Raw genomic sequence first — 124717 nt, 5'->3', positions numbered from 1 at the left:
CTGGAAAAATTGCATTTTCTCTTACCAAAGTGAAAACTTAGTGCTTGCCAGTCTTTCTTCTTGTGTTGTTTGGGTGTTTAATAATACAGTGAACAAGGTTCTTGAGATGCATAACAATTCATTTGCACTGCTTAAGCTACGATTTCAACAAATGTGTCTGTTGAGCTCAACCTTTCTTCCTAGCTATGCGGAATTAAGGATGCATTCTCCTTGCTCTTGGAGAGGTTTCTTAGGGAGCATACAAACAATGCCACAGTGCACACTTGCAGAATATTAAGGAATCATGGAACTGTTGAAGAAAACCTCTAAGACCATCAAGTCCAACTGTAAACGTAAGATCACCATGCCCAGTAAACCATGGCTCAAAGTGCCATGTCCATGCTTTCTTAACACCTGAGATGGTGACTCCACCTCCTTGGGCAGCCTATTCTTTGCTCAATCTAAACCTCCATTGTCACAGCTCCTGGCCATTTCCTTTATTGTTATTTCTAGTCACCGGGGACAAGAGACCGACAACCACCTCACTCACTGTCCTTCGAGATAGCTGTAGTGAGCTATGATGTCACCCCTCATTCTTCTTTAGACTGAACAATATCAGCTTCCACAGCCAGTCCCCAAAAACTTGTTCTTCAGACCCTTCACTAGCTTCATTGCCCTTCTATGAACATGCTCTAGCATCACAGTGTCTTTCTAGTTGCAAGGCACCCAAAACTGAGCATAGTATTAGAGCTGCTGCCTCAGCATTGCCAAGCAGAAGGGCACAATCACTTCCCTACTCCTTCTGGTCATGCTGTTACTGATACTAGCCAGGATGCTGTTGGCCTTGGCCACCTGAGCACACTGCTGGCTCAGGTTCAGATGGTTGTCAACCAACACTCTGAGTCATTTTCTGCCAAGCAGCTTTCCAGCCACTCTCCCCCAAGCCTATAGCATTGCTTTGGTGTTAAAGTACCTGGGAATTCCCCACTGGAATAGTGGGACAAAGCTGCATAAGCACAACTTGTTATTAAGAAAGAGGCAGAAGTATTGCGCTAACCTGATATACCTGTTGCATGTACCAGTTCAACCACAGCCTTCTCAATTGCTTCATGCAAAAATAGCCTCTTACTTCTTCAGATATGAAGATAGTTCTCAAAAAGAAGGTGTGTTAGGAGTTGGTTTGTTGGAGCAGAGGGTAAAAGTAAGATCAGAAAAAGTTCATGACACCAGAGCACATCTTTGCATACTGCATGGAAGGGGTAGGGTGTCTAGAGTCATGACATTTTCACAAAGGAGTTAATAGGGTGAGGGGGTGTAAGAGTGCAATAGCACAGCTTGATACAAGAACATATTTTGCTTTGTGTAGCAATAATCACATGGTGTAAAGATCTTACACCACACTCAGCTATATTTAGGCTTGAGCTGCATTACAGTGCTGAATTCATTAGCACTCACCTCTGCCTCTTAATCGCAGGCTTTATTCAGCATATTGGAAGTTTTGCTATGCTTCTGCCCGTTTTTTTTCTGTAGTTATTGACAGTCTGCGTTTCCATCTTCAGCTACACCCACTGCTTTCTTCATTTATCACCTTTGCACACCGTGACACACCCTAGCTCTGGAAGAACCTATTGATCAAGGGTTGTTACCCTCACTTCCTGTTGTATCCTCCCTTAATCCTACTGGTTGTTCCATGATGAATCCTCCTTCTGATTTCCAAAACCATGCCTGCCTTTTTACATGTTTGTTGTTATCTCCTGTGATCTGTTGATGTTATAAGCATACCTTTCCCCTTTGTGTACTTGCAACATTACCTTTAACTGGGAAACATTCAATCACATATGTGATACAGTCACGTCTTGGGTGGAAGTGGCAGAACTAATGCTGATCTAAGTGCAGTGTTGACATAAACATGTGGGAGCAATTCTGGATTAGAGTATTAGGATTAAACCTTTTTTTCTGTGTGTTTTAATGTTCATATGAATGAAATAAGACAATGCTTTCAAAAACCTTTCTAGGAATAGCAAACAGGCCAAACTATGTGGAAATCAGTGGGCTATTTTGTTTTGTTTTGGTTTTTTTGGGTTTTTTTTTTTGCAGAACCACATGAAACAGCGTTACAGAATTTCCCAGCACAAGGGCATTTACAGTGCTATCACAGAATGCACATTTGGGAAGGGGCTAAGAACTCCTGTGCTGTAACTATTAATGTTTCTTTGAATAGTCCCCTCAGGTTGTCCAGTTAGCTATAGGAATTTCTTGTGCTGGCTCTCATTTTTCTCCCAGTAAGAGATTTGATTTTGGAGTTGTTCTGCTTTTTAATTAAAAAAAAAAAAAAAAAAAAAAAAAAAAAAAAAAAAAAAAAAAAAAGTAAAGTACATAAACTTCAAGCAGGAAAAGTGATTAAGTAGAAGATCAAGGAGCAGCTAAGTTGAAAATACCAAAGCTGGTAATTTTTAACCATGAATGGATAATATGTTATCTATTTAATTTCCAAACTTCAATACTAAGAAGTCATATACTTACAAAGCAACTCTGCTCAATCCAAATCCTCTTAAGAACAAAGAGAGCTATTTATTTTTATAGCTTGGAATTAATCTGCTCTTTATATACTATGCACAAGGCACATGGGCATTTCAACGTTTCCAAGAAGTAATTAGTTTTCTGTATTGGAAAGGCTTTAATAACCCAAGATTAAAACAATGAAGGATGTATGAAAAACATGAGTACTGTAAACCAAGCAGGAATTGAGATGAATTCTCTAAGGCAAGAAGTGCTGAAATCCAAAGAGCATTGAAAGACCATTGGAGTAAGTAAGACGAGAAATAGAGGTAGTGCAGACTACTACTGGAAAACAAGTTAATGAAAGCACTCTGTGTGTAAGAGGAATAAAGAGAAATTATAGTTAATATGCTACTGAAGTAGTGTGGCAGCCTCTATATATACTGTGGTATCCTGTGAGCTTACAAAACTGGTTTTCAGAGGTTGTGCATGCACAGCTCCAGCTACAGTCAGTATAAACTGTGGATACGTGACCATTCTGAAAAGCCGGTTTTAAACGGCCCAGGAAGTTTAAGGCAGAGACATTAATTAAGCAGTGCAGTTTCAGGCTAGTCTTTCGCCACAAGAAGCACCCTTCATTCCTCTCTTGAATCACGCAGGCTCAGAAATACATAAATATTCATCAGGCTAATCATATTCTGTGGCAGTATTGAATAATACTTACTTTAGCAGACATAGTCTTAATGTCTCTTAATGACAGGCACTATAATGACATGGTAATGCTTATGAAAAGGTAGTTCTGTGGCTTAATGATAAATGCAGATTTTATGCTACTCTCAGCCCTGGCTCACATCATTACATTTAGAAAAGTAATTTAAAGTACCCTGGGCTTCCACTGCCACCCCCAAAAAACACCATGATCATCACTTAGCCTCCAACAGGAGTCTCATAATGTTACAAAATTAGTATTAGTTTGAAAAAAAAAATTGGCAAAACCAGTGTTAAGTATGATATGTATTCAATATTTGAGAATCAGCTCCATCCTTCTTCATTAGCTCTGTCTCATGCTCTGTGGTGCCTTTGTACTTTGGACAATAAGGAGCATTGCTACTGGGGTTTAAGTGCTGACTGCTTCAGCACAGCAATTAACAGAGATACAAAAGGATTCCAGGGCTGTAATTACAAGAGGTGGGGCTTCAACAGCTGTCAGTTTTTCTTTGCTGTGCCCTGTACTTCAGCGCTTTGTTCTGAGGATGCAGCTGTCCTCTGGACAGCAGCACCCAAAGCGCTGATCAAACCCAGTTCAAAGTACTCCCCCAGTCCTTTTGGAGGAGCATTTTTTAATTTTGCCTCAGCTAAATCATAGCATTTATAGGATGATCTTACACAGGGCTGCATTGGTCCAGCCAGCCTAGTGCTTACCAACAGTGCTAAGAGTGAATGGGAAAGCCTAGCAATGTCTTGTCTGTCATTGCTTCCAAAATTGCCATGCCAAATGAACTGTGGTCTGGGAGTGTGACAGCCTTTGCATCCAAGACTTTCAAGGGCAGCCACTAGCATCTTTCACTATTACATGTGAACAGAAATGATCCATTTCTAAAATGCAGGTATAGATGGGATAAAAAGTAGCTTAGATTACTTTTACGATAAAGTAAAATACTATTACATTCATAAAGATTCTGCATTGATCTTCAAGATGTGAGAAATATCTAGAATCATATGTTTGATCTGATCAATTCGTGGCAAAGGGTCACAGACAAGGAGGAAGGGGGCTTTAAATGAAACTGCATTCCTGCTTGTACCACCATCGCAAAAGGTATGCAATAAGCCTAAGATTGGCAAGGAGGGAGGCATGTGGAAGAGATAGTCTTTTGCATATTTAAATGGAAATGCATTCCTCCTGGTGCCACCTTTCTGCATGAGCAAACAGAAGAACAAAGTCTTTGAAGTCCATGAGGACACTTAAGAAAGACCCCTTACTTCATCAAAGATTACCAGAGGGACCACCAGATAAAAGGAGACGTGTGGAAGAGACATCTCACATTCCTAAAAACTGATAAAGAAAGCCCAACCTTTTCTTAGAACTTAGTAATGAATATGTAATAGAATAGGGTATAAAAAGAGAAAACTGAAGGCAAAGGGTGTGTGTTGGGGTAGATCAGAGTCTCCCCTCGTACCCATACCCGGGCCTGATTGCTTGATTCCTGCAACTCTATTAAAGCCTTAACTTGCATGAACGCCAGTTTATGCCTGTTATTTATGACAAAGACAATCAGGCCTCATCAAAAACCGAGGACAATATGAAAGCTGTGTAACTAAAATATTTTTTCCCAAAGAAATTAAACTGAATTTTGCACTGCTGCCCAAAAGTCAGAGCAATTCCCAAGGATAGCATGTTGTTTTGCCAGGGTACAGCACATTATTTTATTATCACCCAAGGCACACAGAAACAAATCAAAAAGCATTTGGAAAGGAGGAAAAATCCTGTAGCTGGTAATTTCTGAACTATTACATGGGTTAATTTCTCTCACAGAGTGAGAGTCTGTTTTCATATAATAGAATCATAGAATAACTATTTTGTGGTTGGAAGTGACCTCCAAAGGTCATCTAGTCCAACCCCAATTAAATGTTGACCAGTCAGAATGATTCCCCTGAGGGGTTTCCATTTATGTCTAATGCTTGATCTTGCTTGCCATTAAAAAAAAAAAAAAAAAAAAAAAGCAAGAAAGAGATAAGCTTAAGAGAAAAATGATGACAGAGATGCATACAGTCCAAGCCAGGCCAAATGGAGATCTCATCCTTAAGCTTTAAATAATAGCTGACACAAATAATTCTGATGTTTACAGCTGGATTTGAGTATATTACTGGAATAAGCAACAAAGTCAGATGGAAAGCAGCAGTAAATATCACACCGCAGACACAGCTACAGCTGTGGAGTATGTCACATGTTATTTTCAGTCATAAGCAAGGACAGCCATAATAAAATTTTGCCGGGAGCTCAAGCTGCTTCAGTTACACCAAATTTTTGCTCCATCAACAACTGCCCAGCATTCTTATTTAATAGTTGGTTAGTACAGTGGAGCACTTAACACAGAATTGTACAATCACAGAATGGTAGGGGTTGAAAGTGACCTCTGAAGATCATCTAGTTCAGCCTTCTGCTGTAGCAGGATCACTTGAATGCAAATCAAAGATGCTGTTTTCACTTACAGCTTCTTTGAAAATTCATCATAAATATAATTATTGGATTTGCTTGCTTTTTTGTTACGAGCTGGAAAAGAGTGCTTCAGGAAATCACTTTTGGACTTGAAACTCCACTGGTGAAATTTCCAGCTAGAAAAGAAAACCTGTCTGTGGTGTTCATAGGACAAGGAATTCTACTCATTTTGGGGTTGCTGTTGCATACTACCCATGTACCACAGAACCTTCTAGGGCCTGGGTGTCAAACCCAGATGCACTGTTCTTTTTATTTTGTGGAAGCTGAGGTTTTGTGAACTAATGGAGTTTTCAGTTTTAATTATGAAGCAATAAGCAATGGATAAAAACCAGTTTAGACTGCAGAAGAGGATGTTATAGCAATTTCTTGTGTTAGGGGGATAACACAGGGACAACTACAATTTAAGAATTGTAACATGAAGATGTAGGATACATATCTCAGGTAGAGTGGTGGAATGGGGATTACTGAAAATACTTTATACATAGAATCATAGGATGGCTTAGATTGGAAGGGATTTCAGAGATCATCTACTCCAACCTGCCTGCTGTGGGCAGGCATGCCTCTCCACTAGGTCTTGAACACCCTCTGGGAGGAGGCATCCACAACCTCCCAGTGGAGCTTATTCCTGTCTCACCACCCTCATACTGAAGGACTTCTTCCTAAGCCTAAACTTAGTAGACACACTTGTGTCCCTCTGCAGCCTTTCTGTAAGATCCTTTCAGGTATTTGAAGGCAGCTCTAAGGTCTCTCTGGAGTCTTCTCTAGGTTGAACAATCTCAGCTCCCTGAGCCTTTTCTCATAGCAGAGGTGTTCCAGCCCTTCAGTCATCTTGGTGCCCTCCTCTGGACTCACTCCAGCAGCGCTGTGTCGTGGAGGGGTTTCCCGGTGCCGCGCCAAGGTGGCGGGGTCCCGTTTGCGGTGCCGCGCTGGCAAGGGCAGCTGGGACTTGGAGGCTGTTCCCGCCCTGCTCAGAGCTGTTCACACTCTGGGTTTCCTGCTGAGAGTGGGCCGGGACTTGCCCCCACTCTGTAAAGGAGTTTAATTGCCCTGGGCTGGGCTCTGAATGGAATGCTAACGAGCCTGGCCATTCCTTCGTCTCTGCTAATGGCCCTGCGCCAGGTTCGGGCGAGCTCTTTATGTTACCTATTATGTGAGCTAATGGCCCCTCAAGGCCTCCTCCCTGCTGCAGCAGGGCTGTGTCTCTTAATATGCAGAGTGATATCGAATCCAGAAACCTCTGATTTTGAAACTGCAAGTTTTCATTCTCTCTCTCTAAGCATGTAATATTTTCATCAGCGATTTTCAGCTCTGTCAATGTTTGTGCCAGACACGTGGCTAAGACTAAGGCATGGCTTTCGCGAGCATTAATTGATAGGGCTTGAAACAAGAGTTCAGGCTGCCTTGCAACCTGGCTTGCCCACTGTAAATCATATCCCTTTATATTATATCCCAAATTATGAAATATTTTCAACGTTATGCAAACCTGCTCGCTGCGCCAATTATGTCATGGAGGGGTTTCTCTATTCCTCCCCTGCTGGGGGGTGAGAGATTCATTTGAGGCGGTATTAATTTTTTATAAAATTATTTATTAAAATTAATATTTACAAATTTGTGCCACCTCCAACCACTATGAAATCAGGTTCGTATTACAATTTATGAAAACAGCTTGGGATATATTCACAGGGACTGATTATTAAATGGAAATATCAAATCATCAACAACTATAGACAGAGAGAAAGATTCCCTTAGGCTTAATGCCTCTTAACAACTATACTGTTTGCCCAGCAAGGGTTGAAACTGTGTCTGCTCTAAAGGTAGAAGTAACTTATATTACAAAGGAATTAAAGCTTGCTTAAATGTGTTGCTCTTAAGTATTAATCATTAATCACTCTCCCGGGATTCTATCACTGTGTGTGCCCAGTATAGAGGTCTTGGTGAAGCTGAAGTCTGTCCCAGCTTGCAGGAGGTGATAAGGGTTCCCAGTCTCTGGGGTAAATAGAATTTTCTCTAACCTTCTCTCCTGGGGTGAAGTAGTCTCTGCCTTACAGCTGTTGCTTCTTCTGGATGCTGTGTCCAGGGATGATCAGCTGGCAGGTTTTCCCCGGTGCAGGAGAAGGATCTGTCTGTGCAGCTTCTGACACGGTCTCACAGCTAGCAGGCTGTGTTTGCAGGCTTGCAGACTGTCTGAGGGTCTGCTGGGCCTGGATCTTTCCAGACTTAGCTGATAAGCAGTATATGCTGGGCAAGCAGGGTCTATGCCAGGCTTCAGGGAGACTGGATCTCTGTAGCTAAATGCAGGATAGCAAGCCAGCATGTACAGCTGCTCTAGGCTTAGGCAGGGGGCTCTCGGCTCCCCAGATATGTATGCAATGCAGGCGTGCATGCGCTCTGCTTCTCAAAGGGTTCGCAGACAGCTTAACTGCGCCTTGAGATCAATGCATGAGGTCTGAGCCTCTGTAATGCTTGCAAGTGAGTAAGGCCTGATCCTGTGTCTAGGCCATGCAAGCAGGTCAGGGCAGCAGGGTGCTGCCATGTGGATCAGAGCTGAGTCTGAATGCTCTAAATGCTCTGACCTCCTGAACAGGTCTACAACTACCTGAGGGGTGGTTGTGGCCAGGAGGAGGTTGCTCTCTTCTCTCAGGTGGCCAGCTCCAGAACAAGAGGACACAGCCTCAGGCTGCGCCAGGGGAAATTTTGGCTCGAGGTGAGGAGAAAATTCTTCACTGAGAGAGTCATTGGGCACTGGAATGGGCTGCCTGGGGAGGTGGTGGAGTCGTCATCCCTGGGGCAGTTCAAGGCAAGGTTGGATGTGGCACTTGGTGCCATGGTCTAGCCTTGGGCACTGTGGTAAAGGGTTGGACTTGATGATCTGTGAGGTCTCTTCCAACCTTGGTGATACTGTGATACTGTAACAGTCTGGATGGTCTGACCACGTGGTGCTGCTATGCACCCCTCTTTATAAGCTCTGGGCCAAGATTCGTGGCTCATTTGGACACTTAAAGTGACCAATGAGGTGGCAGTAAGCCAAACCTTACCCCAATAGGCAGTAGAGACATGCCTGGACCTCCCAATAGGGGATTACCTCGGCGGACCCCCGGGGTACACGGACTGGGCGTGTGTGTGTTACACAACCTGTTTACTGCCTCGTGGGTCCTGGCAGAAAAACATATCCAGGCATGTAGAGGCATAGAGAAGCCTCAATTTTGGGGCTGCTGCCCCTCCACCACACCCTGTGTCCTTCTTATGATAGGGACACCAGAACTGGATGCAGTATTCAAGGTGAGATCTCACAAGGACAGTGTAAAAGGGACGAATCACCTCTCTTGACCTGCTGGCCACACTTCTCTTGATGCAGCCTAGGATATTATTTTTTTTCTGGGCTCCATGAATGCACTGCTGGCTGATGTTGAGCCTGTCATCAATCAATATATCTGAGTCTCCTTCGTTAGCACCAACCTCCACCCACTCTGCACCCAGCTTATATTTGTACCTGGGACTGGTCTGACCCAGATGCAGGACCTTGCACTTTGACTTGTTGAACCTCCTGCAGTTGTCACTGGCCTACTTTGCAGCAGGCCTTATGGATGACACCCCTTCCCTCAAGTGAGTCCACCACACAGCCTGGTGTCATTGGCAAACTTGCTGAAGGTGCACTTGACACCACTGTCCATGTTGCCAACAGAGACGTTAAACAGCACTGGACCCAGTACAGATCCCTGAGGAAGTCCACTTGTCACTGGTGTCCCGTGGACTATCACAAATCTTTGAATCTGTACATCTAGCCAGGATGCATCTGTATGTCTAGCCAGAGTGTGATGGCCTTTATCCATGGGCTAGTCCATCCATCAGTGATTCTGTGAAATTATGTCATGAAAGTGTGTCACATTTCAGCTTCAGCATAAGTTTGGTTCTTAACATTATAAACTACATACTAGATCATCTGAAGCTTTTTTCTTAGATACAGCCACAAGAATATTTTCAAAGACACTCAAGAAATATACAAGTTTAAGTCTTCTTTGAAGAAAATTTTACCTGTCTCAATGACAGTCAGCAAGACCTGAGTTTCTAAGGCAAATCTACATGTTTACAATGGTACTGGAACTTTTTGTCTGTCTAGATATGTCACATATCTAACAAAAGACTGAAAAGATTTTACAGGTACTGATTAAATAGCATAAAAAAGGCTTAGATTTACAGGCATAGGTAGTGCAATAGTAGAGTTACTTACCACTTTGCCAGTGTAGATTGTCACTGGGATTGTACTAAGACCTAAGAAACTGCAATATTTTTCCAGGCACCTTTTCTAGTTAAAGCATTCAGAGATTTTATGAGATACCAGCAGGACTGTAGCTGAGCTTCTGCAAGGTGTCTCATCTCATCCACCAACTCCCTTTGGTTGAAAAGTCAGTAACAAATCCTTCATTTGCATGACGTGTAACTGTTTACTTCATTTCAGAATTTAACTTTACAAAGTATGAAGGAAACCTTGTCATACAACACTATAATTCATTGTTCAAAGTTTTGATTTCCATTGTACAGACTTGGAGGGCTGATCACAGGAATACTCTGCTTCTCTGGGAAAAAAAAAAAGTCTTGTTTTTCCCTAAGCCTCTTCCAAAGAAAAGCCAAATGCATGTGACATCAGTGTAAATTTAACTGACTTGGAAATATGCAAGACCATGTCTATCTAAAAAGCCTTTATGAATGGATGTGGCTTAAAACAAGTGGTAAAAGTGGTCCTGAACAGAGATTGGCTTGAAAACAGAGAAGAGTATTTGTCACCTGCCTTTTTAAATGAGAAGAGGATGGGACACATGCTCACCACTTCAGAAGGTTTGTAACATCATAGCTTTGTTATTCTTTAATAATCAAGAGATAGACATAGCCTATAGACTACATTGTGGTTATTGTTTTCCTATCAAATTAAAATCTGTCTCTAGAAGTGGTTATTGATATTTTAGGATATGTTCTTAATCTGAAAGATAACCAACTGCTGTTTCTTTATTTTAAGAATATTGTTTTTCCCCAAGAGGCTTAGTCCTAAAACAAGGACTTAATTTTTCCATGTACAAGTAACACAGGAGTGAGGAAAGAGAACAGTATTAAGATGCTGCAGTTGTTTGGTTGCGTAGTCAGTTATGACATTGTGTTCTGCCTAGGGTTCCAGAGGTGATGTCCTACTGAAGAATCCCTCACTATTCTAGCCCTATTCCAGCCTGACGATTACTGTTGTTGACAGCACCTCAGGGTCTTGTCCCTATCTTACCCTTTGTACCATCTCCATAGATCACCCCTATCAACAATTTATCTACCTCTTTAAGAGCTTTCTATTAAATCAAGTGATGATACAACATCTTTGTTGCCATATCTTGAGCAAATAAGTAATTAATTTCTTTTGCCAGGGTGAGCACCAGGTATATTCCATGTACATTCTCCCTCATACCACCAGCTGGCAGTGAACAGACTATTTACTGGGCAGCCTTTTCGTCACAAGTGCCTACATCTGTAAAGAAACAACAACAAAACCCCAAACCAAACCAAAACAAACAAAAAAAAAAGCAGAGTGTTTTGAGGATTTTTCATTTTGCTTTGCAGAGGAGCAATTTTGATTCCTACTCTCTGCCTAGCGGTTTCTTACAGCAATATTGTTTCAGAAGTGGATAAATGCTGTATTTTCCTACCACAAGTGTCATCCACTGAGACATCTTGAGCGAGGAGACTATGAAGTAACATAGCATTGTTTATATAACAAAGCTGACTGGAAAAATTGTGCTTCAGATGAGTTCACATGACGAGTTCAGATGACTTTGTGTGTAGTTAAGATTCAGTAAACTTCACTGAGGTTCTCAGTCTCTCTAGTTACATCAGGGGTAGGCTTCTTGGCTATCAGTCTGAGATCAAGTCAATTTTTCTGTGCACAAATAACTTTAGATCCTAAAGGTCCATCAAAAGAAAGGTGTTGTAGGCCTTTTAGGTTGGTGGTGTCACTCTTTGTGCCTTATATCCAGACCTGAAAGTGTGATTTGTATTGAGTAGCAAAATTAGTAGCTTGTGAGAGCTGGATATGAAGCATTAAAACACATGCTGTTTTGGAAGAATCTTCAGTTAAGCTGTGGAATTTCCTGCACAAAAAATAGTGTGGGTACTGAAGGTTTATACTGATCAAAGAGAAGACCAGGTAAATTGATGGAAGTGTAATCTGGTGAGCTGCAAAATTATGAAACCAACAAAAGAACTATATATATTTGCCATCTTGTGTTCTTTGCAAGCTTCTGTCTTTTAACAGCAGCAGAGCCGTGATACAAGGCTGTGACCATTTTTGTGTTCATATGGCATGCAGCTCACTGTTGTTTTATTTTTCAATAGAAAAAAATGCATTAAAGTCCAACCCTTGTCAAAAATGTTCCATCATCATTAGTACTCCCCAGGTCAGACTGCAAGGATTCATTTGTCTATAAATCTTTTCAAGAGAGATTTCCTGGAGACAGTTTAAAGGGTGGAAATAGCAGAAGGATATTTTGTATGGGTTTTTAGAAATTTATTTTTAACCCTGACTAACTTGTCTATTGGGAAAACCTAACAATAATTTATTCTGTTGATACAATTTAAACTTTGATGAAGTTTTCCATGCTGTATAGCATCCAAATCTCTAACATGGAGACAAGTTACCTTTAAGCAGTGCTTGTCCCCAGGTCAAGTACTTTCCATCTCACTATTTAACCATGTATAAAATTAGAGGGCTTAATAATAAATAATAATTAATTAGGAAAAAATAATAGGAATAAATTAAAAATAATTGTTCTTCCTCTGAAAAGGTAGAGATGGCACAAATTTCTTGCTAGCAATAGGCAAATAGCATTGTGCTAGGTACTGCCTTATCTGGCACAAAGAATAAACCTAATCTCTCTAGGTTTTTGCAAAGACATTTAGGTTAAAGGCAAGTCTTGCAAAGAGTGAAATTGTGTTGATGGGACAGAAAGCACACCGGTTTCCATCATATCATGTTCTGCTGAGAGTATCAGACCTCTGACCCTGAGTGCAGACAACTGGACTGCTTGGTGGGCCTTGTCAGTGTTTTGTGGTATCCAGACAATCATGGGCAGAACAATCTGAGCTAAGTGATGATTCACAGTAGATATGCATAGTTCTAATATTGTTGTATGATGATTATTCCTTTAATTTTTTCATCACATAAATTGGTTAAATCCCCCCCACCCCAAGTGTTTTTTCCACACTTTGTGGTGGAAAACCCACAAGCATAAAAACAAGTACTAAAAAACTCTGCAATTTTGTTCATATGTCAATGTGTACAGCCTTATTTATGTCTTTCTCTGGAATTCTGGGTTAAATCCAGCATTCCAGTCATTATCTTCATATGTCACTATGTTCCAAGTTCCTACTTCACTTTGTCTCCTTATGGTATGGCATGAGGGCTACATACCACTTCATTAGTAAAAATATCAGTGGTGTAAGGCAGAAAGACTGTTCATCCTGCCAAACAGATTAATTTGCAGCTTGCCTCTCCAGAATAGTATAAAAGCAAAACTTCAGAATAAAATATATGTTAACCTCCTTCAATATAGGCTTCCCACTCCATTGACAAAGAATAATCGCCCATGTACTAAATAAATCCCTGCTGTTAGTGACAAGATTGACAATAATCAGAAACATTTCTTATTGTGTAGGCATAATTCAGGAAGGTATGCTGCCATCAGAAACTGGGAGCTGTTCATCTGAATATCACTGAATGCCAATGATGGTAGAGATTATTCACCGATTGCTAACGTGGTCTAGATTTAGACATTCTGAAACAGGAGCATCATGCCATCTTTTCACAGGATTCTGTGTTCAGGTTAGTTTTTTAATCTTTGTCTTCTAACAATAAAACTCCATAAGGAAAAGTGTTCATTTAGTAGGCGAAACCTGTACTGCCTGAGCATCTTATGGTTTTAGACTGACTTCCTTGGCATATAATATTTCAACTTAAAAAAAAATTAAGTCTAGGGGGCACAGGAGGAATTATTGCCTAAAACCTGTTAAAATAAAAGATATCAGATGAAATATTAAATAATCTTTCAGATAGAATAGATAGCCAAAGGAAAAGGGAAAGTTGTTATAATTAATTTGCATCTGGGAAGCTATGGTGCGTGTGATTTGTTGGAAGAAACAAGATCTTTTATGAGACCAGATGGTGTATTTGGAAAAAGATGACAGGCTTTCAGGCACACAGAGCATTCATTAACTGATAAGACAGATGTAGCAAACTCACAGCTAAATACAGAACAATACCACATGTGTGAGTAAATAGATCTCTCAAACCTTTTCTGAAAAAGACTGCTTAATCTTCCCTCACCTTTAAAGTACTCTGTAGAGGTACTCTATATCTGAGTTTACTGCAAACTGAGTTTACAGTACTGAAAGAAATAAGCATTTACTGGGAACCTGAAATGACAGCTTTTGTGAAACATTCAAAATAATTTTTTTTATTCTTATGGGGTTTGGTGTTGTTGCTGCATTCTTTTCATCTGGAACAAGGCTGATCTTATTGAATGCATGAACAGGGTCACTGCAGTTTCAGACCATTTAGTCCTCAAAAGCATAGCAAACAATTCCAGAAGAGCATCCTTTGTGCCCCAGTTTTCACTCATTGTGCAGGTGAGCTTTGTGGGTATGAGAGAAAATTTTGAACATTTAAATGCTGGGGCAGAAAGATGTTTTGGTTTCTTACAATACAAACTTATATGATTCTTGACATCACAAGATTTTCCACAACATATAAAATTTAAGTATATCTATTGTTGTTGTGTTAATAGATTTGCATTCTGTGAAATGGATAGTCTCTGCTTCTCTTAATTCCGTGAGAATTACTGCATGTAACTGGAGCATCTGATTAAGTAGAACAGTATGAAGAACATGGTTGCAGATGGTGTGTACCCTCAGACAATTACACTGACTTGGTTGTCAAAATACTGTTTTCCCTGACTGCATTTGTGCTGTCCTTTCTGTGGTTCCCAGAACATCTGCTATCTGCACTCTCAGTAGCAGCAGTATGTCCTCTCTACAACAGCTGTCTGAGTGGGGCTCTATGGGACTTCTTAACTGATGATGCTGTCCACATTCTCCACTAAGCCATGCACCAACCCACCAACACACCAGGAAGGAATAACTAAACCACTACTACCTGGTCAGCTGCTTCCCTGTATTCTCCTTTGTTCCCCATTATGAAATAGAACAGCTTTATGTTGCAAAGACCTCAGGTGATGGCTGCTTATTTTATGCTGCCAGAACAGAGGGTAAATGAATTGGCATTATCTCAGTTGTCTGAAGAGTTCACAGTATGGTGACACAGGTTTAAGTACTACTGCCTCTCCCTAGGAGACAAGACTTCTTCAGGTTACTATTGGCTATTAATGCTGCTGTTATGGTTTCACTGACCCAGGCAGAGACTGGAGATAGAAAACAACTGCTATGGTTTTCCTCACCTCCCACCCCACAGCTCCCCATGAACCAAGACTAATTTGGAGACAACCTCCCACTGATATTTGGAGGTTCATTATCTGTACACAGACCTATTACAGGCACGTAGTGTAATTCTAAGTAATTATATGGTCTCACAGGGTAATTCAAATACTTTTTAGACTACTAATCCTAATGACACCTTGTTGATGCAAGTAAGTGTTGTTATCCTATATGATATAACCGTGGCATGAAAAAATAGCACAGGGATATCCAGTCAGTATGTACTAGGATAGGTGGTAGAACTAGCTACTCAAGCTCCAGACTAGTTTTCTAACTTCTGTGTTGTCCTTCCTATCCATTCCTCTTTGCATATGGCTGCATACCAGTGCTTTTATTTTCTGTGATTGGTTACCTTGAACGCTGGCTTCAGAAGGCATAAAATCTTGTGATCACATTGAATTTTGTATTCCACTGTTACGAGGATATTTTGAAATCTAAATCTTCAGGCCGTATCTGCACTCAGTAAAGAAAACATGATCAGATGCACCATTCCTAAGCTTCAACTTGATGGATCTACAGTGCATTTTAATCCAAAACATTTTGTTTTAAGGAGTGAAAATGCATGCCTGTCTGCCAAGTAATTGTGGCTTCAGTGAGAAATGGAAAGCCCACAAATATATGCTTGGCTTCCCGGCATGACCTATTGTGGCTCACGGCCACTTGTGTTTACAGTAGGAGATTGCCCACATGCATTAGTCTGTAAACAGCATCAAAACCCAAAGCTTTTCTTTTTTTCTCCTTCACTCTCTATGTATTGCATTCTCAGAGTGTCTCCATCTAGGTGTTAAGTGTCTACAATTTTTTGTTTGTTTGTTTGTTTGTTTGTTTTTGGTTTTGTTCCTTTTTAAAGTCTAAGCAATCTAGCAGTTCTCTGAGATAGTGCTTCAAAGATACCTTTGCATTATTAGTAGTTGAAAATAATATTAGATTATTGCCAATAGCCCAGGAGCTCGCTCAGGCCCTTCCTGGTCCTCTAGCAGTGGCTGCATATTCAGACAATCAATGCATATTCAATAATCAGTAAAAAAAAAAAGAACAAAATACCCCAAACAAACCCATCAGTTTCCCCAGAAGGGTGGACTGAGTGTGGTGTTTGGACCACCTTAGTTTAGCATATGAGGAACTCTTAACTTCTGCACATTAGCTGACTTCAGACTGCCAGCAAACTGCCTTCTGACCAGCGCTGAAGCCAGGAATAGGTACAAAAATTATTTTGCAACTCTATTACATTTCTGCTACACCATGTATATGTTTGTGAATGTGGTTATGCAAAAAGACTTAAACCTTTCATAAATGTAATTGACAAAGAATGAAATTCAGATCAGCTTAGGACTTCAGGTCAAATTGCACTTTTGCTAGATGCCAGAAAAGAGTGCACTCATATTTCAGGTAATAAACAGGAGCACATTTGTGGAACATGCAAAGCACAGCTGTTCTTACCACTTCATGATCTCCAATTAAATACTCACGTGTATACCTCCATTTATAAAATACATGGTGCCCACATTTAGCAAATGTAAACTGGCTCAATGTGGAAGGAGGTTCCATGGTTGATGTAAAGATGAAGAAATGGAAGCATATCCTTGCGTTATTGAGTTGAAGGCCATTTGCAGATTCTGCAGCAGTCTTGGGACTGTCCTGCACTCCTAGTCACTGCACAACCACTCCCACTGATAGGAGAGCAAAAATGTAAACTGCAGCTGTCACAGAAGAAGCCAGACTGGATGGGCAAGGAGCTTCTAAAGGAATTAAGGAAAAAAAGAAGGTGTATCACCTTTGGAAAAAAGGGAGGTATCCCAGGAAGAGTTCAAGGATGTTGCTAGGTCTTGTAGGGAAAAAAGCCCATTTAGAACTTAGGCTGGCCACAGCTGTTAAGGAGAATAACAAATCTTTCTATAAGTATATTAATGGGAAAATAAAGAGCAAGGACGACCTCCACTTCTGATTAGATGGAGAGGGGAATGTAGTAACAAAGGATGAGGAAAAGGCAGAGCTGCTCAACATCTTCTTTGCCTCCATCTTCAACAGTAGGACAGGTTGTCTCCAGGACAGCTGGCCTCCTGACCTGGCAGATGGAATCGGGGACCAGTACAGTCCCCCTGTAATGCACGAGGCAGAAGTAAGGGACCTGCTGAGCTACTTGGATCCTCACAAGTCCACGGGACCAGGTGAAATCCATCCGAGGGTGCTAAGAGAGCTGGCAGATGAGCTCTTCATCATTTATCAACAGTCCTGGCTCACTGGAGAGGTCCCTGAAGACTGGAAGCTGGCCAGTGTGATGTCCATCCATAAAAAGGGCCAGAAGGACGAACCAGAAAAAAAACAGACCTGTGAGCCTGACCTCAGTGCCAGGCAAGGTCATGGAACAGGTCATCTTGAGTGTCATCACAAAGCACCTACAGGATGGCCAAGGGAACAGGCCCAGCCAGCACGGATTTAGGAAACGCAGATCCTGTCTCACCAACCTGATCTCCTTTTATGATCAGGTCACCTGCCTGGTGAATGTGGGGCAGGCTGTGGATGTAGTCGACCTGGACTTCAGCAAAGCCTTTGACACTGTCTGCCACAAGAAGCTCCTAGCCTAGCTGGCAGCTCATGGTTTGGACAGATTCACTCAGTGCTGGATCAAGAACTGGCTGGATGGCAGAGCTCAGAGAGTGGTGGTGAATGGTGCCACATCCAGTTGGCAGCCAGTCACTAGTGGTATGCCCCAAGGATCAGTGTTGGGCCCAGTCCTGTTCAACATCTTTACTGATGATCTGGGTGAGAGGATTGAGTCCAGCATCAGTAAGTTTGCAGATGACACCAAGCTAGGAGCAGGTGTTGATCTGTTGGAAGGTAGGAGAGCCCTGCAGAGGGACCTGGACAGGCTGGATGGGTGGGCAGAGGCCAATGGGATGAGATTTAACAAGGCCAAGTGCAGCCAGGAAGAAAGGGACTTGGGGGTACTGGTAGATAGTAGGCTGAAGATGAGGCAGCAGTGTGCCCAGGTGGCCAAGAGAGCCAGTGGCATCCTGAACTGCATCAGGAACAGTGTGGCCAGTAGGACAAGGGAGGTTATTCTTCCCCTGTACTCAGCACTGGTCAGGCCACACTTTGAGTACTGTTGTCCAGTTCTGTGCACCTCAAGTCAAGACACATGTTGGGCTGCTAGAATGTGTCCAGAGAAGGGTGATAAGGCTGGTGAGAGGCCTGGAACACAAGCCCTATGAGGAGAGGCTGAGGGAGCTGGGATTGTTTAGCCTGGTGAAGAGGAGGCTCAGAGGTGACCTCATTGCTGTCTACAAGTACCTGAAGGGAGGCTGTAGCCAGGTGGGTGTTGGTCTCTTCTCCCAGGCAACCAGCAATAGAACAAGGGGACACAGTCTCAATTTCTGCCGGGGGAACTATAGGCTGGATGTTAGGAGGAAGTTCTTGACAGAGAGAGTGATTTGCATTGGAATGGGCTGCCCAGGGAGGTGGTGGAGTTGCTGTCCCTAGAGGTGTTCAAGACTGGATGAGGCACTTAGTGCCATGGTGTAGTTGATTGGACAGAGCTGGGTGATAGGTTGGACTGGATGATCTTGGAAAATGCTCAACTTGGTTTAGTCACATGTTGCTGAAGTGTAACTCTGAGTATGCACACTGAAGACATACTGATTTTTAAAAATCCAGAAGTAAAAGCATGACTTTTAAAAATGGGAAGTGAGACTGGAACAGCCCACATGCAATAGGAAATACTCTAAATGACCTTCTTAAAACTTCTGAGAGCAGGAAGTGAAATTAAAAGTTAAACTGTTTCATCTTATTAATGATTATTTTGATCTTTAGTAAAAAAAATCAAAACATTTTTAGATAATCAATACACAAGGTAGAAACACACAAAATACTATCTGTCTATTCACTAGTTACATTCTGCTGCATCACAGAAGAACAAATGTGATCTATCCTCTTAGCACATTTCCTTGTTCAATGAAAATACTTTTGTGTGTGGTTTTTTATGGGCATCATAAATATTACGAAGATTCTGAGCTGTCTTTTGAGCAATACAAGCCTTAATTTTCTTACAAAGGACTTGTTCTCTGCATAACCGCTAGGAATACCAAATCTCCTTGTTCCACAAATGATCTCATATCCTGGTATGATTTGGGCAAGGACAAAATCATCTTTTTTTTTTTTGTTACATTACCTTTGTGCCCCTGCCAGTCAATTTCTCAGGCAGGAGCTTCTCCTTGTATCTTTCTGTAAATCAAAACAGAATATTCATAAAATATGTTCTTCATAGCTTGTGTGCTCTCTAGCAATCCCTGACTACATGTTCTTCACCATACTTGGTATTTTGCTCATGTGAGAACAGAAATTTTCTTTTGGTTATATGTAGCCAGTAAAGGAAGTGATGACTTGTGGAAAGATCTATCCTTTATTTGATGTTTTCACATCTCTTGGGTTTTAGTCATGCAGTGCTGAGGATATCAATCAATCCAGAATTACCTGAGAGAATTTCTTTTCATTGCAGACAGAAGCATCCATCTGAATTCCATCCATCCAGGAGAACTTGCACTGGTTTTATTACTGGATCAATTCAAGGGTACATCCCTAATACATCAATTTCTCCATTACAGTCTGTCTGGGGCCTAGTTAGTTTAAGATTAAACTGAATATTTTCCCAAAGAACATAGCTGCAGGAGATCTTTCAAAAAGGTGCTCATTTCTCTAGGAAGCTGAAAATTAGCTACTGAAAGACTGTAATCTCACCAGATGGATAGCTCATATCCCTTTTTTGAAGCCATTATCTTTGTTTCTCAGTTCTTTTGGATAGTCTGGCAAATTATTGGCCAAGTGAGCTGACACAAAGTACTATGTGAAAATTTTGCTACAGAATGCATAATTTCAGCTCCAATGGAGGAACATTTGAAAACTGCTGCACTCCAATCGGGCATGGAAACATATTAGTTTGGGTACAGAATCACACTAACATGCCTACTGGCTTTTTAATTAAGATCCAGGTCTGATACAACCAGTGTAAACTGTGGACAAGGCAATCATGGGTTTTTCTTAATTGTCCATGCTCTAATTTTGTTTATTAAATTTAACTGATGAAGGCAATAAAAACATTTAAAATAAATCAGTTATTTAAGTCTCACATTTTCAGACTTCTTAATGTAATAAATCACTCGAATGAACTCATTAAATCACCAATATAGTTAAAGTTCAAAGTAAACTATTAAAATAGTATTTGAAACCTGCAGTACATGTATTTAACTTCTAAATGAATACTGTTCACTCTAATAAATATTAGTAGGAAAGTGCAACATCTCACATTGTTCTTAACCCTCTGCCCCTTTACTCTGCTCTCCTGAAACCCTACCTGGGGTACTGTGTGCAGTTCTGGATCCCCCAACACAAGAACGACACGAAACTGTTGGAGGCTACAAAAATGCTCAGAGGGCTGAAGCAGCTCTGCTTTGAGGACAGGCTATGAGAGTTGGGGCTTTGCATCCTGGAGAAGAGAAGGCTTCGAGGAGACCTTGCAGAGGCCTTCCAGTATCTGAAGGGGCCTACAGGAGGGCAGAGGAGGGTCTATTTACAAGGTCTTGTAATGACAGGATGAGGAGTATTTGGTTTAAACTGGTGAGGGGAGATTTAAACTAGATGTTATGGAGAAGTTCTTTACAGTGAGGGTGGTGAAACACTAGAGCAGGTTGCCCAGAGAAGTTCTGGATGCTCCCTCCCTGGAGATGTTCAAGGCCAGATTGGATGAGGCCTTGAGTGACCTGTTCTTCTGAGAGGTGTCCCTGCCTATGGCAGGGGGTTGGAACTAGATGATCTTTGAGGTCCCTTCCAACTTAAATGAAAACAAACAAAAGAAACAAACAAAAAAACATGTCATTCTCTCCATTGTCTAATGTGGAATGTTGGAGTGAGAATAGTTATATTGAAGCTTCAAGAGCTCTTACAAACATACTTTCCAAACACCATGAGGTACTGAACAAGGTTTATGTCTTCAAATGAGACATCTTAGCCTTTTCTCAGAAACATGTATGCTTTTGCTCCAAAGCACAGACAGCCCATATACAATCTGTTGCAATATCTCTTCACTGAAGAAAGGGACCCACACCTACCACAACAGTAGGAGTTTCCAGACCTCCGTGACAAGAAGAAAGTACATGTCTGTTTTGCAGCCCCTTGTGGGTATTACATCAGCAAAGAGGAGTTAAAATACAAGTAACTAACTAACTAAATGTATTTCCCTGTAGTATAAGGGGAAGGCCTCTGGGTACAATTATAAATTGCTGTCCCATCATTAAGTTGCAGGATCCTTGTTCAGAGATACAACTCCTGTTTCCTTGTGGGAACAAGAACCGTGTTATGCATATGTGACATTTTGTGTTTGGTTTTGGGGACATTTTTTGTTGTGGGGAGAAAGAGGTTGCACTCAGGCATTTTCATTGCCTGATGACTTGGACACATAACAACCATCTGTTCTGATGGTTCAATCCAGAACATGTTGTTTTCAGAGCAATGGAAGAATAACAAAATGAATAGACAAAAGATGTAACATTTTCTGGCAAACATAAATTTGACAACTTTTTTTATTGAGGCATAGGAAATCTATGTCAGATAAAGTTAGGCCCTTTTCCTTTGCTTTTTCTGGTACAAACAGTACTAGAGTGTACTATGTGAAGAAAAAGCACATGAAAAACATTCAGCTATGTAAATAATATAATTTCAAAGGTGGCATTTGCTGTAGTTAACAAAGGACTTACAGATAAACTGCTCCATAACTTAAAGCAAATAAAAGTGTCATATGACAAAACACAATTTAGACTGTTAATAGGACCAAAGGATTCAAAGGGGAAAAGAAGACAATTAGAATTTAACCTTATTAAATACATCAATGCACCAACATCCTTATGGTTTTCCTCAGCAAGACATTCTGCAAAAAGAATGTCTTAGTTATTTACAGTATACCATGGAAACATCTATCAGGCTAGTATCAGAGGAGTGAAGACACATTAATCTATTTTATTTTATAAACAAGCAGCATAATTTAGTGTGGGGTTTTATGTTTAAAAAGAAAAAAAGGTAGGATTGGATGAGAACAGCTGCAGAGGTAATTTCAGACTTGTATTAATCTATCACTCCCTGAAACATGTACTTTTACAAGAGGGTAGGAGAAATATTTCCAATGAAAATAAACATGATTAAATGTTATGATAAACAGGAAGAACTTTAGAAATAAGACTGGGAGAAGTATAGAGAATATCTTGCTGAAATATAAGGAAGCTGCTAAGCTGTGAAGAAGAAAAAGGAAGAAAAATGCAAAGATGAGACATGGCATACCAAAATAAATGTACTATCTGTGGTAGGATAGAAAAGGTTGTCTGGCCTGATGGAATGAGTTATAGGTGGGGTCCCTTAAGCATTTGCTAGAAAATGCTCTTGGTTGGATGAATGAGCAATGAAGGAGCTAAATATATATTAAAAAAAACAAACCAAAACAAACACCCCCCCAAAAAAAAACACCCCAAAACCTATGAACTAAAATCCCACCAAAAAACCCAAACCAAACCAAACAAAAAAAATATTGTTGCTGTTGGGTTCTGCGGGTTTTTTCTTTTTTTTTTTTTTCCCTTCTTCTCTTTTTCTTATTCTTCTTCTCTTTTTATTTTTCTTTTATTTTTCCTCTTTCTTTTCCTTTTCCTTTTCCTCTTTCATTTTCCTTTTTTTTCTTTCCTTTTTCTTATTTCCCCCCTTTCCTTTTCCTTTTCCTTTTCCTTTTCCTTTTCCTTTTCCTTTTCCTTTTCTCCTTTCTTTTTCTTTCTTTTTGAGAGGGAAAAGGGAGTAAGAATGTCTAAGTAGGATGAGATGGGATGGGACAGAATATGCACACTGACAAAAAAGAATGCTGATCAGTAAAGATAGGAGAAGGCATTCAAGTGGAAGAATGCCCACCTGTGCTTCTACATGTAGTGAAGGTGTGTCTTTGGCTTTGTTGTCTAGAATTAGAGGAAATGGAGTGACTTTTAAACATCCTGAGAGATAATAAATGCTATGGTGGGGTTTGTGTGATTTGTTTTGCTTATTACTGTTCTTTGCATGGCTTACTGATTTCGTGATGCATCATCCTACTGAGTCTGATTCGATATTCCGATGTTTCACTAGGAAGTGGGTTTTTATGTGGTGTATTAGGTGCTCTCTGTTAAGGCACATGTATAATGCATGTGTAAGCAACCTCCTCTAAACTTGAGCCTGGTTGTACTTTCAGCAGTGGGTGGATCAGGTGACCTCCTGAGATCACTTCAAACCTGACTGACTTAATTACACTGCTATGGAAAGTTGTGCATTAGCTGTGGACACATCCAATTTACACTGTGTCAGCCTCAGAAAAGCCTGACTCCACCTGGGGCAGGAAAGGCGTGGTACATAAATGTTCAGGGGTATGCCTGTTTCTAGGGCTAAAAAGTTTAGCTAGTCTTTCTGAGAGACTTCTTTTAGGGTTATCCCTTAAGAAGATGAAAAGGAGATATACAAAGTAATCCAAATATAGCCCATTAAATTAGAGGTGGCACCTGCAGAAGGGTTGCTAGAAACTAGTAAGCAAATTATGTCAGTGTAGGAATATTGGTAACAACATTGCAGGCTGAATGAAAACTAGGTGCAGTAATTGTATTATGTTTTCACTTATATAACCTTAGTAAACTGAAACTTGTCATATGGTAACTGAAGTAAACCTCGCTTGGAGTTCATTATTATACTTCCCCTGGCTTTGAGAAAGAAGCAATGTTTGTCTAAGTAGGGGAAGTTTTCTTATCAATATTGTTCAATATCCTGGTTATACTGAAACGCCTGGCAACTGCCTGATCACTTTTCCTAGTCTTGGGCAGTTCTTTTCACAAAACCACAGAATCACCAGTCACCACATTTGCTACACACTACTATGGTGAATGAGGGGAACAATGTCTGTCTATCTGAAAGCCTGCTTCACAACGGCTAGCCCTTTTAAGTGTGGAAACATGATCTGTGAGTTTGAAACCATTGTGGCTCTCCAAAAGTGCCTAGCAGAAGGTGAATGTCTAAGTACTTACAAAAATACTTCATCAATGTATTTGTCAAAGACAAAACTTCTAGGTTCTTTACTTCCAGATAAAGTTCTTGAGAGGTTTTACAAACAAGATTTAGATGAAGCAGCTTATTGAGAATAGAAGACATTCACTCTTTAACAGCCCAGTGCTTTAAGCTTTATTTGATGTCTGCTTCTGTAGCCTTTGCAATGCATGAAAACACCATAGTATAGCCTCCATGCATGCCAAGAGGTGTCTTGGAGAGGCTGCTTTCTTTTATGTCTTTCATAAAAAGCATATATTTGGTGTGCTTATATCCTTTTGTTGGTGTCTGAGGCCAGAGAATTTGTTTTGAAGACAGATTTTTCTTCATTTGGTAACTTTAAGTGTCACATCTACTGGAGTAGGTGAGCTGCTCTGTGGCTTGCTAAGCTTTTCCTACAGATGTGTGTGGAAAAACAGGGGCTGGGACCAAGAATTAAAATTCCTGCTAGAGACCAAGGTAAAGCCTGAAGCTTCTTGTTGAAGGGTGTGATAGAGGCAAAGGGCCATGTGTGTCTGTGCAAGAAGGGGCAGCTGACAAGACAATAATCTCATAATCAGTCTTATCCTTCTTACACCACTACATGTATGCATTGATGCACTTTCATGTGTTTGAACTCTAAAAGAGTTCCTGTTGGTGTTACAGGAATACTTGAAATGCTTTTTATAAGACAAAGACGAGCTCAGCTTGTCAGATAAAACAGTATTTTGCTATTAGTCCTTGTCAAGAGGAGGCACTGCCTCATCTTAGTTGGTTATGGAATTAAAGGTTATGGAATGGCTGTTATAACCCATGAGGTTTCAGGTATTTTTTGGTGAATTAGTATCTCTGCTAAATTGCTTCAACATATTTTTCTTTTTTGCTTAGCTGGCTTTTAACTCAAGGCAGCGGTAAGACATGTCAGTCTCTGATCTTGGAAGGTATTCCTCAAATGTACTGATTCTCTTTTTCTGAGCAAATTGTGCACAGAGTGCTTATGTGGGTAGATTCACATGCAGTTTGTACTGCTCGGAGTACTCACTGTTCTAACAAGTAGTTTATGAAACAGTACTTCTGGAACTAAGTGGAACTTAGTTTCTGTCTTGCTCACTTGCCATACCTTCATCAGGGAATCTGCTAGTGGTTTAATGATTGCTATCTGCAGTTCCTTCATTTGGGAGAGTTTGAGACAGTATAAACCTATCGGAAATTAGCTTCAGTAGTAAGGCATCTTCCTAGGCATATTTTACAGCTGGCTTATTCTCAAAAACTATTTTCTATTCCTCAAGAAAACCAGATGAGTACAAAGTGTTCACACTGAAGTTGATTTTGTTCATCTCTATTATCTGATCATGAGGGCCTGAATAGGACTTTTCATCCTTGTCAGATCTGTATTTGATTACAGAAGCTAAAAAAGAAACAAAACTCCTTTCCTCATTGTCCTATAAAATCTTATAATGAGGCAATTTCCCAGGCAATAGCTATACTGCACGAGGAAATGCTAGCAAAGCTGTCAAATGTCCAGATAGTGTTAATACAACAGCATGTAGGTGATCAATCACTCTGAAGATGGAGGAAAATGGAGGCAGGCTTTTCTTGGGTGGGAATTCTATATAGCTATGCAAGCCAGAGGGGAATGCCTTTTCTGTCAGATCTTAGCAAAATCTTTTAATTACTCCACTATAATTCTCTCTGAGTGCTTTTGGAAAGATTGGTAATTGGCTCATAATCTTTCTAATTCTTGATGCAAAGATACCTACACTCAAATGGATAGAAACTAGAGCTGGCTGGGAAACACAGCAGGTTTCTTTTCTCAGAGGATTAAGACCTGTTAATTCTTGTCCATATTCAGATGCTGTGGGGTTGGGGTTTTTTTTGTTGTTTTTGTTTTGTTTTGTTTTTAATGGTTTATGGCTTTCTAAAAAAAGAATCTTTCTATATTTTTTTACAAATGGAAAATCTTAAGAGGAAGAAAAACTTGTGAGGATTAATGCTTGATCTTCAAGGGAGAACAGGGAGGAATAATTAAACTGATTAAACCTAATCAGGGGATGGAATGGCTTTGAGACGCCCTTTTGACTATTGTTATAATAACTTAAATGGGAGCATGCCCTGTGGCAGCCTGTCAAAGACTAAGCAAACCTCAGTGATGGCTCTGATGCTATTCTCATGGCTTGTACTCACATTTCAGAAGCAATTTTCACACCTTGGCTTCCTGGGTTAGGAATGATATGTAGTTATCTCTACCGTGACAATTTAAGCACACATCTTTATTCTGACCCGAGGAAGGTCATTGATAGATACAAGCCTTAAATCTGGACGAAAGAGTATAAAGGAGCTAAAGGACCTAATGGGGAGGAAACAATATAAATGAAACCTATGAACAGCAAATCATTACAAAGTGGTGTTGAACTAGATTGTGGACTTGAACTTTCTGAGTATATTAATTGAATCTCTGACTCATGCAGTTATGTCTCCTACTCACAGAGTAACTACACATGACTTCAAACTGCACATCAGTGATTTCCCCAACCTACCTCTAAAAATCACTGCTGCTATAGTTCATTAACCGTTTATTCAAGTACATGAGAGATCAGGCTAATTTTTATTCTCTCAAGCTAGAACTGGTACTGCATAATACTGTGTGGCTCCTATAGAAGAGTGTAACTAGTTCTCACCTTTAAGGACCATTACCTAGAATGTGGAGAGCCTTATATGTTAGCTAACCTACTCATATACTATGTCCCCTGTAGCATTCTGTTAGGGAAGCATAGAATAATTCTGCTTATTTGCTTTGGAACTGAAAAATAGAAACAGAGTCACATCTTCAACAGAGGATAGTAACTTGAAAAACTCTCACAAATGGTATAAAATTCCGATGTAATGGTAACATAATATCGAGATGGAGCTGTGTAGGCAGATATGACTGTGCTGTGAGTCAAACACAAAGCATGTATGGACCTGTCTACTGCACTTGCACTACCGGCATACTTCATATACTTCAGACCACTTCTGGAAAATTATATTAGTATCACTGGAGCATCTTCCAATAAGTTGTCATGAAGCTCACTCAAGCACAAGTGTATGGGAAAACAGCATTGACTGTGACACCTGAACTGAGAATAGTGCAATCTTGAAGGACAGATGAACATGTCTGTGATGGTTTGTGTTCCCCTCCTCCTTTTAATTTAGCTTAGCTGGGTAAAAATACCAGAGCAAATACAATGATACATATATTCTATCCAAGGCTGAAGGAGACACTGAAGGATTCAGTCTTCAGTCCTCAGACTTCACTAGCTCTAGACTGTAAAGCCAAATCTTGCTAAAAGCTCCTGGACTGTATCTACCTCCATGTTATACGGATCTGTTCAGTTCTGTTCTGGAAGTGGAGACAGGCTCCACACTACCTGATTTTTAGTAGAATTTATTATCCTCAGCTGCCAGATTAGGGAAAAGCGAAAACTGCTACATTTTTAGCAAAGAGTATTATGATACTGTGAACTAACAGAAGGCGGCTGGGCCGGGGGGAGCCAATAGTCCTCAGAGAACTGACTGCTTTGCAAACTTTCTTTGCAAGTGGTAGTCTGCAAGGTGATGAAGCAGCTCTCCCACAGAGCCAGGCCACAGGCTAATCAAGGACGGCAGGTGCAAGTGTCTCCTGAACTCCAGGTAATGAATACCAGGAGTGAATTGGCAATAGAGGACCGAGTGGTCCACTTGTGTGCAGCGCTGCCCGGTATTGTTTCAGATCAGCTCCAGAACAAAGGCAGCAGCACAGTCCTTGCTTTCCTTCCTCTGCAGCAGCTGCCAGGGTTTCGTGGCGAGTCGGCTGGCTGTAGACAGTGCAGAAAAGCCCGCCTGGCAGCACTGGTTCAGGAGCACTGGGCATTGTTCAGGTAACGGAGGGACTGCAAGTGTGGACTGAGGCTCCGCGGCGCTTTGGCCGGTGCGACTGGTTACGTGGGGAAGGTGGCCTCATTGAGGAAGAGGCCTCGGCACGAGTTTGGGACAACGCCCCGCTTGCTCCAAAGGCCGACCCGACCAACTTCATTCTCTAACCGACCCAAGAAGCCGGGGCAGGGTGGGGGCTCCCCTCTGCACCCCGGCCCTCAGGGAGCTTTTGCGGTCGACGTGAGACTCCCTCCCTCACGGCTCCCAGCGGACGGCACCGCGCGAGCGGTCAGGGCGGGGCCTCCGATGCTAAGGAGGGGGCGCGGCCACCGGCGCCGTGGGGCGGCCGGGGCGGGGAGGAGGTGGCAGCACGGCACCGCGCGGACGAGGCCGGGAGGTGGCGGGGGGCGGTGGCTGGTGGCCGTTGGACTAGGGCTAGGGCCAGGGCCTGGCAAGGAGCAGAGCAGAGTGGAGGCAGTCGGTGAGTGCGAAGGGCAGGGAGCGCTGCCGGACCGTGAGACAGTGGGACAGGGTGAGGCGGACGCAGTCATCCCGGTGCGGTAAGCAGCGGAGCGGGAACATGGCGAGCGTAGGAAACGGCACGGAGGAGAGCGGCGGCGGCGAGGAGGTAAACGGAGGGAAGCGACCAGAGAGCTCTGGGTTTTTGGGAAGGGATCAGTAGTCCCCTGCTGGCGCAGCGGCGTCGGGGAGGCGCGGGCAGGGGTCCCGCTCCGCCGGCATCCCAGTCGCCCACCTGCCCTGCGCCGCCGCCTGTCGCGGCGCTGGGGCTAGGCAGGCGGCCAGCTGGGCAGACGCCTCCTACCCGGACAGGCCTGGCCGCCGACGGGACGAGAAGCCGCCAGGAGTTGGGGAAAGTTGTCCTTGCGGCGGTGCCGTGGGCAGTCCCTTCCTTCACCCATACGCCTTTGATTTCCTTTTTCTTTTCTTATTATTCTTCCTTTTTTAAAAAAATTGTTTTTATTTTCGTTAATCCTAGTTCCGCGTTAGCGGTGGCGGGCGGGCAGCAGACGCGACCCCCGTGGTTCTGGGGCAAGGCAGGGGTGCAGGCGCCTCAGCCGCGGCGTTCTGGGTGGCGGAGATGGGGGTCACACGGCCGGCTGTGCTGTCCGAATGGTCTGCAAGGGTGCGGTTCTTCATGCGTGGGCCCCGTTTGTGTGGGCTCTCCCGCAGGCTGCTTGGGCAGTTTTTCTGTCTGAGAAGTGAAATCGGGCATCACTGTAGTGCCTGGAATATGCCTTATACACTGGAGTTTGTAATTTCCGCGTTAGTTTGTTAAGGGTTCTACAAACAGCCGAACCACGAATCTTTTAAAATGTTCACCTGAATTTACAGATATCCTTTGTATCCTCTCAGCTCCAGAAAAACGCAGTAACAGAATGAGTTGTCAGCACCTGTCAGGAAGCCGGTGAGAGTTGAGGTAGCGAGAGTACTGCAAAGCTGAGGCAGTTTTAATGCAGGGTGCTTTTGGGCAGGATATCGCAGTTCTGGCATGCACGTGTGGGAATACTGTCTTGATTTCTGACTGTAGGGTCTTAAAATAACAGATTCTAGCGTTTTGTAAATTCAGCAGCTTCTTCAGAAAGATTTGTAGGGCATGCCGCTGGCCAAATTTTGTGTAAGAATGCTTATGAATCGTGTGATTACATTATAGGTGGGGGGCGTTGTAGTGTATTTTTTTGTTTATTCGGTTTTTAGAACCCCAAACCAAATACAGCAAAATATTGGTAGGTTGAGTTTTGAAAACAGTCCCTTAACCAGTGCCTGGTTTCTGACATGGGGCGATGTTATAGTAGAGTAACTGTTTAAATGGACAAGTTGGACTTGGTGGTCTGTGTAGTTGGGTTGAATCCTCATAGTTTATATTTGGCAATTGCAAAGACCATTCTTAGAGGAGATGATACACATCAGCTTGTCCTTTTTCTTGGTTGGAGGGGGGGAATATATACTAGTCTATATTTCAGAACTATCGATATTGCCAGTCCTAAGGTTACTGTATGGAGGCATAATGTCAAAATGTGAAATGCTTAAATTTCACTGCAAACTACAGTGAATCATTACAAAATCATAGTGATCTCTGTGGACATCAGTTTTATTTCCAATATAACGAGTGTTCCAGTAAGAACAAGTTATTAACGATTTCTGTCTGCTTTCAGTAGGCAAGTAGTTGGAATTCATAATTGTTCAAACAGGTATTTAGCAACATAGTTGTAACGCAGTTGCATGAAAAAGAGGGAAGAATGTTCTTCACTGTGCTTGCTGTTAAGTGTCAATGCTCTGTCGGAGAAAAAGAAGCTGCCATAAAAACCAGTGGAAAGGTAGGTATACAAACACCTGGAAGGGGATTTATTTGAATAAGCTGTTTGTTGTCTGCAAAAAGGCAAAGGTTTCTCCAGATAACCTCAAAAGACCTCAGGCTTTTTGCAGTGACTTGCGCTTGATTGTTTGGAATTTGAAATGGACCATAACTGGTAATGGAGTGAGTACTTGGGTTTTTCCTATCGAGATCCCAGTGTTCAGGAAGGGAGGGCAAATGGTGACTTGATCTTGGGGAGTCACAGCTTTTGTTACAGAAGTTGTCTATACAACTGTAGGCTGCCTTTGCCTACAGGTTCATTACAATCTCTTTACTAATGTGCTGGATGTGATTTCAGCACTTCATACACAGGATAGCCAGGTGTTTCTCAGCTTTTTTATTTTTAGCGTTTGCAGTGCTTATGATATTGGGAACTGAACTTGGGAAAAGTTATTGTTAGCTTTGTTCTTAGGAGCTGCATGTGTCTGAATAATGCATACATGGAACATGGCAGATGCTTCTTTCTGATTTAAGTGTGCATGTTTAGGAGTATATGAACATAGCTTTTAGCATAGAATTTTGCTTTGCTGTTACTTTTGAGTACTTCTTTAGCTGTGAGGCTTTGAAGAAGCATATGTTAAGCTAAACCTTGAAGGTGCTTCCTACTTAAGACACTGACTGGCAAGAACATTACTTCTGAAGTCTATGCTTAAGGTAGCAGGTAGCTGCCCTCCGCTACCTGCATGAATAAAACTTGTGGTTTTCCTTATGCTTCTCAGAGCTCAAGGAAGTGCCAGATACCATTTTTTTTTCCTAATCTGATGTACACCTCACTGTCCTGCAGCTGGGGCTTTTTGAGGAGTAGGGTGAGGAAGTGGTCTGAAGTGCAAATGAGTCCTCTTTGCCTCCGCTAACACAGGTGTAGTAGTCTGGTATGTTGTTTGTTTGGTTTTGGGTTTTGCTTTTTAAAAAACACCGCTAGGAAGTGGAGACCTAAGGCTACGAGTCTGTATTGATGAGGTAGTGTTGTGGAGATGTTCATGTGGGAAAACGAATGGTTGTTAAACTTGAGATTTTCCTGTGCAGTGTGGCTTCCTGGATGTTCGCGAGTGCTTGTGGTCATCCTCTAAGAGGAAGCAGTTTCCTGCATGTTACTCTACCACAGTGAAAGTGTCTGCCTGTAGTGCATCTCGTTAAACCACTACTTGACACTAAATTAACCTATTAAAAGTACTCATACTGTCATTCTTTTGGAACAGGTTACAAATCTAGAATGGGTATACTTTAAGGCCAAAGTAGCGCTCTCAGCCACTGCAGAGTGTTCAAGCAAAACTTTAAGCCTTCTCCCCTCCACCCCCCACTGTCTGAAGATTACTTAAAATAGTGGGCCAGATCTGCTTCCCATTAAGTTCACTCAGTGCTGCCCTGGTTTTTCAAAGTCTTAAAGCCAGCTTAATTGGTTACTTGGGGATTCCCTATCCATGAAAAAAAACCCAACAACCCATCAAAAAAACAAACCCAACCTTGGCCTTTGTGCATGTGAAGGTTGTAGCCAGACAGAAAGGATGGTTACCAAGAAGTATGTGAGTGGTAATAAAAATGCCTTATTTGGCCATATGTAGCCAAACTAAGGCTTATACACAGACCTGAATATGATTTGGTGCCTTTGCTGTGGTTACCTCTGAGGCTTGTACTAAGGACAGCCTGGCCAATTCATCTAATCTATGCCTCTGCTGTTAAAGTAAGCTGTTAAATAAAATTTTTGTAGAGAAGGTCTGATGATGCCTTGAACTGCCCAAGCAAGGCCAAATACTGTATAGGCCTTAATAGCCTAGGTAGTTTATCTTCAGAGTTATTTTCAAAATGAAACTATCATTGTCTTCAATTCAAAGCTGTTTATTGGTTTGTGCTCTGTGCTTTTAATTCACTGCTGCAACTGCTACTGCACTTATGATCAAAAAACTTGCTAGTGATGTGTATCTTTCCACCAGTAAAGTAATACAGTAATGTACTTTAGAATAGGTTACAGAACTATGCAGTACTGACAACTGTCTCTCATGTTTATGCTGAGGACTCTTCACCATGTTTTATTTGGTAATTCCAGTCTCAAAGAAGAGTCTCAGTGGTGAAAGGTGGTTGTGGTTGCATTCTCTTGGACACATCAAGAAGCTAGGAACAACCTTAAAAACTGAAGAATATATTTGGAATGTGGAGTTGGGAAAGGGCAGTGAGGGCACTTTCCTCTCATGAAGAATAATTCTTTTTAAAACATCCCAATCTGATTTTTACGGTTTTGTGTCTGAGAAGTAGATCTTGCTCAAAGGAAGAACATAATATTGGAAGTCCTCCTGTTAGCTTATTTCAAATGCTTGTGCTTTGACACATCGCTCATCTGTTTTTTCTGTTCCTATTTTGATCTCTTCTACTGCACATAGACATCTATGATGAGGGGTAAGCTATTCCAGCAACACAGATGAGAAAAGGACCATGGGAGAACTAAACATGGCTAATAATTTCTTATTTATTAAGATAAGTCAAGTCACTGTCTCTGCTTTTGAGGCTCTGAAGTGCTTTATTTCAAATAAAACTTTATTTTCCCTGTGAGAATACCTAAGAGGTATTAGTTTTCCTTGTGACCAAGTAAAGGTAAGAATGTATTCTCTGATTTTATATTACCTATATTGTACTGAGATGGTTAATTTTTAATCAGATTTTTCCATTTCTTAATTGGCTTCCTGGGGCTTGCTTCATTTATCTGTTTGAGCTCCTTGGTCGACTGTGACTAAATTTGAAAACTGAGTTTTAAGTGTGACTTAAATCTTTATTTTGTTTGCTGGAGGAGGAAGGGAAGTGTATATAATGTGTTAAAAAAAAACCCTTTGATTAACCAAAATGAATATTAAATAATAGTGTGCTGTTTCTTTTCAGAGCAAGGGACAAATGATACAGAGAGTTTAGGAAAAGGTAGTGTTACTGTGGAAAACACTGGACTACTACAGAGAGGCAGGAAAACACTAGATTATCATAGAGAGTTAGAACTGATAATTAAACTTATGGAGGAGCTAAGTACCTGTGAAGTGAATTTGTATGTTACAATTTGCCTTTACATCTCTTTTCTGCATGTGTGGTTTGTGTGGTGGGATTTTTTTTGTGTGTGTTTTTTTGGGTGGGTTTTTGTTTTGTTTTTTTTTGGGGGGGGAAGTGGCATTTGTGTGTGTGTATATATATATGTGGGAAAATATAGAACAAAAAGCTTTTTCCTCAAGGTTTTGTTTTTTCTTTGTATATTGAACTGCTGCTATTCAGATGTGGAAATCAGAATTTAGTATCTTTTAATGACGCCTTTGCTCTGAGCAGTGGAAGTTACTGTCCTTACGGTTACAGCTGTCTTGGTAACTGTGTCTAAAAACTTGCCATGCACTATATGAAAAGACAGTTCTACTTCACATACTCACAGAATTATTGAGGCTGGAATATACCTCTGAGATCAAGTCCAGCCCATGGCACTAAGAGCCACATCCAGTCTTTTCTTAAACACCTCCAGGGAGGGTGACTACACCACCTCCCTGGGCAATCTGTTCCAGTGTCTAATTACCTCTTCCACGAGGAAGTGCTTCCTAACATCCAACCCAAACCTCCCCTGGTACAGTTTCAAGTAATACCCTCTCATCTTGTCACAAGTTGCCTGGGAGAAGAACCTGACCTCCACCTTACTACGGCTTCCCTTCATGTAGTTGTAGAGTGTGATAAGGTCCCTCTTCTTGCATCAACTTAGAGGAGGATAGATTGTGTCTTACAGTTTCAGTAAATGTATAAGAAATTCAGATTATGGGAGCACTGTTGCTTCTGCAAACATGGTTCTTCCTTTGTTGACATTTTGGTGCTGACATGCTTGCAAAAATGTCTAGACTTGAAGTACTTATTGGAACTTACTGGTCAATGACTTGACTTCAATAAAGATTCGTGTTGGGCTCCTTTCTGGACAAGGAGTTTGCATGTTGAAAGAGAAAAGGAACTTAATTGCATTTTGGCATACCACGCCTTACACAGCTGCATAGACCGGGATGACTACACCTATGAGTAGATGATAAGCATGTATGATCTTACGCCTTCTGTCTTAAGGAAGTCTCCTACAGCTTACCTAACCAAAAGGAAGGTTTCAAGTAAGTGATAAGGCTTTTCTCTTCCTGTGTGACACCACCACAGAAGGATGAGATAAGATCATAGTTGCTCGTGGCAGGCTGGCAGGAATACATCCTGACAGACCACATCCATCTGGTGGGCAGTGATCTTCATATGTGCTGTTTCTTCTGGGTTAATAGAAACAGTATTATGCTTGGAGGAGCAGAAATGGTGTATCCTAGAATCACAGAATGGTTTGAGTTGGAAGAGACCTTTAAAGGTCCAGCCACCCTGCAGTAGTTAACTAGGTCAGGTAGCTAAAGACCCATCCAACCTGACCTTTAATCTTTTCAGGGATGGGGCACCTATCACCTCTCTGAAGGATCTGTACCTGTGTTTTACCACCTGTATTGTAAAAAATTTCTTCCTTGTGTGTAACCTTAAGCTACTCTGTTTAAAAAAAAACAAACATAGAATGGTCTGGATTGGAAGGGACCTCGAAAGGTCATCTAGTCCAACCCCTCTGCAGTAAGCAGAGGCACCCTCAAATAGATCAGGTTGCTCAGAGCCATTCTGACGTATTGCAACATCTTCACCATCATCTCAGGCAGAAGCAAGTGATGTAGTATTTCAAAGCCAGTAATAAAGGCAGGAACTTAGAAAGTGCTGACTTCGAGTTTAACTACTTAACTACATCAACATGTTTCTTTGTCCAAGATGAAACAGCCTGATGATTGCAAAACACAAGTAATTTCTGTGAGTTCTCCCCAAACAGAGAGATCTGTAGAATACTCATCAGTTGTAGTCCCATTGATTAGTTTTTATCGGTATTTGGTCCCTCACAATTCTATAGCTGACTCTGAGTCATTGCTGTTACTGCCAGCCACAGAGCTGGCACTAGCCACAGCAAGTCTCTCTCTGTTTCCAAAAACTTTTATTGCACTTTGTCAAAGTGCAACAGGTCTTGCTAAAAAGACTATCTCAGTCTTTCTCATAAGCCTCCTTTACGTACCGAAAGGCCACAGTGACGACTCCCAAATGAGATCATAGCTCTCATTTTGATAAGAGAGCAAAACTGCAACTGAAGACTTGAGAAATGGCTTTCAGCAGTGGTTCTGTGCTGCTGTTGAAGTTGTTAGAGCCCTGACACATCCAGGATTCTTATGCTTTAGGTGATTATGTGTCTGCTTAAATGGTCAAAAACGAGAATTAGTGTGCAAATGCTGAAACTGTCATCATTTGCTTTTCTAAGCCCTCTTAGGTTCAGGAAGCATTTGAGCTAAGGCAATAATAAGTAAGTATCGCAGACTCATGGACTTACATCCAAACAGCAGTTGCTACAATCAAGAGTTTTTGTTGTTTTTTTTTCACTGAGTGAAAGACTTGCCTGCTATCTTATTCTGGAGTAAGGAAATAAAGCTGTTACCATGTAGTAAAGGCAAGATAATTGTGTATGATGGTTTTATTCCATTTGTGCATTCACTGTGTAATAGAGTGATAAGTAAACTTTTCAAGCCAGCGCTTGGGTGTGCAGTGCTTCTTTGATTTCTTCTGATCCCCAGGAGCTGGCATCACGTGCACTCTTGCTCTCCAGAAATCCTCTTATTGGAGGATATAGCAGGACAGTCTGTTATTCTGTTATCAAAACAGAGGAGGTTTGGAGGAAACCTGCTTCTGAGGATGGTGACTTCTGCATCTGGCACCTATTTGCAGTAGTGGTTGTTTTAAGAAGCATGGTCTTTAGTGGGTGACTTGTATTAGGGTTAGGGTGGCCAAAAGAAAGAAGCAATGTTCCTAGGAACTTTGAGGGAAGTGTGATTGTAAAGATAGAATATATTGCACTGATTTTTATTTCCCCTAAGAAATAATGGGCTAGAGAGACGTTTCACCTGGCTTCTGTCTCTTGCGACCGTTGATAGCCAATTCAGTGGGACAGGTTGCTAAATTTGCTCTTACTCAGCTTTCAGGACTGGAGCAAATTACTTCTTTTTTTTTTTTTTTTAATTTTGTTGGAGAATTATGAATAGGAATTCACTGTTAAATAATTACTCTGAGGTCCTCTGGTAGAACCGGAGCTTGCTGGTGAAGGTACTGTGGAGACGTAGAATTACTAAATGTGACTTTAGTAAAAAAGTATTTTTACATGAGGCTTTTAGGGTTCTTGTAGCTCACCTGGCTAGAAGGCTGAATAAACATGTAAAAAACTGAAGTGTTCCACACTCTACAAAACTTTCCCACTTTCATTTGAGCAACAATGATTTAAATAGTGACTTTCAAAAGAGTTGTAGTATGTGATGTGAAGCTTATTTAACTCTTGACTTCTTTTTTAATAAAATGCAGCATAAACAAATATTTGATTAAGGACATGGATGCTGAGGCGTATCTGAGCCATTTTTGTCCATTATATTTCACATATTTTTCATATATTAATCATGTTAATGATTATGTACTTTGTCAAGGGAAGGGTGAGAAGGATAGGAACTAAACTTTGTAAACAGAACAGTTTTGCTGAATTTGTATGACTTGGACTAGAGGAAAAAACTTGAGGACAAGGCTTAGGCATAGTATTAAAGAATATCTAAATCTATGCCTTGTCCAGATGGAAAATCTTAGCTTGAAAAACGTGTGCAGCTCTGGAAAATCCAGTTAAACATATCTGTCTCTGTACTGCCACTTGACACAGCCGGAGTAGCTGGCTCTGCTAAGCTGCGTTCTACTGAGCTTAAGAAAAGTCTTTTTAAAACCTTGGGAAAGAGAGATTCAGCAGCAGCTCAGTGTCTCTGTTTTTTAATGTTATTTGGATTAAGGAGCTATATATGGCTATAGCTCACTCTACCCATGGAAAAGATGGGATAGCTCATGGCTGGTCAATTCTAAATGATGGAGTGATTAGTCTGAGATTGCCAAAGTGCTGTGACTTCTGTTAAACTATGTAAATTCAAGTCATGCTGAGTAGAAGGGATGACACAAGTTAATTTAAATTTTGGAGCAAGTGTATTTCTTAGTAACTGTACACCTAAAGAATGTTGAGATCCAAGTGGAAAAAAAAGTGCTGCGTTGGGTTGTTTGGAAGTCCATTTGATTTATTTGAGTGGTGGGATTTTTATCTTCCATTTGAATACATTAAATTATATGTTTTGAGTGGAAGTATAAAGTGAATGCAACTTCTACCAACATTGCACTAGTTTTGTGAACAGGAAACAAATACAGAATCATGCCAATCTCGTGAATCTGGTCCCAGCTGGGAGGATTCTCCTGGAAGTACTCTCTTCTGCAGTTCAAGAGTTCCACCATGGAGGATGACTGTGTTTAGAGTTAGAGCTTGCTGTGAGTTTGTACATTGCAGTAGTGAAGAAGTGAGCTTGCTGCCTTAAATAATGTGCCTGAGTGAAGAGGAGGGTTTTTGTCTCTGAGGAAAAAGCAGGCAAGTAGTTATTAAAGTAACAATTGCGCAGCTGTGTCCGTTGTGCCTTGCTTTTGGGTTTTCATGCTGAATCAAGGAAGTCATTCAGCTTACAGATACGTTGTTAAAGATAACTGCACCTACACAACTGGAGGAGTAGTTATAAAGCAGGGTGGGAACTGAGACTAGAGATTGGCTAGTAGGAAGAGGCCTGTGTGCTTTCTCGGAATGGTTTAACTGTTACAGTGATGGGATGTAGTTTATGGTCCATTTTATCTAGTTTCTCTACAACAAACAGCCACCCTGACCAGCAGGATATGTGCAGTTGCCTTGAACTCCAGTCAAGGAACTTTTTTTTATGTGTGTCTCTCTTTAGTAGAGCAGAGAAGAGAATTCACTTGATATCCCTGAAAGAACTGACGTTCTCCAGGGAGCTGACACTTTGGATTGTGTTTGTTTGTTCTTGTTTAAAATTCACTTGTCTCTGGTTTGTGTTGCTATGTACTTGTGGAAGTCCCCTTCTTATACAAGGGTAGTTTTTTGATGGCAACCCAGAATACAGGGCATGCCTGCTCAGTTACATCTAAGCACACTCCTTTTGTTCTTGACTCAAGTCAAACAACGTTTCAGTTTTGATCTTTTGTGTTTGTTTTAACTTTATTCCCCCTACAGGGCAGACCAGATCGTTCAGTTTTATGCTGGGAAGGGAAACTTCTTGTGAGTTTGTTTTTTTTCTTTCTGTGTAAATAATACCTTACTGCAGCAGTGGGCCTCTTTAGATTATGCACATGATTTCTGGAAATGTAGCCAGGTGGGGTTGGCCTCTTCTCCCAGGTATCCAGCAACAGAACAAGGGGACACAGTCTCAAGTTGTGCCGGGGTAAGTATAGGCTGAATGTTAGGAGGAAGTTCTTCACAGAGAGAGTAATTTGCCATTGGAATGGGCTGCCCAGGGAGGTGGTGGAGGCACCGTCCCTGGAGGTGTTCAAGAAAAGACTGGATGAGGCACTTAGTGCCATGGTCTAGTTGACTGGCTAGGGCTGGGTGCTAGGTTGGACTGGATGATCTTGGAGGTCTCTTCCAACCTGGTCGATTCTATGATTCCATGAATAGTTGCAGAAATTAGCCTGAATTTTGTCTTTCTTACTTTGAAGCGTTGTGCTTTGATAACTGTTTTCTCATTGGTCTAAGGAAATAATTAAAATCTCACATGTGAGATTAAAAAAAAAAATACAACAGCCTCCACTCATTAAAAACTTTCTTGTATATATGATGTCTGTGGGCTGTAGTGAAAATGGTTACAGATACTCTGCAGCAGGCACAAATCAGTTGTGACATAAATAGCTCCCTGGCAGCCTTGAACGATTCTCTGGCTGACACTTTTCTTTCCGTAGTTGAAAGAAGTACTCCGTGCTTCATGTAATGTGATCAACTTTTCTGGTTTTATGTCTTCGGGTGCTCACGGGAGGAAGTGGTGTACAGAGACTCGGTGGTTTAGATTGGACGGTGTGGTCATGTGGGATTTCCTTTTGCACAGCGTGACTCAGGACGATTAGTTCACCTTCACCTGATACTTGCTGCAGGCTGGGTATGGTGTAAAGGAACCAGTACTCCGATTGTCCGTGAGTATGCAATGCCAAACGTTGAAGAGGACTATAACCCTCTCATCAGGAGGAGGAGGGAATGTGCATGTGCATGAGCATTCGCCTAGAAGCATTGAGATACTGTAGTAAAGTGACCCTTCAGACAGACAAGACTGACCTAATAACAAGTAACAGTATTACACTTGGCTGAAAATTCACAGCCTGTAAATTCCTGGTGAGACCAACGAGCTGTATGGGATGTGTCAGTGCTAGGAGGGGAGAAACTGCACCTTTCTGACAAGTTTCAATGCATAAGTAAATGTAATGACTTAAATATGGAGAAACACATGCTGCTTTCAGTGAACCTGTGTGGTTTATTTGGTGTCTCTCTCCTGGACCCTGCAGCTGTTTTATGTGCCTGAGGAGATACCATGCTCTGCTTCAGGACAGGCTGAACGCAGAATTGGAGAGAGCCTTTACTGAAGAAAGGAAGCCGTAGACACTTGACACATCAGCAAAACATAAGACGTTAACATGTTTACTCTTTGTTAATGAGCTTTGAAGATATGTTCCTTTCGGGTTATTTATTTCTTTGGCAAGGGTCATTCTTGTAACTCTGGATGAGAATGTGCTCTGCTTGCCTGTGAGTAGCCTAGAAAGAGCTAACACTTCAGCTTACTGCCTGGTTAAGCCAGGATCAGATTCTGTCCAATGTATTCTAACGTGTCAATTGGTCTGAGTGTGGTGCTCTTTCTGTGTTAGATGTCTGTCTGTCTCACTTTTCCTGGTGGAAAGGCAACAAACTCTCTGGAGCCCATACATATATGATCTAATAATTAGTTAATTTTATGCTAATAATGAAGTTAAGTTACTATGTCCTTAAGAGGATGGTTTCCTATTAATGAAAAAAAATCTGTTTCTAGGATAGATGGTGTGTGGCCTTTGCCTTACATTATGGGAATGAGCAGTGCAAAAGTCAGAGCTTTAGAACTTTTGTTACAGACAATTCTAATTGTAGGTAATGTTGGCTTCCAAAGTCCTACTGGTTTGTTATTGCAGTTAGTACTGCTGGTGGATCAGAAGACATGAGTAGACTTTGAAGTTGTCTAGTGAAAACAACATTATGATAAACAGGGTTGTTAGAGTTACAGTTATTGCAGCATGACATTCTTTTAAAGGAAATGAACCAGTTAAGCAAAGTCACCTCAGTTGCTTTTATAAAATAGAATTTTGTGCTGCTAAGTATACAGCAATTTCTGTTGTGTTCTGTACAAATAAGTAACAATCTGGGTAGTCAAAAGGATATTCATCCTGAGGGAGACTGGGGGAACATTTATGCCCAAGATGCTCTTGCTAGTGCCCTTTTTGTATTTTTTTTTCTTCATCAGTTATTGGTAAAGCTGGCACTAAACCTTCTTTACTATGAGGTAAACATGTTTTGGGGTCATATCTGAGAAGTATTACCATCAGGAGTTTCAAGGTGGTGTCTCTCTAATGACACTTATTAAGGATTGTTGATTACATTGTAATTGGTAATCATTCTGGAATGCTGTCAAAGTAGCCCTGTAGGGGTGGAGGTGAAGCTTTTTCCTGGATAAGTCTGCAGTAAATGCATGGTGTACCTGTTACATGATGGTAGTTTTAGAAATCTATGAAAGCAGGGAGTGTTGAGCATCTTTATTTGAAATTGCCTAGTAGAGTTTGGGACAAGACAATGTGCTCATCCTCTTAGCTATTTGTTTTACCCTTTTACCATTTTTGTTTTACTTGAAAGTGTTCTCCATTGTGTGCTTCTTTCATATGCTGAGTGAAGACTGATTCTGAATTTGTAATTGCAGCTTAATTTATAGTGTCTCTTTCTGTTTGATCTATCCTCATATGTGTTTGGAAAGAAAAGGACACAATTATATGAATTTCGGTTTTGTGTTTGGTATTTTGCTTTTTTTTTGTGTGTGTGTGGGGGCTCCAGCATGGTACATAGCATGACAGAAGATCAAGTATGTTGTTGAATGAGAGCTGTGAAAGAGAGACTGGAACTGAAGTTTTGAAGTTTTGCCACTTTTTTGTGCATATGTGTTTTTTTTTGTTGTTATTTTTTTACACAGTTTATAGAATCTTTGTCACTTGTCACACTTATGAATCTTGTCTGTTAAGAAACATTTTCCACATTGCTTTAATGTAGAGCTATTCTTACTGCTCTTGCACTGTACATTTTGCCCAATGGCTTAAAACCATTGACATATTCTTGATTTACAGTATATTTAATTATTAAATATTTGTATTTACTACTTCATCAGTGCCTTTTTGTTTACCTCCCAGATCTTTACCCTTTATCCTTGAGTACTGGTTGGTTGTATTTTTTGCATTTGCTTAACATTCATCAGCTAACAGCATGCAGCTAACATCACACCTGCTAAAAAGTACGTATTTCATTGTGGATGGGTTAATTTTATTGTCTTGAGACATGAGTAAACCTGTTCTTGACATCTAAGGGTTTCAGATAACTTGAAAAGCTAGTTTAGTAACTGATAATTGCAGAAGATTAGTAGGGAAAAAAAATAGAAGTTGTAGCATTCAAATAATGAAAGAAAGAGCAATGGGAAATATTTTTACTCGCCCTAATAACTGCTTTTTGCCAAATGGTCATATCTAATGTGGAAGCAGTAAGTGGGTGAAGTTGAATTTTTTGCCATACAAGGCAATTTGCATGGAAAAAGTGATTTAAGGATTTTTTTTTTCTTTCTGATTCACTACTGCTGTTTTTCCAGGTGATGGAGAATCACTACCATTCAGACTGGAAGTCTTTCAACAGTGAATTAGAGATCATGCTATATTATACTGGGTGTTTACAGAATCACAAGAATAGTCTAGGTTGGAAGGGGACCTCCAAAAGTCATCTAGGCCAACCACCTCTGCAGTAAGCAGGGATATCTTCAACTAGGTCAGGTTACCCAGAGTCCTGTTGAGCCTCACCTTGAATGGGACCAGGCCTCAACTACCTCCCTGAGCAACCTGTTCCAATGTTTCACCACCCTCACAGTAAATAACTTGTTTATTCCTGAAATACAGTCTAAATCTACTTGTCTGTAGTTTGAAGCCATTGCCGCCTGTCCTATCACTACAGGCCTTTGTAAACAGTCTCTTTCTGTTGTTCTTGTAGGCTCCCTTCAGATATTGGAGGGTTGCTCTTAGGCCTTCCCAGAGCCTTCTCTTTCCCAGGCTGAACAGTTCCATCTTTTTTCAGTTCCCCCTGATTCATGGTCCTCCTTTGGACCTGCTTCATCAGCTCAATGTCCTCCTTCTGTTGAGGGCTCCAGAGGTGGACAAAGTGCTCCAGATGAGGTCTCACCAGAGCAGAGTATAAAGTGGCAGAATTGCCTCTCTGGATCTGCTGGCGATGCATCTTTGATGCAGCCCAGGATGTGATTTGCCTTCTGGGCTGCAAGCACATGCTGTGTGTTCCTGTTCAGCTCTGGCTTCCAGTGCAACTATGTTTTTTTAACATAATGTGTGAAGCTGCCTGGAGGAAAACCATCAGGTTTTGCCTCATCATCCAGAGCAGGAACAGTGAAATATGGGAATGTTAGGTAAGAACTGCTGAACAGATTACTCCTGTGGTAGTGGACGAAGCTGGATTGTGTAGCTCCAAAAAGAGCACAGATATGCCATCTGGTGTTTTGTCATATGTATGTTCTAACCATGATTTTCCTTTGTCTTCATGGTAGCTTTATTTTATTTGCTAGGTTGTGTTGATTTGAATGAGTGCAAATAGGCATCTTACCTCCTTATGCACTAGGATTATATTGTCTGAAGTAGCACCATTTTGCTACCAGCAAACTGTCTAGTGACCCTTTGTCTACATTGAGGTGAGGTTTCTGTGTAGGTTAGGCAGTTGTGGAAGGATAAACTTGATGAGACATGGCCAGCTTTGAACTAGAGTGGGTGAAATGTCACTAGCTGTGAAATGCTAACTTTGATAGAATTGGTAACACCAAGGTTTTTTCATTTGAGTCACAGAGAGGTTGGTGACTTTCAAGTTGATCATGCCTTGGCTACATACAAGCAAGTCAGAGGAAACTCTTAGTCTGTTTCTGGTAAGTAAGACATTACCAATAATGTCTTGCTTTCACTTAGTGTATGAAAACACCATCCATTTCTGTCTCTGAAGACCCTCGTGTCTACCTCTTCTCCTGAAGCTGCAAGAATTGTTGACTGAATAATCTTTCTTATGGCTAGAGAGGACAAGATTACAGTGTCTTTCCTTTTGTAGTATCTTTTGAGGAGAATGTTTATATAATGTCTCTTCCTTCTCAGTCTCCTTAATTGAAGAGACATTCTTCTCAAGTCAGTCTTTCTATGGTATGAAAAGGAAGCCATGTCCAGCCAAGTCATGTCTATACATATTTGTAATTCAGTTTAGGATTGCCTGGAAATAGTTTCTGTCCTCTAGCGGGTTTTGATGAAGAGTGTGCTTTGACATGTTTGTGCTGGACTTGAACTCCAGACTGCGTGGTGTGTTTGTTTTGCTCTGTAGTTTTGTTTTGTTGTGTAGTTTTGCTTCCTTTTTCTGGAGCCACTCACGAACAAATGAAAGCCTGTGTGGCATTTCTTTGAAAGAAAAGCTGTGTGAAAGTGTGCGTGTGTGAGATAGACCGGCAAGATGATCTTCAGTTATGAAAAAGGCTTTGTTGCCAGAATGAAGTTCTATGCAATTGCCCTGCTGTGCCATCTTTTAGAAATGCCCTTTGTGTAAAAATGACTGCAGGTCGAGTAGCAGGAGGGTGATAGTGTAAACAGTAAGACAGACCAGCTTGGCATTCAACCAACTTTAAGTGACACTCTAGTCTTGCTTTTATGTGCAGAACGTTGACCATTTGTATGTCAGTCAATTGCTGTGTATGTAACGGAATCTGTTTATTTCTGCTTCTTAGTCATGTGAGAGGAATGTAATAAAACAGGAGAAGCTCAGCTAGTTGCATTCAGAACAAGTGAAACTGTGAGTTTACTAAAGCATGACTACTTTGTGCCATGTGTTTGGAAGTAGATTCAGAAAAGCCTTCATCTTGTTGCTCTTTGTGGTGCGTAAATGATCTAGCCCACAATGACTGACATCATTGAATGAAATTCCTTCAGTTGATGTTCAGTCTTCTGGTTTGTGCGGTGTGGCCAGTATGCTGGTGAACTGTTGCCTGGCTTGTGTGCACCTGAAGGCAAAGGAGGAATTGTCTGATTTTGAAAAAACATTGGATTAGTTCTGCTTAGGGAGAGCACTTTCATTATGAACATCTGTTGTCTCTAAAAAATGGGGGGTGTATTTTCACAGTTCTTCTGCTAATATTGGGGTGACCAGTTGCATTATAAGGTGGTTGCTTTCCAGGCTGGAACAGAGAAACCTTTGTTCTTGTTGAGGCTGACATTAAATTTATTTTGAGGAAAAGGACCCTAAAGTTTGTTTGAATTCCTAACTGTTCAGCAAGTCTTTACTTAACCGAATTTCTAGTAAAGCTAGGTTCTGCCTTACCAGCTTCTGTTTTCTTTGTGGGGTGTTGTTGGGTTTTATTGTTTGATTGTTTGGGTTTTTTGTTTGTTTGTTTGTTTATTTGTTTGGTTTCTTTTTTATTAAACCATGACATCTGACAAAGTCACCCACATTAGTGAAGAACTTGAATGCAGTGTATATTCTACATGGATGAGATGAAATAATGAGTCTGAACTATTACTGTTACTTTGGTTTCTGACAGCTGAGGTTCATCATCTGTTGTGGAAAACCCCAATCAAAGCACAGCTTCTCCAAAGCAGCCATGAATATGTCCATTCAGCTCTCTGGAAAGACTGATAATTCATGCAATTATTCTTGAGTGTAATTTGTAAAAATCAGGTAGGTGACAATTATAGCTCACTGAGTATGAAATAACACATAAGGGCAAAAATACCTACATATTTTTTGCTTTAGAGAAATTCAATTTCTGTTTTTATGTAAAAACTGTTACACTGAGTGGAACAGAACTTGGGCATTTCAATTCAATTCTTGATGCCATGGGGCTGTGTCTGTCTCTGTGAAGAGGAAATGGTTTTCTCCTTTTGTAACAGCTACATCTTCTCTTTCCCCGTTGAACCAAGTATTTTTCATGTCTTTCTATTTCTAGGCTATGGATTATTAATATGGCGATGCAGTGGTAAAGAAAATGTGTAGATGACAGAGAAGGAAGATTGGAGATGTCTTCTCCCTCAGTTCCCCAGAGTTGTTTGTCTGCTAAGACAAGGGTGAAATGCCTTTTCCGTCATATATTTGAGGGCTTTTCACAATAAATATTACAATGTAGTTTAGTTCTCAGGTTAGTTTTCTGTTGGTTTGTAAAGTATAATGCTATTTTTGTAAGATATGACTATGACAAGCCTAATTAAGTGGTAGCAAAAAAGCTGTGATTTTTAACCTCTTTAGAGTGCAAAGTACTTTCATTTCTGAATAAATAATTCAGAAGTGAAAAGCATCTGTATTTTCCAAATGAAAAGAAATCCAGTGACTCATCTGAATACTAATTCTTTAGCTCAAGGTAACTGCCACATTAGCTTCTGGCTGCTGTTATAGTGTTGGAAACTGCTTCCTCTCTTAGCACCTTGAAAAATATAGTCATAATTAGTGTTTTCTCATGCCACTTCCCATTTATGCAACAGTTGAATTCTGTCCTTATGTGATGCAATCATCTGATTGTTAGTACACAGAAAAGGTATCCATAACAGGTTATGTTTCATAGGTTAAGTTCTCAGAATTACTTTTCTTTTTTCTAGTTCATGTGGGTTCTGTCTGAGATTTGTAGATGCATTTAGATGTATTGGCCTACAGAAATAATCCAGTTTCCTTAGCTGAATGTATTTTTTTTAACTGAACTTCCCCAACTTTAGAACAGTAAGGTTGCAGTGATGTTCATCTCCATTGTTCATTTTGTTGAAGTAATAATTTCTGATATTTGATGCTTCAGTAGAGTGGTTTGGGAAATAGTCAAATAGGTATTGGTTAAAGTAGCAATCAAATCCCCATATGTAATGGAAAAGATACGGGGAGTATTGGCATTGCTTTCCTGGGAAAGAGCAGAAACTGCTTATAAAAGAATCTACACATGTGTTACTGTATCCCCTCTGTGAAGGGGATTCTGACAGTATATTTTGTAGTGTAAAAGCATTTTTGGCTATCATAGTCTATGTTGATTTGAGCAAATTCTCCACAGAGTAATGTCAGAGCTACAGATAAAAGCTGTTCAGTTTCATGATACTTGGCTGACAGCAAACCTAGTAACTTGTGCTTAGCTGAACTGTAATGTTCTGTGCTTTTCAGACTCTGTAATTTGGAGATATTAAAGAATGTCCATGATTATTCTTATTGGTGTGTTTCAATAGTTAGCACTCTGCCTGAAAAATGTGAGTTAGCACTCTGAAGAATGTGAATTTGGTGCAGCAGAAAAAAAGGCAAGAGGTTTTGTCTGGAACTGATTTTGTTTCTGTGAGGTTGTTTACATGAACCAGAAATAGTAAGTACTTCTGCTGTCACGAATCAAAAATAACCAAACTTTTAAGTAGATCTTAAGTTAGCTGTTTTAAGTCTTGAACTAGTTTAATGAGATACTTTCTCTTATCTTACATATTTATCAACAGTGATGAAGGCTGAACTGTAAAAAATGTAAAATTTTATGGTTTTCACTGTCTTGGTATTGGATGATAAAGCTTGCTTTTTTCTGTTGTTTGCAGATCATTCTAAGGATCACATTAACAGAAATTCATACTGAATTTCTTATCAGAAAGATCTTTCAGTCTTTCATAAGATTATTGCTTTCCTGAATACAACCTCAAGCTGTGTGTAAGATTTCTTTGATTTTTACATGTGTGTCTACTCATTTGGAGCTGACTCAGTGATCCCAGTCACTTAAAGGCAGTGTAGTTTTTGTTGTTCTGATTCATGTTCTGCTAATTCTGCATAGGTAAACACTCCATCAGGATTGCTAGTTTTGAGAGTGCTGATTAAAAATTGTATTGAAACAGAGAAAAGCCTTGGAGAAATTATTTTATAAACATTTTAACTACAGTCTTCCATTGCAATCTATGTTTCTTTTTGTTTGCTCAACTAATTCTTAACATAATGTTTTATTGAATGCCACTTAGAACAGAGATCAGTGTAGCATGTGAAAAAGGGGGCTTGTCATGTCTGAAGTGTTATTCTTTACAGTTCCTTCAATGGAGAGAGGGTTTTATGTTCTCAGACCACCATTTTTTATCCAGACTGTTGGCTGTGCTTCAGTTCTTCATTAATTAAATATAATTTCTGGGTTTTTTTTTTTTTTTTTTTTTTTTTTTTTTTTTTTTTTTTTTGGTGTGTTTTGTTTTGGTTTAGTTTATTCCTGAAATTGATGTCATACTCCTGAGCTCACAGTGACTGAAGTATTTCAGTTACTTGCTTGTTGTGATAGTAGCTTTGAGCTTTTCTAGCAATTCTTTGGCTACAGTTTCAGAGGCTAGTTGAAATACTAAGAAAATCTCAGTGTTTTTAATAAGGCAAATGCAAAATGCTTGACTAGAGAATTGAGAGTGGACTTGGAGTCAGCCATGCTCCAATGTGGTTGCATGTCTGGGAGTTTTGCTCATTTCAGTGCTGTTTACGGGGTCACCAGACATAGGGAGTTGGAGGGACCTTTGGAGATCGAGTCCAACCCCTTTGCCACAGCAGGACCATATAATCTAGAGCAGGTTGCACAGGAGTACATCCAGATAGGTCTTGAATGTCCACAGAAAAAAAGACTCCCCAGCCTCTCTGGGGAGCCTATTCCAGTGCTCGCTCTGACCCTTACAGTAAAGAAGTTGTTCTTCACGTTGAGGTGGAACTTCCTGTGCCGTAGTTTCTAACCATTGCCCCTTGTCCTATGACAGGGCACAAGTTGGAAGAGACTGTCCCTTCCTTGACACCCAGCTCTCATATATACATTTAATAGATCCCCTCTCAGTCTTCTCTCCAAACTAAAAAGCCCCAGATCTCTCAGCCTTTCCTCATAAGGCAGTGCTGCAGTCCCTTAATCATCCTTGTAGCCCTGTGTTGGACTTAAGTAGATCCCTGTTTCTCTTGAACTGAGGAGCTCAGAGCTGGATGCAGTATTACAGGTGGGTCCTCCCTAAGGCAGAGTAGAGTGGGGGGAGCAGAACCTCCCTTGATCTACTGGACACACTCCTGTGATGCATCCCAGGATCCCATTGGCCTTCTTGGCCACAAGGGCACATGGATAACTTCTTGTCCACCAGGACTCCTAGGTCCTTCTCCACAGGGCTGATCTCAAGCAGATCACCTCCCACCCTGTACTGGTGCAGTTTATTATTCTTTCCCAGGTGCAGGACTCTGCACTTAACCACGTTGAGTGTCGTTAGGTTCCTCTGTGTCCAGCTCTCCAGACTGTCCCAAGTCTCACTGAATGGCTGCACAGCCTCCAGCCGTGTCAGCTGAACCTCCCAGTTGGTGTTGTTATCAAACTTACTGAGCAGACTCTGATCCATGATACTAAGGGGATTTTCCAATTTCTTTTAGCAGTTCTGAGTTCAGTCAAGTCAACTAAGAGGAGAGTTGTTGTGTTGTTCTTTCATATCCTTGATTAGTGTTTGTTGTATCTTGTGTATTGCTATAATGGTCAGTAAGTTTAAATACGTGGTGATTGCACGTTGTCACTGCTGTGAGCTTGGTGTTTAGAATTTTTAGCTGCTGATGTATTTGAATTTTTTTTAATGTAGTCCTGGCTAAGGCAAACTTGAATATTTATAAATTTGCATTATGAAAAAAAAAAGGGGGGGGGGGGAGGGGGAAGGTGCTGTGTCCATTTTTGTCCCTGATTTTGACTTTACTGGATTTGCAAAACGTGGCTTCCTCTAAGTTATGTAAACTTGTTTTCAGATCTACTGATACCATGAAAATGATGAGTCAGAGTTACATGAAACAGTACAATAATCAAACAGAAAAAAAATAAGAGATGTAATTGAAGAAAAATAATTTTGAACAGCTTTATTTTGTCAAAGGAAAAATGAATCAAGAAATGAAACTTTTTCTATTTTTTTCCCACGAATTTGTGGAAAAGTCTTCATTGGTTTCTGTCATGCCATCTAGTGGCAGTTCTATTTACATTCAGGTGTCTGTAGCTGTTGCATTGATGTGTTCTCTTGAAAAGGTGTGATGAGAAATCCGGGTTGCAGCAGTAAGCTAGCGTTGTGTACTGACAGACCTGGGTTTTAAACTGTTTTCCTTGGTGCTGAATTAAATGTTGGTTTTTATTTTTCTGAGTAGAATATCTGAAAAGAAAACCTCTTATGGCGTGCTTTTTGTGGATTTAACAGCAGTTAGTGTTTTCTGAAGATTTCTGCTGAATTCTTGTGGTTGTTATAACAAGGCCCTAGCAGAGCAGAGTTTTTGGAACTTGCTTCATGCTGGAACTGGGTCAGGTAAAGGAAACAAAGGAAAGAGTGCATTATTTTCTCTCTCTGCTGAATCTCTCCCAGCGTGTAAATAAAGAAAATTGTGTTTCTATGCTAACACAACTAAAGGGTAGAGCCTGTGAGAACTTGTGTGCAGCTTGCCACTGGTGCTGTGTAAAAATGTCTGTCTTGAATTAAGTAATCTGCTCTGGTGCAGACTGAAGTGACCCAGCACTTCTGGAAATAGGTTATAGCATTTCAGCTGTATCAGCTGAAAGTTGCAGTGTTGGGGTGAGCAGCTGAAGATGGGAACTTTAACCAAATGTGCAAGAATGTGTCTGTCTATGTTTTTGGCTTCTTCTGTACTTAAAGGAATGAATGAACTTTATCAATCGCCAGATCTTTTTTTTCATTGACATATATGCATACTTATACATGTGTATGTTATATACACCTTGAAGATGCTCTGTATTTTATGAAATACTTAGTTCTTATTTTTTTTCTTGAACAGGCTTAATTTACAAGTAAAGTTTAACAGAATATTGGAGAAATATGAATGTGTTCTTAGTACTTCTGAAGCCTTTTATGTCTTGCAGAGGCATGGTGAGTCTGACAACTTGATCTAGGAGGAGCTTTTCTGCGTACTTCAATTGCAGTCTTTTTCCTCCTTACAATTTAGGATGATACCAATTCTGTTGTAGTGGGTGTGGAATGGAATAGAAAACGGCAGTATTTCTCTTCAGTGCTTTCAGCTTTCTCCTTTACAGGGAGTCTGAGAATCTGCAGGGCCAACTACAAACTTGTGTGAGTTGTTAAGGAAATGAGAACAATCTGTAAAATGAAATGCATTCTGATACTTGTTTTGCATGCAAGGGGAGTGGGAGGACTTCAGAAAAACGTTTTTTGTCTTCTTAGTCTGGAGGAAGCCACCTTCACCAATGTTACTTTTTACCTACCTTGGGGAATCTCTTGAGAGGGTGTCATTGCTCCCTAGGCTTTGTTATGCTGGGAAAAATACCAAGCTTGTACTTTCTCTTGAAAATGTTCCAGTGTGCATTTGACCTGTGTGAGCAGCACAGAACAAAATTCTGGACAGAAGAGGGCCTTATCTGGACAGAGTGTAAATTATCTATCCCTTTCCTGTACATAGCTACTGCTTTCAGGTTTGAGAGGGTGGGGAAGAGTTTCATGTCACAGATAGACACTCTTACATCTTGGTGTCAACTTCTGATTGTTGCTATTCTTCTTAAGTACCTGACAGCTAAAAGTACCTTGACTTGTGAAGTTTGTTCTTCTAAGAGAAGCGAAGGTGTGCTCAGAAAGCTGTCGATGTGTTTTACTTATTTCAGTGAATTTCCCTATTACTCTCTAGAAATGGCTCAAAGAGGCAAATGGTCTTGAGAGAAGCAGTTTAGTAGAAGTTTAGAGCTTTTAATAGTGCCTGGGTTGAGACATGGATAACGTACTTTCTGCTCAGGATGTTTGTTCCTGTTGGTTTCTGTTCAACTTTTGGAAAGTGTGTTCAGCTCTCCTCAGGTCAGGCTTCATAGTCTTTGCTTTATCTAAATTTATTACTGCATTCTTCACAGTAGGTCTTGTTCTACCTACTACAGCATTGTCAGCTAGTAAATTCAGCTTGAAAGAGAGCATTCGAGGAGTCCCGTAATAGTATTTCCTTAAATACATTTGTGTTAGTATTTGGCAGTGGCAGCAGCAGGTGGTAAAGAACGTGCATTTGCAATAGTTCAGAGATTGTGTAGTAGCATATTCTATCGGTGCAGAGTGCTGTCCTTTTGCAGCAGTTTGGTTTTTCTTCTGAATGATTTTTTTTTCCCCTTCAGTTAAAGATACAATTAAAGTAATATTTTTCTGGAGAGTGAATCTGCTCATAGAGTGTTTTGCTGAATTTGTTCTGTCCTGGAGAAATGGTATCTAAGGATTCATGAGAAATATTTAAGGATTCATTATAATGCTTGAGTATTTATCAGCTGTGTTTTTTTATGAGCTTGCTTTGAAATGCAAAACTAATGAAGCACAGGTCTGTCTTCTGAAGTATTACTGAATGCTAGCTTCAGTCTCGTGCTATCATGCTTAAGGTAAATAACACAAAAATACAAGTCCTCCACTTCACTGCCAGTGAGTTTAAGAGTATTCCAGGTGTGTGCAGTGTCTTAACTGAGTGGACAGCCTTGAAGGAACCTACAGTTGGTGTTTTAGCAAAGCACTGAAGTGGTTTCTTTTATTAGTGCTAATTTCTGTTTGACTATTTTGGATGTTTGATATAAGCACTATAGTGCTTGTTTCATAAGTGTTCAGATGCCGTGAATGGTGTGAGATATTTTTGTTCTCTTACTCCTTTGCACTCTGTCTTGGGTTCAAATGCAGGTTCCCAGAGACTCTAATAAATTTAATAGACCAAATGACAATTTATAGAGTTCCCTCCCCTCTTCCCCCTCCTTTCCCAAAAAATAGAGATTAGATACAGGGAGAGAGAGAGGTAAGCACACCCAAATACATCAGTCTCACTCGATTTGGAAGTTAAAAAGGAAAAGTTTAACAATAACTTAGAAAAGGTATTGGAGGTAGGGAAGTTTACAAAGAATCATAGAATCAACCAGGTTGGAAGACACCTCCAAGATCATCCAGTCCAACCTAGCACCCAGCCCTATCCAATCAACTAGACCATGGCACTAAGTGCCTCATCCAGTCTTTTCTTGAAGACCCCCAGGGACGGTGCCTCCACCACCTCCCTGGGCAGCCCATTCCAATGGGAAATCACTCTCTCTGTGAAGAACAAAGGATAAGGAAGGGAAAACAGCAAAATACAAAAAAGGGATGGATACAACCCGAGCAATGTGATGGTGTCTCTGCCTCGTGGCTGCCACTTGGTGTGCTCGTATGCAGTGTGTGCATATGTGTGTCGAGAGGGAGCGAAGCAAGAGAGAGAGCGAGGAGCAGGAAGCCCCTCTCTTTTATAGGACAGGAAGTGGGGGGAGTGGGCTAACCATCACCTGGAGTGTGGCCCACCCCTGGGGAGGGGCCAAGACCCCTAGGGTCAGGTTCAGGGTTACTCCCCCAGAGTGTTAACCCTATACATTCCACCCCTTGGTTAGCCCACTTCCACCTTCCTACGAACAGTCTTCTTCTCCAAAGATAGGAAAAGTGTCCATGGATTAAGAGTTCTTAAAGTCCTTCTTGGTCCCTGGCTGTATCCCAAGGTGATGTGCTCCTCTGGTCCGGTGCAGGTTGGTGAGGTGTGAGCAGGACAGGAACGGAAGAAAAGTCAGTGAAACAGGAACAGTTTGTGTTGGAATTCAGGAAAGAGTCTTTTCCCTCTGTGAAGAAAACATCAGGAACAGTTTCTTGGTGTCTGGCATCAGGGGAACAGGTGTAGATGAGAGGAGATGAGATGGCTGTAGACATCCTCTGGAGGGAAATCAGGAACAGTCTCTCACTGCAGGGCATCAGTGACGAATCAGATGCAGGGTTCTGGTTGGATGCCTCGTTGTGATGCGATGCTGTAGGACTCTGGGTAGCTGCTGCTGTGATGTAGGTTCTGTTGGATGCCGTGTAGTGGTGAGGGTATAACTACAAAAACAACTTGTAACCCCTTATGAACTATAATACAAGTATTACACAACTATGATACAAATATTATACAACTATTATACAACTATAATACAAGATAACCTGAAATATCTGGAACACATGGAATCAACTCTGAGATTTCAAACCTTTTCAGCTAAAGAGAAATTTCTCTGAGGGACACACTCGATAACACCAATTTCCAGCATCACCCAGTATGTATGACCAGGACCCTCTGCAGATACCACCCCTTTGATAGGTTTTCCCCCACCAGAGGCAGGAGCAACCCACACAGTCTTTCCCAGTAGAATCCTTTCACAGGCTACAGGAACTCCATCTCCCTCAACTATGGGCAGTAGGGTAGACTGAGCAGGACCAGCTCTGTTAACTGATCCCCTGCTGTTCATCAGCCAAGTGGCTTCTGCAAGGTGCTTCTCCCAGTTTTTGAGCGTTCCACCTCCCATAGCCTTCAGGGTGGTTTTCAGCAAGCCATTGTGACACTCAATCTTTCCTGCAGCCTGTGGGTAGTATGGGATGTGGTAAACTCATTCTATCCCATGCTCTTTTGCCCAGTTGCTTACAAGGTGGTTCTTGAAATGGGTCCTGTTGTCTGACTCAATTCTCTCTGGGGTACCGTGTCTCCACAGGATGTGGCTCTGCAGACCCAGAATGGTGTTACGGGCAGTAGCATGAGGTACTGGGTAGGTTTCCAGCCACCCCGTGCTTGCCTCCACCATGGTTAACACATACTGCTTGCCACTGCGAGACCAAGGCAGAGTGATGTAATCGATCTGCCAGGCCTCCCCGTACCTGTACTTTGACCACTGTCCCCCGTTCCACAAAGGCTTCATGCACTTAGCTTGCTTTATGGTGGCACAGATGTCACATTCATGGATAACCTGAGTTATGGCCTCCATGGATATGTCCACGGATCTGTCTCGGGCCCATTGGTATGTGGCATCTCATCCTTGGTGGCCAGAAGAGTCATGTGCCCACTGAGCTAAGAACAGTTCACCTTTGTGATTCCAGTCCAGGTCAATCTGGCAGATGTGGGCAGCCAGGTCAGCTTGGTGGTTATGCTGCTGTTCTTCAGTGGCTCTGCTCTTTGGGATGTGAGCACTGATGTGTCGGATTTTAACTGGTAGTTTGTCCAGGCGTGCAGAAATGTCTTGCCAGAGATCAGCAGCCCAAATAGGCTTCCCTTTTCTCTGCCAATCATTTCTCTTCCACTCCTTCAGCCACCCCCATAAGGCATTTGCTACCATCCATGAGTCGGTGTAGATGTATAGCGTTGGCCACTGCTCTCGTTCTGCAATGTCCAGGGCCAGCTGGATGGCTTTCACCTCAGCATACTGGCTGGATTCACCTTCTTCGTCTCTTGCCTCTGCAACCCTGCATGTGGGGTTCCAGACGGCAGCCTTCCATCTCCGCTTGCTGCCTACCAGGCGGCAGGATCCATCTGTGAACAGAGCATATGCCTTTTCCTCCTCAGGAAGGTCACTGTATGGGGGAGCTTCCTTGGCGTGGGTCACTGTCTTCTCTTCTGCTGGCTTTCCAAAGTCAGTGCCCTCTGGCCAGTTGGTGATGACCTCTACAATGCCTGGGTGCTCGAGAGTCCCCATCCTAGCCCTCTGAGTTATCAGAGCCATCCACTTACTCCAAGTGGCATCTATGGCATGGTGTGGAGTTGAACCTTTCCCTTTAAACATCCAAGTCAGGACTGGAAGCCTTGGAGCTAAAAGGAGTGGTGACTCCATCCCGATCACCTCAAAGGCAGCTCTGACTCCCTCATAGGCAGCTAGGATTTCTTTCTCTGTGGGGGTATAATTGGCCTCTGAGCCTTTGTACGCCTTGCTCCAGAACCTGAGTGGGCGGCCTCGTGTTTCATCAGGAGCTTTCTGCCATAGGCTCCAGCTAGGACCATTCTCACCGGCTGCTGTGTAGAGAATGTTCTTAATCTCTGGGCCGGTTCGAACTGGTCCCAAGGCCATGGCATGGACCACCTCTCGTTTGATCTGGTCAAATGCCACCTGCTGCTCAGTTCCCCACCCAAAGTTATTCCTCTTTCTTGTAACATCAAAGAAGGGTTTCACAATTTGACTGTACCCGGGAATGTGCATCTTCCAAAAGCCCACAAACCCCAGGAAGGATTGTGTCTCCTTCCGGTTAGTGGGTTCCACCATAGTGGCCACTTTATTCACCACATCCATAGGGATGTGGCGTCGGCCATCCTGCCATCGAACTCCCAGGAACTGGATCTCTCTGGCAGGCCCTTTCACTTTGCTTCTCTTAATGGCAAAACCAGCATCCAACAGGATATTAATGATCTTCTCACCCTTCTCGAAGACCTCCTCTGCTGTCTCACCCTATACAATGATGTCATCGATGTACTGCAGATGTTCCAGAGCTCCACCCTTCTCCAGTGCAGTCTGGATGATGCTATGGCAGATTGTAGGGCTGTGCTTCCACCCTTGAGGCAGTCTGTTCCAGTGGTACTGGACTCCTCTCCAGGTGAAGGCACACTGTGACCTACATTCTTCTGCAATGGGGATGGAGAAGAAGGCATTAGCAATGTCGATTGTGGCATACCATTTGGCCTCCTTCATTTCCAGTTCATACTGCAGCTCCAACATATCAGGCACGGCTGCGCTGATTGGAGGAGTCACTTCGTTCAGGTCTCTGAAGTCCGCAGTCAGTCTCCATTCCCCATTCTCCTTCCGCACTGGCCATATCGGGCTGTTGAAGGGCGAGTGGCTCTTGCTGATGACAAGCTGCTGCTCCAGGCGGCGAATCAGCTGCTGTATGGGTAGCAGGGAGTCTCTGTTGGTGCGGTATTGCCTGCGATGAACTACACGAGAAGCAATGGATAACTTAACATCTTCCACCTTGTGGGTACCAACCACGGAAGGGTCATCTGACAAGCCAGGCATGATAGACAGCTGCTCTTTATCGTCAGTCTCTACAGCTGCTATGCCAAATGCCCACTTGTTCCCCTTGGGATCTTTAAAGTACCCTTCCCGGAGAAAGTCGATCCCCAGGATGCAAGGTGCATCAGGGCCAGTTACTATGGAGTGCTTCTCCCACACATTCCCGGTGAGGCTCACTTCAGCCTGCAGCACAGTCAACTCCTGAGACCCCCCCCGTGACTCCTGAAATTGTAATAGTTTCTGTCCCCCTGTGGCTGGAGGGGATCAGAGTGCATTGGGCACTGGTGTCTACCAATGCTCTGTACTTCTCGGCTTCAGAAGTGCCAGGCCATTTCACAAACATGTCCCAATATACTCTGTTATCCCTGGCCTCCGCCTGGCTGGAGACAGGGCACCTCTAATGCTTAGCAGTGTGACTGCATGAGGCATGTGGACCTGAGTTACTGGCTTCACCACCCCTTGGGCGAGAAGGCTGCCTGCAGGACACTGGGGCAACCCCTCTTCTGGAGGAGTTATTCCCTGTGTTTGTCCCCTGCAGTTCCCTTACCCTGGCCGATAGACCTGAAGTGGGCTGGCCATGCCATCTGTCCATATTTTCCCCATGTTCACACAGTGTTCTCCAGAGTGAACCCCTGTGTTTACCCTGTCTGCTCTGGGCTGGTCTCCTACGGGGAGGAGGAGGAGTACAGCGGCGTGCGTTCCTTACAGTTGAGACTTGCACCCATTCTGAAGGTGAAGAGCAGTCATCCTCTGCCTTCTGCAGTTCAGAGAAAGAGGCTTTTAGCTCATTCACTTCTTGGGTGAGGGTCTCTACAGTGGCAATTAAGGTTTTCCTAGACAAACTGTCTTCAAACTGTCTTAGGTCATTCACAAACTCCCTGATTGTGGGAAGGTTGTTGGGGTCTCTGCCCAGCAGCAGTGCTCCCAGTGTAGGGGCATATGTGGAAGGGGCACACTGAGTCAGTTTCTTTAAGAGGGCTGGCTTCATGCGGACATCATCAGGGTCCGAGGGCATCTGGCCATCTCCATAGATTATCTCCTGTACAGCCATTTGCCTCAGGTATGAGATACCCTGTTCCATATCTGTCCATTTAAGGGGATGGAAAATCATGTCATCCTTGGTGGGGTATCTGTATCTCACAGCTATGAGAAGCCTGGCCCAAAGTGAGTGGGTACCGTCCAGCCTCCCCAGCTCTTTATCTACACCCCCATCCCTCGACAAGGATCCCAGCTGCTTTGCCTCCCTCTGATCTAGGTCCACGGTTTCTGCTCCTGCATCCCAACATTTCAAAAGCCAGGCTAAAAGGGACTGTCCGTTTGCCCTTGCATACTCCTGCCTTGTGTGCCTGATTTCCTTTCTGGGCGTGGAGCTGATAAGGATCACTCCATTATCAGGTCCATTTCCAGCTGGTTGCTGTTGCTGGGGGGTCCCTTGCCCTGGATCTGTGTCTGTGGGAGGGTTCGGGTGTGATCTAACTTGCTGCATGGTGATGGGAGCAAGATGGACAGGGCTGGGCAGTGGGGGCAGGGTCCGGGGGGCTGCCCTGGGCAGGGCCAGGGGTGGAGTTCGGGGCGGAGCCACGCTAGGGGCGGTGCATGTGCTCGGGGCTACCTGACCGGTGGGACAGGTCTGACCTGTCGCCCACCCCTCGCAGCTGCATCCAGGGCAGTGAGAGCCACCCCTCCCCCTAATCACCTTAATGGTGGCCCCCACGCGAGATTTCCACGTGTTCCAGCTCAGAGCTACAATGTAAATTCCCAAGACCACATTTACACACAGTGAAATAACAGCTATCCAGTACCAGTTTTCCCCCAAAATATCTGGAGCTTCTGTGTCCCAAAACATATACTCAGATTGATTCCATGTTCCAGAAACATTTCTAAACACAGTGAGATTACTAACAGAATTCAGGAAATAGGCATAGACTCGGGCAGGCAAATGCTTAGAATATTCCCAGAGCATATCAATGACAATCCAGAAGACATGCTAACTTATAAACTTTAACAGCCAGGACCAAAACAGCCATCCAAAAGCTTGAATGATTAAGACTCTCAGAATATCCATTTTTTAACTTCCAAATCTTCTCCGAAAGAATTCTTTCTACCTAGCCCCACGTTTGAGATGCCAAATAAATTGTCTCAGGTTCACTTGCAAGTTCCCAGAGACTCTAATAAATTTAATAGACCCAATGACAATCTATAGAATTTATAGAGTGCCCTCCCCTCTTTCCCCTCCTTTCCCAAAAAATAGAGATTAGATACAGGGAGAGAGAGAGGTAAGCACACCCAAATAAATCAGTCTCACTCGATTTGGAAGTTAAAAAGGAAAAGTTTAACAATAACTTAGAGAAGGTATTGGAGGTAGGGAAGTTTACAAAGGATAAGAAAGGGAAAACAGCAAAGTACAAAAAAAGGAATGGATACAACCCGAGCAATGTGATGGTGTCTCTGCCTCGTGGCTGCCACGTGGTGTGCTGGTATGCAGTGTGTGTGTGTCGAGAGGGAGCGAAGCGAGAGAGAGCGAGGAGCAGGAAGCCCCTCTCTTTTATAGGACAGGAAGTGGGGGGAGTGGGCTAACCATCACCTGGAGTGTGGCCCACCCCTGGGGAGGGGCCAAGACCCCTAGGGTCAGGTTCAGGGTTACTCCCCCAGAGTGTTAACCCTATACACACTCCAACTCGTTGTCGTTTCTGGAATATGTTACAAATTTGAATAATTTCTTTCATCATGCTTCCAGGTTTTCTGATGGAAAGGACAGAAAATATGGTTTTAAGTAGGAAAATGGTTTCTTTCTGAGAAGTTACTGAGTGAGGTTAAAATCTGGCTTGGAAAAGAGATTATCTGGATATAACAGCGGTTTTCAAAATCGTGAGTTAAGGGAAGAGTAAGTGGGAACTGATTTTCTTTCAGTTCAAAAGCTAGAGACTATTGAAGGTAATAGGAGCCAGGTTCAAGTGAAAATGATTATTTTGCACAAAATAGGTGGTGGGCTTGTGAAATTCCTTACTAAGATTATGACATCATGGGATCAAGATAAGATTGAACCAGTACTTGGAACAGAGATCTTCTGAAAATCACCTATTGAAAACCACATCAGGGCCTGGAATTCCCAGAGTTGTCAAAGGGTGGACAGTGTAGAGTGGTGAGTAGGATGTAGGAGGGATGTTGTCCTTGCTACACGCTTCCACAGAGTGAGTACAGAAATAGGTGACCCTTGAGCTGAACCATTCTACCATTTTAAAAGTTGTTAATGTCTTGTTTTGTTTTGATTTGAAATTTGAACCTACATGAAGAGACATCCTGTCCTCCAGATATCTGGACCAAGCCTTTTCACGTAAATGCTACTACCTAATGCATGAGCTGGCTGTATATGCATGCTATCTAATAATGCATCCTGGTCAGGTTGCATATCAGCTATATGCTTAGAATGCTTAATTTTGGTTTGATATGTAGATATACTAATTGTCTAGTGCATCCTGGGTGCATCACAGAATTAACCAGATTGGAAAAGACCTTCAAGATCATTGACAACTTATCACCTGACACCATCTGATCAACTAAACCATAGCACTAAGTTCCATATCCAGTGTTTTTTAAACACTTCCAAGTCCAGTGGCCATTCTAATGGACAGTCACACTTTCTGTGAAGAATTTTTTCCTAACATCCAGCCTAAACCTCCCCTGTTGCATCTTGAGACTGTGTCCTCTTGTTCTGTCACTGGTTGCCTGGGAGAAGAGAACAACCCCCACCTGATATGCCACAGGAGTTTGTGCAGCAGAAGTCTGTATTGCCTACTGTGATTTACATGGTAGAAGTTTGGGAATCTTAAAAAAAAAAAAGAAAGGTCTTAGGTTCAACTGAGCTGCAGTCTGATTTAGTAGGCCTGTAAGTATCTGTGTGATGACTTGCACTGAAAACATAACAAAAAGCCAGTAGGCTGTGAATATTCTTATTATTTCTGCATGTTGAGTGGTATCTGGTAATGGTGATGTTGCAGAAGAAGTTCCACGATGTAGTGAACATTTGATTGAAATGTTTGTTTGTCTTTTTTCTCTTGCAGGAAAATTTTGAAGATGCCTTTGAAAACATACCTGTGTAAGTAGAATTTTAAAAGATGTGTATGTTTTTGTGAAAACTGGTTATACAGTGATGAAGTACTGCATTCATACTGTTCCAGGGAGGCATAATTTTATATGCATTCACATTTTCTGGAGTGCTTAAGCCCCAAAATGTAATTAGGTTGGTATATATGATGGAGTATTTGTCAACAAATATGAAAGTTGTAAAGTATTAAAAATAGCTCATTTCATGGCTTACGAACTGATTGCTCTAGATATTCCTGAATGGTGAAAAAGTGGTAGCTGAGCATTATTGGAAAAGCTTTGGATACATATTATGCAAGACCATCTAAGCAAGATTTTCAAGTGGAAATACCTGATAATATACTATTGCACAGATAGTTTCCCTAATTAATCCACTTCTCTGGCATTAGATTTCATGCTGACACAAAATCCCACTTAAATTGTGATGCAAACAGATGATGCTATTCATATGTGTTTTAAGTTTTTCTGTAGAATGCTGTTTCATTTTTTATGCTAGAAGCACATGAGAAAGAGATAGTGATATCCTCAGACTCCTGAAACACTTCTAGACCCAAAAGCAATAGCTTTGCACTGAATTTATTTACCAAAATTTCCATGGCCCTGGCAAATTGTATGTAATGGACTTGCCAGATCTTCTATTTGTATCTTACCTGCAGTAGTCAGGTCTGCTCTTTATATAAAATTGTAGTTAAAAAATTAAGCATATCACTTCCTGAGACTCTGATGGGAGGAAATAAGAACTTACTATATTTGTGTTGAGAACTTTTCATGTTAGTGATGACTTTTCCTTTGACTCCATAGCAGTTGCTGTGTAATTAGGTAACTCGTCTCTTAGGCCCTTGATTCCCTTGGGAGAGGAAAGAAAGTGACTCTGTAGTGTTTTCATTATGGTAATACTCATTCTTTCTGTGAGAAGGTTGTTCTGTTGGTACCTCAGCTGGCCACTGGTACTTGTTCCTGACATGCAGATATTTGATTGTTCTTCCTAACTTATCTGTGCTCATGGATGTTCTATAAAGACACTTTTTAAAGTGGTGTAGAGGTTAGACTGATGCTAGTTAGTTTATTTTGGCTGGGGTTCCATCTGTCTATAATAACCATTATGTAAAAGGTAAGTGTGGGATGATGGAGAAAATGTCAGTGGGACAGAAACTGAGGTGCTACTTAATGTCTGTAATTGAACAGTTGTCAGTGTAGTTCTGTCCTCATTCCTAGGCCAGAAATACTATGCCTGTGCTTTTATATGTATATGCAGATTCTATTGTATATGTATTTTCAAATTAACTTTCCATTTGCTCAGATTTTGTGAGCTTTAGTTAAGGCTATTTCAATAATGTGGGACCATCCACAGTTCTTGTTCAGGTGGCCCTGCGTAAACCTAGGAGAAAGCAGACTATAAGTAACTTCAGACACTGAGCTCTTGCTTATTCCTGCATGTGTTGTCATGACTTTCTTAGCTCTCCTTTCACCCAGCTGCACCTGTGTCCTCCTTACTCCTGGATGGTAAGCAGGTAGCTTGATTATTTTTTTTTTTAGCAGGCCAAAACCCAGAAAATTAGTATACTGTAACCTTTCCCTTAGGAGGTGCCTTTTAGGTATTTCTGTGCTATCTAGATGTTTTAATTTTCTCTTGAGTCCACTGCTTCTCTGTTAAATTTAGCTAACTGAATCTGGCCAGTAGGTTAAAATATTAAAAGCATTGGGAAATGGGTAGGCAGTCAGCATAACTGTGTATGTTGTTTTCTTTGAAAATGAGGTTTGTTGAGAGGCAGTTCAGTTTGTATTTGAGCAGTAACAGTAAGATAATCTCAGTTAGAATACTTAATGCTTTTGTCTTGCACTTTCAGACAGTTGCCCACTCTCTGGTTTTGAAAATTACACAGAAGTGTGTGTATCTTCAGTATCTGTGCAGGATTCTACACTCAGTTACACTCTCTTCTTTCTCAGATTCTTGAGATGGTACAGAATTTTTTTAGAAGTGCCTAAGGACCTGAAAAAAAAACTCTTAGAACTTTTTGTTGAAGCCTTCCATCTTCCTTGAAACTGTAGGTTTTCAAACAATGCTGGTAGCTTGTCTGAAGGGAAGCCTTTCCCAAATCTAGTGCCTTACTCTTCATTCTTGATCCTGCCTTGTCTAGAACTAATGGTAGGGTAGGAGGAAACTTGAAAACATGAGTACATTGAAACAATGAAATAGCAGATGTTCAACCTTTTGGAAAGCTCTAGCTTGCCTCTTTGATTTTGCTGTTGATAATTATGCTGTTAATTTTCCAGCGTATCAGTGTTTCCATTTCTTTTACTTTGGATAAGAAAGATGTGTTGTTACAGCTCTGTAATGATAGGCCCAACGTTACTTTGAGCACCTTGTTGCACTTGGATTATACCAACTGAATTTCACTAAAATGGACAGTTCTAGAGAGAATTGTATCTACAAAGAGCATTAATGTTTTCTTATGATACTAGAGCTGGTCCAAATTCTGTCACATCAACTTTTTGGTTTAGAAAATTCAAAAAGAGTGTATGGGAACCATGTCTTCATAGTATTTTGCAAACCACTTTACATGAAGAATTAGAATAACAGGGTTCTGTATATTGTTCCAGGAAATTCTAGCAGATTGTTTTGATAATCTAACTTGGCTTTAACCGACTGCTACACTGTAGATACCAGTTGGTGCAGGTCAGCTGCTAAAATAGAATAGAATTATTCTGTAAGTCTCTAATACTGGCTGCCATACCTGAGGAGAGGTCCAGGAGGAAGTTAGTCTGTCACAGTTGTCTAAGTGAATTAGATTATTTATCTAGCCTCTTTTGTGATCTTCTGCTCATGGTATCCACTGTAGTTATACACAGCAATTCCAAAACAGTGTTTATAAGGAGCCCAAAATACTTGTAGAAGTGTGGAGGGAATAGTAAATGATGCTCTACCTGAAAATACAGTTCTTTACTTACTGGTGCTGAAGCCAAAGAGAGACTATTACAGGAGGTTGGTCTGCTATTTTGCTTAAAGCAACAAGTAGCATTTCACATATTCTCTTCTCTGCCAAAGAGTGTTACTGAAAGGAACAGCCTGTCCATTTGATATGCTGGAGGGAAGGGATGCCATCCTGAGGGACTTGGACAGACTTGAGAGGTGGGCCTAAGGCAACCTCGTGAAGTTCAACAAGGCCAATTACAAGGTCCTACACCTAGGTCAGGCCAATCCTAAGCACAAATACAGGCTGGGTGAGAAGTGACTCAAGGAGAAGGACTTTGGGGTGTGAGCCTGTGAACTCAACATGAGCCAGCAATATGTGCTTGCAGCCCAGAAGACCAACTGTATCCTGGGCTGCATCAAAAGAAGTGTGACCAGCAAAGTGATTCTCCCAATCTGCTCTGCTCTTGTGAGACCCCACCTGGAGTACTGCATCCAGTTCTGGTGTCCCCAACATAATTATATCAAACTGACAGAGTGAGTCCAGAAGTGGGCCAGTTTGATATAATTATTAGAGGGCTGGAGCACCTCCACTGTGGTGACAGGCTGTGAGAGTTGGGGCTGTACAGCCTGAAGAAGAGAAGGCTCCAGGGAGACCTTACAGTGGCCTTCTAGTACATGAAGAAGGCCTAAAAGAAACCGTTAAAGGAACTTTAAACAAAGGGCTTGTTGTGGTAGGACAAGAGGGAATGGATTGAAAGTTCAAGAGAGTGGATTTAGACTGGGTATTAGAATGAACTTCTTTATAGTGAGTGTGGTAAGACACTGGAACAGGTTGGATGGAGAGGTTGTGGATGCTCCCCTCCCTGGAGGTGTTCAAGACCAGATTTGATGAGACCTTAAGCAACACGGTCTAGAGGAAGGTGTCCCTGCCTGTGTTGGGGGTGCGTTTGAAACTACATGATCTTTAAGGTTTCTTCCAACCAAAACTGTTCTGTGAACTAGAGACAAATGGCTTTCTGTTTCAGAAATTGAATCTCTGCCAGGCAGTTTTGTGTTGATGAACTACTTTTTACCAAATAGTTATTCAAGTTTACATTGTAATGTCAACTTATTCTAACTTCTGGGCAAATCTGTTTCACAAGGTAACCCAGTGCTGCAACCTGCTTGGTACCTACAGGTTAAAAAATATAAATGTATTGAACAGATATACATGTGTTTAGTTCTTTTATTTAATTCTGGCTAAAAATACTTCATCAGAACCTTAAACCTATTGTGAAAAACCCATGAACTCTCAGTCTTAGTAAATGAAATAATTATTCTCTAACTTTTCCCTCTATATATTTCTGTGACCTTATTTTCCCCCAAAAAATATTCAGTTTTTTTTTTTTTTTTTATGAAATACAGAAACACCCTTTTTTTCCCCCCAGAGTATAACTTAGTAAGTGTTCTCTTTTTACATTTTACAAAAAAGTAATTGCCAAGAACTCAAACCTCTTTTAATCTTTAACCATCACCATATTATGGCGGGCATGTCCCAACCTTGTCACTACTGTTTTGATCTCTCTATTTTATTCTCTGAAGTTCTTAATTTATTGGGAACTTGTATAAAATTTTTGTTGTATTTGAATTACCTCCCATCTCATTTGACTTACTGTTCCTTGAAATGTCAATCATATGTGACAGGAATAATTCACCATCAATTTATTATGATTTTCTGTGATACTGCTGTTGTGCAGTGTTTTTCTTTAAGGTGGTGTATTCAATTAACTACCCTATTATCAGAGGCACTTGGACTATCATAGAATCAACCAGGTTGGAGGAGACCTCCAAGGTCATCCAGTCCAACCTATCACCCAGCCCTGTCCAATCAACTACACCATGGCCCTAAGTGCCTTATCCAGTATTTTTTTTTTAACACCTCTGACTATGTGGATATGTTCATAGGAAATGCTTTGTAGTTGTCTTTGGAAGGAAACATAGTACTCTGCCTGACTGCTGCAAATAGTTAATCTGCAGACCAGGAGTCTCTTAAAACAGACTGAGTTCTGGCATGGTTACAAAACCAAAAAGTGAAAAGGTGGAAGCAAGATTTCTGTAGAAAAGCAGACAGATTATTTTTTATGAACAATGGATTCCATGTTATTTACTGGTTCAGCAGAAAAGGTCTTATTTTGTTGCTCTATTATCATTCCTCTTTTGCTACCCAAAGCTAGATACTCTTAATCCTTGATCCTACCAAAGCAGCTCTGGGTGGTATTACTGGGTGATAGATTAAAGGCCAGAAGTGTTTAAGGAAGTTAGAGCAGGTTATCCCTATAATCTCAGAAGTGTAGTTAAGATTTCAGTTACACCTGCACATGTATGTTTTGTCAGTGAATGAAACTGAACAACTGAGGAAGTAGCCCTAAATACAAATTTTAATCCAGGGAGCCAAAACCTTCTAAGAACAGCACTTACCTTCATAAGATGGACCTCAAATTCTGAAAATGCCTGGTAATGTTGAGAAACAGGTGTGACAATTTAAATGATTAGAGGTTTATTTCCCTATGTTTTGTCCTCAAGGTCAAGGGAAAAAAAGAAAGCATCCAGTAAAGGTGATTTTTATATTTAGTAAGTAATATTTTCATAGCTACAGGAACAAGACACAATAGCTGTTTTATGTTGTCAGTTCCAGGAATTGGAACAGTAATAGTGAGACACCAGCCTAATCTCACTAATTCTCTAAACCAAACAGTTCTTGGATTATAAATTGTTTAATTTTGAGGGGTTTTGAATGGTTCATGTTATTCCTGAGTCTTCAATAGTTACAGCAGCTGTTAGCTTCAGAGGTTTTGAAGGGGATGTAGGTGGGTGGCACAATCATCATTAGTGCTTCAGATAGGAAAGTGAAAATACAAATTTTAATTTAGAGATTAAAAAGCTTTCAAGTTTGTTGTGGTTATGACTTGTTCATTTTGAGGAGGAGATTTGTTTTTCGGGAAAAAGACTTGAAAACCACATCTGCCACACTATTTATTTTGAATTATCAAACAAATGAGAAACTCTCTTCTTTAGTGATGTCATGGTTTAGTTGGTTAGTTGGTGTCCTCCCTGATGATTGCAGGCTGAGTATGTTGAGAAATATGATTGGAAGGTATCTCGAGTATGTCTTACTGGGTTTTTCTTTCATGATAGTCCCGGGAAAGCCTTTTGAGTGTGTATTTGTGGAAATGTGCTCCTAACACTTGGCTTTTACTGAGAAAGAGCTTCTGAGGCTTCAAGTGTGGGCTGTATGCAACTTCCACTGAATTAGAGACAGCATTGTATGATGAACGTTCATGTGTGAATTGAATAATTTTTTCTATGACTGCTCAACTATGATTTGAAACTAGTTTACTTTTGACATGCAAACAAGATGAGAGAAATTCTGGCACTTTGAGTCTCCTTGCCCCAAATAAATGTTAACATAATAATTGACAGTACACATAAGCACTACTTCCAAGTCACACAGTGTCTCCATCTCTGATATCTCTGTACTCTTTGGTGTTTAATGCTATCAGGCACAGGTTTGGGGAAAAGTTAGAAAGATTCTGATGTTAAAGGTGCTGTTGCTGAGAAGTTGTATCTGTCCGTCACATCTCTGTCCTGCGCAGCCCTATTTTACCTGATCATGGCCCTTGTTTTTAGGAAATACTGTGGACTCTTTGCCAGTATGTTAATTCTTTCTTGTATTTTCAGAAATAAATTGTTTCAATATTGATTTTAAGTATTACTGCTTTTATGACTTAGCACCCATCTGTAATGAGTAAATGGAAATACACAGTTCCCTTCACTGGGTTACAGAAGCTTCTCTGAGACATTTTTGTGAGTGAATCTCAGATCATGACAGTAAATGTGACTGGATGAGCTTTTAAGAAGTCAGAATCACAGAATGGTAGGTATTGGAAGTGACATCTGGAGATCATCTTATCTAAGCCACCTGCTGAAACAGATACACATCCAGGTGAGCTTTGAATGTCTCCAGAGAAGACACCACAGCTTCTCTGGGCAGTCTGTCCCAGTACTGTGTCAACTTCAAAGATGTTAATAATTTATGTTTAGGTGCAACTTTGTGTATTCTGTTTTGTACCTGTTTACCCATGTCCTGTTAATAGGCACCACTGAAAAGACTGTCCCCACCTACTTGACAACTGATATTGAGGTATTTATCAGCATTGGTAAAATCCCCTGTCAGTGTTCTCCAGGCTAAATAGCCCCAGATGTCTCAGTCGTTCCTTCTAAGAGAGGTGCTGCAATACCCTAATCATTCTCTACTGCACTCTTTCCAGTGGTTCCCTCTCTGTCTTAAACTGAGGAGCCCAGAAGTGGATATAGTGCTTCAGATATAGCCTCTCTAGGGCAGAGTAAAGGGGCAGAGAACCTCTCTTGCCTGCTGGTTACACTCTTCTTAATGCTCCCAGACACAGTTTTGGATCATTATTAACTTGTCCACTAGCACTGCCAGGTCCTTCTCCACCAAACTGCTTTCCAGCATGTCAGCCACGAACCTATACTGGTACGTGGGGTTATTTCTCCTGATTTAGTTGGGTTATTTAACAAGACAGGAATTATTGACTACAATATGTAGTTAATTTTATTTCCAGAAAGCCCCACTCACAGCTGTATACAAATTAGTTACATTTGGGTTCTAATTCGTTCAGGAAAATCTTCACAAGGATGCTTATGGGCAGTTCATTCATTTTGGAGAATCAGAACATTGGAAAAGTTTAGCCACAAAATGGCTTTGCCCCACTTAAAAATAGGTAGCCTGGAGCCCTAGGGAAAGTCTGTTCTACTCACTGCAGTGGAGTAGAAATTTCAAGATAGTCCCTGGCTCCTTTGTGGCAGTGTTGGAACTGCTCAGCCATTGAGAGGCTTCTGGATCTTCCCAGGCTGCTGGGAAAGAGGCAGACAATCTGAGCTAATCCTGGTTCCTCTTGGCACAGAGATATGCAGAGGTGCAGGCAGGATCTCTTGCAGATGTGCAGAGAGTGCAATGTCAGTGGCGCTTCTTGCCATGTCTTGAGGCACTTAAATGCCTTCTCATGGGAAACCTGAGACACTAAAGTTTTCAGGTACTTCAAGCCCTAAACATCAAGGCTAAGCAGTTTTGAAGCACGAGGTAGAGCAGAACACATTGTCAAGAGCAGTGAGGCAGAGGCAGCAAGGCAGAAGCAGCTCAACTGCTTGCAATTTAGCTCAATTTAGATTATTTGCCTGAGTGTAATGGCTCCTTTGGCCACAGAGATTCACCAATCAAAATCACTACATTAGGTGAAACCAGGGCTTGCTTACCCTTATTTGGGCAAGACACCAACAAGTACCTAAGCACCTGTGGGTACCTGTTTATCACTTTGGGAGGAGACATAATGGCCCAAGCCTTTGTTTTCCTCCTGCCCTTGCTTCCCCCATCAGCAGAAGGGTGGGGCAAGCCAGGACATCTAATAGGCCTATTAGCCTTCTGGGACACCTCCCTAGCTACAGGAGTCTACATTTCCCCATGTTGAATCTTTTGAGGGCAGTGATGGAGGACATGGTTTAGTTTTCTGCTCCTTAGCTCCCATGTGCTGATTTTTCCCCCGTATTTTACCTGGGGAACTAAGGAAGTGGAACTACCTCTGCTGCTGCCTTGCTTCTGACTCCTCCTTTCTCAGATTTCTGCTGATGTTCCTGAAGATAACTGTTTATTATCTACTTCTCTGTGTCATTGATTTATTTATTGGTCATGGGGCTTTGGGAAAAGAATTGGATTTCTGGAGGGAGGGGAAATGTCAAAGTGTTAATAACAAATGTTGCTTTGTTTGAGAACTGTCAACTAATGAAAATCAGGTACAACGTAGTTAGTTTTTGTCAGTGCCGCTTGCTACCAACTCCTGTATATTTGATCTATTTTTACTGCAGTTGTTGCCTTGGTATGCTTTCTATCTGACTCTAATTGTAGCATCTTTATGTATTTATTTAAATTCAGGAAATACTGAGGTACTCCTTTTTTGCCTTTAAATATAAATCAGTTTGCGTTCCTCATGTCTCCATTTTCTCCTTGCAGTTAGGAGTGATGGATTAGAATTAGGCTGCAGCACAGATTGGGAAAATCTCCCAGCATCCCTTTCCACAGAGACGTCGGCTTCCAGCATTGACTGTATCTGCTGCCACTCTAGCTGACATTTCTTTTGAATTCGGCTATGGAGAGTGCCTGTGCTGCCAGCTGCCGGATCAGGAACTTTTATCTTTTCATTCTTCTTGCTTGATAACTCATCAATGAAACAGCATGGATACTGAGAAATAAAACAGAAGGAGTTTTCTTTGTGCTTTTCTCCTTTTGTATGTGTGTGTGAGGGGGGGGGGAAAAGAACAGAGTGAAAGAAGCAGCACTTACATTTGGCTAAGGACTATATTTACATACCTGAAGTTAACTGAATTAACCCTGTAAGTATATTATCTCTACCTACTGGTATCTGAAATTGTGAATATGGAAGTTGGATGTAATGAGGTTTTTTTCTGTGAAAATTTACTTTGGCAGGCATACTTAACACTGAAGCTAAGGAAAAAAAAGTAGATGAATTTACTTTAAGAGGAGGAGAAAATTATATATCCGCAATAGATTTATGAAATAAGTGGGTTTTGTCTGCACTTTGCAGTGAACAATGCTTTTAGAGAGCAGATGCTTCTCTGCTGATGTCTGCTTAATCAGCTTGCATGCTGTAGGTTGTAGAATACTGCAAGGTATATATTTTGGGATGTCATTCTTTAAAATGAAGGACAATATCAAATGTAGAGTTGTTTTCTCCACTTACAGAGTATGTATTCTACTGGTTGCTGTGCTGATTTAACCATTTCAGGTCATATAATTTTAGACTTAAGTAGAAATAATTTCTTTAATATGATGCAGTTTTGTGCTCTCTGAGTGCTGGGTGTTAAGTGTAATGCAGTGTGCTTGCTAGAGAATTTAGTAACTTTGTCTCCAACATTACCTGTAAGTTCACTGCATAATAAATTCCGGTAAATTATATTGAAGTTTAGGAAGAGTGTTTTACCGGGATGATACTGTTGTAATTGTCTCTTTGGATCTGTGCCAGTGTCTGTGTGACGCAGTGTTAGTCCCATAAACATTTGGACTGATCGGGTGTCCTACTTGCTGCATGATTTATTTCTTGCTTTTCCCATAGCAATATAAGTGGAATTTTTACTTGTTTTGTGTAAAACTGCCAGTAAGCTGTCATTATTATTTTTATATGCTAGGTCTTTCAAGGGGATCGTTTTCATCCTATTTTCATGTCAGCATGTATTTTTTAGACCTGCTTTCTAAAGGAAGCATTGAATAGATGAAACTTTTGTATGTGTAAACCTCTTATTTAGCTATATCTACAAACTGTATATTAAGTTTTGGCAATATTGCTGTCTGGCATATTCCGGTGCTCATTTTTCTGCACCATATTGCCTGTATTGATCTCAGTTTGATGTAAACTAATCTGATAAGGAGTATTCAAAGACAGTAAATTCTCAGTCTACTTGCAAAGATTTAGTGCCAAAATATACATGTAAAATTTACTGTGGAACCACTGAGTCCTATTGATAAATGTTATAACAATCATTGATATTGATGAGCATTTCCATTAGTGACCAGCAGCAGAACAGTGTAGAGCAGATTTTTCTCCTACCTGGAAACTGATACTGGTTTGTTTTTTCTTTCCTTTTGTGTTAAACTGGGTCACTTGTGAATACCCATGGTACTATGATATTTTGCTGACTGCTTTTAGGAAGATTATTTTAAAATATTGTGTCAGATATGTGCTGTAGTAGCTTAATATGCTTGCATAGGATTATTTGACAATAATTTTAATGATTGCATAACCTGTATGTACATATTCAAATGACTAAATACTAATCCAGTTGCGGGTCATGTATCTTTCTTTTACAATATGGCTGATTCATTATGGAAAATTTGTGTCTTGCTTATTGCGCATGTGCAGTGTGATTTATTTTTGAACTTAAATAACTTGGTGTCAGATGAAGCTGATGATGTTTCATTTTCTCCTCAGGCTATAAAAACACCTGACACAAAATAAATTGGATGTTGTCTTACTGAATCGGATTAATGGTTAATCCAAACATGAAACATTTGTGAATGCTCATGTTTCTTTCCTTAAAGAAAGAGAGTGGCTATAAAGGTAGCCTGTCTTTTTGTGGTTTTGTCCATGGGGTGGACTGTGATGTTGGCAGTGGTGGGTGTGGGTCAGCCAGTACAGTGAGTTTAGTCTTGGTACTATTTCCTGTGGTACCTGATACACAGCAGATGATCAACTTTGCCTTGTTTTTCTTACTTTGTGCTAATTCAGTTGCTTTGTTGCAACCACAGATTAGTAAAAATATGTGAGGATACAGCGGTATTTTCTTAAAAGTTAGGTTGCATTGATAATATATAGATAAGCAGATTGATGTAATCAGTAAAAGAAAGACCATCAAGAAAGTTCTTCTATCACATCTACTTGCCCCCTCAGTCACAGACATAGTGTATTTGAGCCACACAGTTTGGATCACTTGTGTTCCATTACTAGATTCTCATGAAGCAGCACTGTAAGCATGGTGCTGTGTTCTAACTAGAACAAGACAGTTCTGCACGTGTCACTAAAGTCTGAGGTCACAAATAGCACTCATGTCAAGAATGTAAGGCAAAGGAGCATTATCAGTCTCTGGACAGGTAGTACACTGGCATTTAAGCTTCTAAGAAGGCATTTTTGTTTGTGGCATTGAAGTTTTTAAGAAGGCATTTTAGTTTGTGGTGTGTTTGAGTTTTGGTGGTGATGTTTGAGGTTTTTTGCTGTTGGTTTGTTTTTTTTTTAATACATTGTCAGTATTACAAATGTTTCTACTGCTGTGACCAGTAACCATTCCTAAAATAAACCAGTTGTTCCTGTAGCTGAATGTAAACCTGCGACGATTAGAAAACCTAGAAGTAGAATTTTCTGAAAAGGAGGAGAGGGCACATATCCCTCCTAAAATTCCAGTAGCTTTCCCAGCCCTCCCAGCTTCTGCATCTGTGAGGAGCAGAGTTTTAGCTGCCTTGCCTCTGCCTCATTGTTAGATTTCAGGTATCTGATAGGTTCAGGGAAAAGGCAGACTTTCATCAAAGCTGGCTGGTTGACAGATTTTAGATTTGACTAGGGGAAATGTGCTGTCCAGAGACTTTGTGGACGTCTCCTCCCTTGAAGTGTTCAAGGTCAGGTCAGATGAGGCTTTGAGCTACTTAACCTAGTGGAAGATGATGTTCCTGCCCATGGCAGGGGTTAGAACTTGAAGATCTTTAAGGTCCCTTCAAAGTGAAACAAATCTATGATAACAATTAATCCTGTAAAATGCTGAGTGAAATTCTAATAGTCTGTGAAAGGCTCTCGGTTTGAACTTTCAAAATGCTGGTAGAAATAAAAGTGGTAAGCTGCTCTGCTCATTTTCATGCATACCATTTTAATAGTTGCTGATTTTCAGCATGGACAACTGTCTTTTTTTCCCCCTCACTTACAGAATTGCAGACTATCTTTGATTGAAAGAGACCTTCAAGATCATCTAATCCAACCTTTGAGCTAGCAGTGCAAGGTCACCATTAAACCATGTCCCTAAGTCCACAAGGCATTTAAATATCCCCAGGGATGGAGTTTCCACCACTGCCCTGGGCAGATTTATTCCAGTGTTTGATGAACTTCTCAGTGAAGAAGTATTTCCTAATATCCAGCCTGAACTTCTCCTGGTGCAGCTTGCATCCATTTCCTCTAGTCCTGTTGCTTAACACCAGAGAAAAGAAGCTGGCCCTTTCCTTGATCCAACCTCCCTTCAAGTAGTTGTAGAGAGCAAAGAGGTCTCTATTCAGCTTCCTTTTCTCCAGGATGATCAACCTCAGCGCCCTCAACTGCTCCTTATGGGACATGTGCTCTAGGCCTTTTACAAGCTTTCTCTGGACATGATCCAGCACTTCTATGTCCTTCTTACAATGAGGGACCTGGAACTGAACACTGAGATTTGGCCTCACCAGTGCCAAGTACAGAGGAACTTCCTGCCATTGGCCTTCTTGGCCACCTGGGCACACTGCTGGCTCATATTGATTGTCTATCAACCAATACCTGCAGTAACCTCTTCCCTTCTTACTGCCTGTATTTCTGGGAGAAAAGAGAGCTTGGATCAGAACAACAGTGTTTGCCTGTGTCTGCTATAGAATGTAATTGTAAATTCAGCACACAAGAAAGTCCTGAGGAAGGAAAAAGTGAGAATAAGACTGTAACCCTAACAATTTTGCCAAATTGTCAGGCTGTGTAAACTAGGCTAACTTGAAATTAAATGATGCTTGTTAGATGATGTGTGTCAGTTGTGTGATTTTTGGATGAGGTTTTAAAAGAGTTTTTGTTTGGTGTGTGGTTTTTTTTTTTTAATGCCTGTTGTTGAATGGATCATGATATAGTAAGCTTTTAAAGTATTTTTTGCCTGCTTGCAAATTTGGCTAGCACAGCTCTGGATAGTTTTGCTGCCAGTTGGATTTCCTTAAATGAATGTCTAGCACACAGGCTGTAGCATGTGTTGGTGAAGTTCTGAAACAGTGAAGACACTATGCCTTCAAAAGAGTATAGTCTCTGTTGCACCAGCATGAATTTTTTATCAGTGCTTCCCATAAGATGATAACATTTCCAATGATTATGTAAACTACACAATTTTATTTATATAAAATCCATATGTTACATAAAAAGGGATGTGTGCATAATGAATGCAGAATCTGCTGTGGAGGTGAATTGACTAGTGGACTTATTCTGTGGGTAGAATGAGTTTACATTTGCTGAACTGATAGATGCAGTTTGTAGATTATCTGTATTAATGATGGTAATAACCTAGAATATGAAGTGATTTGTCTACATCAGAAACAGTTTCAAACTTCTATCTTTAATAACTTCAGATTTTTTTGTTGTGTGATTGTAAGTGGTATTAAAGTCTGAGTTTTAGATGAAATTGTAGAACAGTTTGCAAAAGTTTTTATGACAGAAAGGTGTTGATCACTTGGTCATATTTTCCCTGGTTATTTTTAAACTAGCAAAATTGGGTTAATAATGGTTTTAGTTCATAAACTGAAAGTGATTGGCAATTTAAAAGTACTGTGATCCCTTTAATGTAAAGGATTTAACTAGCTTTAATTGATTAGCTGCAGGAAACATATAAATATGAGAAAAGTCACTCAGTTCCACATTTATGAATTGTTCTTCATATGTCATGGAGGGGTATTCTGCCGCCTACTCCGATTTTGGTGGAGGGGAGAAATTAATTGGTGTGAGATAATATTCTATAAAAATCTATATTTATTAAACTCAGTATTTGGAACTCTCGCCACCCCAACCACTGTATATTAATATTTAAAAGTTTCTACACAGTCATGGAGACATTCTAGGATCAATATCTACAGTATAACTTACTAATAACTAGCAAACATTCGAACTATAAACAGAGGATTTTCCCCCGTGACTTAATGCCACTTGGGGTCTATATACTATTCGCCCAGCAAGAGCCTTCTGCCGATTATGGTAAGGTTTGGCTGATTGCAAACCTGATTGGTCATTCTAGTGCCCAAAGGGCCCATTAATCTCAGCCCACATTCAGTTAATGGGGGTGCACAGGTAAACAGTGTGCTCAGACCCCTGCACAGCTCAGCTCAGCTTGGACTCACCTGCACAGCTCAGACACATGCTCTGACCCTCACTTGCAGTGCTCAGCCACTCAGACCCCCACGCTTGGATGCCATTGCACAGCTCTGATTCTCAGAGGCTCAGACCCTGATGCTCTGACCCTCATTCACAGCTCACCTGCCTGCATACCTTAGATGCAGAGCTCATTTAAGCCGTCATGTAATATATATATATATAAGGAGCCTATAGCCTCCTAAGCCAGCTGTGCACATCTGCATGCTATTGCTATCAGGACCAGATCCTGCATTGCCTTTACCTGTGGAGCTCAGACTCCCAGCAGCCGCGCACACTTTGCATGCCTGCTGCCTATCATTGCCTGATAAAAGCCACTGCCACTGAGATAACCAGGAAGCAGACCCTGGATTGTCTGCACACATGGCCTGAAGGCGTGAACAACCGTGCCAGAGACAGCACGATATTCTCCTGAAATCCTGCCAGCTGAGAATCCCTGGACACAGCATCCAAAAGAGCCAGCAGCATCACAGGCAGAGATCGCCTCTTCGCCAGGAGAACAAAGGTCAGAGAAAACCTATTTCCCCACAAACTGGGAAGATTTATCCTTTCCCCTCAAGCCGGGAGGATTCCAGCCTCAGAGTCCACAGGCAGAGACCCTGGAGAATTGGACATTAGACACAGGCTGTGACAGAGCCCTGGAAGGTGATTATTGATTATTAACTGATAAGAATTGTGAGTAAAAGCTTTAATACCTCTGTAATATGAGTTGCCTCTGCTGTAGAGCAGAAAGAGTTTCAGCCCACTCTGCTGAGCAATTAGCATAAAGACCTCAAGTGGCATTAAGCTGCAGGGAAAACTTCTCTCTCTGTTCATAGTTTGAATGTTTGCTAGTTAAATAACAAATCTCTGTACATATTTTATCCTAAATTGTTTTCATAACCGTGTACCGAACTGAATATTAATATACAGTGGTTGGGGGTGGCAAGAGTTCAGAATATTGAATAAATATATATTTTTATATAAAATTTATATCGCCCCAGTTAATTTCTCCCCCCTGCCAAATAGGCGTAGGCACTGGGAATCTCCCTCCGAAGCAACAGCCTATTACTAATGTCCAAACTTCAGGGGAGTCTTTGCCCGTGGACTTTGAGGCTGGAATCCTCCCGGCTTGAGGGGAAAGGAGAATCTTCCCAGCTTCTGGGGAAATGACTGTCTCTGACCTTGTGCTGATGGATTCCTCTGGGTGCTCTCTCCAGGGATACGTAGGCAAGATCTCAGGTGCAGCGGCAGGATGTTGTGCTGTCTCAGCACGATCTAACGCTGGCTACATAGGCCGATCGCGTGCAGACAATTCAGAGTCTGCTTCCTGGTAACTCGGTGGCAATGGCGCTTACCAGGCAACGATAGGGAGTGGGTATGCAAGGCATGCACGGCTGCTGGGAGACTATGGGCCCCACATATATATAGGCTGGCTTAAGTGAGCTCTGTGAGTATGCAGGCAGGGGAGTCCGAGCAATCGGGAGAGTCCGAGCACGTTGTTTACCTGTGTACCCCTGTTTATTGAATGTGGGTTGAGATTAATGGCCCCTTGGCCACTAGAATGACCAATCAGGTTGGCAGTCAGCCAGACTGTACCGCTATAGGCTAAAGCCACTTGCCAGGACTTTCCCCAAATATGGGGATCACATGAGCCTAGCTCTGGGCAGGCACGAGCTGGGCGTGTGGGGCTTACACAACATGTTTATGAACAGGGGTCTTAGAATCATAGGCTCAACCAGGTTGGAAGAGATCTCCGAGATCATCCAGTCCAACCTAGCACCCATCCCTATCCAGTCAACTAGACCATGGCACCAAGTGGCTCATCCAGTCTTTTCTTGAACACCCCTAGGGATGGCGACTCTACCACCTCCCTAGGCAGCCCATTCCAATGGCAAATCACTCTCTCTGTCAAGAACTTGGCACAACAAACTTCATGGCACCAGGCCTATTGTGCCCCTTTTATCCATTTAATGTGTTTACCTCTGGTTTGGGCAGAATAACATGTCCAGGCAGGGCAAGGCACAAATAAGCCTATTTTTGGGCCTACAGGCCCTCCACAACACCGTATGGTTGGAATGCATAGCATACGTGTAGAGGCAGAAGAGGAGGCTTGCCTGATGCATTTTGCTTTAGGAGAGCCTGAGTCTTGTACCTAGCCAGAAACATACTGAAAGACATGTGCCAGCACTAGTGTAGAGTAGGGGCGACAGGTGTGTGCAGTTTCTTGCTCAGATCAGTAGTCCTCAAGAGAGAATGATACATGCAGTGCTTCCATGAGGGATCCTCAGATGCAAACTTGATGCAGAAGGTTCCTGAAAGTGGTGCTTGTCTGCTTGTGTTTTGTTTTAAAACCAAACCAAATGGAAGTACCGTAGGTGAGTTTTACAAGTAGTCCTGTGTAATCATAAGAAAATCTGAAACAACTGCAAAGCTACTCTTTCTGCTTTTATGAACATGTCCTGATGGTCACTATATGGAAGTCTGTGGATTGTACTACTGAGAACCATACAAGTCTTCAGCCACCCTTTATGGAACTATGCTGAACACAAAATAAAGACCTAACAGAGTGTCTCAGTTGCATCTGGTTATAAACTTATTTTATGTTAGACTCTTTCTGGGTATTTGTAATAAGGAGTAGTGCCACCTTCAACTCTCTGCTAGGTAGGTAGGCGGTATTCCTACAAAATGTCTCACTGTTTATATGATAGGATTTGCACTTCTCTTGCATCTTGATGTCTGTGTAAAAACTCTCTGATAAAACTGATGGCAAATAACATTCCTTTAGGAAATGATCCAGGCTAGATTCTGGCAGCTACATTTCAATATCCAAAGAGGACCTACAGGAAGTCTGGAGGAAGACTCTGTAGAATGGCTTGTAGCAATAGGATGAGGGTCAGTGGTTCTAAATTGTACCAGGGCAGATTTAAGTTGGTAAAATACTGGAGGAGGTTGCCCAGGGGTGGGGTTGAGGCCCCAGCCCTGGAGACATTCCAGACCAGACTGGATATGGCTCTGGGCAGCCTGACCTAGTTAGAGGTGTCCCTGCGCACTGCAGGGGACAAGATGGCCTTTCAGGGTACCTTCCAATCCGATGCAGTTTGTGAGTCTGTAAAAAGAAGGACGCCAGTAAGAGGAAGTTTTCCTGCTGCATGATGTGTCTGGGCCATTTGAGTTTAAGGGGTGTTAGCAGTTTTTAAATGTAGTAGCAAAGACCAGCTAAGAGGACATCAAGTAAGTTTTGGCTTGTAAAACTCTGCGAGCCGTCAATATGAAGTGATCACAGAATCACAGGAGGTTAAGGTCTGACGGAACTCCCTGGCCAGAGCAGGGTCACCTATACCAGATCACACCGAAATGCATCCAGGCAGTCATGAGTATCTCTGGAGAGGGAGACTCCACAAACCCCATGGGCAGACTTTTCCAGTGTTCCGTCACCCTCACTGTGAAAAACTCTTCCTCGTGTTTCCATGGAACTTCCTAGGCCTCAACTTCCACCCATTGCCCCTTGTCCTGTCATTGGGCATCACTGGGAAGCACCTGGCTCCATCTTCTTGGCACTCACAATTACATGTTTATAAACACGAATGAGGTCAACTGCCAGTCTCCTCTTCTCCAAACTGAAGAGCTCCAGCTCCCTCAGTCTTCTCCTAAGGAAGATGTTCCACTCTCTTAATCATTTTCATGGCTCTAAGTGGCAATTTAATTATATCACTGTGAGCTGTAACCTGTGATCTTTGATGCTATAGTTTGAGTCCAGCTTTTGACTCTGTCTGGGAGAAAGTCTTCCAGGGGGATAGTGGGATACTGCCTCCACAGGACACTGTTGAAGACTTGCTTTATGTTATGGTGAGCCTGCATGGCAGTTCATATCAGGATAGAGCTTAGTGCCACGTACATGGAAGAAGCATCGTGTGCCTGCACAGTAGTCCTCTCAATAAAGAAGGGAAGGAAATTTGGATGCAATCCTCTGAAAAATATCAGAATCACCACTGTTCTTGGACAGTGCAGAGGATTGGTGCTCTTGAAGTGAAGCAGCATTCAAAAATACCCAGAGCCTCCTGGCCAAAGAAGTGGAACTAGTGAGTAGATTCTGGTGAGGGCTCTTTATCACTAAGAAGTCATGCCCTGTCTAAGATGTGTGACAAGGTAGTTGCTCTTGTTGACATGGTAGAACATAAATTCTTAGTAATTAAAGATAAATTAGTACAAAGGGGAGGATCTTAAAATACAGAAATATTTTGAAAAGCAACAGCCAGTGTCAGATTTTGACAGTGCAAGAGCTGTTTGACTTGCCAACTTCCTGCACAGGATAAGAACTGCCTGAGGACACCACCTTTTAATTCTCTTTTATCATCATTTACTTGGCATGAAAGACTGTAGCAGATGCCTGCATGTATGTTACCCAAGAAGTGTGCTGCGGATGGTGGTTTCTTGCTGCTTTGCCTGTTGATACTGTGGCTGACACCTAGAATGTTTTTTATTTAAGTTTAAGCAAATGCCTCCAAAAGATTCGGTTCTGGTGAAGGTTCTGTAAGTGTTAAGGGTCACTTGTTAGCTGAAGTATTTGTTTCCTGGGAAAGTGTTAGGTATAATGCATCTTTTTTTGCTTAATCCTCATACACACAGTGGCATTCATGTTGAGTACCTCACAACTTTTACAAGACCCTATTTTCACTCCATTTAATTTTTGTCATCTCTTCATCTTGATGTTGGTATTTTAAAGCTAAATTGTTATTGCAAATTTCACAATGTTTTTTTCCCCCAATCAAGAAGTTTACCTTGTAGCCTAGTGAGACTTCTGCTGGTGGGAGCACTAGATGTACAAAACCTGGCAATTTGAATGTATGTCAGATGAGGCTGATTGTAAAAGAGCAAATAAATAGTTTTAGAAGTTTAAAAACTAAATTCCACAATCACTGTTCCTAGAAAGTAGTGCAGGTACATTTAAGTACAGCTGATGCTGCTACAATGATGTGGAGCGCAGTCCTAACTATGTGTGATTTAAAATGTGGCAAACATAATTAGATTAAAGGTAAACTTTTCTGTAATTCTGTTTCCAGTTCCTGAATCCCCTTTCAGGAAAAGAGTTGATAGATCATGACACCAAAGGTGAATGTATTAAAAGCCGAATAAGTCTCTGCAGATATGAACACAGCAACATGTACAGAGTTAATACTTCAGCTATTGAACTGCCTTTCAGCAACCCTCTCACTGAGCCATTGTGGGAACAGATAGATGTTATTGCCTAACTCATTACATGTCAATATGACTTTCTTTTAAATGCTAAAACAATGACTTTTTGTTTAAACTGGTAGTTATGATCCCTTTTTAATTAATCTGTAGGGAAAAAAGAGGAAGATATCTTAAGCTGTTAACTGTTTTGACATTTTAAACTACTAATGATTTTGCTTTGTATACACTCTGAGAATTGTTATCCTAATGGTGAATATTCCAATACATCTCAGGGTTTTCAGTATTTCACAGTATCAACAAGGTATTCTTTGTTTCTATTGCAGCTCCAAGTAGAAGAACCTACCTAAACCTACTAATAATTTTTTTCTGGGCTGTATATTACCACCGTATTGAAGCAGTTTCATGACTAGCTTAGCACCAAGACCAAGATGTGTAATTGCTGGAATTTAAAACATGGATTCTTTTTTCATAAAAGAAATTTCAAATAGCAAAATTATCATAATGTTCAGTCTGGAAAAGACCTTCAAGACCTTTGAGTCCAACCATTAATCTGACGCTAGCATATCCACTGCTAAACCATGTCCCTAAGAACCATTTCTACATGTCTTTTAAAGACCTCCAGGTTCCACTTCCTTGGGCAGCCTGGTCCATTGCTTGACAGCCCTTTCAGTGAAGAAATTTTTCCTAGTGCCTCTAGAGCCTACCAGGGGGGCAGCCCTGATTGACCTGCTGCTCACAAATAAGAGAGGGGCTGGTGGGGGATGTGGTGGTTGGAGGCTGCCTGGGGTCCAGTGACCATGAAATTATAGAGTTTTCAATACATGGAGAAACCAGGAGGGGCATCAACAGAACCTCCACACTGGACTTCCGAAGGGCAGACTTCAGCCTATTTAAGGAACTAATTCAGAAAGTTCCTTGGGAAATAGCCCTTGAAAACAAAGGGGTCCAGGAAGGTTGGACCTGCTTCAAGAAAGAACTCCTGAAGGCACAGGAGCAGGCAGTGCCACTGAGCCGGAAGATGAGCCGACGAGGGAGGCAGCCAGGCTGGATGGGCAGGGAGCTGCTGAAGGAATTAAAGATTAAAAAGAGAGTGTATCACCTTTGGAAAAGAGGGGAGGTGTCCCAGGAGAAGTTCAAGGAAGTTGCTAGGTCTTGTAGAGGAAAAATTAGAGAGGCAAAAGCCCACTTGGAGCTCAGGGTGGCCACGGCTGCCAAGGAAAATAAAAAGTGTTTCTTTAAATATCTGAATGGCAAGAGAAGGGCCAAGGACAACCTCCAGTCCTTGTTAGATAGAGAGGGGAACATAGTGACAAAGGATGAGGAAAAGGCAGAGGTGCTTAACACCTTCTTTGCCTCAATCTTCACTAGTGGGACAGGTTGTCTCCAGGACAGCTGGACTCCTGAAGTGGTGGATGGAGTCAGGGACCAGTACAGTCCCCCTCTAATCCATGAGGAAGCAGTAAGGGACCTGCTGCGTCATTTGGATCCTCACGAGTCCATGGGACCGGATGGGGTCCACCCTAGGGTGCTGAGAGAGCTGGCAGCTCAGCTGGCCAAGCCACTCTCCATCATTTATCAGCAGTCCTGGCTCACTGGAGAGGTCCCTGAAGACTGGAAGCTGGCCAATGTGATACCCATTCACAAGAAGGGTCGAAAGGAGGAGCCAGAAAACTACAGACCTGTGAGCCTGACCTCAGTGCCAGGCAAGGTCATGGAACAGGTCATCTTGGGTGCCATCACAAAGCACCTACAGGATGGCCAAGGGATCACGCCCAGCCAGCATGGGTTTAGGAAGGGCAGGTCCTGCCTCACCAACCTGATCTCCTTTTATGATCAGGTTACCTACCTGGTGAATGTGGGGCAGGCTGTGGATGTAGTCTACTTGGACTTCAGCAAAGCCTTTGACACTGTCTGCCACAAGAAGCTCCTGGCCAAGCTGGCAGCTCATGGTTTGGACAAATTCACTCTGTGCTGGATCAAGAACTGGCTGGATGGCAGAGCTCAGAGAGTGGTGGTGAATGGTGCCACATCCAGTTGGCAGCCAGTCACTAGTGGTGTTCCCCAAGGATCAGTTCTGGGCCCAGTCCTGTTCAATATCTTTACTGATGATCTAGATGAGGGGGTTGAGTCCAGCATCAGTAAGTTTGCAGATGACACCAAGCTAGGAGCAGGTGTTGATCTGCAAACAGGTAGGAGAGCCCTGCAGAGGGACCTGGACAGGCTGGATGGGTGGGCAGAGGCCAGTGGGATGAGATTGAAGAAGGCCAAGTGCAGGGTTCTGCACTTTGGCCACAACAACCCCAAGCAGCACTACAGGCTGGGAGAGAGTGGCTGGAGAGCAGCCAGGAGGAAAGGGACCTGGGGGTACTGATAGATAGTAGGGTGAAGATGAGGCAGCAGTGTGCCCAGGTGGCCAAGAGAACCAATGGCATCCTGGACTGCATCAGGAACAGTGTGGTCAGTAGGACGAGGGAGGTTATTCTTCCCCTGTACTCAGAACTGGTCAGGCCACACCTTGAGTGCTGTGTCCAGTTCTGGGCCCCTCAATTCAAGAGAGATGTTGAGGTGCTGGAACATGTCCAGAGAAGGGCAACGAAGCTGGTGAGGGGCCTGGAACACAAACCCTATGAGGAGAGGTTGAGGGAGCTGGGCCTGTTTAGCCTGGAGAAGAGGAGGCTCAGGGGTGACCTCATTGCTGACTACAACTACCTGAAGGGGCATTGTAGCCAGGTGGGGGGTGGCCTCTTCTCCCAGGCAACCAGCAATAGAACAAGTGGACACAGTCTCAAGTTGTGCCAGGTTAGGTATAGGCTGGATATTAGGAAGAAGTTCTTGCCAGAGAGAGTGATTTCCCATTGGAATGGGCTGCCCTGGGAGGTGGTGGAGTCACCGTCCTTGGAGGTGTTCAAGAAGAGCCTGGATGAGGCACTTAGTGCCATGGTCTAGTTGATTGGATAGGGCTGGGTGCTAGGTTGGACTGAATGATCTTGGAGTTCTCTTCCAACCTGGTTGATTCTATGATTCTTTGATTCTATGATGCCCCTGGCCTCCTTGGCTACCTGAACACACTGCTGGTTCATACTCAGCCAGCTGTCGACTCACACACCCAACTTTCCAGCCATTCTTTTGCAATCATGTATCATTGCATGGGGTTGTTTTAACCCACATGATGGACCCATCACTTGACTGCCTTAAATACACTTGGCTCCCAACCATTGATCTAGCCTATCCAGATCATCTGCCAAGCCTTCTTACCTTCAGACAGATCAACACTCCCTCCCAGCTTGGTGTCTGCAAACTTAATGAGGGTACACCCAATCCCCTTGTCCAGATCACTGATAAAGATATTAAAAAGAACTGGCCCCAGTAGTAAGCCCTGAGGAGCACCACTTGTAACTGTCTGCCAGCTGTATTTAACACCATGTACTACAACTCTCAGGACCTGTCATGCAGCTGGTTCTTAACCCAGTGAAGTGTCTGCCCATCCAAGCAATAAGTAGCCACTTTCTCCAGGAGGATACTGTGGGAAGATATGTTGTGAGGACTGGGACCTGAAAGTCCATCTGCCTCCTGCAGTTTTGAAGATTCCCTTCTTCGCCTGCCCCCTCCCTAAAATATTGCCAGTAAGATTTGTATTGGAGGACACCTGGAGGAGGACAGGGCTTCAGAGCTAGTCACATAATAGTTTTAGTGACTGAAAAGTCATTCTTGTGATCCAGTAGATTTCAGTTTTGATTGTCACATTTTTGAAAGAAAATCACTGCAAATTTGATACTAAAAAAAAAAGGAAAATAATTACTTTCCCTCTGCTCCTTCCTGAGAATTTATTTGAAAGCAGCTAGCCATTTTTCCTAGTGGGAAAGGCAGAGTAAATGGAATGTGTGATCGAATGAAACCAGGCATCTACTCAGTGAAACATAATTTCCTAAAAAGCAACTGTAATATGAGGATATAGAAGCATGAGAGCGCACAGTGGTGGTGATGGCATGCTATGGAGTGACTTAACTCAGGGCTTGGTGTACCAGGAAAAAAACCCCAAACATAACCTCTAAATCTAGCTAAAAAATAATTATTTAGAAATAATTTGTTAGCAGTTATTTGTTATATTATTATATTTGTTATTATTATTATATTTGTTCTATAGTAAAATTGAGCATTTTACAAAATTTTTAGTCATCATAAATAAGAATATTTTAATTTCTTAACTGTACATTGGAGGTTGTGCTGTTCAAGACATTTGGAATGGACAAATAAACACATACACTACTGCTTCTATAAATATTTTTTACAGATTTGTTTACATATTCAGAGTTTGATTTCACTAAAATGCAGCTGTTTTCTCCCTATTTATTTCAATAAACATTTTGATTCTGCTTTACTGAGTAGGAAGTGTAAGTTCTTAAGGAGTGTGTGTAGAGGTGCAGTAAGGAAGGCCATGGCGCTCTCAGAACTAAATCAGGATTAGGAGGTGGGAAAAAAAGAAGAAAGGGCTTCTTTAAATACATCAGTAGTAAAAGGAAGAAGAGAAGAGTGGGTTCACTGTTAAGTGAAGTGGGAGAAATGGTGAGATTACTGAATGCTGCTTTTGCCTCAGTCTTTACTGATAAGAGCAGCTCTCAGGAGTCTGAGACATGGGAGGTCAGAGAGCAAAACTAGTGCAAAGAAGATTCTGCACTAGTGTCCCAGGTTGAGAATTATAGGGTTAAAAAAATCTCCTGGGGACTAGGAGATTGTTATTCAATCCCATAATTCTGCTATCTCTTTATAAACTCACAGCAAGACCAGCTCATTCTCCTCCTCCTCCTCCTCCTCCTGCCCCTTGTCTGTTGGGAGCCACTTTATTGGGAAGAACATGTAGGCAGTAGGCCTGTTCAGAGGCCTCCAGCGGCTTGTTTAGGCCTCTTGGATGGTGGACGCATTTTGAGGGGGAGGATTGGAGCACTGGGGAGTATAGATTTAGTTTTTGGGTTGGGGAAAAATTCAAGGGGGTTTGTCAGGGATGCGGTAATTGCTTTGTAATGTCTTTCTGTATTTCTCTCTAAATATAATTCTGTATTTTTTCTCCAATTTCATTTGAGAGCTTAATCATTTAAGAGCTTAATTTCTGTTGGCTATCTTTAAAAACCATAACAACTAGTCAGTGTGGATTAATTTAGAGATTGCTTGAATGAACTGAAAATGCACATATCCATGGCCCCCAATGAGGTGCATTTAGGAGTGCTGAGGGAGCTGGGTGGTGTTGTTGCTGACATACTCTCCATCATTTTGAGAGAAGATGGGAGAGGTGCCTGAGGACTGGAAAAAAGCCACTCCAACCTTCAAAAACAGCAAGAAAGAAAGCCCAGGCAGCTACAGACCAGTCAGCTTCATCTCCAGCCCTGGAAAAATGATGGAGCAGCTTGTTTTAGAGGCTGTTGCTAACCGCATGGAAGAAAAGAACGTTAGTTGAAGTAGCCAGCATGGATTTAATAAGGGGTAGTCTTACTTGACTAATCTGATAGCCTTCTATGAAGGCATGACCAAATGGGTAAATGAAGGCGGAGCAGTGGATGTCATCTACCTCCACTTCAACAAGGCTTTTGACACCATCTCCCATAACATTCTCATAGGTAAACTCCAGAAGAGTGGGTAAGATGATTGGATTGTGAGGTGGATTGGTAACTGGTTTATTAACAGAGTTCAGGGGGTTGAGATCAGCGGAGTCCAGTTGGAGGCTTGTAGCCAGTGGTGTTCCTCAGGGATCAGTACTGGGTCCAGTTTTGTCCATTATTTTCATCAATGACCTGTATGAGAGGTTGTATTCGCTTATGGTACAAAACTTGGCAGGGGGCAGTGGTTGACACATTGGAAGGCTATGCTGCCACCCAGTGAGATCTGGACATGAGGGAAACTGTATGGGCAGAAGAGAACTACATGAAGTTCAGTAAGAGACTCACTGAGAGAGTCATTGGACACCGGAATGGGCTGCCTGGGAAGGTGATGGAATTGCCATCCCTGGAGCTGTTCAAGGCAGGATTGGACGTGGCACTTGGTGCCGTGGTCTAGCCTTGAGCTCTGTGGTAAAGGGTTGGACTTGATGATCTGTGAGGTCTCTTCCAACCTTGGTGATACTGTGACAAATTCAGAGTGCTGCATCTGAGGAAGAGTAATACTAAGCACCAGTACAGACTAGGAGTTGTCTTGCTGGAAAACAGCACCAGGAAGAAAGACCTTGGTGTCCTAGTGGATAGCAAGTTAACCATATGACAGCAATGTGCCCTTGTGACCAAGAAGGCCAACGGTATCTTGGGGTGGATGAAGAAAAGTGTGTCTAGCAGGTCTAAGGAGATTGTCCTCTCCCTCTTCTGTGCCCTGGTGAGACCAGGTGCAATACTGTGTCCGATTTTGGGCTCTCCAAGAGACATAGAGACCTACTGGAGACAGTCCAAGTGAGGGCTGCAAAGACAATTGTGCAACTTGAGGATCTGTCCTGTAAAGAAAGGTTGAGAGATCTGGGACAGTATAGTGTTGGGAGGTAAAGGCTGAGAGAGGGAATCTTGTCAATATCTGTAAATATCTGAGAGGTGGGTGTCAAGATGGTGATGGTCCCTCTTTGGTGGTGCCCAGTAATAGGACAAGGAAAACATCTGTAAGCAGGAGCAGAGGAAGTTCCACCTCAACATGAGGAGAAGCTTCTTTACTGTGAGGGTCATGGAGCACTGGAACCGATTGCCCAGAGAGGTCGTGGAGTCTCCTTTGGAGACTTTCAAAACTCACCTGGATGCATTCCTGTGCAGCCTGCCCTAGGTCATCCTGCTTTGTCAGACTCAATGATCTCTAGAGGTCACTTCCTACTCCTAATGTTCTATGTACCTGTGATTTCTCTTGATTGTTTAACGCGAAGCTTTCAACCAGTTGAGCAGATTCCACGTGAGCTGCTAAATCCATTGTTACATCTAACAGGCAAGATGCTTTGTAATCTAGTCCATGGTTGCCAATCTGAGCTCTGGAAAGAAATTTCCTATTGGAGGGTGAAGAGGTGTTACATGCCAAGGCTTTGGCAGGTATCAAACTAAATGCTCAGATAGATATGTTTTGTTTTCTGGATTTAGGAGCTAGAATGTGAAAAATACAAAATGAGTTTGTGGTTTGGCTTGGTAGGTTGGGGTTATTTTTTTTGCAAAGGATAGAATATGTGAATTTGAAATGTAAGGAGATACCTCTGTGTCTCCTACATGGTGTTGTGGAGGGGTTTCTCTATTCCTCCCCTGTTAGGGGGAGGTGAGAAATTAATTTGAGGTGGTTTTGATTTTTTATAAAATTATTTATTAAAATTAATATTTACAAATTTACACCACCCCCAACCACTATGAAATTCAAGTTCGCTTGCAAGTTTATGAAAATAGCTTTGGGGTATATTTTTACAGGGATTGATTATTAAATGGAAATATCAAATTATTAACAATTATTGACAGAGAGAAAGATTTCTTAGGCTTAATGCCTCTTAACAACTCTAGTGTTTGCCCAGCGAGAGCTGAAATTATGTGTGCTCCTCAGGTAGAGATAACTTATATTACAAAGGAATTAAAGCTTGCTTAGATGTGTTGCTCTTGAGTATTGATCATTAATCACCCTCCTGGGAATCATCTGTCTCAGCGTGTGCCCAGTATTGAGGTCTTGGTATAGCTGGAGTCTGTCCCGGCTTGCCAGGGATGATAAAGCTTTTCCCAGTCTCTGGGGTAAATTGAGTTTTCTCTAACCTTCACTCCTGGGGTGATCTCTGCCTCGGTGCTGCTCCTTCTTCTGGAAGCCGTGTGTCCAGGGATGATCAGCTGGCAGGAATTTCCCAATGCAGAAGGATTTGTCTGTGTTGCTTCTGACATGGTCTGGCAGCTAGCAAGCTGCGTTTGCAGGTTTGCCGACTGTCTGAGGGTCTGCTGAGCTCTGGGTCTTTCCAGAGTTACAGGATAGCTGGCAAGTAGTATTTATGCCGTGCCGCAGGGAGATTTAACTCCGCAGATGAATCAAGATAGCTCTAGGCTTTAGGCAGGGGGTTCTCGGCTCCCCATATATGTATGGTGCAGGCATGAATGTGATCTGCTTCTCAGAGGGCTTGCAGATAGCTTGGCTGCGCCTTGAGATCAATGCATGAGGTCTAAGCCTCTGTAATGCTTGCAAGTGAGCAAGGCCTGATCCTGTGTCTAGGCCAATGCAAGTGGGTCAGGGCAGCAGGATGCTGCTGTGGATCAGAGCTGAGTCTAAAATGCTCTAAGCTTCTGCACTGGTAAACAGTCTGGATCGTCTGATTGGACTGAATAGGACTGAACGTCTGACCACGTGGTGCTGCTGTGCACCCTTCTTTAAAGGCTCTGGGGCCGAGATTCATGGCTCATTTGACATCTAAAATGACCAATCAGGCTGGCCGTAAGCCAAACCTTGCCCCAGTAGGCAGTAGAGACATGCCTGGACCCTCCCAATAGGGGGTTACCTGCCCGGACCTCAGGGGTACATGGGCTGGGCGTGTGTGTGTTACACAATTTGTTTGCTGCCTCGTGGGTCCTGGCAGAAGAACGTGTCTGGGCATGTAGAGGCATAGAAAAGCCTCAGTTTTGGGGCTGCTGCCCCTCCACCACACATGGCTACTTTGGTCTGTAGGAAGTGGCAGAAAGAGCAGCAGAAAGTGTCTGTTAAAATTGTAATGCAGTTTGTATTTTGGCCTGTAAATATGCAGGACATGAAATTGAGCTCATGATTTGCATTTACAGTTTAATGTCTGATGCTCCAAATTGCCAAAGATTGTTCAAGCTGGATATGGAAGTGCAAAGTTCTGTTAATTTCAGTGGGAGTAGCATTACACAGATAAAAACTTGTGTTTGACATGAAGTTCTTAACCCTGTGTGACTAACCTACAGCAGCTTGCTGCTTTGTGATAAAAATTCATGTGCTTGATATACTGCTTTGATTTTCTTCTCATTAGGGAGGAACCAGGTGTAAATAATTAATGGAGCTATTTGAGAGAGAAGCAAGAGAGTGAGTAAGCAAGATGTCATCCCATCACACCTTCTAGGTGGGATGGGCTGACAGGAACTCGTGAGAAAAGAGACAGCTGCTTTGCTGGTAGGACTTACTCTAATTGACTGCATTGCTACAGTGCCCTTTCTCTGCTGGTATGGCAGTGGTATTTTTGCTGGAGAGCTGGAGAACCAGGGCTGTATGGGTTGTATTGAGAATGTGACCTTTCCTGCAGTGTGTGTGCAGCCAAAAGATGTGAAAGCTTAGGGAACAGCTAACAGTAACATTTGAAGCACAGCTGGAAATGCCTCGGCTTTTTAGAACTGTTCTGGTTTGCTACATGAAACTACATAAATCTTTAGATTGTGTGCATGATGATCAAGCTGAACCTCAGTCAGGGAGAAAATCAAGATATTTGCATTTTATTTGAAGTTACTGGTCATAGTGTAATGGTAAGACTGCCAGACTTCACTACTTCATTGTAAGGTATAGGATTTAATGCATGGTATGTTCAGTACTAAATATATAGTAGTTGCCATTGAGTTTGAGATTCTGTTTTTCTACAGGAAGTGAGAAGTGAGTTTTTCAAGTATTGCCACTAAAGTTACTGAAAATAAAGCTGAAGAAGAGAGTTTGTGGATGTCATTTACCTTTATTTCAATTTACCTTTATTTCAATGTACAAAAAACCAGAGCCAATGTTTCTAAAGCTTTTGGGTGATATAGACAGGAAGAGGGTAAGGAAGGTCGATTCTATGTAAAAACATGCTCAGTCATGTCTCCATGTGCTACTTTTTCTTGGTGTGTTCTTTGTGTATTACCATCAGAGCAGCTGCACTCCTGTCATTTCTCTTCTTAAACTCATCCTTAAGGGTTCTCTTCTGGTCAGCACTTAAATATTCATCTCATTGACACGATCTGTTGCTTAACACTGCTTAACCTTACTCAGATAAAGCCCATTATAGAGCCTAAACCTGTTGTTTTAAAGCTGTAGACAGATTATCTTTTCCAGATACAGCTGTGCACATTGAAGGCTGTAGCTTCTAGCTGTCTGTCACTATCACAGATACTCAGTTTGTTACCAGTTCTGCCCATGGAGCAATTTGTGAGTGCACTCAAATATTCCAAACAAAATCGGCTGAGGCAGTAGTTTTCTTAAATGGCTTCCTCTTAAGTGATTTTACTTGAAGTGAATTAGGAAGAATAAAAACTTTTGGCATAGCTACAGTCTTTTGACAGAACTATTTTTGGCATAGCTGTTTGGAGAGTGACTGCTTTCTAATACAACAATCTTATTTTGTCATCTCATTCAAGATTTAGATCCGGCTTTAGAGTCTGAAACCCTATTTGTACTGATACAGAGAATTCAAAGCTTGGACACAGTGACTATTTTTAAGTCTCTTTAGATAAATAAGTATCAGAGAAAGTTAATCTATTGTGTATTGATTGGTAAGTAAAGGAGGCCAAAGTCATAAACATGACTTAAATAAAGGGGGCACACTCCTGTAGCATGGATAAAGCGGTAAGAATGTGACTTAGTTTTGTAAAAATACATCTAGAAACTGAGCAACAGATTGCTGTAAAAGACCTTCTGTGTTGTATAAGAAACAACAAAATATCTTTTAATTTTGTATTTACATTTACAGCTTGACTAAACTAAGACTTTTTTAAAAAAAATTTAAACTTTTTTTTAGGGCATCCAAGATGGACCTCAAGTGTGCTCTGGAAGAGTGTTCAATGGCACTGAACTTATTTCTGAACAACAAGTTCTCTGAAGCCCTAGAGCTACTTCGTCCATGGTGAGGTCCTATTATTTCCTCAACTGTAGACAGATAATGTCAGCTCTGCTGTCTGGTAGCTTGAAGATTGGCATGAAGATTACAGCCAATCACCAGCTGATGCCAGTGCAGGCTTTCCCACGAGTCAGTAGATGTGTGGAAGGAGTGCCTTTGCTGTTCCCTCTTCAATCCTGCATGGGCTGGGTGGGGGGATCAGTTCTTGCATCTTCTTCTTCCCCCATTCAAACCTCCAGAGATGAGGGAGGGAAAGAAGGGATTTAGAGTACCCTGCAACAACAGGATATATGAAAACTCTGAAAACCCTTCCCCCCATCTCAACTAAACCACAAGCCCCAGTGTTTCTCCTCTGCCCCCTTCAGGACTGAAGGTATTTTTCATTTATTTTCTTTGGGCCAAAAGCATTTCTCAATAACTTCAGGTTTTAACAGTGCATTTGTTTCTCCTTATGACCATTGCAAAACCAGTTAATGAAGCACTGAATTGTTCTGTTAATCATTCAAGCTGTCTTGCCTCATGCAGAGAGGAAAAGCAGGGGAGCAAGACATGATCAGAGGATTTGTACAATGGCACTGCTTTTGAAACAAGACAACAAGGCTGGAACTTTAAAACTCTAGAATGCTCTTTTTGTTGCTTTTTAGATTACATTTGGGTCACAGTAGTGTTTAACCCTTAAAGCCTGTCTTTTGATATTCTGACTAATTCTGCCTGTTCCTCTCTTGCTTCTGCCCCATTGAGAAGAAAAGCATGGCAGTGCAGATGTGAGGAGCTAAGGAATACCAAAAACTTGTAGGGTAAACCCACCTTACCTGTGACTGTGTGGAGCAGCATCTGGGTAGCTGAGTTCCATTCACTGGTCTCCTTCTGTCTTTCAAAGATTCGTATGATACTGAGGGATTTGTTGGTGAGAGGGATCTGTAGCTTGTGTTAGGAGACTGAGATAAGGTTCTTTCTCTGCAGTTTGGTGACAGTAAGACTGGATTAAGAATGGTAGACTGGTATTGTTAGGTCAGTAATGGAAAAACATGATAGAGTGAAACCCAGGGAGAATGGCGAAGTTATCAAGTGTTTGCTTTTAGTGGCATGGAGAGCCCAAGTACAGAGGAGGCAGGCAGGAATAGCACCTTTTCAAACTAGCTGTCCTTGGACCCAACCTGTATTCTCTGAGCTTTGTGCAGTATTTATAATAGAGTGAATGCAGAGAAGGCATATATGCATTTGTTGTATGCTAAAACTGTTGTTTGGGTAGTATTGAAAAATACTAGTTCCTGCATGCAAGGATTGTGCATGGATGTATTACTAAATAGACATGCACACATTACTCAGATGGTTTTGTGTGTTTTATATATAGATATTTTATCTTGCCTTGTAAAATAAAAGAAATATTCATACAGTAGTGTTTTTGTTTTCAGTGAAGTGCATTTGTACATTGATGCTTCCTACTAGGAAAAAAATTACTCCGAACTCTGTGGTTTGGATGCGCTGAGTCCCTGGCTGTGAACGTACTGTATAGCATATTCAGCTAATCTGCAAAGGAGGACTTAGCTTAGCAAGGAAACAAAAAAAACACTTTTAAAAAAAAAAAAGCCTGATTGTTTTACTGAAATCCAGCCTTTTAATGAAGTTAAACTTAAGTTCTTTAATAACGTAAAAAAAATTGGGTAAGTAGTGATATTTTTACGAAATAAATACTTATACCAAAGGTCTGGGGTTTTTGACTCAGCTAAAGTTTCCAGTCTTCAAACCTGCATTTGGTGAGTGACCTCTTGGGCAGAAGACAAAACATCAATTAAACTGAAGAGCATCCACCAGAGGGCTAGCAGCATTACTCAAAGACTAGAACATAAGACTTACTAGAACTGTGAGCACTGAGGTTTGTTTCAGTTTGGTAAAGAGGAGATGTGGGCAAGGGCTATTGAAGGGGAGTCACAAAGACAAGAGACATCCTTCTCTGTAGTGGCAAATGGTAAAATAAGAGGCAGTTATCACAAGTTGAAGCTTAGGAGGCTCAAACTGGACATTAGGAAAAAGTACCTTTTTGGTCCTGTAGCAGAGAGGCTGCCAGAGGAGTACAAAGTCTTCATCTTCTTGAACCTCTTAAAACTTGACTAGATGAAACCCGAGCTCACCTGACATAACATTGACTGCAACTGGCACATTTGAGTATATGATCTCCCATAGCCACTTTCCAACAATTAAAATAATTATTTTTATTGTGTACTTGTGCTGTGAAAGCCAGGCTGGTTCAGTATAGCATTTTATGTAAGACTGAGCACGTGTGAACTGACTTCTGTGTGATGCAGATGCAGGGGTTTATGTCCTTGAATCAAGTAGTAACATTAGAAGGATGTCCTTTAGTTCTTGACTGAGTATTTAGGTCAAGACTTCATTAGCTAAGTTAAATAGCTATCTCATTTATAGTGCACTGGCATATAATTAAGTGCAAATGTTTATGTAACCCAATTTGGATATTTTATGGAACTTGCTTTGACACGGAGTCCTGTGGAGACAGACATGTAGCATCCAATGGAAGGTGATACTCACTAGGTTATGTTCTCTCTTCCATTGCTTTTCTCCTTTTTTACTTCAGTCTTTTAATGAGCTTAACCAAGCATCTCATAACTATATTTCATATTGTAATGTAGAGTTTTGCATAAATACAGAAGATTTTTATGTTTGCTCTAGGTCTAAGGATAGTATGTACCATGCCCTTGGGTACAGCACTATTTTAGTTATGCAAGCTGCTATGACCTTTGAGCAGCAGGATATACAAATGGGAATTTCTACAATGAAGGAAGCTTTGCAGACTTGCCAAAGGTAAGTCCAAGCAGTGGACAGTTATGAGGTACTTCCCCAAAGTGCTTGTAAGATGGTCCAGCTGTCTGTATGCTTTCAAAGCAGACTGTTGTCAGTATGATAATGAACTAAATTTGGGAAGATAAAGTCTCTCTATCCATTTATTGGTAAAGATATGTTTCCTGCCATTGTGGAGAAAAACAGATTTGCCAGATCTGCACGTGTGGCCTCTAAAGTTAGTTAAATGGTTGGTTTGCTCTGTCTACCCACATGTAAAACAACACTATGTGATTGAACTTCCTGAGCTATTTCAACCAGTGACTTTTTGTTTTCCACAAGGATTGACAATTTAAAAGCTCTATATTTTGAACTTTCACCATGAAAATATTATTTAAAAATTTTTTTTAAAGGTAGATTCAGTAGTCTTGTAAGACTGACTTCTACTAATGTTTCTTCTAAATCCAAAACAATTAAAACAAAATTGCTACAGACAAGTTTAGCTAACTTTAGTGTTAAATTTCTATTATTCCCATCAAGAATGATCCAAACTTTTTGCATCTAGCCTTGTTTGAAGCAAGAATGAAATCAAGTAGAAAACATAATTTATTTTTAATGAAAAAAACCCAACCAAAAAAAGCCAGAAAATGGGTTGTCAGAGCCAAAATGCTTAACAAGCCTCTAACAAAACCAGAAGTAGTCCTTTAGGCTGCAGAAGTAGTCCTTTAGGCTGCAGAAGTAGTCCTTTAGGCTGCAGAAGTAGTCCTTTAGGCTGCAGAAGTAGTCCTTTAGGCTGCAGAAGTAGTCCTTTAGGCTGCAGAAGTAGTCCTTTAGGCTGCAGAAGTAGTCCTTTAGGCTGCAGAAGTAGTTTAGTAGGCTGTAATTTCTCATGAATGGTCTCTGAAGAAATTGCCTCTAAATCTTAGTTTTGACGTGTAACATCACCTCCTTAGCAATGACAAATGTAAGAAAATTAAATGGGACACAATTGTTAGATATTATCTGAAGAAAATAATGAGTCAGCAGTTCCTCCCTCTTTTTGTATGTGCTATCAATTCACGGTTTCATCTGAACCATGTTGTTTAGAATTTGGATCCGTTTTTAGTTTCAGGTAGTTTCAGTAACAGCCTCCATCTCTGTAGGATGCAAACTTTTATACACAAGAGCTGTGATGCACTCTGTCACAAAACTCAAAAAAGCAAGATGAAGGCAATCAAACACTCCTAAGATGAAAAATTGCCAGAACTATATGTGCCTTAACTGACAATTTTTTTTGGGGTATGTATGCAGAGTGCCATAATCTCTTGTCAAGATTCTGTGCTTTTTGATCTGCAGAGCAGTGTAAACAGATGATAATATAATTTTCAGCATGTATAATTAACGACTTCCTGGCTTACATAGCACTTCCCTTTTCTGAACTAAGAGTTATTTCCATAGCTGCTTCATAAAGCTGAGTTGTTTGTAAATAGTAACAAATCCTTTTTGATATGCCATACTAAAATAAACTATGGTTTCTTAACATGGATGGTTGAGATTTGTTGAACGTAAAACATTACTGTTTCAGCATTGTATCTAACATAAATCACCGTAAAATATTGAAGTATTTATGTTTTCATTTATATTGAAAATGGAACTCTCTTGGAATTTTTATTCCAATTCTCAGTGCAAGTTTAGAACTGGAAAAAAAGTAATTTGTGAAACTTTGAAGTCCAGTTGCTTGTCCAGTGTCAAGAGAGACCTCTGCGTCTGAGAGACCTCTGCTAAATTAAATGAATGGTTGGAACACAGTTAAGTCTGGATGGGTTTCTGAGCCCAGTTGTGTACCAGTAGCCATTGTTAAACTGCACACAGAATTGCACCTATTGTTAGATCGTCACTGTACTAAGAGTGTTTGTAAATCGTGATGAGAAATGGTTAAGAATTATTCATAATTACATTCAGGTTTATGCTGCAATGTTGTTCATGCTCTTTGGGTTTCTTTTCTTCCACATACAATTGATTTAGATTCAGGAAAAGAAACACAGTGGTGGAATCGTTGTCCAGCCTAGTTTCTAAACAGTCAGTGGATCAGTTGAGCGAAGGTGAGTTGCTTGTAACAGAACTAAAATCATAAAGTGAAAAAAAGCTCAAAACCACCTTACAGATATGTGTGAATCCACTTAACTCTGTAACATTGTTAGCTTATTACTATAATAAACAAGCCGTTTTTGTTTGGCTGTGCATGAATTAAGGAAGGAATGTCTTTCACAACAATTTGTAGGACAGCTCCCAGAAATACAAGAACTGTGGATACTGTGTATTATATCCTAATAACTAGTTGCCCTGAAATCTGAGTATATTAATTTTTGTGCTTGTCTGTTTTGCCTTAAGGTGTTTTAGGAAATGCTATCAGTGCATTGTTCATGGCTCTGAAAATGCCGATCGCCTATTTCAGATTCAGGCAGAATCAAGTATGCATTTTTTTCTAACCTGACACAAAAGATTCCTCTAATATTGTGCACATCAAACTCGCCATGTGTGCGCTGTACATAGAGCGGCCTTGTGCATGTGACTGGTCTTGCAGCATGGGTGCAGAGTGATTTGTGCCACGTGTGTTAAGTCAAATGTACTTCAGTGCTTCATGAGGACAGAAAGACTGCCCAGGGCTTTCGGTTTGTTGAACATGACTTTGTGAAAACCCACTCATAATGTCTTACTGGGCTTAAGAAAAGCTTGAGCTGCAGTAGGTGTTACAATTAATCTGTAAAAGCTTTTTTTCTGAGACATGGAAGGAGAGTTGGGAGACCTAGTTGCTGTAGGCTGATATTTAAACTTAGGATCAGTGGAAAGTAGAGATGATCATCCACCACCATGGCAAGCAGCTTTTGCCCGAGGCTGAAGTCAGCTGTGCCAAGATCAATGTTTGTCTGAGGAGAAATCAAATCAAAGACTTCTGTTGGGATTTGTGTTACAGCTATTTTTCAACAGCAAACTCTTGCCTTTTTTTTTTTCTTGGCAGCATTTTGTTTGTTTTATTGACTCCAAAACCAGAATACTGAGAAGTTTGCTGACAGTAAAAAACTTTTTTTTTCTTATCTAGAGGAAATGCATGCTGAAATCTGCTATGCTGAATGCTTACTACAGAAAGCAGCTCTCACCTTCGTACAGGTACAGTCAGTTACATATTTTATATCTGTGTGGCAGTTTAATGTAAAGATGTTAGTAGTTGTAAAACATAATTTCCACAACAGGGGTGGCATTTAAACCTCAGATTTCATCATCATAAAGTTATTTCATAAGAGCAGTTGAAAGTACAGTAAATGCTGTGCTACACAGCAAAATCCTCTTGGTTTCCCTAAATAGCCAAAGGATTGGTACCTATAAAACCAAAACACATGATGTGTTTCAGTCTTATACAGATGGTATATTTAAATGATAGGGTTATAGAACGCATTGGTTGGAAGGAACTTTTAAAGGTCATCTATTCCAACCAAAATAAGCAGAGATATCTCCACCTAGATCAGGTTGTGCACAGCTCCATCAAGCCTCACCTTAAATGTCTCTAGGAATGGAGCCTCCCCCTTTTCCCTGGGCAACCTGTTCCTGCATTCCACCATCCTCAAAGTAAAGAACTTCTGCCTGATGTCCAGTCTAAATCTACCTTTTAGTTCACAAACATTGCCACATGCCCTTGTAAAGTGTCCCTCTCCAGGTTTCTTGTAGGCCCCCTTCAGGTACTGGAAGACAGACCCTGTAAGGTCCCTCCAGAATCTTCTCTTCTCCAGGCTGAGCAGTCCCAGATAACTTGAATCACTTCTGACCATCTCCAGTACTTGTTTAAAAACATGTTCAAGTATGAGGAAACACCTTGTTTGAAAATCCAAGTCTTGTTTTTTGGCATGAGAAGGGTGGAATGCTTCTCAACTAATAAAACTTAAACTGACACACATTTACCTCCAACTCAATATCACTCTACATGTTCTTTTGACGTGGTGTCAGGGGTGATACAGTAGTGCATGGTTGTAAAAAGATCATGCCTTAGCTTTGCTGAGGTAGTAGTTCAGTTCACAGAACGATCTGTTGCTTAGTACTGGCCAGTACTTCTTGTTTAACTTGTGTGTTGGGGACTTCATGCTAAGGTGTCTTCCAATTCAAATTGGAATTTGATTCCTGAAAACAGGAGTTGCTAGTCGTACTTCTTTAACCGTATTTTATGAATTAATAACTGTGTTTTAGATAATCCCTTCAGCTAGAAAATACAAGGAACAAGCAAGGCACAGAGATATTAACATAAACTGGACCTAAAACATTCATTTGACATAGCTTTATAAATCAGTTTTTGTGGTACTTTGGACAAAAATGTCAGGAAATATTAATGAAATGCAAGCCTTTTCTACAGCTGACTTTTTTTCTTTACTAACTGAATGGAAGTCACTTTTTTGGTTGTTCTATGGGTGTGGGTTTTTTTTTTTTAAGCATGATGAGAATTTTTAAGCAGCTGTTGGAGGTGACTATAGGACTGTATAAAATGAAAAAAAAAATCCAACAAACCTTCAGGGCTATACTTTCATCTTGTTACATATCCTATCTGTGATACATTGCTGAGTAGTGTAATAATTTGCTCTCATGATTGTTGTCATGGTCTGTAAGTTTCATTCTAAACTGACCTTGGTTCATCTGAGTATGGTGATGTTCATGAAAATGGAACTGTCCAAAAAAAGGCCAGCAAGAATGCTCGTACTAAAATACTTGTGTTTGGATGCTCAGTATTGCATACGACACAACTGCAGTCCTTTGAAACTGTGACCATTTTAAGGAGGACAGAGTTTCCTTTGGTTAATGATTCTGAGGAACATTTTAATGCCTTTTTTATTTTCCATACTGTAAATGTGCATTTCTGAAATGCATGCACATGTTCACCTGCTGTATGAATTCTAAGAGGAAAAATTCTGACCTGTTGAACTGTTGATGTTAACCATCTTGCTGTTCAGGAATTACTTTTTGATGGCTAGTACATTCTGCCTGTACCTTGATTTTTTTTTTTTTTAGAGTTTAATAAGCGTACGTATTCGGTAGTACATGTGGTGCTGCTGATGAGCAGGAGAAATTGATTCGTTCAGAGGATTCTTTGGTTTCTTCTCTGCCAGATTCTGAGCTTGCTTTTCTGTTAGAACAAGCGGTTTTGAAACTTTCCCAAAAGTTCCCACAGCGCCACCTGGTGGAAAGCTTTCTTGTCTCATTCATACACCTTGGAAATCCTGTTAGAACAGAACAATCTCTGACTTCCTATTCATTCTGCTCTGTAAGTTTTAAAATTTGTGACATACTGTGATGGTTTGGGTGTACCCTGCCCCCCACACTTTAGAAATCACCCAGACTAGTCTCAGCTGGCTCTGGAAATGTGAATGAAGCTATTTATTTACAGCTAGCACAATATACAAGCAGCTATTTACAGTATATACAGTTATATACAGAAATATACAAGGGAAAAATAATACAGGAACACAACTCCCCTCCCAGAAACCTGAGTCCCCAGGAGGGGCTCTCAACCACCCCTACACCTTCCCCCTACCCCTCTCAACCTTACCTCAGTCCCAAGGAAGAATGGAGGTTCAGTCAGAGGTTAAGAAGCGAAGGTTAGTGGAAGGTGAGGTTAGGGAGCTGCAGCTCAGTCAGAAGCCCAAGGCAGAGTGTGAGTGAAAAATGGTGAGAGTGTTATCTAATGTTTTCGTTTCTTCTTCAGCAAGACTCTGAGGGGAGCAGACATCACCATGGTTTTCCTTTCACAGCCTATGATCTAGTTCCTCTCACCAAAACATTATAGCTAGCTTCAAACTAGCACACGTGCACCAGAGAGATCTCTCCCTGACAAATTAGTGTTAATTTCAGTCACAGAGATAACTCTAGTAACAGAAAAACATTTTTAATATTTCCAATGATTTTTAAGTTAAAATAAATGTAGCTGGAAATTTTTTAATACCTGTATTATATGCAATAACTAAAAGCATAGTTTTGTTCAATTAATTTTTTTATTTCAGGATGAAAATATGATCAACTTTATCAAAGGTGGCCTCAAAATTAGGACAAGCTACCAAATATACAAGTAAGCCATTAGAAAACTGTTAGATTCAGTGGTGGTATAAGCAGGTGCAGTTGCAATAATGTCTCCAAAATAAAAACCAAATATTTTTATAGCAGTCATAATGATTGTAATTCATACAATTTTTAAGTCACATTTCTCCTACCCTCTTTTTTTTTTCCTTCTTTTGCATCAAAAAAAGGGAATGTCACCAGATGCTACAGATGACTCAGGGGAGCAAAAGCAAAAATGAAACTTATTACCAGTTTGAAGGAGGAGTAAAACTTGGAATTGGAGCATTCAACTTGGTATGACTTTTCAGATTATATAAAGACCATGGGGATAGTTCTGTAGAACTATTTGCAGATACAGCACTGTAATCCTGTTTTAAAAATTATCTATTTGTAAAATGGAGAAATAGTCTTTAAAGGTTTTATGAAGACAGCAGGGCCTTTTTGCATGTATTCCTTCTAACATCCTTCTAATTATTCCAAACTCTGTTTAATTCTCTGTAAGTTATGTATGTATTTCATAAGAGGAAAAGCAGCTACATCTAGCCATGTGTACCAGGAATTTTTATGCTGTTGGACTGACTGCTTTTATTGTAACACCTCTGTGTGCACCATTCTTTTGCTTCAGTGGCATAGTGTAGGTTGACATAGGTAATTGCAAATTCAGAATCATAGAATGGTTTGGATTGGAAGGGAACTCAAAGATCTTCCAGTTCCAACCCCCTGCCATAGGCACGAACACCTCCCACTAGAACAGGTTGCTCAAGGCTTCATCCAGCCTGGCCTTGAACACCTCCAGGAAGTGAGCATCCACAGCCTGTTCCAGTGTCTCACCACCCTCACTGTAAAGAACCCTTTTCTAACATCTAGTTTGAATCTCTCCTCTCCTAGTTTAAACCCATTACCCTCCAATCCTGTCATTACAAGACCTTGTAAAATAGTCCCTCCACAGCCTTCTTATAGGCCTCCTTAAGATACTGGAGGCCACTATTCAAGGAGTTGAATAATGAGCATAATGAGAATGATGAGCAGTAGTTCACAGAGTTTGTATGAAATAAAACTGCATACATCCTCTACTGTTTTTCTTTACATTTAACTACAACTGGTTTTTCACACCTGTTGTGACATAAGTGAGAGTTGATTTTGGCTGGTATATTAATTTCTGTGTCATTCCAGACCAGAGCATACCAATTCTGAATATGGTCAGAAGAGCTCAGATCTATCTGTACCTGGCAGTTTTTTAAAAGCAAGCAGCTTGTAGATGTCTGTGTTCTTAAGTGCTCTGACTTCTGCTATTCCACATGAAGTCTCCTCAGTAGAAAAATGAATGGACAAGGTCTCTGCTGTGCAGAATATATTAGAGTTAATGGGACTTTCAAAATTGGACCATCAGATAGACCTTCTTGGAGGCTGTGATCTTTTCAAGATTTCTCTGGCATAGGATGTGGAGAATGCAGTTACAAGGCAGGAGAGCCAAAGGATGATAACAACAGCTATTATTTCTAAAACAAGTATGCTTGTTGGCCTTCTAACTCATTGCTCCCACAGCAGGAACAGGTACAGCTTTTGCTGATACCATTGTGTCATTTAATTGGGAGTAAAAGTAGATGCCACTTGTAGATTGTAAGCACTGCCAAAATAGGTAATACTTTTATTCCAAATGAAACACTTAAACAGTTCTGGATATCTGAAGACAGGAAAATCTATTGCTATCTGAAATTTGATGATCATCCAGTATGGAAACAGATGGACTTTGTCTTGCTGTTTCCATACTGGATGATCATCAAATTTCTTGAGTTTTGCTGAAGCTGTGGGTTTGATTGTTTATTGTTGGTTGGATAGGTCTGTTTGAATTCTTCTTTTGTTGTGATACTGTGATACTTTTTCACTAAAGTGTAGTGGCATTTAGCATAGTACTTGGTTTTTGCTCAGGTTTATAATGATCTTATGTGGTTTTGTTTTGTGGTTTTTTAAATGCATGTAATTTTTATTTATCTTACACTTCTAATGTGTTTCAGATGCTGTCACTTTTACCAGGAAGGATCCTCCGGCTTTTAGAATTTATTGGATTTTCTGGCAATAGGGTATGGGACCTGATACTCATTGTTTCAGATTGATTTTTTTTTTTCTCAGACAGTCTGGATGTATTTAACATTGTGTGTTTCACACTGGAAGTATAATCATCTGTATTCTTTATCACTTTAACAGTGTTGTTAAAAAGACAAGAAGTCAGCTAGATGATGTCGCATAAAACCCATTTTGTGTTGTCCTGATTTGGGACAACAATGGGGAAGAAAACCCCAATCTGCTTCAGAGGGAGGTTTCAGACTGCAATTTCCTTTCCTTTTCCTGATCCTTAAGGAGGATATCAGCTTTCTCTTCTAGCCTATACTGTCAGGAAGTAATGTTCTCATACCAGTAACTGAGAGGAGAGAAACAAGTCTGTGTTTTTCCACCCACGATCCCCGCTCGATTCTTTGGGAGAAGGAGTTTCTAAATATCATGTGTCACAGTGGACTCTCAGTACATATTCTCCTTATGGATGAGGAAAGTGTTTGTAATCACATTCTTGGTTTTGTAAACTTAGCCTTGTTTTCTAAGTGTTATACAGCATTTGAAAAAAAATCTGTGACACCCATGAAAAGTTAAAAATTCCCAAAACAAAGCAATTCACTGAATTATACATAAGTAAAAGTTGTTATTAGTGAGACAAAGAATCACTATATGGTCTTATTGCCGTTAGTTTGTTCACAAATAATAGTTCTCTTTGTGTAAAATAAGACTTAAGTGAGACCTGTTTACTGTGTATCTTCCCATGGAGAGCTTGGTTCATGCTGAAGCTTTTCCATAATACACATTTTTACCCAGACTAAAAAAAGCAATAAAAGCTGAAAAAGAAGCAAAACAGTACCCAAACTCAAACAATTTGAAGTATTACCACATATTGTGGTATGGTGCTTGCATTTTCTTATAACTCCTCAAGTTGCTGTGCAGTAAAGCTCCTGTTCAGTTAGGTGTTTTCTCTTTTGAGGCAAAACTCTTTAAGATTTGGTATGTTTCTGAAGAACCAGTACCCTTAAGCATATCTCAACAATCCCCCAAGCAGTCAGGCTGTCATTTAATGGACATAAACTAGGAAGAATGGGAAGGCTTTTCATGTTTTAAGGAATTGAGATTCCATTCCTGAGTGCGCATAAATTCTATTGTAGCTTCTGGAAACAGTATCTGTAATTTGATGTGTCAGCAGAGATAATATTTCGCTCAGAGCCTCAAATAAATGCTGAATTGATTTAAGAGCATTGAGGATTGCAAGGGGTTTCTGTGAGGGAAGACTACTGCTAACAAGTAGCACTGTAGCAGCTGAGAGACATTCTCATGGAACATATATTTGAAGATATTATTCCAAAAGGCTCCTAGCCAGAAAATAGAAAGGGATGTAGATCTGTGTGTCTGCATGGTCTGTGTGCAGTTCCCATTTCACCAAAACACTGAAATTCATTGGTGGTATTAATCTCAGTGTTAACTTAATCTTCTTGCTGAGCAGTGTGAGCTGGCAGAACCGTTTTGGTCAAGGTTTATTCGGTCTGAGGTAACAAGGTGCCAAATTATTAAATACATCTGTCTGAAAGGAAAGCTGGATTTGGGGGGAGACAGTAACTATTAATAGTAACTCTGTGTACTGATAGTTAATTCTGCATGTGTTTGTGATGTTTCTTAGGACTTGGGCCTCTGTCAACTGCGGGAAGGCGCATCTGGGAGCAGTTTGAGGGCCATTCTGTGTACTTTCACCCTGTTGGTTTATCATACTTACGTCTCCTTAATCCTTGGTGAGACCCACTGTGTAGCTATTCAGTCATGCTACACATTATGATAGATACTGTGATTTTTTTCGAACTGAATTTCAAAACTGTCACCAATAAGCTTTGTACCATGAGATTGCTCTGTGCTTAATTATGATCTGAAACAAGCAGAAGCAGTGAAGGTAGATGCTGATGTATTCCTTTTCCAGGGCTGTCTTAATATGCAACAGCAAATATCACAAAATGGTTTTAAGTTCAGATAAGTCTTTATTCATAAATTAACTTCAAATATTGAGAAAGCTATTTCCAGAATAAAGTTGATACTCCCAAACAATATACGTGAAAGTTCAAGCATAAAGAATTAATTTGTTTGCCACATGGGGCTAAAAGTCACCATTGATGCTGGATCTTTGGCATATATTTTCATGTTATTTAATTTGAAAGTATTTTAGTCTGTGTCTCAGGCTCATCACGAAATTAAGGAGATCTTCATTTCTTTCAGCATCACCTGTACTTCATTGCTGAGCTCAAGACTAGGAAAGGAGGCAGCCAAAAATGATTCCCTAACTTACTGAAGGGAAAAAAAAATATATAAGTAGGATCTATAATGAAACAGTTCAAAGAATGCTCCTGTGTGTAAGCAGAAACAGAATAGAATATATTTAGTATCTTAAGAGCACTCAGTACCTCCAGGTCAAGACCTTAAGTGTTACAGAAACACAATATAAAGAAATAATCCAGGCTTTACCTAAAAACAGTCATTCATGAATCTATTCAAGCCATAGCATGTTCTTAATATGTGAAACATGTTTTTTTTTAAGTACATTGAGGTTGGTTTGTGATGTTTTCTAGGTACGGGGGAAGCCAACATTCAGGAGGCAGATAGTCTTCTTGAACCCTACCTCCAGAAATTTCCAAATGTATGTACTCTGCATATATTTTAAAAGAGCAATGTGCTTTCCCAAGATTAAAATAATAAATAGATATTTTTCTCATCTCCTTTCAAGGGTTCCATTATTCTATTTTATGCTGCCAGAATAGATACACTGAAAGGAAATTTTGAAAAGGCAAGTATTTTTTTTTCCCTTTAAGATTTTTATTTATTCACTGTTCAACTTGGGGAAAAAGACATCTACTTCGTCTAACTTGCATTAGTTGGACTGACAATTACACTCTTGTCCATGCTTATGTTCAGTGTCAGTATTGACTCAAACTCTGTCAGTGTGTGAGACTAAGACAGAAGTTTGTCTTGTTTTACTAGTCAGGTGTTCTCCACTTGGATGCTAGGAAGAACTCGCTCTGTAATTTGACATGGCTTTCATGTGGACCTGTAAATGAGCCAATTTTCTTAATTCTTAATTAATTACTTTGTAGGCGCAGTTGAGGTTCCAAGAATGCATAGCAGCCCAGCAGGAGTGGAAGCAGATTCATCATCTTTGTTACTGGGAACTGATGTGGTGCTTCACCTTCCAACAGAACTGGCTTCAAGCATATCGGTATGCAGACCTGCTGAGCAAAGAGAGCAGGTGGTCTAAGGTAAATGGGCAGATGGACATTGTTATGAGCCTCTCCACAGTTACATTTTTATTTGAATTCACAGAATAAGTTTAATTTTTTGCTTCATTGTGAAACCCATAAGCCCATAGGCACAATGGCACCAAAACAGTAGGTTTGACTGGGTGGTGGAAGAGGAATTTTTATTCATGTTCTGAAGTCCTACAGCCATGAATAACAATGCTTCAGCACCTCTGAAAACAGAGGTAGTAACCGGACTTGTGAAAAAGAAGAGGGAGAGAACGACTGTTAACTTGCATCTGAAGTAAAGTTCTGGCACTCAATAATAGAACTTGGCTGAAGAAACTGTGCTTTTTAGACGGTCACAGAATCACACAGAATCACAGAATTAACCAGGTTGGAAAAGACCCTTGAGATCCAACCTGTTACCCAACACCATCTAATCAACTAAACCATGGCACCAAGTGCTGCATCCAGTCTTTTTTAAAACACTTCTAGGGAACTCCACCATTCCCAGGGCAGCCCATTCCAATGGCCAATCTTTCTGCAAAGAATTTTTTGCTAATGTCCAGCCTAAACCTCCCCTTAGGCAGGGGAACAAGACTGTGTCCTCTTGTTCTGTCCGTGTTTGCCTGGGAGAAGAGACCGACCCCTGCCTGGCTACAACCTGTTTTCAGGTAATTGTAGAGAGCAGTAAGGTCTCCCTTGAGCCTCCTCTTCTCGAGGCTAAACAGCCCAAGCTCCCAACCAAAGAACTCATTCACAACCAAAGAAGATCAGACTCATAAAGCCATTAGATTTCCACTGGCCAGCACTGTCATCTGCAGGCAGTTAAGACCATAAAGATAAAAGACAGTTCCCTGAGTGATCTCTCCAGAGCTTGACCATTATTTTGATATGCTTTCTGTCATATAGCTTGGATGGCAACACTCTGTGCTGGGTTAGGAACTGGCTGGAGGGCCGAGCCCAGAGAGTGGTGGTGAATGGTGCCACATCCAGCTGGCGGCCAGTCACTAGTGGTGTCCCTCAGGGATCTGTGCTGGGCCCCATCCTCCTTAACATCTTCATAGATGATCTGGATGAGGGCATGGAGTCAGTCATCAGCAAGTTTACAGATGACACCAAGCTGGGGGCAGATGTGACTGGGTTGGAGGGCAGAAGGGCTCTGCAGCAGGACCTTGACCGCCTGGACAGATGGGCAGAGGCCAATGGGATGGCGTTCAATAGCTCCAAGTGCAGGGTGCTGCACTTTGGCCACAACAACCCCATACAGGCTGGGGTCAGAGTGGCTGGAGAGCAGCCAGACAGAGAGGGATCTGGGGGTGCTGATTGATACCCGCCTGAACATGAGCCAGCAGTGTGCCCAGGTGGCCAAGAGAGCCAGTGGCATCCTGGCCTGCATCAGGAATGGTGTGGTCAGCAGGAGCAGGGAGGTCATTCTGCCCCTGTACTCTACACTGGTTAGACCACACCGTGAGTACTGTGTTCAGTTCTGGACCCCCCCAGTTTAGGAGGGACATCGAGTTGCTTGAGCGTGTCCAGAGAAGGGCAATGAGGCTGGGGAGAGGCCTTGAGCATAGCCCTACGAGGAGAGGCTGAGGGAACTGGGGTTGTTTAGCCTGGAGAAGAGGAGGCTCAGGGGTGACCTTATTGCTGTCTACAACTACCTGAGGGGTGGTTGCGGCCAGGAGGAGGTTGCTCTCTTCTCTCAGGTGGCCAGCTCCAGAACAAGAGGACACAGCCTCAAGCTGCGCCAGGGGAGATTTAGGCTCAAGGTGAGGAGAAAGTTCTTCACTGAGAGAGTCATTGGACACTGGAATGGGCTGCCCGGGGAGGTGGTGGAGTTGCCGTCCCTGGAGCTGTTCAAGGCAGGATTGGACGTGGCACTTGGTGCCATGGTCTAGCTTTGAGCTCTGTGGTAAAGGGTTGGACTTGATGATCTGTGAGGTCTCTTCCAACCCTGATGATACTGTGATATATAGTCATAGATTAATGCAGAAACTTGCTGTCACTACAGACATAAACCATCAAAGAGAATATAAACAGATGAGAGCATACTTATTCAGCAGATGCTTTACAATCTCAAATGGGATGTCTGCTGGAGACAGAGTGTCATGAGAAAAGTTGGTGTGCCTGCTTTTCCGTTCATAAAATGTTTATCAAAGCATGAACTAAGCACAACGTACAAATAAATTTTGGTACATCAGTTTTGTTTGTATTTTAAGTGGTTTGGTTTGTCTGACACATTCTTTGTAAAAGAGGAAAATAGTAAGTGTAGTCAGTGTGAAGTGCAAATGTCTTGAATAGAATGGTGGATGTTGCTGTTTTCTCTGCTAAGTCCAGTTGTTGAACTTTTCCTTGAAGCAGCACTTGGAAATTTTCTTCTGTTTTTTGCAGGCATGTCTCTACATAGAACAGCTCATACAGTAATAGTAATAGACTTTGGAATAGTTATGGCATTTAACCTCATCTCTTTTATCAGTGATTTGCATAATAAATTGTCCTGTTCTTTGCAGGAAACACCTTTAGTATTATGAGTTACTCTAGAATGTTAAATATAAAACTATAGCATAAATTACGTGATGAAAGAATTACTAAAGGTCTGCAGCTCCATCTGCCTGAAAATAACTGGAAACACTTTACTGCAGCAAGTGGGGTGAAGATTTTGAGTCCTTAGTTTATTCACTAAGCACAGCAAATTAGATGTGGTAATATATTGCTCTTTTTTTGATTGTTTATTTGGTTTTGTCTTGTGTTTTTGTATGTTTTTGTTTTTTTTTTTTCCCAAACAGGCAATATATGTATTCCAGAAGGCAGCAATTCTGTGTATGCTTCCAGAGGATGATTTGAAAAGGACTGGTGAGGACATTGTATCTCTATTTAGGTAAACATTTATAAAGCAACTATATACAGAATCATAGAATCAGTCAGGGTTGGAAGGGACTACAAGTGTCATCTAATTCCAACCCCCCTGCCACGGGCAGGAACAACCTACCCTAGATCAGGATGGCCAGAGCCTCATCCAGCCTGGCCTCAAACACCTCCAGGGATGGGGCTTCAACCACCTTTATGGGCAGCCCATTTTAGGCTCTCAACACTCTCATGCTGAACAACTTCCTCCTCATGTCCAGTCTGAATCTCCCCACCTCCAGCTTTGCTCCATTCTCCCTCGTCCTGTCACTACCTGAAAGCCTAAAAAGTCCCTCCCCAGCTTTTTTGTAGGCCCCCTTCAGATACTGAAAGGCCACAAGAAGGTCACCTCAGAGCCTTCTCTTCTCCAGGCTGAACAGCCTCAACTCTTTCAGTCTGTCCTCATAGGAGAGGTGCTCCAGCCCTCCCATCATCCTCATAGCCCCTCTCTAGACACGCTCCAGCATGTCCACATCCCTCTTGTAATAAGGCTCTAGAACAGGATGCAGTACTCCAGGTGAGGTCTCAACAGAGCAGAGTAGAGTGGGAGAGTCACCTCCCTCGACCTGCTGACCACACTTCTCCTGATGCAGCCCAGAATCTGGTTGGCCCTCTGGGCTGCAAGTGCACACTGCTGGCTCAAGATGAGCTTATTGTCCACCAGCACCCCCAAGTCCCTCTCCTCAAGGCTGCTCTCCAGCCAGTCACTGCCCAGCCTGGATTTGTGCTTGGGATTGCCTCAACCCAGCTGCAGGACATTGCACTTGGTCTTGTTGAACCAGAAGAGGTTGGCTTGTGCCCACCTGTTCAGCCTGTCCAGGTCCCTCTTTATGGCATCCCTTCCCTTCAGTGTGTCTGCTGCACCACACAGCTTGGTGTCATCAGCAATCTTGCTGAGGGTGTACTCAATGCCTCTGTCCATGTCACTGACAAAGATGTTGAACAAGACTGGTCCCAGGACTGACATATGTAATCTTTTCCCCTCATTCTATGATTCATAAAATCATAGAATCACCCAGGCTGGAAAGGTATTTTGAGATCATCAAGCTCAGCCATTTTGCCTACTTTACCAAGTCTGTCACCACACCATGTCCCCAAGCACCATATCTATATGGCTTTTAAACATGTCCATGGATGGTGACTCGATCACCTCCCTAGGCAGCCTGTTCCAGTGCCTGACAACCTTTTCTGTGAAAATATTTTTCCTAATACAACCTTCTCTTGTGCAACTTGAAATCATTCACTTTCATTCTATCATTAGTTACTTATGAGAAGAAACCAGTGCCTACCTCTCTATAGCCTCCTTTCAGGTGGTTGTAGAGAGCAATAAGGTCTCCCTTCCGCCTCCTGTTTTGTAGACTATGCAGCCTCAATTCTCACAGCTGCTCCTCACTTGTCTTATTCTTCAGGCTCTTCAACATCTTCATTGCCCTTCTCTGTGCTTGCACCAGTACCTCTGTGTCTTCCCTGTACTGTGGTGCTCCAGGCTGAGCACAGTACTCGAGGTATAGCCTCAGCAACACTGAGTGCAGAGGGACAATCACCTCCCTGATCCTTCTGGCCACACTATTTCTAATACAGGCCTGGATGCCGTTCACTTTCTTGGCCACCTGGGCACACTGCTGGCTCATACTCATCTGCTTGTCAGTCAGTCTGCCCAGGTCCTTTTCTGCAACACAACTTTCTAGCCGCTCTTCCCCAAACTGTCTTTGACTGTCTTTGCCCTATGCGGCTTACTTCCTACTTTTCAGGATTTTTGGTTTTAACATAAGAATATTTAAAATGCTGGATTCTATTAGCAAATATACATCCCGCAGCTATCATCTGAGTGGTTGAGAGGCAAACAGCAAATCTTATAAAATGAGATGAAATAAAAATTACATACAGCAACTTCTGTTTTCCATTTTCTTTCCTTGAAGACAGGTGGATGGTCTAAAACAAAGAATTGCAGGAAAATCTATCCCAACTGAGAAGTTTGCAGTAAGAAAAGCTCGACGCTATACAAGTTCTCAACCAGTGAAGCTTATATTACCTGCCTTGGTATTTATGCTTGCTTTCTTTCTGTCTTTTTCAAATAGAAAAAAATTAAGTGCTCATTATACAGGGAAAGAATAATGTTATCAGGTAGTCTGTGTCTACATTTTTTAAAATCATTTTTAGAAAGAGCTATTGCATTCAACCAGTGAGATTTCCTGAAATGTACTAGGGGCTGGATCATACTAATAACAACTCACAATCCAAAACCAGAGCTGGAATTTTCACATCAGACTGAGAAAGTTACCTTTCTGCTAAAGCACACGTGAATTTCTAGTGTTTGTGTTCATGTTCTTTAGTTAGTCAGGGTTTCAGTCCTTGTCCTTCAGACTCATTAGGAGATTAATGAGTGTTTCAGCACCTTCTGTACTTTTGGTGAAGGTAAAGAGTGGTGCCTTTGGTTTTTTGCTTCTAATTTTTAATTGAGTCTGAGTTAAATGTGCATAAATTAATGACACTTTATTAATACTACTGTAATTTCCCAGACTTCAGAGACAGTAGTGGTGCACAGTCTGTTTGTGTACAGCAGTGCTACTTTTCATGTGTGTATGCTAAAATGCATAAATTTAGCAAGAGCAGAAGATGAAAGACATCATTTGAGAAGGAATTTCTTATGTTAAAGCTTGTTGATACAGGAAGAGCAGTCCAAAGAAATTTTACATATCAGTTGTAAAATTCATTGTGTACTCAATATGTATAAAGACTGAAGTAATAAAGTCTGGCTGTCAAATACAGAATCTTCTAAAGATTTTAAAATCTTTTCATCATGGGTTAAGGAAAAAAAGGAGCATAGTGTATGATGTTACTTCAGTAAGGGTAAATTAGACAGGGTGACAGAGTTAAAAATGAGTCTGGTATAATGTAGTTGGTAGTGTCAGTAACACTGTTTCAGAAATTGACATAACTTTTTTTTTTTGCCCCTCTGACATAATTACAGCATAACTCTTAAGTGCAAGTATTTCAGTAATCACTGAAATATTTCAGTTGTGTCACTTTCAGAATGACATTAGGCTTTGTGTTTCAGAGGTGTGATTACAATTCAGAATACAGTAGGGTAAATGATACTCCTGTGTCTGCAATGACTGAGCAAAGATCTCTGCAAAATTTTGGTTAGCACGAACTGTGTGTGTGCATTCTCTCATTCTTTTTATGTGTTACAATGTGTATTTAATGCATCAAAACAAGCATTTTGCTTACTATGTTGAAGCTTCTGGGAAGCTTTGTGGCAAGATTTGCCTAGACTTTTTTTTACAAAAATAAAACTTTGTATGGACTGTTGGAAGTGTATGTTGGATGTGTATACTGGAACTATGGTTTCATCCAGAAAGTTCTATCTGCTGCCAGTGTTGCTCCATATGGAAGGTCATATCCTCTAGATTATAGCATCTGTATATAAACACACACAAGTGTGTGTTTTGGGGTACACCTTATACTGTGCATACCTCAGAAATACACACACAAATACATCTGTAATCCTGTAGAAAGTAATTGCTTTCCGCTGCTGCTTTAGTTCATATGGCAGAGGCCACAAGCTAAACCTGAAATACTTGGTTTTGCTGATGTGTTACATGAGTGATGTTAAACTACAATGTGATAGAATCTGTTCAGTTCCTTTTTTAAAAGATCTATGAAAATACAGTATATAATACACTATAAAGATGTCAAAATATTCAAACCCTAGAAACCCCGGTTTATTTTGCCCACACATATTCAATGCCATTCTGCTTCTCCTATGCATAGATGCTCTTAAGCAACTTTAATTAAATTATTATTAAGGTAAATTTGATAGTCTTTGTAACCTTGCATGTAACTGACAGAATGTCTCCTGCTCATTATGGGTGGTTATTCGAGGCTTCAAAAGAGTGAGTGGTTTGACTTTCATACTGTTTAAAACACATTTTTATAGCCAGTGTTTTTATGTACTGAAAATATCCTGTAAAGCTGTCCAAGGTTACTTTTTAGTTAAATATTTATACAATTCCTTGAGTTTGTCTGTTTATTTTTTTATGTTAGGAAATGATGTATGTCTGGAATGGCTTTGCAATAGTGGGTAAAAGACCAGACCTTACTGAAAACTTACTGGTAACAATTGAAAAAGAAGAAACCACTCTACAGAATGAAACTAGTAAGTGATCAGGTGGAACTAAAAAAGCTGGTAAAAAATACTGGCTGCTTGTTGGGGTTTTTTTTTTTTTTTTTTTGCTTCTAGCTACTAATCTGTTGTAAAATAAGTCTTGACTCTGGCAACGTGTTATTAAATCTGAGTATGAAATTTGGAGATGCAGGAGAGTTAGTGGTGGTTCCTCAATATGTTCTTTACTCAGCTTGATTTATGCTGCAGAAGACAGAAAACTCAAGGATGTGATGTTATTACATAACTTAAATTTTATTACATAACTTAAATGATTCTAAGACATTCTGGTTTCTGAGAGTGTTTTTGAAGTGTATTTCTTAAATGTCTGAAAAATATTTTTTCTAAACCAATTTATACCACACTTCAACTTTACTACACATCCTAAGCATAATATGACTAAATATAAAGACAGTAATGAAGTACTGTGCAGGAGTCTGGTTTTGTGTTTACTTTCTGGCAAAATGAAACACTTGCTAATTGTAAAGTAAAACATTTTTAACAGAGGAACTTTGACCATGATTTTAGAGCTTGATATATTTCATGCATAAATATTTAGGGTAGTGTTTAGATAATCAGTCTGTAACTTATTCCTAAATGAACTTGTGCTAGTTTGAGGCTAACTGGAATATTTTTGTGAGAGAGCTTAGATTACAGGCTGTGGAAAGGAACCATTGGTGATGTCTATTTCACTTATAGGCTTGCTGAGATGTATAAAAACAAGAACACAAAACATAGATAAGACAGTGTGTGGGGGTCTCTGTTGGAGTCTGCTTTCTCCCTGGGCTGCTTTCTGTGTAACTAATCCTTCTGCTTTCTAACCCCCCTTGCTGGTCCTCCAAACTCCCCTTGTGCATAAGGCAAAATCTGGGATAAGGTAGAGGGGTGGAAAGAAGGTGGAAGGGTGCTTGGGAGACTCTTCTGGGGACTGTGATTTCTGGGAGGGGTATAACTTGCATATTTCTGTATATAGCTGTAAATACTGTAAATATTTGCATGTATATTGTGCTAAGCTGTAAATATGGAGCTTCATTCCTTAATTTCCAGCTTGGCTGAGTCTAGTCTGGATGATTTCATAAGAGTGGGGAGTAGGTAATTCCCAAACCATCACAGAACTTAAGTTCCATTATTACAACAGGTTTACTGCAGAAGTACCTGATTTATAAGGTATCAAGTGAGTGCAGTGATCTGTAATATGAACTTCTTGGTAGACTTCTCTTTTGAGCTCTTCTAGAAACTTTTTTTACGCTTTATTTGCTAAAAATAATTTCTGTTAACCCAGAGTTTAATCACACTGACCAACAATTTAGCGAAAGTCAATTTTCATAAATTATAGAAACATTTCAGTTAGAAAAGACCTTTAATATTGTTGAGTCCAACCATTAACCTGACACCACCATAGCCACTAAACTGTGTCCCGAAGTGCCATGTCTACACATTTTGTGAACACTTCCAAGGGCAGTGACTTCACTACCTCCCTGGGCAGCCTATTCCAATAGTTGACCGCTCCTTCTGTAAGTATTTTTTTCCTAATATTCAATATAAACCTCTCCTGGCAAAACTTGCTGTCATTTTCTCTCATCCTGTTACTAGTTACTCAGGACAAGAGATCAATAATCGCTTCACTACAACCTCCTTTCATGTAGTTGGAGACAGCAGTGAGGTGTCCCTTCAACTTCCTCTTCTTCAGACTAGTTCCTTTGGCTGCTCCGCATAAGAGTTGTTCTCCACACCCTTTGCCAGCTTTGTTTGCTACAGAACAAAACCAGTAATCATGAAATGTGAAACTACATGTAATTACAATTCACACATAAACTAAGGTGATCCATCAGAAGTTACACAAGGACATAAGAAAAATGCATAGTGGTAGAATCAGGATAGGATGGTAAACTAAGTAACTTGCAAGGCTAAGACTAAATTTGGCCCCCTTTTTTTTTATTTTTAAATGTTCTTCACTTTTCTGTGGCAGCCTCTCAAATCTCGCATGGTTTTCCCTTTTGGTGTTGCTGTATTGAAATAAAGGTGTAGCAGTGCAAAAGCATCTGCACACAAAGTTATACTCCCATGGATTCTGCACAGAGGGTTCTGACAGAAGCTATTGGGAATCTGTTTGTGTATCTTGCCTTCTAGTACCGTAAGTGCTGATCACTTGTAACAGTGAGGTAAATTGCCTGTCAAGTTCCTTCTCAGAGATGTGCCTGGTACCAAATTAAAAAGAGCAGAAATACAGCTAGCATATTTTAATTCTAGAAAAACAGGGTATCATCTGCAGACATATTTGGGTTTTATGCTTTCTGTGTTTTTTTTTTTAGCAATAACTGCAGTCAGTTTCCTTCCAGACTTTGCATCGCTCAGACTGCTTTGCTTTTAAAGACAGGGACTCAGACAAGATAAAGACTCATTACCAGAATTTCTGCTGAATTGAGACCCAAGCAGAGTACCTCTGGGATGCAATATTATTTTAAGATACATCTGTTAATATTATATAGCTTTAAAGGGCTGCTAAAGTGCTGTGAAAAAGTGTGCTAATTATACACAAAGGTCACGTAGGGATTGAGACTTCTTAAAGAAAGCTGTTCGTGTTTCATTCATTTCAGGTGAACAGGCACAGCAAGGAATCTTCCATGGGATAAAACTGGTTTATTGCTAAAAATAGAGTAGAAGAAGCAGATGAAAGACATTAGAAAATATTTCTCTCACATGACCCCCTGCTCCCCACAACAGATTTCTAGAAAAATGTTCTTCCTCACTGTTGTGTCATCTCCAAAATACAAGAAATGGATTTGTATCTTCAAGGAATCCTGATAATGATATTTCTTGTACAGATGACTGTAAGAAAATAATTCTCCCGCATTTATTGCCAAGTTTTCTGTATTAAGTTGGCCTGTGCACTTTCTGTCATTTATTTGTCAGTGTTTTGGCATAAAAGCTATTGTTCCTGTGGGAAATACTGGGGAGATGGTAGTTGAAGTTGTTAAAGACTGGCAAGCTTTCACTGACATCAGTGCTTGCCCCTGGTAATTTCAATAACCATGTTCTGTAGGAGGCAGTTACATCAATCCAATACCTTAGCCTACTGAAACAGCCTAAAAGGAATGCAGAATACTCACCCACTGCGCTTCCACCTTTCACTAAAAGCACAGTCTATGTCAAGACTTTGTGGGTTTAAACACAGACAGAAATAAACTTGAGTGTAGTGGCAAAGCACTTCACTGAATCCTAAGATGCCTTAGTCTTGCATGTTTCAGAAGTGTTTATGTAAGGTGGTTTTGGCGGACTGCTAAGAAAAAAAATTAACATGACCTTAGAGGGATGGTAATTAGTTGTAAACAACATGATCTGAAGGGAGAGTGTTTTGCTTCCTGAATTGTTAATAGATGTACTGCCATCTGTCTATCCATATGTGTTTTCTCTCTTTCCTTTTCCTCCGCGTACCCAGCAAATGCTGTAAACTAAGGCGACAAAAAAACACTATACTCATTAAAGTTACATTTCTGGATTGCTTCACAAAAGTTCTTTCATCTGGTACTTTGATCTGATATTTTTAGGCCTGTTGAGCATTTTCTATCTCTGAACTTTTTAAATGTTACATGCTACTAATGAATCTTCTTAGTTGTTAGAGCTTTTGGAAATACTGATAAGCATGGTTTCCTGCATTTGTACTGACAAATAATGCTTCTATAAAGTTCTGCAGGAGAGAATCCTGGCATGATCTTGTGTTTTTCATATTTCTGGTGCTGCTGGAGGTCTTCCAGCATACTGCAGCAGGGGAAACAATATATCGAGATAAGGCAGTTTCAATCTCACTGTAGGTTTTTCTTGTGCTTTAGGTGTTACAGGAATCTTTATGCCAGTGTATGCTTGCTTTGTTGTAACTCCTAGATACAGAAGACTGGGGAATATCTGGATGTTTCAGCTTCTTATTTCTTCTTAGCCTGTATCTTAGAGAGGTACAAATGTTATGCATGCATCTTTAGTAGACAGTATTTGAAATGATGCCTGAGGGTTATATATGGTTTCAGATACAAAACCTGAGAAGTAAGATCCTGAGTCTGGACACATATTCCCTACTACAAATCCATTTTCTTTTTCATGATGTCTTCACATGGTTTGATGTGTCTTTCTTTTGCTTTTAGATCACAGTGAATACTATATGGATGATGTGTGCATGTTGCAGTTACTGAAGGGCCTCTGCCTGAAACACTTAGGAAGACTAATGCAAGCTGAACTGTGTTTCAGCAGAGTAATTCAAAGGTAAAAGTAAATAAATAGATTTTAAACATTTGTATCTTTGGGTGAAATTTCTGATACTCCTGTAGAAGCTGTTAGAATTTTGAATAATTAAGCTTCAACATCCTGTTAAGGGACTGGAGTTAAAATATCTCTGAAAGGAGTTGAAAAACTACAAAATTTTGCTAGTATTTTTCTGTGGAAATGTAACATTACATAGCTTCATATAAATGTGATGTTTTAGACCAAAGAAATCAATCTGCCTTTATCTAAATTTGTCAGTTTTGCAGAACTGTCAATATAAACAAAGATGATTCACATAGATTTCCTGAGTTGGGGTTTGTTTGGTTTTTTTCCCCAAGATTTAGTACTTCAGTCATTAATGCTTCTCCATGTAGATGAACAGTTGCTGCTGTTACTTGTTTTGGCTGAAAATTTGAGTGTCTTGTGTTAGCATTTATCAAGTACTTCATATAACATTGAGTCGTGCTGGTTGCAGTTGTAAATCTTTTAGAATTTGTAGAGATTTGGCTGAAAAAGCAGGTTTTACATACACTTTTTTTCCCTCAATAAATTGGCAAAATTAAAGTATAATTTATAGGTATAATTCTATTGCTTGTTACAATTTTCTTGCCATCTTGCTTTTGCTTGCCATTTCTGAGGTTCCAAGTGAGTTTAGTTAATTACATGCAAGTACAAATGCAAGGTCCTGCACCTGGGTCAGGGCAATCCCAAGCATCAATATAAGCTGGGCAGTGACTGGCTTGAGAGCAGCCCTGGGGAGAGGGACTTGGAGGTGCTGGTGGAGGAGAATCTCTACATGAGCTGTCAGAGTGCACTTGAAGCCCAGAAAGCCAACTGTATCATGGGTTGCATCAAAAGAAGTGTGTCCAGCAGGTCGAGGGAGGTGATTCTTCACCTCTATTCCACTCTGGTGAGATCCTTTCCTGGAGTAGTGTGCCCAGTTCTGGAGCTGACATTACAAGATTGATACAGACATGGTGGAACGTGTCCAGAGAAGGGCCACAAAGATGATCTGAGGGCTGGAGCACCTCCCCTACAAGGACAGGCTGAGAGAGCTGGGGCTGTTTAGTGTGGAGAAGAGAAGGTTCTGAGGAGACCTTGTTGCAGCCTCCCAGTATCTGAAGGGGGCCTACAGGAAGGCTTGGTGATGGACTTTTTAGGATGTTGGGATAAGACTAGGGCAGATGGGGCAAAACTAGAAGGGGGCAGATTCAGATTAGATGTTAGAAAGAAGTTCTTCACCATGAGGGTGATGAGACACTGGAACAGATTGCCCAGGGAGGTAGTGGAAACACCACCCTCGGAGGTCTTTAAGGCCAGGCTGGATATGGCTCTGTGCAACCTGTTCTAGTGTGAGGTGTCCCTGCCCATGGCAGGGGGTTTGGAGCTAGATGATCCTTGACATCTCTTCCAGCACTGACTCTGCTTTTATAGCGGAGATATCTTGAAAGTCTCCAGGCAGCATTTCTTTGTGTAGTGAATGTTTTGTATGCAGATGAGTAGATATGTTCTGGTATATTTACATTCTGGTTGTCTTTGCTCTGTATTTCTTGGGTAACTATGACACATTAACACTGCTTACCACATGAGCAGTGTCTGGGCTTTAAGACACATTTCCTGTGCATCAGGGCACCAGGACAGGCTGTAGAAGGAGCTAATGGCAACCTCATGAAGTTAAACAAAGGAAAGAGCCAGACTCTGCCTCTGGGAAAGAATAACACCATGCACCAGCACAGGCTAGGGACTGACCGGCTGGAGAGCAGCTTGTCAGAAAATACCATGGGGATCCTGGGCATCATGGTCAACCCCAAGTTGCAAAGGCACATTGCTGGCTCATACTCAGCCTCAAGGTTTTAGGGGTTGCACCTTTGAAAAAAAAGGTGGCCAACTCTTTTCCTGAGAAAGAGGGTCATCAGTAAGTCAAGGGTGGTCATCCTTCCTCCTCACTGAGGACTGGTGAGGCCACATCTGGAATACTGTATCTAGTCTTGGACTTACTGGTATAAGAGAGACATGGACATACTAAAACAAATCTGACACAGGGCCGGAAAGATGATTAAAGGATTGGAGCATCTGTCATATAACAAGAAGCTGAGGAATGTTCAGCCCGGAGAAGACTTGAAGGGTTATCTGAAGGGACTTAGTAGAAGAGGTGGAACCAAAACGCAGGAGATACTGTTTAAACATGAGAGTTGTTTGGGTTTTTTTCACTTGTTTGTGTAATTCTCAACCTGGTCAAACACGGGCACAGGCTGCAGAAAGCCTGTGGAATCTCCATTCTTGAAGATACTTGAAACCTAAGTGGATGCAGTTCTGAACTGACTGATGCTGTTGACCTTGCTTTGATTATGGGATTGAACTATGTGATCTCCAGAGGTGCCTTCCAGACATTGTGATTCTGAGAATTTCTTGTGTTCAGGAAAAGTTGAATTTTCGTACTTCTCTACTAATTTGCTCAGACAAGCTAGGATAAGTGGATTGGAGTTCTGTACGTGGAGAAGAAAAGTATTTGTGTCATACTGTTTAACCTAACGAAGGCTGGTTTTATCTGAAGTTTTCTTCCTGGGTGGTTGGGAGGTTTTGAGCTGTTAGTCACTCTCAGAACCGTTATTTTGTGGTACCTTGAATAACATACCACGATACTAACAGAAAGTAGGAAATAATAAATCTTTGCTCCTGGAGGGTCATGTTGGCAGTATTTCATAGCCAGCTCTTTACAGGTATAATTAATGTGCAGAGTTAACCAGTAAAATAAGTTCTAGAGTGTTTTCTCTGGCCATGTGTTCTTATAAGCAGTGATTGCCTTTAAAAATTGTCTGGTCACTGAAGTGAGGGTTGTATTTAATCACGTCTATGTTTTTTCTGGGTTTCTAGTGAGAAGCAAATAAAATACGATACTTACTTGGTGCCATTCACCCTGTATGAGTTGGGTCTTCTGTACAAACAACAGGATGAGAGAGAAAAAGCAATAAGATACATAGAAACTGCAAAGTAAGTGGCTTTTTTTTTTTTTTCCCAAGTGTGTATCAGGCATAGATTAACTAAATTCTGAGATGAAGGCATGTGTTTTTAATTCCTGCTAGTCCCTTAGCAAAATACAATTATAAATCTATGTTTTTGACTTTGGAAAGTTGTCTAATATAGCTGAATTTAAAATCTTCTAGAAACTGTCTTCTGGATCGTAGAGTAAACCGTACTGAACAGTAAACAACAGGAACGGAAAATACCTCCTTTCATTTAGGCTTCAGTGATGCTGAGGCTCTATTGTAGGCGTGGGATGGGGCTGGAAACTCCAGGGAAAAGATCTAAATGATCTCTGTCCCAGAGAGCAGCTCTGAAGCTGCACTAAAGATATTGGAGTTGGTTAAAAGCCTGCACACTTCTGACCACCTCCCATTTTTTTCCTTTCACATTCTGATGACCTGTGGTGAGCCAAATTTCCTGTAGAGCAGCATGTTCACTTCATTTCTAGATTGCAGTGTGGGGTAGAATTTGCCCCTTGTGTGTACAGAGAAGAATATACTATTCGTGCAGTAGCTTTGTAAATGTGAGTTAGAAACAATCCCCTAAAAGCTTTTTCAGAAAGAGGCTTTCTTGCCTTTTTGCTTTGTTTTGATTATGTCATGTGATTTCCCTGCTTTGTTACTCTGTGTTGTGTTTTGAAGATGAACACATGCTTTCAGTTAATAGCCATTCTTTTCTGTAGTCTTCTAGCTGGGATTTTCACAGCAAACTTCAGTAATTAGGAGGACTGTTCACAGGATCAAAATAAATGAAAGGTGTTAAGACATGGGTTCATTTTACCAGGAATTGTTTGTAGTGATACTGGTCTCTGCTTGGTTTGTGGATGTAGTTTTTAACATCTCATCTGTGTTTGCCTCTGTTTCCTGTTGAAGGAGTGACAGCTGTTAACTTTGTTACTTCAGTGCATTTATGAAGTAGAAACAGTTCAGACCAAAAATGTTTTTTCTTAAAATAACTTTATTGTTTACAGAAACAACTACAAAGAATACTCTATGGAGTCCAGGTTGCACTTCAGAATTCATGCAGCACTTGACAACTTGAGGGTGTCTCCTGCTTCAACACCTTGAATGAGGATGGATACGTTTCATGCATACAGTAGCCTACATGATCTTTTCTGCAATCTTTATTTAGTCATGGAGTAATTGTTAATTGTTTTCTGTTGTCTCCGATTTGATGTATGTCATTCCTTTAGACCGTTCTTTTTCTATGTAGCACATAGACTGTATCTACTCAATGCTTTAAAGAAACCTTATATTTTGTCTGATAGTTTAATATTTGACTCAAATGGGGGATATTATTAAAAAAAAAGTTGATGGTGCAATAAAGTTTAATGCAAACACTTTATTTTTTTATATGAAAACAGATGCTGATTATGCAGTGAAATTTGTGACAGTTTCTCTAGTTTTTGAAGGTTTGGTTTTCTGTAGTACACTTGAGACCTTTTACCTCGGGAACAAAAATGCATTGTCTGCAGATAACCTTACCCTCATTTGGCATAGCATTGTCTGATGGTTGTGTTCCAGAGTTACAAATACATTATCTTTGACTTAATTTCATTTTGGGAGTGGAATTACTTTGGCTGAAGTGCAATATTTTTATATTGTCAGTTAAAGTTGAACAGGGAGCTACAGGTATAATATCTTTGCAGGTCTATTTGATTCAAGTGGTTAACAGGGGATATTTTTCAGTCAGATAAGAGCAGGGCTACGAGAGAGTTGAAGAGATCATGCATTGTGTGTTCTTGCCCTAAAGCAGAATCAGCAGTCCCACATTGTTCCTGACAGACTTGTTTAACCTGTTAGTTTGCTTTGGTTTGTGTTGGGTTTTTAATTTTTTTTATTTTTGAACAAACGACTTGCACTGAGAGAGATATTGCAACTTACATGGGATGTCTTTCCCAGTGAGAAAAGACTGGGAATTTTTTCCTAATGTTTACCCCAAATAATTACTTGCACAGCTGAAACTGATTGCTTCTCATCTTCCCTGTCATGGATCTGGAGAAAGAGTTGTCCTTTTGCTTTATTTTGAAGCAGTTTTTTAATATCTGAAGACATTTGAAGATATTTGTTGGTATTCTCTATTCCCAGATTCCAATGGAAATATATTAAAAAGTTGATTAAAAAAAAAAAAATTCAGATGATGAGAATAACTCACATTAATGGAAGTTGTGCATCAAAAAATTACCCTTCTCCTAACTTGGAATTAAGTAAATATGCATATTCTAAGCACAACTTTGTCTTAAAATTATGTAGACGGTAATGTAATGTGTAAACAGTAATAATAGGTAAACAGTGAGCTCCCAGTTCATTATATATTTAGATTTTGCTAGCAGTTTAGTCTTAAAAATAAGAATATAATTGTACAAGGTCCTGCAATTGTACAAGGGTCGGGGCAATCCCAGGCGCTGATACAAGCTGGGCAGTGCCCGGCTTGAGAGCAGCCCTGGGGAGAGGGACTTGGGGGTACTGGTGGAGGAGAAGCTCAACATGAGCTGCCAGTATGCATTTGCAGCCCAGGGTACAGTTGGTTTCATGGGCTGCATCAAAAGAAGTGTGGCCAGTAGGTCAAGGGAGGTGATTCTCTCCGTCTCTACACCACTCTTATGAGATCCTTTCTGGAGTACTATGTCCAGTTCTAAAAACCCTATTACAAGAAAGATATGAAAGTGCTGGATGTGTCCAAAGAAGGGCCACAAGGATTAGAGAGCTGGAGCTCCTCTTCTCTGAGACATGCTGAGACAGTTGGGGTTGTTCAGGAGACCTTTTTGTGGCCTTCCAAAATCTGAAGGGGATCTGCAAGAAAGCTGGTGGAGGACTATTCAGGGTGTTGTGTAGTGACAGGACTAGAGGGAATAGATCCAAGCTAGAGAAGAGTAGATTTAGATTTCATGTTAGAAAGAAGTTTTTCACCATGAGGGTGGTGAGACACTGGAACAGGTTGCCCAGGTAAGTGGTGGAAGCCTCATCTTTGGATGTTTTTATAATCAGGCTGGATGTGGCTCTGGGCAGCCTGATCTAGTGTGAGGCATCCCTGCCCATGGCAGGGGAGTTGGAGATAGATGACCCTTGAGGTCACAATTCTGTGATTTTTCTCTAAGTATGCACCTCACAAGTTTTATTTCACTGATTGTTGCAAAAGTTGCTCATTTCCTTATTTTGTTAATGTCAGTATATTTGCTTCTGCACAGTAACTGTGCTTCTGTATGTGATCCCTGCCTTAACACCCACCCAAAAGAAAAAAAAAAAAAATGGGGGAGGAGGGGGGAAGTGAAAATTTTGTCTTCAGTAAATGATCAACTAAAAATTTCTCATTAAACAGTCAGCACAATATAGATGATTCCATTTATTCTTCTCAAGTGGCTGGAAAACACAGCTTTATTCCATGACTTTATATATAAAGTCATTCAATTACATATAAATAATTAATCAGCAGCATACTTAGAGGTGAAGTACCAGTTTGAAATCATCAGCTACATAAACTTAATGGGCCTTTAAAAGTGGAGCCCTGATCCAGAGTCTGTTCTATTCACTGGCTTGGATTTGTGCCTATTGTAAATGCATAACTAATTTACTGTGTAAAATTATACACATGTACATTTGAAGCTTAGATACCTGAGACTGAATCACTGATAAAATGCAGCATGCATATTTAAAAATATATTTTACTGACAGTAGGTAAATTACAAAATATATTTGTCTCTCTGTTAACAAAAATCAGCATTGTAGTACCATCTGACTTTGATAATTATTTATCCACTTAAACATTGTGGAAGAATTTCTCACCAGTCGAGGACATAAAGTCATAAACATGGGTAACTTGCACTGAGAACGTCCTTGGTTCCCAGCGCGGCTAGGAAGTCGAGATGTAAACAACTGAGCACCCCACACACAGCTGCAGTGGGCAGAGACTAGATAACCAAGGGGGCTGGAGTGGGTGGTCTGGGAGGCTGACCCTTAGAATGTTGTGATAAGTTAACCTATGTGCACATTACATGTAACCTTTCAATTATCACCTGTAACCAATCTTAAGCTGAGCACGCCTCTTGCTAGAACGCATATAAGTTACTGTATCACGGAAATAAAGTGGATTTGACCATCTAACCATAGTGGTGAACAAAGAGTCATCTTCCCATAGCGCTCCACCGAACGTGTTTCCCAACAAAACATATCTGATTATAAGATGTAGGCTTAAAAATAAAACTCTACCTTATATTTTCAGTCAATACTTTTAATACCTCAAGTATTTATCTGTTCAGTTTAGCATTATTATGGTTTCATGTGGCGATTGGATTGTAGCAATGAAATGGAACTACTTAATTTTTTTTGTGAGAGGTGGTGAAAACATTTGCCTGTAAGTTTTTTTTTATAACTTCTCTTTCAAATAGTAATTCACTCTACAGAAGCATTAATCCTGGGACTACACTTTCAGGATGGAACATGAAATGGTCTCTGATCTCTTGTGGTTGTGGGGAATGTCTTACCATTAACAATTTATGGGTGATTTGAGATAGAAATCAAAATTAACAAAAAGTAAAAGATGAGCTTCCTTAGAAGATGACTTTTTTGAAAGTTTATTCCAAAGTGTCATACAGTAATGTACTTTTTTTCACCACTGTTGATACTCATTGCAGAGAGAGTAAAATACAACTTTGTTTTCTCCAGTTCAGCCTTCTAAAGTCAATACTAAAGCTTTCTGTCTGTTACTCTCCATCTCTTTTGGGATCAGCATTTTTGCACATGTGCAGAGAACAGGCATATCAACACAGATCTGCAACACTACCCTCTGTAGTGTTTTTTGATAGCCTGAGGCCCCCAGCATAAGTACTATTGACAGATTTTCTCCTTCTGAGCTGCTGTTCTAAACTGGTTTGTTAGATATACCTATTAGTCAGGATTCCTAGCTTCTGATATATTTTTTTTTAA

The 124717-nt window shown here is 41.1% G+C and overlaps 1 protein-coding gene across 4 annotated transcripts; it reads left to right on the top strand.

The window, feature by feature from the left end:
* Positions 1-28556: 28556 nt before the first annotated feature.
* Positions 28557-121346, top strand: TTC39B (tetratricopeptide repeat domain 39B). Of its 4 annotated transcripts, XM_064176646.1 has the most exons (19): positions 28557-28799; positions 60604-60638; positions 91164-91268; positions 93951-94082; positions 96063-96139; positions 97138-97205; positions 100076-100140; positions 100319-100424; positions 102146-102211; positions 103846-103954; positions 104780-104847; positions 104935-104994; positions 105302-105463; positions 108235-108326; positions 110272-110392; positions 112400-112511; positions 116654-116771; positions 119646-119762; positions 120766-121346. In XM_064176646.1, the coding sequence occupies exons 1-19, from the start codon at positions 28752-28754 to the stop codon at positions 120860-120862; spliced, it is 1758 nt and encodes a 585-aa protein (XP_064032716.1). In that variant the 5' UTR covers positions 28557-28751; the 3' UTR covers positions 120863-121346. The 4 variants fall into 4 exon arrangements, with proteins under 4 accessions (XP_064032716.1, XP_064032720.1, XP_064032718.1 ...); XM_064176648.1 differs by lacking the exons at positions 28557-28799; positions 60604-60638 and adding an exon at positions 69990-70004; XM_064176647.1 differs by lacking the exons at positions 28557-28799; positions 60604-60638 and adding an exon at positions 89506-89575.
* The last annotated feature ends 3371 nt before the right edge of the window (positions 121347-124717 follow it).

This window comes from Pogoniulus pusillus, chromosome Z, assembly GCF_015220805.1.
Source record: "Pogoniulus pusillus isolate bPogPus1 chromosome Z, bPogPus1.pri, whole genome shotgun sequence".
Taxonomy (NCBI): Eukaryota; Metazoa; Chordata; class Aves; order Piciformes; family Lybiidae; genus Pogoniulus; species Pogoniulus pusillus.
Note: the sequence above shows the minus strand (reverse complement) of the source record. Positions and strands in the feature narration are given on the sequence as shown.

Excerpts from the sequence above, each read along its gene's own strand:
- TTC39B (XM_064176646.1), top strand. The coding sequence starts at position 28,752 with ATGGCGAGCGTAGGAAACGGCACGGAGGAGAGCGGCGGCGGCGAGGAG. Across the intron at positions 28,800-60,603 it reads AGAGCGGCGGCGGCGAGGAG|GAAAATTTTGAAGATGCCTT; the intron begins GTAAACGGAGGG and ends TTTCTCTTGCAG. Across the intron at positions 104,848-104,934 it reads ACCTCCAGAAATTTCCAAAT|GGTTCCATTATTCTATTTTA; the intron begins GTATGTACTCTG and ends TCTCCTTTCAAG.